The sequence below is a fragment of the Artibeus jamaicensis genome, unplaced genomic scaffold (assembly GCF_021234435.1).
Source record: "Artibeus jamaicensis isolate MK-2021 breed Jamaican fruit bat unplaced genomic scaffold, CSHL_Jam_final scaffold_660, whole genome shotgun sequence".
Classification (NCBI taxonomy): domain Eukaryota; kingdom Metazoa; phylum Chordata; class Mammalia; order Chiroptera; family Phyllostomidae; genus Artibeus; species Artibeus jamaicensis.
The window spans coordinates 1,554,517-1,698,695 of NW_026522052.1; the positions used below are offsets into that span (position 1 = coordinate 1,554,517).

Below are 144,179 nucleotides of genomic sequence, written 5' to 3' on the forward strand. Positions count from 1 at the left end.
ACCCTTTAAAAAAAGAAAAAAGAATAAAGAAAAGAAAAAAGTGAAAAGTGAGTGGGAGGAAAGAAATAATAAAGATTAGAGTGAAAATAAAGCTATCTATAAAAATAAAAAATAATAAACCCAAAAGCTGGTTTTTTTCAAAAATTAAACAACATTGATAAACCTTTAACCAAACTCATCAAGAAAAAAGAGCAAGAACACAAATGAAATTAGAAGTGAAAGAAGTTAACAACTGACACCACAGAAATACAAAGGATTATTTATAATATGATGAATAACTATATGACAATGAATTGGCCAGACTGGAAGGAAATGAATTAATTCCTAGAAACAATCTTTCAAAACTTATTAAGAAGAAACATAAAATATGAACAGACTGATGACAACTAACAAAATCAAAGCAGTAATCAAAAAACTTCTAACAAAAGTCTTTGGCTCAATGGCTACACAGGTAAATTTTACCCAACATTCAAAGAAGAACTAACACCTCTCCTTTCAAACATTTCCAAAACCTTTAAGAGGAGGGAAGACACCAAGCTCATTTTACAAGACCAGCACTCTCCTAATTCCAAAACCAGATAAAAACACTACAAAGAAAGAAAATTACAGGCCAATATCCTTGATAAAGGTAGATGAAAAATCCTCCACAAAATATTAGCAAAACAAATTTAGCAATACATAAAAAGGTAAAACACCATGATCAAGTGGAATTTAATCTTAAGATGCAAGGTTCGTACAATATTCCAAAACTAATTAATATAATACACCACATGAACAAAATGAAGAATAAAAAATCATATGATCATATCAATAGAAGCAGAAAAGCATTCGACAAAATCCAGGACTCATTTATAATATTAAAAAAAAACTCTCAGTAAAGTGGGAATAGAGGGAATATACCTAAACATAATAAAGCCATTTATGACACAATCACAGGTAGCACCATATTCAATGAGGAAAAACTAAGTTTTTCCCTTAAAAGTAGAAAGAAGACAGGCTTGTCAACTTTCACCATTCTTCTTCAACACAGCTGAAAGTCTTAACCACACCAGTCAGACAAGAATAAAAAAAGGCAACCAAATTAAAAAAGAAGTAAAACTGTCATTATTTGCAGATTACATCATACTATAGAGAGAGAGGAGCCTAAAGATTCCACCAAAAAAAACTACTAGAACTAATAAATAAATTCATTAAAGTAGCAGGATACAAAATATTTAAAAACCAGTTGGATTCTTATACAGTAATAATTCACTTCAGAAAGAGGAACTCTAGAAAATATATTTATTTACAATTGCTTCAAATAAATAAATAGGAATAAATTCAAGTAAGAAGAGAAAGGACCTGTACTTAGAAAATTATAATACCCTAAAAAAAGAAATTGAAGTGGTAACAAATAAATAAAGGTATATACATCACCATGTATAGAAAGAATTAACATTAAAATTACCATACTACCCAAAGCAATATTTCAACCCAATTCCTATCAAAATACCAATGACACTGTTCTAAGAGGTGAAAAAAATAATCCAAAAATTTACATGGAACCACAAAAGTCCTCAAATAGCTACACTAATCTTGAGCATTTTTTTTAAAAGAACAAATTTTGAGGTATCACAGTACCAGATATCAAGCTATACTACAAACTATGGCACTCAAAACAACATGGTACTGGCATGAAAAGAGACATACAGATCAAAGGAACAGAATTAAGAGCCTTGACCTGGCTTGTATATGGGCTGTGAACCAAAGTTCGATCCCAGTCAGGGCACGTGCCTGGGTTGCAAACCGGGTCCCTAGTAGGGGGTACATGAGAGGCAACCACACATTTATATTTATCTCTTTCTCTTCCTCCCTCCCTTACCCTCTATAAATAAATAAATAAATAAATAAATAAATAAAATAAGATCTTTAAAAAAAGAGCCCTGAAATAAACTTACACCTACATGGTTAGTTAATATTTAACAAAGGAGGCAAGGGCATACAATGGGGGAAGGTAGTCCATTCAATAAATGGTGTTGGTAAAATTGGGCAGATATATGCAAAAAATAAAACTATGCCATCTTCTTATACCATACACAAGAATAAAATCACAATGAATTAGATTTAAATTTAAAATTCAAAACTATAAAACTTCTAGAATAAATCATAGACGATAAAATCTCTGACATTTCTCTTAGCAATATTTGTTTTCTGTTGTATCTCCTTGGGCAAGGAAACAAAAAAAATGGGACTACATCAAAGTAAAAAGGTTTTGCACAATAAAGAAAAACATCAATAAACAAAAAGCCCACCTAATGGGAGAACATATTCATCAAGGATCTATTTGATGAAGAGTTAATATCCAAAATATATAAAGAACCCATACAACTCAACACCAGGAAAAAAAACAATACCATTAAAAAATGGGCAGAAGACTTGAACAGACTCTTCTCCAAGGAGGATATAGACAATGGACACATGAGATGGCCAATAGACACATGAAAAAAATGCTCAACATCACTAATTATCAGAAAAATGCAAATGAAAACCACAATAAGATACCACCAACACTTGTCAGAATGGCTGTCAGTGATTAAGTCAACAAACAGCAAGTACCAGAGAGGATGTGGAAAAAAGAAAAAATTTGTTTATTGTTGGTGGGAATGCACCCTGGTGCAGCTGTGGAAAACCATATGGAGTTTTCTCAAGAAATTAAAATTGAAACTGCATTATGACCCAGCAAGTCCACTTCTGGGAATACACCCTAAGAAACTCAAAACACTAATTTGAAAGAAAATACAACTTCTGAGTTCACTGCAGCATTATTTACAATAGCCAAGCTCTGGAAAGAGCCCACGTGCCCATCAGTAGATGAGTGGATAAAAAAACTGTGGTTCACTTACACAGTGTAATACTATTATGTAAAAATTGTATTCAAAATAAGAAAAAGAAAATTTTATCTTTTGTGACATTATGGATGGACCTGGAGGAGTATTATACTAAGTGAAATAAGCCAGAGAAAAAAATATTATATGGTCTGTTATATGTGGTATCTAATGAACAAAATTAACTGATAAACAAAATAGAAACAGAAACATGGACACATGGAACAGACTGACAGCTGTCAGAGGGGAAGAGGGTTAGGGGACTGGATGAAGGAAGGCGAAGGGATTAAACAAAAAGCATTATATGTATACACATACATACACCTACGCATTAGTAGTGACAGCCTGAGGGAAAGGAGGCTGGGGGCAGGTGGATGTATGCAAAAGGGGGAAATGAGGGTGGAAAGAGCCTGTGCCTGGGGGGATAGGTGCACAGAGCTGCGCGCAGATGGTGTTTTGTTGAGTTGTGCACTATAAACCTGTATAGCTTTGGGAATCCATGTCACCCCAATTAATTCAATTTAAAAAATAAAAATAAAAATAAATTATATTTCAGATGAACTAGCACAATGTATCCAGTCCAGGTGGATGTCCTAAAGGTTTGGATTATTAAGGTAATTTTCACAAGAGCAATTTTATAAACATCAAAACAAACACAACACTACTTTTTTCTCAGGATGCTGTGTTTGTACATGTTTTTACTTACCATTTTCTCAAAAGGGGCTTTAACAGTTCATAGTGGTGTCTGTCACTGCAGCCATGGAGACAGAGAAAACCTCTCCTCTCTTCCCTTTTTCTGAGATTCTTCTTGCCAGTGACCATTAGAAGAGCAAAATTTCCAAGATAAGCTTCAGAATTTAGCAAGTTAAGCACAAAAGACTCTTAAAACTTGATATATGGCAAAAAAAGAACAAGATTTTTTAATGAGTGAAATATGAGAAATATAATATTCTGTGTTTAACCAAGGATTAAATGGGGGAGAACATAATTAAGTTGGTTTTTTACATCTATCTGTTAGGGTGGGCGGGGTAAGAGAAACCCCCACTGGACTACAATCAAGATGGCAGACAATCAAAATGGCGCCTGGAAAAAAAAAAAAACCGGCTGATGTCCAATCAAAGAGCCGGAAGGTCACGCTTTGCCAAAAGGGACATCCGACCAGCAACCTGAGTCCAGAAAGAAACCACCAATGCTGTATGGCCGCTTTGTTCAGAGACCAATCCCCAGCTCCCATGGGGAGCCAATGGAAATACCCGCCCCCCCCCCCCCCCCCCCCCCCCCCCCCCGCTATTTTCTTACTCAGGGAGGAACTTCTCTGATCTACTCTGTGGAGCAGAGAATCTCATCTGGGTGCACCTACCTCAATAAAAGCTCTATATTTTGCCTACCTCTGTGGCTGATTGGCATTTTTTCCTCCTAGGAGCCTGAGAAAAATCTTTCACTATCAATAGCAAGTCTGCTCAGCATTTTGAGGAAAAGCAAAACAGAAACTATGGGAAAACGGAAAGAAAAGGGAGTGAAAAAAGGTAGAACCAAGTCAGCTTCTAGCCGTAGAACTCAATTTAAAAAAAGAGGCTTCTCTTTTCTTCTCACATCATAAAACGTGTGGATGTTATCGATGTTTATGTCAAGGAGCAGTAATGGTAGCTGCAGCTGGCAAAGACTCTCCTTCCGCTGGAACTAAAACCTGGCCTCATGTAACCTCACAGGACCTGTGCCAAACCTACCTCACGAGCTCCAGCACAGGGGAGCCAAGGTCCCTCCCCACGCAGCCTCGAGCCGGGGCCAGTCTGCACTGCAGGGCCGAGAGCTTCCCCGCCTGGCATTCTGAGAGCGCACGCTGGGTCTGGTGGCCCTGGCGGCCGTCCTTCGCTCAAGACTTTCTCCTCTCTTGCTCGAGAACTTCTTGTGCCCAGTCTCCACGGCAGAGGAAGACAGCGCTACCATGTCGCCCACGTGTGAAAATGCCCAGCGTTCCTCCAGAGGGCCGTCCCAGAGCGACCACGCCAGCAGAAACCCGAGCCCTGCAAGCCCCTCATGTAATGCTGGTCGCGCTTTCGACCACCGTCGGCCTGCCCGTGCAGGCCCAGGGTCTTTTAAATGATATTCAGATTGAATCTGGGGGGCTCACACTGGTTACTAAAATTATATACGTTTGAACTGCACGATTCTGTAACACAGCATCTGCATATTGCACTGTGTGCTCGCCACCCCAAGTCACATCTTCTGACACCGTTCACCCCTTTACCTGCTGCTATCTGCCTGCACCCCGTGCCCTCTGCTAGTCACCTTGCATGTGTCCATGAGGTGTGTGTTTGTTTGTTTGTTTGTTTGTTTGTTTGTTTTTGCCAAGATCTGAAAGCAGCCCCAGAGCCCATCAGTGGATGAATGGACAAAAAAGCTGTGGTGCATTTTACCCAGTGGAATTCCACTCCACCATAGAAAAGAAGGAGGTCTTACCTTTCTGACAGCATGGATGGACTCACAGTGTTATGGTCAGAGAAAGGCAAATACCATGAGATTTTACTCCTATGTGCAATCTGAAGAAAAAAAATTAATGAACACACAAGACAGAAACAGAATCATAGATACAGAGAAGAGACGGACAGTTGCCAGACAGGAGAAGCGTTGGGGAACCCGTGAAACAGCCTGGTCCTTACAGGATTGGGAAACCCAGTCTGTCAGTGGTCCGAGGCCGCCATCTGCTGGCCAGTTCGGAGAACTTCACCTTGATTCCGAGTCCAATGTCAAGGGCAGGATTGAAAATCAAAAGTAGTTAGCTATTGTTCTCACCACAAAAAGAAAATTATAATTACTTGGGATGATAGAGGTAATAGTCAACACTTCCACGACAATCATATTGCAATATATAAGTGTATCAACCAACCTGTTGTACAGCTTAAACTCAGTCTGTGTTATATGTCAACCATATCTCAATAATTTCTTAATTAGAAAAATAATAGTACTGTAAAAGGTAGTCATTTCTCCATCAAAATCAGAAACTATTTGACATCTGGACACTTTTCCCCAGGCCATTATCAACTTGTTCTCAGTAAGAGTTTTTATGGTGGTACATAATTTTAGAGTCCTCTAAAGACAATCTAATCCATATAAAGTGAGATCATATGGTACTTATCTTTCTCTGACCAGCTTATTTCACTGAGCATAATGTTCTCCAGGTCCGTCCCTGCTGTCACAAAAGATAAGATTTCCTTCTTTTTATGGCCACATAGTATTCCACTGTGTGAACAGACCACAGCTTTTTCATCCACTCAAATACTGATGGACGTTTGGGCTGTTTCCAGATCTTGGCTATTGTAAATAATGCTGCAGTAAACAGAGGAGTGCATATATTCTTTCGAATTAGTGTTTCAGTTTCTTAGAACATATTCCCAGGAGTGTGACATGTGGAACCTAATAAACAAAATAGAAATAGGGATGGAAACAGACTGACAGCTGTCAGAGGGGAGGGGGCTGGGAGCCTTGGTGAAAGAAGGTGAAGGAACTAAGCAAAAAAGGTATAGACATAACCCTTAAAGGCAGACGGCAATGCTGTCATGGCCCCAGGGAGGGGGACCGGTGGGTAAGAGAAGGTGGACACCAGGAATAAGTGTGAAAATGGGGAAAGAGCGTACTTGGGCAGCAGGCCCACGGGCGGTGTGCATGTGATGTTCATTGAGTCGCACACTTTTAACCTTCATAGATTTGGGGAACCAGTGTCACCCCAATAAATTTTTTTAAAGAGATGATCTCATCCAAACTCTTTATTTTATAAGTGTTGGAAGTCAAGGTCATAGAGTCAAAATGACTTATTCAGAGCCACACAGAGTATTACCAGTGGAACCTTGTTAGGACCCTGGTATTTTTGTTTCCTGGTTCTGCACTTTACCATGTAGGTAAAAAGACATTCTACTCTTCCCACAACCTCAGCTACCATTGACAAACAATCCAATTTAATAATGGGCAGAGGACCTGAACAAACACTTATCCCAAGAAAACATACAAATGGCAACAGATATATGAACAGAGGGTCAACTTCACTAGGTATTATGATAATGCAATGACAAACTACAAGGAGATACCATCTAACACCTGTTACAATGGCTATTGTCAACAATACAAGGACAGGATGCGGAGAAAAAGAAACCCTCATTCAGTACCGGTGGGAATGTGAACGAGGACAGCCACTGAGGAAAACAAAGACATGTGTACCACTGCGTTCACTGCAGCACTGTTCACAGTGGCCAAGACACGGAAACAGCTGAAGAGTCCTTCAGTACATGATGGGTGAAGATGTGGTACATGTGTGAGGTGTGTGAGAGGAACTTCGGCCAGCAAGGTTCCCCACGGCCGCTGGAGATGGAAATAAAGAGTCAGCTGCTGCTCTGGTGGGAAAAGGGGGGCAGTTCCCTCTAGGGGAGAATGCCCAGAGCCCTTCTCCTGCACGGCTTTTATTAGGGTTGAGAAGTGCAGGAAGATACAGTGCTCGGGCATAGCTTATCAGTCAATGTCCAGCAGGCTGTAGTCATAAAAAACTAACACTATCTATAGATAACAATTGAAGAAACACAGAAATTGTTTCAGGTTGGGCTCTATGAGACACACAGGCACCAGATGGCTGTAAAGACACATACCACGAAGTGGGGAGTTTCACTCCTTAGGCCTTGAACTCAAACATCTGGATTACCCTGACAGGGCTTACAGCTGGAAAGAGCCAGCTTCAAAGGACAAAATGTACACTTTAGTCCTCATTCCCATGGAACCCTGGGTTTTAGAATCCAGTCACACCTGCCACCTGCATTACAACCTGGTTTTCCAGGGAGACTTACCAGCCCCTTTCAGAGCTTGCTCTCACAGGGCTACAATCTCCAAAACCACACAGAGTGGTCCCCAACACATATGTACAATAGAATGCTATTCAGCAACAAGAAAGATGAAATATAGCCATTTGTAACAATATGGATAAGATGGTGAGACTATCATGCTAAGTCAAATAAGTCAGACAAAAATAGTCAAGAACCATATGATTTCACTCACACGTGAAATGTAAAACTGAAAGCAACAAAGAAACAAACAGGAAAAAAAACTCAAACACACAGACAACAGTATGGTGGTCAGGAAAGGGAAGGAGGGAAAGAAATGGTCAAGGGCAAAGGAGGTCAAATACATGGTGAAGGAAAACTTTACTTTGAATGATGGGTACACAATGCAATGTACAGCTGATGTGTCACACAATTGTACACTTAACACCTATATTGTCCAATGTCACCTCAGTAAATTTAATGAAAAAAATCACTATTATTCTTACATTTTTCTGCCATGGGACAGTAACAGACACCCATACACACACTGCTGCCAAAGAATGTTCCTATAATCAGCAGTTTTCCTAAAGAAAACTAAACATTCAAAAATTGAAAATTCCATCTAAATAAAAAATCACTTAAAAAAGAATTATTATCGTACTTTGAACTTATTCTATTCTAAAGACAGGGTTCTAAAAGCTTCAACAAACATATATTTCAATACTATATAGTAAAAAAATGAGTAATTAAACCTCATTTTACAATTAAATAATTGGTTTACTTATGACTTCATTTTGCTCTAAAACACAAGGTTGTGTGTGTGTGAGTGAGTATAGTAGTCGTGCACAGACTGGTGTTCTAAGACGTGTGCATGTTGGTAGTAGATGGACCTCAGAGAAAAGATAAAGAAGCATGGGATTTTCCACAATAAGGCAAAATGAACTACGTAACCTTTAAAGACCTTTCAACTCTAAGTGTTTTCATTTAATTTTTCTGCATGCTACATAGTCTACTCTGGACGTGACTAAAATCAGTTGACTAAGGAGGGAAGCAAGACCTGAAGAAAGAGTGTCATATGGGAAGCTACAACACACAGGAAGAAATGGAAACAAAATACAGTGGAACCTCAGTTCTCAGACTTCATTCATCCTGGGAAACTGTTGGAGAAGCAATTTGTTTGAAAACCGAACTTCCTTTGTTTGTTGCCTGAGAGACCATGACTGATCACACTGGTGTTAGCATGAAAGGGGTGCTGGGTGGAGAATGAGACCTGGTGTTTTGGTAGGCAATTGAGACATTCTTTCTGTGCACAACGTGGTTGAGAAGCAGATAATTTGAGAACAAAGGTTTGACTGTATTTTTATGCCCTGAGATATTTGATAACATTCTGTAAAATTTTTATCAGCTCAATAGTCCATTTCTTTTTTTTTCTTATTCAAAAACATGAAGGTATATCATTATGTCACAATAGGAAAATAGTTCATCCTCTTTCCTAAATATTCTATTCTAAATATTCTATCCTTTTCCCCTCAATCTGCAGATGTATCACACATGATTATAACACATGTCAAGTATATTTATTTATGTGGGTGTGTATCCTTCTCTATGTGTCAAATATTATGTAAACTTCAATGCTATGAATTCAAAGCTCTTCAGACCAAAAAAAAATGTTAATGAAAGATTTTTCCACAGAAGGAAAATGAAACCAAATGAAAATCTGAATCTATAGAAAGGAATAGGAGTTCCAGACAAGATAAATGGACTGTTTGAAGCAAAACTAATAGCAGCATGGGTGAGGTTCATCGCACATGTGCAAGTGAAAGGCACAACAGCAGCACAAGGAAGGACACTGTACTGCCTTACGGTTCGTTCATTACATGTGAAGTTGTAAAATCTAATCATTTGAAGATGGATTTTGTAGGAGACCATTCTGTGTGGCATGGGCCCAGCTCCCACTCTGAGACACATAGGACCCATGCTCACGGATAGGTTTTCCTGTGGGGAATCAGGCCTGCAATGTGCCTAGACTGCCTTGAGTCTTGCTTTTGCTAAAACTCCCTCACCCTGAATTGAGGTAGAAAGTGCTTACTGTAACTTCCTAAAATCCATGCTAAAACTCCTCAGTATGGAGTATAACCAGTTCAACTATTTTTCCCTTTTCATTTGCAAATATCCCTCTTCTGTGATGTGATTAGTGGCATTGACTCCTTTGTTTTCTGTAAAAGGTAACCACCTAAAGCGAACCTGTGCATAGTACCTGAGGACCATCATGTGATGTGCCAAGAAACCCAATAAAGGCCGGTCATGGCAAGGACCAAGGCTTTTGCTCCCCTTGAGAGAAAAAACGTACTGTCCCTTTTCTTCCATAGGACTTGGTAGTCCGTGTGAATGTCTCTCCCACATCCACAATGTGGTGAACCCCACGAGCCAGAGTCCACATCAGATTTTGTGATGCATAAAGCTACTACTAAAAAAATTAGGCAGAGGACTAATTAAATGATAAAGACAAATTGAAACAATAAAAAATAAATAAAAATAAAGACAAAGGCAAAAATATAAAAGGCAAAAATAATATAAGGAAAAATAAAGAACATATCTTGAACAAATAGTAAACAAAATAGCGGGAAGCATAGTAGACCTAAACCAGCCTTATCAACGATTATATTATATATAAAAGATATAAACATTTTATTTAAAAGTTGGATATTGTCAACACTTTACACGCCACTTTAAAACACAGGCAGGTTTTAAGTAAAATATACAGCATTTAAATATTGATTATAAAAGATCTAGTGACTATATTAATACCAGATAAAGTAGACTTTGGAACAAGAAATATTACTTGGAATTAAGGGAAATTTTATGATGATAAAGGTGTTCGTTAATAACAATGTCAAAATTCTAAATGTGTAAGCTCACAATATTAAATTTTAAACATATGAAGCAAAAATTGATATAACAGGAAAGAGAAATGGACAAATTTCTAGTTATAGTTAGAGACTTTAATATTTCTTCTCAGTAATTGATAGGTCCTAAAGAGAAAACCAATAAGTGTAGAACAATACTGTGAACTAAATTGACAATGTTGACATTTATAGAATACACCATGGTCTTGTTTGGATGGAACATGTTTTTATCAAACACACATGGAACACCCAGAAGTGCCAACCTTGGACCATAAAACAAATCTCAATAAGCTTAAAGTGATGAGAGTGTCCTTTCTGACTACAAAGGAATTAATTTAGAAATCAAGGTCACAAGGTTTTACTGGGGAAATCTTCAAAATATTTAAGAATAATGTCAAATTTATACAAAGAAAGAATAAATAAAAACTGCTCTACTCATTCTGTGATTCCAGCATTACCTTGATATGAAAACTAATCAAAGACATTACACAAAATCATCTAGCAATTAATATTCTTTACAAATGAGGATATAAAAATTCTTAATACAATTTAACCAAATTAAGTTCAATGCATATAAAAATGATTATACGACATGATCAAGAGGTGTGGATTCCAGAAATATAAGTTAGGTTCAACATTCCAAACTAAAGCAATGTATTTCACTATAGTAACAAAATTTTTAAAAGGGAGGAAACTACATGATCAACTCAATAAATGCAAAAAATTTATTTGGAAAATTCAAATATACACTTAATAAAAACTCTCAGCTAACTAGAAATAGAGGGATTACTTTCAACTTATTAAAAAGGAAACAAAAACAAACAACCCACACCTAACATCATACCTACTAGTAAAAACTGCATGTTTTCCCCCTAAGATTAGAAACAAGACAAGAATGTCCATCTTATCACTGCTGTTCAACACTGTACCGGAATTTCTAGATGGGATAAGTAAGCCAGGCAAAGAAATAAAAGGCATCCAGATTATAAAAGGAAATAAACTGTCTGTATTTGTAAGCAAAATTACTATCATGTGTGATATTCCTACTCAGTGAAATTCCCACACATGTTTCAAGTGCTATCCTTTGGCTGACACCGCTACCCTGTCGTCAAATTCCTGGATGAATTCCATCTATTGTGCATCCTGCTGACACCATATGCTGTGTGACTCACACCAGCTCCAGCTAACTTCTTGCTCAGTGGGCTTGTGTTTCCTCCTATTTGGCATCTTATTTAATATCATCCATGTCTGGACACTGGATTTCTCTTTTAACTTGTATCTCACTAAATCCCTCAGCTTCTATCAGTTTTTTTAATCTGGCCATAGCTTTATATCTGTACCATCATTACCTATTAAAATTTAAGAAACACAAATCTTTTAGCCCAGAAATCCTACCCCTAAGGATCTATTGCATACAAGTAAAAGCATCAGCATGTAAAAATATAACATAAGTCGTTGTGGTGTTCTTCCTGTTGCACTCATGGTCCTTCTGCTTCACCCAAGGGTCAAGGGTCAAGGGTCAAACCAACAGAAAAATGCTGTGCAGCTCACAGCCCTAATAGCCCACTGGTCCTGCTACAGAAGAGGAGCAGGGTGAAGACTCATTCCCATGCCACCGGAAATGTTGACTGATGATGCTTGCAGTCCCCAAGACAAAAGAATTGTCTGAGGCAGCTTGCATGCTGTGACAAACTGAACAATCTTGCTCCATTCAGGATGATTCTGAAGGACCATCCCAGACTCAGGGCTTTCAGTGGTGATAGCCAACATTTCTTGTGTTGCAACTGCATCTCAGTTCAACTTCTGCTCTTAAATGTTGAAGTCTCAACTTTAGGGAATCTGCTCTGCCTGATTTTCTGAAACACTTAACAGGTATGGTACCTGGGTATACTTCCCAGAAACTCCCCACATACAAATCTCTGCCTCAGTATCTCCTTCCCAGAAAAATCCAAATTAATGCTATGGTAATTGCTTATGTATCATTTGTTTCATGCTGGGAACACTGTTAAAGGCTTTACATCTCTAAATTCATTTAATCCTTACAAAATCATTATGTACTAGGAAACATTATCATCTTTAAGATGACAAAGCTGTTTAGTGGTAGAACCAGGATTTAAAATCAGAATCCTGAACCCATTTCATTACCACAATCTCTCCTTTGTAAGATTAAATATATTGATCATTGTTTTAAAAATTAAAAAGATAAATAAAACATAATAAGATTAATGTAGAGGCTTGAAAAACACCATAACATATTTGAGACAATGAAGAAACCCAGAAATCACAGATACTTCAAAGTAGACAGAAAGAAGTTTGGAGATGGCTTTCATCTTAGTTCAGAAAAAGGCTTTTTTTTTTTTTTTATTTCAGTGCAAGTTTTCTGACTCTAAGTTAGTGCATTCCATGGTTGCCTATCCAAGGAATCCAAAAATGTTTACTCTGCCTAGACACAAAGGCAATTTTGATGAATAATTGCCTATACCTTATAAGTGATATTGGATGGCCTGGTTTGGTGTATCAGTCCATTTCTTTTGGTGTCAAGAGACTGGTTGCCTTCCTACATGCCTGCCTACCTGGTTAAACTGCTTTAGGTTTTCCAGATGAGGAGCAAAGTTTCTCTAAAACATCTTGGGTTTTGGAACTTCTGGCCAAGATGGAGGCACAGGCAGATACACTTTACCTCCTTTCACAACCAGAACAAGGACAACAACAAATTCAAAAATAAAAACAACCAGAAGCGCCAAAAATCTAACCATATGAAAGCCTGACAACCAAGGAGTTAAAGAAGCAACATCCATGCAGACTGGTAGCAGGGATAGAGACAGGCAGCTGGGGTGGAGAAAACTCACAGCAAAGCAGAAGCTGGCAGTCCCACATTTGCATGAGGATAAACTGAGAGGAACAATTGGGGAGCAAGACAGACCATACAACCCAGGGTTCCAACATGGAAAACTAAAGCCTCAAAACCTTTGTCTGTAAAAATCTGTGGGAATTGCAGTGGTGGTAGAAACTCCCAGCCTCACAGGAGAGTTCGTTGGAGAGACCCACAGGATCCTAGAATGTACATAAACTCACCTTCTGAGGAATCAGCACCAGCAGGGCCAAATTTGCTTGTGGGTAGTGGGGGAAGTGACTGAAAGCCAGCCGAGAGTCAGGTGAGCAGCATTGTTCCCTCTAGAACCTCTCCCCCACAGACAGCACCACAGCAACTTTAGTTGCCCTATCCTGGCAAATACCTAAGACTCTGCCCCTTACAACATAACAGGTGCACTGAGACTAAGAACTATGCCCAAATGAAAGAACAGAGCAAAATTCCAGGAAAACAACTAAGTGACGAGGAGATAGCAAACCTATCAAATGCAGAGTTCAAAACACTGGTTATCAGGATACTCACATAAATGGTTGTGTATGGTTGCAAAATAGAAAAAAAAAGTGAAGGCTATGAAAAGTGAAATAAAGAAAAATATACAGGAAATCAACAGTGAAGGGAAGGAAACCAGGACTCAAATTAACAATTTGAAGAGGAAGGAAGAAATAAACAGTCAACCAGAACAGAATGAAGAAATAAGAATTCAAAAAAATAAGGAGAGGCTTCAGAACATCTGGGACAACTTTAAACATTACAACATCTGAGTCATAGGGGTGCCAGAAGGAGAAGAGGAAGAGCAAGAAATTGAAAATTTGCTCAAAAACATAGTTAAAGAGAACTTCCTAATCTGGCTAAGGAAATACACTTCCAGGAAAGTCCAGGAAGCTCAGAGAGTACCAAAGAAATTGAACCCAAGGAGGAACACACCAAGGCACATCATCATTAAGTTACCCAAGATTAAAGATAAGAAGAGAATCTTAAAAGCAGCAGGAGAAAAGGAGACAGTTACCTACAAAGGAGTTCCCATAAGGCTATTAGCTGATTTCTCAAAAGAAACCTTTCAGGCAAGAAGGGGCTGAAATGAAATATTTGAAGTCATGAAAGGCAAGATTCCTCTATCCAGCAAACCTATCATTTAGAATGGAAAGGCAGGTAAAGTGCTTCCCAGATAGGGTTAGGTTAAAGGAGTTCATCATCACCAAGCCCTTATAATATGAAATGTTAAAGGGACTTATCTAAGAAAAAGAAGATCATAACTATGAACAATAAAATAACAATTAACATACAACTATCAGCAACTGATCCTTAAAAAAGCAAAAACAAAAACAAACTAAGCAAACAACTAGAACAGGAAGACAATCCTAGAAATGGATATCATATGGAGGGTTATCAGCAGGGAGGGGTAAGGGGGAGAATTGGGGAAAAGGTACAGGGAATGAGAAGCATAATTGGTAGATACAAAATAGACAGGGGGAGGTTAAGGATAGTATAGGAAATGAAGCCAAAGAACTTATATGTATGATCCATGGACATGAACTAAGTGGGGGTGGGATGATGCTGGGAGGAGAAGTGTTGGGTGGAGAGGAATAAAGGGGAGAAAAAAATAAGATAACTGTAATAGCATAATCAAAATATATTTTCAAAAACATCCTGGGTTTTGAATGATCATTCCCTTTTGTGATGCTGCTAGCTGATTACTCATTTCAGTGATCTGAATTCCTCCTACTCTTCACTGACCCCTACCTATCAACTAGTCCTGGAACATGTAATTCTATCTCTAAAATTAGGCCTCTTAAGTCTTGCACATTTAACTTCTTTCAAGGCCTCTAGCTATCCATGTATCTGATAGGTCTCTATATATGTGATATCATATCTCCCTTTATATTTGATAGCTTTTCCAGGACCTTCCACTGCAGCAAACCCCAGGGTCAAGGGTCAGGCCCACAGATGATTCCATGGCAGTTGGCAGCTCGTACAGCAGTGAGGCCCAGATAGAGGCGTGGGGAGGAGTGGGATTTATCTTCTCTTTTCCATAGGCTACTTCAGCTCCTGCCACTGCCATTGCCTCAGCAATCACTGAAAGTCTAGATTTCCCTTCTTCCTGTGACTACAAAATCAGAGAAAGGACATGGGAGATATGGGTGGTGGGTGGTCTCAGCTTGGCATCTCCACTCCAGTGGTGCAGCCATCAACCAGGAACATCCAGGCCCTCAACATGTTCTTCTCCTCCTGGGCCTTAGTCTTCTTGTCCTTGGGAGTTATGGTCGATGACTGGGTTACACTGAATTTTGAAACAAAAACCAATATGCAAAGCCATAGTCCATGGATATACACCACTATTTGGCCAAAAGGTAAGAACTACACCATGAAAAGCTGGGTGGGGAGGGAGGGTTCATCTTTCCTTGACTTCTGTTTGCCTTACCAGCTGACTCATTATTCTCTGGTGCAGTTTCCTCAGGTTGCAGTGTGCCCACTTCCATAATCAACACAGCTAAGGCAGAATCCCAAACCCCACCATTTCTGTTCTGGTGAAAAGTTTAGATGTTTGCAGACTTACTTGCGGGACAGTTGAGAAGCCTTGGCAGTAGCAGGAAGGTGACCAGCACAGCAGGAACATAAGGGTATAAAAGAAAGAGAACTGCCAACAAGGAAAGCAGGTTATATCATCATCAGAGGGGAACAGAATAAATTGAGGAATGAGTTCTGATAAAAGGAGAAAGCAGAAAGAGGCTTACCAAGATGTCAAGACAGAGAATGGCTTCTTTTGGCCCTTGCTCCCATTCAGCTTATGGTTCTCTGCTTCACTATTTCTCTTCCATTTCTCTTGTTTAATCAAATATTTCACCCCATTTTCATTTTTATTTAGAGGTTTGTGGCCCTTGGGTAGGAATGAGCCTACGAGAAACATTTGACCTTCTCTCATCATAGCTTCTGCTTTCCAACAGATGACCTGAAAGTGGTCAGGATCATGTTGATCCTGGTGATCAGCTTCTCCTTCTTCCATAACTTGTTCCTGGGATTGGAATTCACCTTTATGATTCCTCAAACTAAATATATCTTCCTCATCACTGTATTCCTCAGTTTCTTCACAGGTAATGTCCTAGCTCCCCTAACACAGGCTTGAAGGTAAACTTGGTTTGTGGGTCCAACCTGTGGTTTTTGACTCATGTTGCCTTCCCAAATTTCTGGCTCAGATGTGCAGCTTCTGAGTTGAATCAACCACTGAGATAGGACTGGTTCTCGGATAAGATGCCTTTGTATGGGGTGGAGGCTTACAGTTAGGCATATCTGGGATCAAGATGAATGAATGGAAGAGTCGAGGTTCCCCAGAAGGGGCTTTTTCTTTCTTTTGTTTGGACTTCAGGCATCCTTCTGCTCTGCGCACTCCTGCTATATCACCTGAAGCTAAGGCGAGGGCGATCCGTGTACTATTCCGGATATAAAATCACCTGGATCATTTCCACTGCCTACTTAAGTGTTTTCTTCCTTTTTGCCTCTGGTGAGTGTCTTCAGGGCCTTTGATGGGTTATAAGAACAAATTCATCCCTGATAGAAGGGAAAGTGAAAGGACAAGAATGAATGAAGTAAAAAGTACCAACCCTTGCATCTTAAGGGGCTCAAGTTCAAGTGGACTCCCTCCCTGATGACAATTCTCATAAGGAGAGAGATGGAGATGAGGACTGCAGGAGTGGTTCGGTGTGCTTGCCTCAGAGGGCAGCTCCTTAGTTCTGCCTTTTCTGCTGTCTTTCACACCCTCCCCATTTCTGGGAAGAGATAACCATCAAACTCAAGACTAAGGAGAGGGGTAATCTGGAATGTTCACTCCTGCAAAGCAGGGCAGTAACCCTGGGTGGGCGGTGTAGGGCCAAGGCAACTTTAGGTTAGAGTAGAACAATATCTAATATTAAATGTCCAGGCACCAACACTGGAGACCATTCCTTAAAAAAAAAAAAAAAAAAAAAGCTTTAAAATTTTATTTAGAAATTTCTAATGCATAAGCATGCCCTTTTTCAAAACGAATCCTCAATTTTGTTTACTTAAGAAGCATTTAAGCTATTCTGCATACTTTGGTCTCTTACACTAAAGCACCCACCTTCCAAATGACTTGGGACAGTTCAAAAGAGACCCACTGAACTTGGGGTCAGGGTCTCTCTGCCAACAGGGAGGAACATGTTTTTGTGACTATTGTTCCTTCACTGCCCTCCCCTGGCTTCTCTTTTCCCCAGGAATCCTGTGTATTCTACAGTACAAGCAAGCCATGAATTCTGCAGAAGAAAGTCATGACACACAGCAATCTGGGAGCTCTATCGAAGTGGCTTCATTGCAAAAACTCACCATAATGCCTCGTAGTATTGTCCACGTGCAGTCCAAAAACTTAGACCAAGGTTCCCTAAGGAAACAACAAAGCCAAAAACGTCGTGTAACCTGGGCTCTTTCGATACTGGATCACTCAAAAAGCTCATCTGAATGAAAGCAGCTTTGGGTGCATCTCCAGACGCGTGGTCTGTGTGTGGCTCTATGCAAATGACTGTGAGATGGTTGGGTCCGTAAGAAGGGCCAGAACATGGCTTTTTAAAATCCCTGTCTGCTAAAGAGTTTCTTCTGTTTGTTCTCACCATTTAATCATATTTGTTAAAGTATAATAAATACCTTATAGCTAATATAATAAAATTTAGAGTACTATATAATACCATACATTTCTTTTGTTTATTTTATTGTACAATATTTCCAATATTCACAAGAAATACAAAATAATATAATAAATACCTGTGGATATATCACCCAACTTCATGAAATTTTAACATTATGCCCTATTTGCTTTATTTTCTTTTGTTTTTTTAAATTACAGTTGACAGTATTATTTTATATTAGTTTAAGGTATACAGCATAGTGGTTAGACAGTTATATAATTTGAAATAATATTATGAAATATTCCCCATGATAGGTCTCGTGTAACCACCATACATAGTTATTACAATATTAATGACCATATTTCCTATGTTGTAATTATATCCCCACGAGTATTCTGTAACTACAAAATTGTAGCTATTTATTTATTTATTTATTACGTATATTTTATTGGTTATGCTATTACAGTTGTCCCATTTTTTCTTCCTCATTATGCCCATCCTCCCTGCACCCTCCTCCCACCAGCATCCCCCCACTTAGTTCACGTCCATGGGTCATATATATGAGTTCTTTGGCTTCTCCATTTCCTATACTATTCTTAAGCTCCCTCTGTCTATTTTGTACCTACCATTTATGCTTTTTATTCCATGTACCTTTTCCCCCATTCTTTCCCCTCCTCCTCCCCACTAATAACCCTCCAGAGTTATTGGAAATGGAGAAATTATCTACATTTCTGTGATTCTGTTCCTGTTCCAGTTGTTTGCTTAGTTTGTTTTTGTTTTAATTTAGGTTCAGTTGTTGATAGTTGTGAGTTAGTTGTCATTTTACTGTTCATAGTTTTTTATCTTTTTCTTAGCTAAGTCCCTTTAACACTTCATATAATAAAGGCTTGGTGATGATGAACTCCTTTAACCTGACCTTATCTGGAAAGCACTTTATCTGCCCTTCCATTCTAAATAATAGCTTTGCTGGATTTTTTTAAAATAGTAAATTTTACACTAAATTTTCTATACTAGATTTTTGTATAGTTATGTGCATTTTATATACCAGATGTAGAATTTCTCAAACTGCATTTATTTCTCCCCACAGAATATGAAAAGTACCTCATCTACTCTACCTCCACCTCATTTAGGTTTTAAATGCTTCATCACAATGTGCCGCCCCATCTGTACATAAAAATGAAAGAACCTGCATTGCACCCTCAAGGGCCCTGAGAATATGAGGCTCTGTCTGGAAGCCTGACTGTGGCTTCTTCCCTTCCTTGTCCCTTCGGTGCAACCACAGGGCTTACACATGGAATCAGCACGTGGAGGAAAACTGCCACAGCCCCGCTGGCACACGCTTGGAGTCCAGCCTCAGGTAAATGGAAACACAGGGAACAAAAACCAAAGGGCAGGCGTGGGTCGGAGAGGCTCTGCATCTGCCCTCTGAGGAGCAGGTGTTGGGGATGGCGCAGACGTGGACACGTGGGACAAGTAGTGCGAGGAAGCAGCCGGAGGGATGCTGAGCAGCCGGAGGGCACTTCCGGGATGCTGAGGAAGGCCTCCACCAGTGGACAGAGGTGTCCGCACAGGCCAGTTTGAGGATGAGTGATGCTCAATCCAGCTGCATCCACAGCAGGACAAACAGGACATTGGTTGATCTGGACAGCTCTGGACAGCAGACTGCGGAGACCCCCCCGAGCCACGTGCTTGTGGCCAGGAGGGCGCAGATCCTCCCCGAGTCAGGCTGGTATACCTGCATGGGGAAACCATGGCCAGGCGGTGGGCCTAGGACTCGACTTGGTGCTTCTCAGGAAGTGGAGGAAGTAGAGCCGGGCCACACAGCTGTGAAAGGAGCTAGCTCTGCCTCCCTGTGGAGGCCAAGGTCATCAGCGTTCTGGGGTCAGTGACCCAGAAGAGCCCCATGTCAAAGAAGGACAGGATGGTCGGGAGGTAGGACATGGGAGTATGAAGGTGGGTGAGGAGGGTCCCCAATGCCATGAGGACATAAATCAAGAAGATTCCAAAGAGAAGGGCGTGTCCAGTGCCGATGCATGGGGGAGGTTCGTCTTTTCCCCAGAGCTTTGATCCCTCTCCCTGTGAGAATATGAAGAACCCTCTCCATGTGGCAACTGCACCATCCATGGTAGATAATTCTAGACTTATTCCTGACTTTGCTTATTACAAACCATCTTTAGAAAAGTTGATGGAGTGACTTTATCATCGTCATTCTCTTCTCACACACACAACATACCCAAAAGAGGCGCACACCAATATATCCAACAGGAAGTAGAAGAAATCCTTTACATTTGTTTATACTGGTGCATCATAAATTACCACAAATCTAGCAGCCTAAAGCAATTCGAATGTACTGTTTTGAGGTTTTTGAGTCAATGAGTTGGGTCCTCTGCTCAAGGTTTCACCAAGTGGAAACCAACTTGTCAGCTGGGTCTATGATCTCATCCAAAACTTGGGATCCTCTGCCAAGGTTACTGAGTTTGGTGGCAGAGTTCAGGTCCTTGCAGTTTTAAGATTAAGGCCCTTGGTTGTTTAGTTTAGTTTTGTTTCATTTTGTTTGCTGGCTGCTGGCAGGGAGCATCACTTCATGCTTCCAGAGACCACCTTCAAGTCCTAGCCACCTGGTCATCTGGTAACACGACAGCTCGCGTCTCCAAAGCCATCATGAAAATCTCTCTCCAGCCTGCTGTGACAATGTGTTATGTAATAGAATGTAATCAAGAGAGTGACATCCCATTATATTCACAGGTTCCACCCACATTCAAGGGGAGCAATTTCACAGGGGGTATATACCAGGGAGTAGGGACCTTAGGGGCTACTTGGAATTCTTTTTTCTCCCCAGAGTTCACAGGGAAGTTAAAGAAGCAAGAATTTAATCATTTGTTATGTGAGAGATAAAGGATCTCTGCTCTGAGCTCAGACATAATGTATCCTATCTCCAGGCAGTGTGGCTTGAGCTATATTAAAGTTATATTTTTCAAATATGAGAATAAATAGCAGAGACAGAATTACCCTAATTACCTGCATGAATATCAGAACTCAAAAATGGAACACATATAACTCTGGAATTTTTACTGCATCAGCAGAATCCCATCATCTGTATAATATCATATTCAAATTAAATAAAATATGAAAATTTCATCACTTGAATCGCAAGACAGCCTGAGACTTAAGGTAGGAGTTCTAGTCTACACCCAAGTTCTCTGCCTGTGCTTCGGTGACTTAGCCTCAGCGTGGGTAACCGCGTTTACCGAGTGTGCGCATGTGTGGTCATACGCCACTCGATGATGAGACACACTGACAGATCCACCCGTAGGCAATTCTGTCATTGTGCGAACACCCTAGCCTGCACTCATACAAACCCAGATGGTCTAGCCTACTACACACCTATGCTGTGTGCTAGAGCCTGTTGTTCTAAGGCTACCAGCCTGTACAGCATGCCACTGTACTAAATACTGTAAAGGTAAGTGTGTGTGCATCTAAACATGTCTCAACATCAAAAATGTCCAGTAAAAGTATGGTGCAGTAAAAATGAAAGATAAAAACTGGTGCACCCATAGAGGGCACTTACCGTGAATGGAGATGACAGGACTAGAAGTTGCTCTGGGGGAGTCACTGAGTGAGTGGAGGGTGAATGTGAAGGCCTAGGACATTATAACACTGCAGCCTTCATACATGCTGCAAACTTAGGCTACACTAAGTTTATAAAACAACACCAGATTAAATCAAGCACAAGAGAAAATGATGCAGTCATAGTAAACACAAAATCTATGAATATGCCAGCACAAGATGGCTTATTGTTTAATAGCAAACTTCTGTCTAAGTAGAAAGGGTGCACTCAAAAAAAATGTATGTAGTAAATACCTAGTATAGTAAATACATAAAATACACATTATCATCACCAATTATCATGTACACAACTGCATGCACTGTACTCTTCATATGAATGGCAATGTGTGGATTTATTTATACCAGCCACACCCAAATGCAGGAGTAATATGTGGCCCTACACATCCAAGGCCTAATATATTTTTGGGGGTAGGAAATAGAGAACCAAATGTGGAAGGAAGTGTAACAAACCCAATTGCCTTATCTCTGAATGGAAATTTAAGAGGAAAGCAGGTGGAATAAATAGAATTCTAGCTTTCTAAGAACTGACCTTACATTATGTGAATAATTTCAGTAATACAACCCATCTGTGTTTTGTTTCCTGAATCTTTTGCTTTCTATGTGTTATGATGAGGCACTAGTTTGCAATTACTCAAAAACATAGCTACACCTGTGATTTTTTTGTGAGCAAGAGTGGTTCATTTCTATTCAAGGACCCAGGTACTTTAAGTGCAGGAGGTGGAGACTAACAGCCAAGTATATAAGCACTTCACTTGAGTTAGTATCTCAGAGGCTGGGGTTATTCTTGGGTCTTCAGGTTCCCTTGATAGAAAGATAACAGGGAGAGACTAATTAAAAGTCTTCAATAATCATGCATATATTCTTCTATGTGTTTGGTATTTGAACTCTCCTGAATATTTTGTGTCTTTCTGGAATGAGTAATTACACCTCAGAGAGAAGGAGGACTCAGTCCATTGGTCCCCCACCACTGATGCGGGTGAACTCACGACTCACTTAAAGGTGTCCGGAATCTGTAAACGACCGTCACCTGCTTGTGCTCTCCAGCTCGGCATCACTCTTTCACATGTTTAAGGCGGTTTAAAACATTCATATTGCCCAACTGTTTTTTTGCTTTTTAAAGGTTTAGAGTGTCTTTTCCTAAAGAAATACCTAAGGATACACAATTATTTCCCACTTATGTAAGTAGTCATTAGATTCCATTGCTATTACAACTTTTATTGATACTACAGTAACATATTTTATAATGTGTCTTATTTTATAAATTAGCTTTTCATAAACTTTATTATTTCTTTCAATGTAACAGTCATTTCTTATTGATATGTCTGAACTTTTAAAAATTGAAAATACTAATTCAAGTTGCTAATATCAGAATCTCTCATGGGCTTTATCTCCCATATTGGAGTGAGTGTGTATAGTTCTCTTTGGGGGAAAGCAATACAACACTAGTTATTAAATTATACACACACACACACATATATATATGAAGAGACCAAAAAAAGGAATTATCTTCTAGAAAACGGGCCCCTTGTCGCACAGGCTTCCCCACTAGGTGAGCGTTCTAGGAACCCATCTGCATCAGTGCACCAGCTGGTGTTGTTGTGAGAGGTAGTGCTAAATTTTTTTGAAGACTCTTTCAACGCATTTGCCCATCTCATGATGGGTAATTTATGAGTACACCTGCCCACACCTCACTGAGTGTTCAGCAGTTTTGACCAAAAACAACATGATCCCACACTTCCTGTTTACCTGATCTCTTCTGTGGCAAGGTTTTTTTTTGTTTCCCAAGATAAAAACAGACCTCAAGGGGAAATTTTTTGTCTATGTGGAAGAGGTGAAACAAATAACAGCAGAAGTACTAAAAAGCATCAAAACTGATTAATTCAAAACTGTTTTGAGCAGTGGAAAAAACATCTTGATAGGTGTATTGTATCAAATTGTGAGTACTTTGAAGGTGACCGAAGTTTAAACATGTAAGAATAAATATACCATGTAAGAATAATTACAACATTTAAAAAAATAAATTCTGGGGGGAGGGTGTGGTCCCCCCTCATACATATGTGTGTGTATATTTTTAAATCCAGTGACTTCACTCTAGGAGTCTATCTCATGATAATAAAAGCACCAATATATAAGTATATTTATTCAAATGTGTGTTGATACATGGTTTATAGTGACAACTGAAAACCAAGTGAATATTTCTAAAAAGGAAATGTTCAGTTAATCATGGTACTCCAACATCATGAAATATTAAGGAACTAGTTTTAAAAAGTTGAGTTATAACTACACTAATTTACTTAGAGTAATTTCATGAGATACCTTCATGGGCAGAAACACGATGCACGGAAGTGTGGTTGGCATCGAGACACTTTTTGTAAAACAAACAATGGCAACTGTATAGCACAGAAAAATAGGGAAGCAAGCAGAACATAAATGAGGTTACTTTGGGTTGAGGGGTGGTGGTGATAAAAAAACTAAAAAAAATTTTAAAAGGTGAAAATAAAATAGCGTGCATGATATAATCTAATTACTTTTAAAATATACACACAGTATTGTATGCATAAAGAAACCAGAAAAAAGTTGCAGGCCAATTCCCAGCAAAGGCCAGTTCCCAGCTGGGGATGCACCAGAAGCAACCATACATTGAAATTTCTCTCCTTCTCTCCTTCCTTTCCCTTCTAAAGATAAATAAATAAAAAAAGAAACCAGAAAAAAAAAGAACTGACCTATAGGGATGTCCATAATAACATTTTCAGTGGAAAAGCAAGTTAAACAAAAGTGTATATTTTAATTAAAACATACACCCCCGACACACTCAAACGACCCACAAGAGCCAAATAATCAAACTTGTAAAAAGCACAGGAAACCTGAGGCCAGGCAGAAGGACTGAAAAACTAAGCATAATTAGTATCTGGCACGCGTCTGCCACTATTTCCATGGAATCCACGGAGGGCCCGCCAGGACTACAAACAGGAGCCGCTTAACATGACACTGGCGCGTTGGTGGCCTTGCACTTCAACACCGCTGCTGGCACAGCCACTGCAGCGCACAGGCAACTCTGTCCTCCCCTGTATGTGCCTTTTGCTGCTGCTTGCATCTAATGTAAAGGCTAAGTTGATGATATACTCATATTGTAATGGTCAAGCCTGGATCCCGTGTTCCTGTTCCACATTTGCCAGAGTGAGTTTCAGCCTCTACAGCAGAAGTCAGCCCCCCTTACAAAGGGGAGTTTGAAAGATGCACAGCCAAAATACATTCTTAAGTAAATATACCAGTAAAGACCCATGACAGTGCACCACACCAACCACACATTATTTGCATACATACATCTTTCCCCCTTATGTACACACACGTCAGTGCCTAATGCAGTGCAATGTTATTCCTCTCTCTGTTCAAGAGACAGCCACTCCAATACATTGACATCGCCATTTATTTCACCAATATCCAGACCTGAGTGATTTCAGTTACACCTCTGGTTCTGAGATAGTTCTAAGCGTCATGTTACCCATGGCAAAATAATAAAGGTACCACTAATGTTACTGTAAGCAGCTGGTAAGATATTCACAAAAAAGAAGGGAGCCAGGCATCTCAGTAAGCAGAGTTGATAACAGACTCAAGACTTGGAATTTAGCTTAAGGTAAAAAAGTTTTAAATCTATCAAGTCATGTGGATGTTAAAGCTTTTCTTTCAGAAACTACAGATAAGGCCCATCCTAGCTCCTAGGAAAACAGCCGGCCTCTTGGGGCACTGCTACAGATGACCGCCTGGGGACAACTGGAGGCATCTCGACCTTCGTGCTCCGGGGAGAGACAGATGACCACTGATCCTGGGAACGGCTCACTGCCCAGGACAAGAATGCTGCTGCTTCTATCACCTACTTCTTCCGGAATTTCAGAGCCCTCACTGCACCTTGTTTATTAAACCCTGGTATAAAAAGTCTGGCCTGGAAAGAGAAGAGAAGATGGTCTGTTAGGGTATGAATCTGCCATCTTCTCAGATCCCCAGCCATCTGAATAAAGCACCCATAAAGATTCAATTGCTATCATTGCTTATTGGGTTTGGTAGTGACAGGCAGCTGGAACCTGATGTCTTTTCCAGTTTCAGATTTGACTAGGAAGGGGCAGCTTCGCAGGACCTCCACATCCCCCACTACACTGACGCTAATCTCCCAGTGGGCAGGAAAGGCCCGCTTTCCAATCTCCCTGGGGAACAACTGGCACGTTCCCCCCGTTAAGGGCGGGTTGGGGAGAAATAGCGAGGGGAACATCCTTCCCTGAGGCATGTGCACTAGGAGCCAGAAATGGCCCCCATAAAGGAGGGAGGCAGTCCTGGGAAAAGGGACTCAGGGTGGCACCAGGATGGCCTGGGGAGACAAGATGGCTCGTGGGGAGTAGAAGGGAACAGAGAATGTACTGGATTCCCAGGGCCTCAGGTTCGGGTGATGGCCCTCCTCCTGGGCTCAGTGGGGACAAGCTCAGACCTGCAGGCCCAGAGGCTGCACTTCCTCCACGACGGGGAGAGCTGCTCAGCCCCTGGCCTTGATGGGCCATAGCCTAAGCCCTTCCTTTGTTTTTGCTCCGATAAATCTTGCCACTATGGCTCAAGTTCTCTTCTGTGTGTATCTCTGAAATGCATTTCCTATGTGACTGTGGGAGAATCCTATTTCCTTCAGCAACACTAATAATGGAATGCACAAAGGAGAGAAAATTAAAAACTGTACATATATATATGCCAAAGCAATGCAGAAAATACACATAAACTTACAATAATTATTTTGCAAGTGGCCATGAGGTAATAGCTAACACTCATTTCTGTCTTCTTTAAGACATTTTCTTAACAAGAAACACAGCATGTCAATATTGACAAATGGGGTGAATCAAACCATTATTTTTGCAAGATAAAGACACATTTGAATCTTGCCAATTCAGGTTGCAGCCACTTGTTATTAATTTTTACCTCTGGACATCGTTACATGCACGCAATGGAATGACCTAGATCCACTGTCTGAGTAGAGGACAAATAAGCAAAATTATGGCCTTATGCATCAGAACAAATATTTTGTTCAGTAGGGGGATAAAGGCCAATAATTCCACAATCTTGTGTTGACATGACAGGCCAGATATTTCTCACTGAGCAGTGTGCTGAGAAAATGGAAGCTTGGTGATCCCTCTGTGTGAAAGGAGGAAGGTCAGCACCTCACAGATCCCTGAACACGCACCTGGCGCTCAGGGGCACCGTGGAGTGCAAGACCCTTCAGCAACTCACAGGCTGCTGCCCTCTGTGAAAACTGGACTAGACTTGGGAACCAGCCTAACGCCCCTCAAGGCAATTAGATTACCAGAAATGTCACCGAGGTGACAGTTTCTTTGCTTCATAGGGTTTTCTCCCACAGCTTGATACAGATATGAATTTGCAAGCCATCTGATATATTCTGAATTTTCTGTGTATCAAGTCCTAGTGGCATTGTGTTACCAGTACAGTCAACCAACATATCACCCTTTGTTCATGAGTGGAAAAGTTAACTACCTATTGACTTGTCACTTAAAAACCAATGTCCAAAATACCACCTGTAATAAATACAAGAGGTAGTGAAAAATTACTCTTTAAAAGACAAAAAAAAGCAAATAGAAACTCTTCATTTTAATATGCTTGAAGTATCAAAAGTATCATAAAGAGGAAAGATTGTTATACATGAGATAAGATATTTATTCCACATAAATAGAAAATAAAAATTAATATTTTAATACAGAAAAATATTTAAATCAAAAAGTAAGGTAAAAAATAAAGGCCCTAGCTGGTGTAGCTCAGTGGATTGAGCACAGGCCTGCAAACCAAAGGATCGCGGTTCGATTCCCAGTCTGGGCACACACCTGGGTTGCAGGCCAGTTCCTGGCAGGGGACACATGAGAGGCAACCACACATTGATGTTTCTCTCCCTCTCTCCTTCCCTTCCCCTCTAAAGATAAATAAATATAATCTTTAAAAAAAATAAAATATGGGAGCATGGGGGGGGCTGGGATGGGAGAAATAGACAAAAAACTATACTTGAAAAATAACTAAAATTTAAAAAAATAAAATAAAAAATGCAAAAAATAAAGTCATTCTGCAAAAGTCACAGACTTGTCAAAGAATGGAAAACAAAAAAGGCTGAAGACCAATGAAAGCACGATCAACCTCCTGAGTAATCAGGGAGCTGTACGTTAAAACTACAATAAGATACAATTTCATACTCTTGATATGAGTGAAGTAAAACTTTAAAATCTGAACATACCAAGTACTAGCGAGACTGTGAACCAAAAGAGTTCTCTTATACTCCTAGTTAATGTGAAAATTGATACAAACACTAGACCTTCACTATGATTATAGACATGGATACCCTATGGTCCAGCAGCCCCTTTCCTGGAATCTACATAAGTTTAGTACACACGCACTTCCTATCATGTATGAAAAATATTTATAGCAGCTCTGCTTGCATACAGCAAAAACTGTTAAAAATACAAATGTCTGGAAGAAGAAAGAAACAAGTAAGAAGAGAGAAAGAAACAAAAGAAAAAATGTGTCTTATTCATAAAATAGATATCACATAGATAAAAAAGTCAATAAACTATAGCCATCAAGATCAGTGAGTTTCAGTGACCAGAGGGGAGAGGGAAGGGAATTTAAGGGGGAAAAGGAGGAGGGATTTTGAGGAGCAAGTGTGAAAGACACAGGGATGAGGACTGGGGGGGAGGAAGTGGGAGGGAGGTGGGGAGACAGGGCAGGGGGGGCTGGGATGGGAGAAATAGACAAAAAACTGTACTTGAAAAATAACTAAATAAAATTTTTTTAAAAAAGAACCAGAAAAAAAAGAAAATGACAAAAAAAAGTTATAACAAATTGATCTTAAGAGATAATTAGCATTTATATGTACTAGAACATCAATACTATTTTCTAATTTTATCCTTATAAAATCTCTGAGAAATACAGGTAATTATTATTAAACAAACAAACAAAAAAGATCGGTGAGTTTCAAAAACATAACTTTTAGGTAAGAATACTTCTACTGACTCCACATATACAAAGTTCAGATAGGAAAACACATAATTGGTAAACTTGTCAAAAGAAGCATTAGCAGAGATTTCAAGACAGATATCATCTCTCACAGGGAGAGAAGAGGATGCTTCGGGAGCGAAGTGCAAGCATGGGGCAGTGGTTCTTGTAGCATTTTGTTCTTCCACTGGGTCTCGGTTACACATATTTTCTTATGACATTATTTATGTGTGTGTATGTATGCCTTTCGTACATGGAAATTTTTACGTACAGTAGTTAGTAGTGTCTCTGACAACTTTTCCAAACTGAAATCACTTATCAGTTGGAGATTACTATACTAATGGTTGTACTGTTATGTTGTGGGAAATGAAGCGACCAAACACCGAGGGATTTTGGAGTACGAGGTTTATTGTTTAACGTGCACGGGCTCAGAGGAATCATTTCCAAATTCTGAGCAATGAACAAAGGATTCTTGGGGTTTTTATAGTCTACAGGGTCTTCTGTCTACGTGGCAAGGCGGGATACAGAAGCGGAATGCGGAGGTTAGTTCTAGCTAAGGGGTAGAAGCAGAGGACAAAGGCCAAACCTGAGGGTCAGTTTTAACAGCAGGGGTGTTAATCTCAGTCCTAGCTAATGCACTGTTGTTTACTTATCCTAGACAGCCCCATCATTCTCCCCAGGGCGCCTGGGGCCTGGGCAAATAAAGGTTAAACAGAGGTTTTTCTAAGTTTCCTATATCACAAGGACACTGAAGCAGACTATTTACGGGACAGAGGTTAAAGGCTCCCATTATTCAGTTCCAGGGCTCCTATCAGTTATACTCTATTAAGAACACATCTGAATCAGGATATTAGTCACAACCTCATCAAACTTACGGTTCCTTGTCATTTGCACCTGTCCTACTGTATTGGGAACCACCCTGCCTGGTTTCAGAAGCTGTAATCCCCCATGGCTAAGGCTGAGTAAAAAGACCTTGGGACCATAAACCACTAAGGAGACAAAGCTGATCTTCCTGGTAGGGGCACCACCTCTGCTCCCTTTACTTCACCCTGCTTGGCCCAGGGCAGATGACTGGTTAGCCAATGACGGGTAAGATTCCTCAAGAAAGGAATGACCTAAGACAGACATGGTCTCGAAGTGGCCCTCAGGGAGGGACTTGGGGGCTATAAAAAAAGGGGCTGCTGGACCCTTGCCCCTCAGCTTTCACATAGCCTCAGTCATTCTGTCTGTGAAAAGCCTCCTAATCTCTTGGCTGCCTCACTTCCCCTGCCTGACTTAAGCCGGAAACAACGCCGGAGGGCAGTGCAGCCCTGGGCTGGAAAAGGCAGGTTCCCTGGGTGATCAGGCCTAAGAAAGAATGCATGAACTCCTGTGAAACCTGCTTTGCTAAGAATACCCCAATTTAAATGATAAGGGTCCAAGCATAGAATGAGTTTGTTTCCCCAAAGTTTTATTGGCACTTTAGCTAACTGACCAGGACTCAGAATAAGCCCTCAGAGTTATTTGAATGTTATCTATTGTTGGATCCTTACTGCCTGACAATGACCGATGAGCTTTACCTGTATTCCTGTGCAAATTGAACCCAACAAAAGCCCATTGAACAAAAGGCTCATTTGAGAGATGGGCCATGTTTCCTCCCCAAGAAGATCCTGTCTTTGGCAGACTTATTCTCACCATGGCAGCGTGGGGGGGGGCGGGTGAGATCTGCAGGCAGAGCCACACCCCCACGTACACACTAATGCAGAGTTAAATGGGATGTAATAAAAAATTTTCATCCTGAATGTTTCAAATCTCTGATAGTGGTATGATATCTGTGAGCCTCCCTGAAGACACAGAAGTTCTTAAGACTCTTTTATCGGAAGTAGGAAGACCGAGGGTTTCCACACGGCTCTTCTATGGAAACAGTCTCCACTTTCTCCTGGGTCAGGACAACAGTGTGGAGATTCCCAGTTGCTGAGAACATCAATTTCAGCTCCACACTCATGACAAGAAATAATTGCAGGGTAACTTGACACGCTGCCAAAGTGGACTTGATTCAGAGCCCCATTTACCACCTAACAAAGCCAGGGTTTAATAAATTAAAAGTGGTCTGGATATTTTCCTCGACTAGGTACTTCGTGGTAGGAGCACAGGCCCAATTGGGGAAAACTCAGAAGAATATGCACAGGACATGCTTCTGATGTTGCTGTAGGGTGAACCCATGTCCTTCCCTTCTCTAAAGTGGCACCAAAGCACTGAACCGACTCAAGCAGCAACTGGTGACGTACAATGGGCCTCAGGGTGGCTCACCTGGGGCCTCTAGTTATGAGACCTGGTAGAATTTTGTTACAATAACCATGAAGGAAGCACTTTCTGGTTTGGACAATTCATTTGCTAATTGGCCCATTTTAGACAAACACATTGCTCTGGCTACTCACTCTGATAACCTTTCCCAGCTCTTGTTTGCAGTTAAGACCTGTTACTCATAATCCTTAAAGCATTGTAAAAATTAAAAGCTCATTTCAATGGAATCAGTTCCAACTACTATTCTTGGCTTTTTATGGTGACCTTTCTCAACAATTCTTAGAGCCTCAGTAAAGGTAATAATTGGCTCCCCCAGGGCACATGGTTTGCCCGTGAGTGGTCAGGCTGCACATTTATGATAAATCCTCTCCACATTTCTAGTTTCTCAAGTCATTCCATTCCTTTCCCTATGTCTTGGTTCAGCAAAAGCCACTGTTGAGTCCCAGTGTCAGTCACCCAATCAGTAAGTTAGCAGAGTGAGGCTACTATCATCTGAACAGCTAGCACACTGAGTGCAGAACTTCTGAAAAGGGCACATTGATAACTTATCCAAATAGTTAATTACATTCTTTTCTCCTTGGTTAAAGTCTTTTGGAGTTCATTTTCGTCTGACTAGAGCTAATGTGGGGTGGGTGGTGGGTCATGGACTAAAGAGGAAGGAAGGAGGCTTGAGGGGAATCACTGAGGAGAACTCTCTCTCTTTGAGGAGAGGCCTTTTAGATCCCCAAGCCTTTGAGACCAGCAGACAGGGCAAGAGGGGTCATTGTTTCCTGGGCAGACAGATTGGTGTGGGGCTGGGGACGCAGGCACATCACCCACATCTTGCCACTAATCCCTATTCCATTTCTTAGAGCTCTGTTTTTTTTCTAATAATTTTCTAATTTATATGAGAGTACTAGCAAAAGAAGTTTATCTGATACTATAACTTAATAATCCACATTCAAAATATGTGTTTTACTTTGTGCTATTTTAGCCTTGTTGCTACAACAAAATAAGACATTATTTTATCATAGTTATAGAATGTCCCTAGGCTTCAGTATGTCTTCATTTGAAAATGTGCAGTTCTCAGATTCCCAGACCATGCCTGTAAGTTTTTACTTGCATTAGAAATTGCCACCCCCTCCCATACACCTTCCATGGCCCCATTCACAAAGAAAACCCAATGGAAAGCCCAGGGAGGTCTGTTGGGAACTGCCCTGTCTGGTTTCAGGAGCTGTAACTGCCCCATGGCTAAGGCTGAGTGAGCGACCTTCAGACAATAAGCTGCTAAGGAGACAAAGCTTATCTCCCTGGCAGGAACACTGCTTCTGCTCCTTCATCCATAACTGGCCCCCAGTGCTTGATCAGTTAGCCAGTGATGGGTAAGATTCCCCAAGGGGGGAACAACCTAAGACAGGCATGATCACATGGAGGTCCCAGAGGACTCAAGGAGGTATGGAGAAAGGGGGCGATGGGCCCTTGCCCCTCGGCTTTGACATAGCCTGAGTCCTGATTCTGTCTGCAAGAAGTCTCCTAATCTCTTGGCTGCCTTACCCTGATTGAATTAAGCCTGAAACAATGACAGAGGGTGATGCAGCCCTGTGCTGGAAAGGGTGGGTTCCCTGGGTGATCAGGCCTGAGAAAGAATACATAAAATCCTGTGAAACCTGCTTTGCTAGCAAACCTGAATGCTCTTGATTAAATGATATCAGTCTGAGCAGCAAATGAGTCTGTTTCCCAAAGTTTTGTAGTCCTTTAGCTAATAGACCCTGACTCAGAATAGGCCCTCCTAGTTCTTTGTATGCTATCTATTGTTTGATCCTTACTGCCTGACAATGATTAATAAACTTTACCTGTATTCCTGTGCTAATTGAAACCCAATAAAGGCCTGTATAGGCAAGGGTTGGTGCACTCTCCCCTTGAGAAGAGTGGCCAGGCCACTCTGAGGAGCTTCCCCCTTGAGGGACTAGCCACGCCATCCCTTTTCCTCCACAGGACTCAGTAGTCCATGTGAATTTGTCTCGTATCTCAGCCATGATGCCATGGGCACTGCAAGCTGGTGTCCGTGTCAGAGGTCTAGAGTGGAAAGATAGCCACTTAGCCTCCCTCATATGGATGGAAGGTCTTTTCTAACTTCCCCAAGCCAAGGATCCACAGTGGAATTTGGAACCAAAGCCTCAGTTCGTAACCAGGTGTTCCTTTGCCTCATATTATTCTGTGCAAACATGTATTCTCATCAGGAATGTCACAGAACTGGAAAGCCTCCTGTGACAGGAGAGGATTAGGTGTTTAAAGTCTTGAGTTTCTTCCATTTCTCTTTCTACGTGTAGAATTACCTCTTACCAGAATCTTCAACCTGACTTACATTGAATACCATGGGAAGTATTTAAAAACAAGGAACCCATGTCCGTGTAATAGGTAAATGCACTAATAACCACAAACTGAAACACCCTGTGCTGACTTTATATGATTCTTCACACGGAAAGTGGCACATTCAAAAACAGACTGAGTGCAACAATGTGACTCACAATATACTACCTGAAAATTGCACACCAACAACGGTTCAAAGTAAATAAGTAAAACATTACAAGACAAGAATTAGCCCTGGCTGGTGTAGCTCAGTGGATTGAGTGCGGGCCTGTGAACCAGACAATCATGGTTCAATTCCCAGACAGGGCACATTCATGGGTTGCAGGCCAGTTCCCAGCAGGGGATGCACCAGAAGCAATCATACATTGATATTTCTCTCCCTCTCTCCTTCCCTTCCCCTCTAAAGATAAATCAATAAATTTTTTAAAAAAGACAAGAATTACTTTAACAAATATTTATCTGTAATTTTCCCAGCACTGTCTTACAGCTACAACTTCCTTTATTCTCATAACTGGGTAGTTTCATATTATATATCTATAGACTTATATGAGACTTTATCTACACAAGTTCAATTTTCACCTTTGGAAAAGTCCTTATCCTCTTTGGAACTGTTTTTTTTTTTCAGCTATAAAATGGAGGTATCCTCTAGATCATTTTTCTAAAGGACCTTGAAGCTCTAATTTAAATGTGTTTGACTTTTAAAAGATTGACAAGTTTTTTATACTCCATCTAGCTTAGTCTTCTATTTATATAGTTGTATATCTAAATAGTTCTGCTTAAAATAATGGTGCCTATTCTGATGCAATGTCCTAGTAATTTTCTTTTCAAATATGACTTAAATTATTTTTTATTTTTTCTCTTTTATTGTTGTTCAAGTACAGTTGTCTCCATTTTCACACCAGCATTTTCCTGCGCCCTGCCCACCCCCACCTACCACACTCTATCCTACCCCACTTTGCCTTTGTCCATGGGTCCTTCATACATGTTCCTTGATTACCTTTTCCCTTCTTTCCCCTGTTATCCCCCTCCCACTCTCAGGTTACCGTCAGTATGTTCTTTATTTCAATGTCCATGGTTATATTTTGCTTGCTTGTTTGTTTTGCTAATTAGGTTCTACTTATAGGTGAGATCATATGGTGTTTGTCTTTTACCACCTGGCTTATTCCACTTGGTATAATGTTCCCCACTTCCATCCATGCTGTTGCAAAGGGTAGGAGCTCCTTCTTTCTTTCTGTTGTGTAGTATTCAATTGTATAAATGTGCTATAGTTGTTTCCCCCCCATAGGATTATTTTATTTTTTAATAACTTTTTAAAAGATTTTATTTATTCATCTTTAGAGGGGAGAAGGAAGGAAAGGAGAAAAGGAGAGAAACACCAATGTATGGTTGCCTCTCATGCATTCCCTGCTGGGAACTATCCTGCAACCCAGGCATGTGCCCTGACTGGGAATCAAACAGCAATCCCTTGGTTTGCAGGCCCATGCTCAATCCACTGGGCTACACCAGCCAGAGCATGTATAAATTTACTACAGTTTTTTGATCCACTCATCTACTGATGGGCACTTAGGATGCTTCTAACACTTGGCTATTGTAAATTGTGCTGCTATGAATGTTGGGGTGATTATATCAAATATGACTTAAATTTAAAAAGCACATTTTAACTTTATTTTTATCATTGACCCTATTACAGATGTCCCCATCCCCCCCTTTGCCCACTTCCACCCAGCCCCCACTCCAAAGTAATGACCATATGGTATCCATGTAGAATTTTTAGCTTCGAAGTTCTTTCAAATTCCATCCTTATACCTTTATGGCCTAAGTAGATAAGGCAATATCATCTCCACTTAATAGACAAGAAAACCAAAACCCAGAGAAATCGAAGGAGTGATCCTTCTTGACTCTTTCCTGATCAAGTGTATGCTCTTAGCAGGATCCCAATGCTACAGCATCATCAAAATCAACTAAGTAAACTTCCTAGGAGAGTTGTGGTTCATGTTTTGCTGTTAACAAAGCCCACACAGCATATTTCCTGCTGCAGTGTATTTCCCCACAAGTTAATTGCCCCCACAGGGTGAAGAAGTGATGTCAGCCCCCCTGCTCCCACCCCCTGGGGACTCTAAAGAGGAAGAAGGTACTTGCCAGAATATAAAACTCCAGAGGCCAAAGTCTAGGAAAATTGCTGTCAATACTTTCAAAAAGGCTAAGGGAGGAGGAATGAGCCAGAGAAGGGTACAGGAAGAGCACAGTGACAAAGTCAAGAAGGGGCACGTCAGAGGAGGAGATCGAGGGGTCTCCACAGGAAACAGCAAGAGCACCAGGACACTGGATCAGGCAGCAGGCCGTTGCCTCACCGCACATTTGCACACAGGTGGTGGCCACCAGCAGGAGCGGCTCCGGAGGGAGGTACAGGGGTAGTGATGGAAATCCTCCTGCAATATATATTTATTAAAAGTATGTTACAGACATTGAAAACACAGGAGACAGCTGAGATCTCTTAATAGCATTATGCTTTATAAATAAGTTTAAAGGGGAGACAAAAACAGTTGTAATCTACCCAACAAAGGCCGATTTACCTCTCAGTTTGCTCCCCCAATAAGTTTCAGAGTGTACCTTAAGTCCAGTTCAGCTCACACAGCGTGTGAAATGGGCAGATAAAGCTAGTATATGGGTAGAACTAATGCCCTTCCCCCAGGACTATTTGTAGAAACTGCTTCTTTTCCTGTTCCACAGATGAATATATGACATGCTGATAATAAAATGTGGTATTGACTAAATTGTATACACATGTACTTGGAGCAGTTTTAGTTGTTAATGAGAAAACCAGGGGCATTTTTCTGCCTTCCCAGAAAAAAGAAACGATTATTTCTATGCAAAAAGAGTAATAAATTATAAAAATAAATGAGGATTGAGATGTTAAGGCAGGCAGAAGGTAAGAGGGAAAATATAGTACAAAAAGGTACTGGGACAAGGAAGAAATGGATTTTCTGTGTGTAAGAACAAAATTTAAAATGTAAATTGATATGGCAGCAGAAGAAATTGGTATTTCTTTTTTGGAATCTACGCCAACTCCTCCTCCATCCTTTTTTTTTTTAATTTAACGAATAAGAAATTGACAAAATAAGACTAAAATTTTTAAAGAGATTTGTTCAGAAGAATGTAGCTAATTAGTAAATTAGTTGTAACAGTCTCAGCAGTGAAATTCTTATGATTTCAGGAGCTAGATTATAAGACCTAACTGACATTAGCCTGGACTCAATGTCTAAATAACAAGGACATCCATACAAAGGGGAATGCATTTATTCAGTTAGATTTAAGAATCTTTCTGTGCAAGTTATGCTGCAAAGTTGGGATGAAAAGAAAAATGAGACAAAGACCCTGTAGGAGCTCACAGTGTAATGGGGAAATCAGGCATATGGGGTGAACTGCAACAGGCTTAGAAATCCTGTAGGAACATGAGTGAAGTAATGCAGAAGCTGTGAGACACCAGTGACCACTGGGAGGAAAGGCTTTACTTCGGAGATCACATGCAAGTGCTAACTTGGATCAGGTGTCAGAGGAGCAACGCCATTCCAGACTAAAAGGACAAACATCCATCAGTGGTGTCCAACCTGCAACCTGTCCAACCAGGGATGGCTATGAATTCGGCCCAACACAAAATCATAAACTTATTTTAAAACTTTCTTTTACTCATCAGTTTTCATAATTGTTTGTGTATTTAATGTGTGGCCCAGAGATGCTGAAAGATTGGACACCCCTGGATACAGAAACAGCAAAGAGTGTTTGGCTAGAGCACTAATTTACGGCACAAAGTGCAGAGAGAGGGAAGGCTAGGGAAGTAGGTCAATGCCAGATTTGAGGCTCTCTATTCCTACATGTTGTGGCAATAATTTTGGACTTTCCCTATGGGCACTGTAACACCAAGGTTGATAATCAAGAAAGTGTCTAGAAAATCTCTAAGAATTTTCTCAGAAATTGTTTAAGAATAGATTCTCTAAGCCCTGGCTGGCATAGCTCAGTGGATTGAGCGCGGGCCTGCGAACCACACGATCGCGGTTCAATTCCCAGTCAGGGCACATGCCTGGGTTGCAGGCCAGTTCCCAGCAGGGGACTCATGAGAGGCAACCACACATTGATGTTTCTCTCCTTCTCTCCTTCCCTTCCTCTCTAAAGATAAATAAATAAAGTCTTTTTAAAAAAGAATAGATTCTCTAGCTACATGTTGAGGGATTATTTAGTTCCTCTGTGGTTTAGACCCTTACTTATGGGGATCACCTGACTCAATTTGCCCAGGACTCTGCTAGGTTCAACAAGAAAATAGCTAACTCTCCAGAAAATTTGTTTTCACTAACAAGAGCTGTTCTTGTGGGTTCGAAGACTAAGCGATAAGAACATGGATACACGGTGATTCGTGGTGTAGAAATAGTGGAAGTGGTCAGATGGCCACTGTAGTTGCAATCTTGGGCCTTTTGCCTATTAGGAGTCCAGCTGGAAACCAAATTTTATTCCTGAAGGAATAAAGGCATCGCCTGAAGCCTTTTGCATGATTCTGAGTGACCCTCATGTCCTCAGCAAGATGACATGCCACTTTGGATATTTTCCCACATTGGTAAACAGACTATTAGAGCAAAGATTTGTGGCAAGAAGGTGTCACTAGGAAGAGTACACCTCACATGATTCCTCAGGGTCTGGAAGACTTGTGGCACCCCCCCTAGTCAATTTCCTGACTTCTTCCTGTCCCTGTGCCAGTAATCCCAGGATAAAAGGGCTCTGTAACACTGCTTCCAGTTTGAGGACTCAGATCTGCTTTTCGACAACTCACTGAAAGCTACAGGTTCACTTTAGGCCTGAGGCATAAATACCATGACTAGAGTTTCTATCAATACAGGACCACAACACATGGTTGGTGGCAAATAATAGCTAACATTTATTGCATGCTCCTCTGAAATATTTGAATTAATTTATTTAACCCTTACAACAGTCCCAGGAAGTAGGCACTGTGATTGTCTCCACTTACAGATACAGGCAAAGAAAAGTGAAATGGCTTTTCCAAGATCACCAATAAGTGCAGGTGGAAAAGCTAGGATGCTTAAATTTTAGGCCATGCTCTCAAAATACAATGTATGCTCCTGTGCTAAGTGGACAGATGGATCAATGAATAAATAGATGGACTTCACTGATCCAGCAGCAGAGAGAAGCAGGGACAACAGATGCCCTAGGGCTGAGATTTTGTGTTGTTCACTATCCTGAAATATTTTAAAGAACATGTGCATTTTTAAAATAGAATTTATTAAAATAGATATTTTAGCCATAACTCTAAGCGTTCTGAATATTTTATATTCACTGTATAACCCAGATAATACATTTTTAAAAATCTACACAGGTTTTTATTGGGTACACTTACACTAGAAAATATAATTCCAACTCTCATTTTTAAAAAAAGTCAGCTGTAACCTAACTCTCTGGTACGTAGATCATAGATCTACAATAGGAAAACAATAGACCAGTCAGTTCTTTATAGATTTATTTAGGTTTTATATGATTATACTTCTTCCTGAAATAAAAAGCTCTGTGTATGGTCTGTCCTTTGCTCTCCTGAGTTGTATACACATAATCTGTTACATAGGTTTTAACCTTGGAGGGAACAATTTTCCCCTGGAACCAGGATGAACTCAGAATAAGGACTTGTGGGGAGCGTGAGGAGAAAAAATGACTAAGAACAACAGCTAGAACCAGAGTGAGATCTCTCTTTTTGAGATCACTTTCTTGGATCCTTTCTGTTCATATTTGGGAAGGACACAGAAAAAAAATATGTTATACCCAGAGTATTTGAAGACCATTTGAGACTTCTCTTCTCCTCCTTCTTTTTGCAGATGTAAACAGCAAGGAAATGCAAAGTGGAAACCACACTTCCGTGTCTCACTTTATTTTGGTGGGCCTGCACCATCCACCACCACTGGGGGTACCACTCTTCCTAGCTTTCTTTGTTATTTATGCCCTCACTGTCTGTGGCAATGGGCTCATTATTCTCACAGTCTTGGTGGACACCCAGCTCCACCGACCCATGTACTGGTTCCTATGCCACCTCTCCTTCTTGGACATGACCATTTCCTCTGCCATTGTCCCCAAGATGTTAGCTGGCTTTCTCTTGGAGAGCAGAGTTATCTCCTTTTGGGGCTGTGTAATTCAACTTTTTTCTTTCCATTTCCTGGGCTGCACTGAATGCTTCCTTTACACACTCATGGCTTATGATCGTTTCCTGGCCATTTGTAAGCCTTTACATTATGCCACCATCATGACTCATAGCATCTGTAACTACCTGGCTCTAGGTACCTGGCTAGGAGGCACACTCCACTCACTTTTCCAGACAAGCTTCATATTCCGCCTGCCCTTCTGTGGTCCAAACCGGGTAGACTATTTCTTCTGTGACATTCCTGCCGTACTACGTCTAGCTTGTGCTGACACCACCATCAATGAACTGGTCACCTTTGTGGACATTGGTTTTCTGGCCCTCACCTGCTTTGTGCTTATCCTCACATCCTATGGCTGCATAGTGGCTACCATCCTGCAAATCCGGTCTGTCGATGGACGCCGCAATGCTTTCTCCACCTGTGCTGCCCACCTCACTGTTGTCATTGTTTACTATGTGCCTTGCACCTTCATTTACCTTCGTCCCGGCTCACAGGAGCCCCTGGATGCGGTGGTAGCTGTCTTCTACACTGTCGTCACTCCCTTGCTTAACCCCATAATCTATACACTGCGCAACAAAGAAATGAAGGCAGCAATATGGAGGCTGGGAGGGGGAAAGGATTTGCAGCCTCATTGACTACAGACATCCCAGACATACAGCAGATACCAAAATTTAAAGCACAGATGGGACACCCAATAATTGGGAATATTTTAGACAGAAAGAGAGGGAAGGATTCATGGAGAGAGTACAGGACTTCTAGGTACAGAAGTGAGAACACTTGTAAGTTCCACACTGGACCTGCTTTCAAAAACGATTCTTTGTATTTCTTTCTTCTAGACCAACGAAAATCAAGCAAAGCACCTCAGCAAGGATGGAACCTTGCAGGAAATATCCAAGATAAGCAAAATACTCACATCAAAGCTCTATTTCTCTGTGACATCGACCTACATGTATATTACTGCTCCTGATCCCTGTACTGATACCCATATAATTTTTCACAGGTCACAGGTAAACTTTATGCAAACCAACTGACTTGACTTGGATAATAATTATGTGAGGTAGGTATTATTCCTCCCAGGTAACTATGGAGAAACTAAAGTTCAGAAAATAGGTGCCTTTTCCAAACTCTCTACTCTCTGCCATTTAATTTGACCAAAAAAACAAAAATGGTAGAGAAGCCCTAACCTGTGCAGCTCAGTTGTTGGGCATCATCCCACAAAGCTAAAGGTCACCAATTTGATTCTCAGGGCACATGCCTGGGTTGTGGGTTTGGTCTCTGGTCGGGACCTGTGCCAGAGACAACTAATTGATGTTTCTCTCTCACATCCATGTTTCTCTCCCTCTCTTTCTCCCTCCCTTCCCCTTCTTTTAAGAATAAATAAATAAAATCTTTTAAAAAACTGGTGGAGGAACATGAACTTGAGGGGGCAATTTTACCACAATATGAGGGAGCCATTACATGTGCCCTGCATTATATATGACCTGAGTAGTTCTAGCTTCTCAGCTTGCATGAGATGCCACTTCCAAAAAGTTGATACAGGTCTGTCAAGGATAAGCTTCCTTGCTCCACAAGCATAGATTAAGTGCCCATGATGTTTCCATGGATATTAATGAAATAGATAACATGAGATGGTAGAAGAATATATATACTATCCCATTCTTATATTTTTCCACAACTGTTGAGTATGAAATGTGGAGCAGGATGGGATGGTTGCAAGCAGATGACCTGAAACCTGTTCTAAGTGGTCTTTCTTGTGAAAGTCTTACTTGTAAAAATATGCATTTCAATGCAACAAAAAATGTATTTATTATAACTCCAAAATGATGACATTGTTATATATTCTAAATGAGTTTATAATTTTATGAGTAGAAAATGCATTAGAAAAGGCATAGAGATATATAACTAGTAAATGAATAAGAAACACTTGGTATAACTCAGTGTATAGTAAGTATTGTAATAATTCAGGGAAAGAAAAAAAAAGAAATCATTAGGCTCAGAATTTGTAAAGCTGGCATTCTGAAAAGGGAGGGTAATCTATAGTTAGAAGGTATTTTAAATTTAGTCAGTCAGAGAAAAGGAGTAGATTGAATTTTTATGTGATAGGAGCAATAGAAGCCATTAAAATAATTCTAGGATAATGCTCTGGAGAAATCTAATTACCTTAGGAGGAAAAGCCCTGGGGCTGGCACAAGGCAACTACAAATTCTATCTGACAAACATACAAAATTGTGGCACCATGAACATCTAAACATTCCATGGCACAAAGAGACACAAAACTTACTTGATACGCCTTTTGGGCCAGAGCAGAGACCACCTGGAAGTAGGATTAAAGCAAACATGAGTACCTTTTTTTCATCATAGCCAATGACACACAAAAATAAAGGGTCACATAAAAAATTAAGTTGGACTTCTAGCCAAGATGGAGGCCTAGGTAGACACACTGTGCCTCCTCACACAACCAAAAGAAGGATAAGAAATTTTTAAAAACAAAAACAACCAGAACTAACAGAAAATTGAACTGTATGGAAGTCCAACCACCAAGGAGTTAAAGAAGAAACATGCATCCAGACTGGTAGGAGGGACGGAGACAGGCAGCCAAGGAGGAGAGGACTCGTGTGGCAAGGCAGTGGCTGGAGAACCAGGGTGAGCAAGGCAGCAGCTGATAAACAGGGTGGTCCCATACTTGTATGAAGATAAACTGGGAGGAACAACTGGGGAGTGAGGCAGACCTCGTAACCCAGGGTTCCAGTATAGGGAAATAAAGCCTCAAAACCTCTGACTGAAAACACTTGTGGGGGTTGGGGCAGCAGCAAGAGAAACTCCCAGCTCACAGGAGAGTTCAGTGGAGAAAGCCACAGGGACCTAGAATGTACACATACCCAACTACCCAGGGAAGCAGCACCAGAAGAGCCCAATTTGATTGTGGGTAGCAGGGGAAATGACTAGAAACCAGCAGAGAGCAGAGCAAGCAACACTGTTCCCTCTCAGACTCCTCCCCCACATACAACACCACAACACAGCAATGGGAGTTGTCCCACCCTGGTGAACACCCAAAGCTCTGCCCCTGACTATATAACAGCTGCACCAAGACCAAAAAATTGCCCAAATGAAAGAACAGATCAAAGCTACAGAAAAATATACCTAAGTGACAAAGGGATAGCCAACCTCTCAGATGCACAGTTCAAAACACTGGTAATCAGGATGCTCACAGAATTGGTTGAATATGGTTGCAAATTACAGGGGGAAATGAAGACTATGAATAGTTAAATAAAGAAAAATATACAGGGAACCAACAGTGATGGGAAGGAAAGTGGGACTCAAATCAACATTTCGGAGCAGAAGGAAGGAAGAAACATTCAACCAGAACAGAATGAAGAAATAAGAATTCAAAAAAACAAGGAGAGGCCTAGGAACCTCCAGGACAACTGTAAACATTCCAACATCTGAAGCATAGGGGTGCCAGAAGAAGAGGAAGAGCAAGAAATTGAAAGCTTATTTGAGAACATAATGGAGAACTTCCCCATTCTGGCAAAGGAAATAGACTTCCAGGAAATCCAGGAAGCTCAGAGAGTCCCAAAGAAGGTGGACCCAAGGAGGAATACACCAAGGCACATCATAATTATATTAGCCAAGATTAAAAATAAGGAGAGAATCTTAGAAACAGCAAGAGAAAAGAAGACAGTTTACCTGCAAAGGAGTTCCCAAAAGACTATCAGCTGATTTCTCAAAGGAAACCTCACAGGCAAGAAGGGGATGGAAAGAAGTATTCGAAGTTATGAAAGGCAAGGACCTACATCCAAGATTTCTCTATCCATCAAAGCTATCATTTAGAATGGGTGGGCAGACAAAGTGCTTCCCAGATAGGGTCAAGTTAAAGGAGTTCATCATCATAAAGCTTTTATTACATGAAATGTTAAAGGAACTTATCTAAGAAAAAGAAGATGAAAAATATGAACAGGCCCTGGCTGGTGTAGCTCAGTGGATTGAGCGCAAGCCTGAAAACCAAAGGATTGCAGTTCGATTCTCAGTCAGGACAACTGCCTGGGTTGCAGGCCAGTTCCCAGCAGGGGATGCACAAGAGGCAACCATACATTGATATTTCTCTCCCACTCTCCCCTTCCCCTCTAAAGATAAATAAATAAAATTTTAAAAATATATGAACAGTAAAATGACAACATACTCACAGCTATTAACAACCAAACCTAAAAAAAATAAACAAAAACCAAAAATAAACTAAGCAAACAACTAGAACAGGAACAGAATCACAGAAATGGAGATCACATGGAGTGTTCTCAATGGGGCAGTAGGAGGAGGGAAAGGGAAAGGTACAGAAAATAAGTAGCATAAATGGTAGGTAGAAAATAGACAGGGGGAGGTTAAGAGTAGTATAGAAAATGTGAAAGCCAAAGAACTTATTTGTACCTCCCATGGACATGAACTAAAGGGAGGGAATGCAGGTGACAGGGAGTGTGCAGGGCAGAGGGGAATAAAGGGGGTAAAATGGGACAAGTGTGATAGCATAATCAATACTTTTAAAATATATTTTTAAAGTAAAAAAATAAATAGAAAAATATTCTTAATTTGTTGTTTAACTTTTTTCCTTTTTATTGAGTTTATTGGGGTTACACTGGTTAATGAAATTCTGCAGGTATCAGGTATACAATTCTACAATACATCATCTGTTCACCGTATTGTGTGTTTTGTTTAGCTTCTAAAAGAGAAATATAAAATATCACATCATTTTAAATTAAGAAACTTACCCCATAAAAACAAGAAATGTCTATCACTTTATTTGTTATCCACAGATAAAACAGCAGTAGAGCTGCTATGTAAACCTATGTCTGAGCCCAGAATTTGAACTCTCCATTAAAAAGAACCATATAAAAGTAGCAACATTTTTATGCAATTTCACCTCTTAACTTGGTATTTCATTTTCAAGCTCATTTTGAGGTTATCTAACCCTGAGAAAGAGAAAAAATAAAACAGAACAGAAAAAGTAGTTAGTCTGAATATTTCTCCAGTTTCAAAAACAGTAACTAAGAACATACTACTTACTGAATATAAAATGTTCTTTGGTTTACTTCTATGCTTTGGCTTCATACTTTTAAATTCAAGTAGCTTCCTGGCTTCATATTTCAAAACAGATAATTTATCCAACTAGAATTTTCTATTAAAAAGGAAGCAAATTGGAAAATTATAATAATTTTTATTTGCCATATGGACAGCTAATTGGCATATTACACTTATTAATAACTGTCACACACACATACATGCTTAATATACTACCTTTTAAATACACTAAATTTTATATGTACTTAACCTTATTTCAGATTATTCTTTTATATGCATATGTACATGTACACATATATACAAGAGGGGATACAAAAAATGAATTATCTTCTGGAGGACAGGCCCCTTGTAGTACATACAAGCTTCCCCTGCTAGGGGAGTGTTCTAGGAACCCATCTGTATCCATGTACCAATGGGTATTGTTGTGAGAGGCTGTATTTGACTTCAGTAAATTACTTTTTAATTTAATCTTTCATTGGTATTTTTTTTTGCATTACCATTTAGTACCCTTACAACCCCCTCCTCCCAGCAATCACCACTTTGTTGTCCATGTCCATGAGTCCTCTTTTGTTTTTACTCAATCCCTCCACCCCTAACTTCCCCCAACCCCAACTAGCTGTCATCTTCTCTCCATCTATGAGTCTGTCTCTGTTTTGCTTGTTAGTTCAGTTTGTTCATTAGATCCCACATGAGTGAAATCACATGATGTCTTTCTCCGACTGTCCTATTTCACTTATCATAATGTTCTCCAGGTCCATCCATACTGTTGCAGAGGGTAAAGGTTTCTTCTTTTTACAACTGAGCAGCATTCCATTGTGTACAAGTCCCATAGTTGTTTTATCCATTCATCCATGGATGGGCACTTGGGCTGCTTCCACATCTTGGCAACTGTAAATAATGCTGCAAAGAACTTAGGGGTGCTTACATTCTTTTAAATTAGTGTTTTGGGTGCCTTTGAATATATTCCCAGAAGTGGGATCACTAGGTCAAAAGCTAGATCCATTTTTAATTTTTTGAGGTATCTCCATACTATTTTCCATAGTGCCTACACCAATGTGCATTCCCATCAACAGTGCAAAAGGGTTCCCTTTTCTTCATGTCTTCACCAGCACTTGTTGTTTGTTGATTTATTGATGATAGCCATTCTGACAGGTGTGAGGTTTAATTTGCATATATCTGATGATTAGTGACATTGAACATCTTTTCATATGTCTATTGGACATACGTATGTCCTCTTTGGAGAAGTGTCTATTTAGGTCCTTTGCCTATTTTTTAATTGAGTTGTTTGGTTTTTTGGTGTTAAGTTTTGTAAGCACTTTATAAATTATGGATATTAACCCCTTAACAGATGTATGGGCAAATACATTCTTCATTCTATGGGAGAACATACCTTTTTATTTTGTTGGTGACTTCCTTTGCTGTGCAAAAATTTTTTAGTTTGATGAAGTCCAATTTGTTTATTTTTTCTTTTGTTTCCCTCACCTAGGGAGACATAACCAATAAAAGAATTGTTATAAGCAACATACAAGATTTTGTTGTGTAAGTTTTCTTCTAAGATTTTTATGGTTTTGAGTCTTACATTTAAGTCTTTGATTCATTTTGGATTTAATCTTATGTGTGCTGTAACAAGTTGGTTTAGTTTCATTTTACTGATGTATCTGTCCAATTTCCCCAACACCCTTTACTGAATAAATTATCATTAGCCCATTACATGTGCTTGCTTCCCCTGTCAAATATTATATGACTATAAAGGTGTGGGTTTATTTCTGGGCTCTCTATTCTATTCCCTTGATCTATGTGTCTGCTTATATGCCAGTACCATGCTGTTTTGATTACTACAGTACAGTTTGATATCAGGTAGTGTGATTCCTCCTCCAACTTTGTTCTTCTTTCTTAGCATCACTGTTGCTATGCAAGGCCTTTTGTGGTTCCATATAAATTTTTAAAATACTTGTTTTAGTTCTGTGAAATATATCATTGGAATCTTGAAACAAATTACATTGAATCTATAGATTGCTTTGGGCAGTATGGACATTTTAATGATGTTAATTATTCCTATCCATGAACACACTATGTCCTTCCACTTATTTGTATCTTCTTCACTTTCTTTCTTCAGCATCTTATAATTTTTGATGTACAGGTCTTTTACATCTTTGGTTAGGTTTATTTCTAGGTATTTTATTATTTTTGAAGCAATTATGAATGGGATTGTTTTCTTTTTTAATATATATTTTTATTTTATTGATTATGCCATTCAGTTGTTCTATTTCTCCCCTTCATTCCCCTCCACCCTGCATACCCCTCCCCCACCATTCCCCCCTTTAGTTCATGAACACGTGTCTCAAGTTCTTTAGATTCTATATTTCCCCTACTATTCTTACTCTCCCTGAATGGGATTGTTTTCTTAATTCTCTTACTGTTAGTTCATTATTGGCATACAAAAATGCAACTGATTTTGGGTATTAATTTCCTATCCTGCTACTTTGTTGAATTCATTTACCAATTCTAGTAGTTTCTTGGTGGAATCTTTGGGGTTCTCTATGTACAGTATCATGTCATCTGCAAATAAAGATAGTTTTACTTCTTCCTTTCCAATTTGGATGCCTTTTATTTCTTATTCTTGTCTGATTGCTGTGTCTAGGACATCCGGAACTATGTTGAATAAGAGAGGTCAAAGCAAGCATCCATGTCTTGTTCCCAATATTAAAGGGAATGCTTGTAATTTTGCCTGTTGACTATGATGCTGGCAGTTGGTTTGTTGTATATGGCCTTTATTATGCTTAAGTGTGTTTCCTCTATTTCCACTTTGCAAAGAGCTTTTATTATAAATGGGAGCTAGATTTTATCAAATGCTTTTTCTACACCTATTGATAGGATCATGTGGTTTTTATCCTTCATTTTGTTTATGTGATGAATAACATTTATTGATTTGCAAATATTGTACCAATCTTGCATTCCCAGAATAAATCTCACTTGATTATTGTGTATGATCTTTTTTATGCATTGCTGTATTCAGTTTGCTAGTATTTTGTTGAGGATTTTAGCATCTATGTTCATCAAGGATATTGACCTATAATTTTCTTTCTTTTTGTGTCTTAATCTGGTTTTGAAATTAGGATAACTCAAGGCCTTGCAAAATGAGTGTGGGAGCCTTCACTCCTCTTAAACTTTATGAAAGAGTTTGAGAAGGGAAGGTATTAGTTCTTCTCATAATGTTTGGTAAAATTCACCTGTAAAGGTCAAGGGCTTTTGTTTCTTGGGAGTTTTTTTTTAATTTCTGCTTCAATTTCACTAGGTGTAATCTGTCTATTCAGATTCTCTGATTCTCCCTGATTTTATTTTGGATGATTGTATATTTCTAGAAATTTATCCATTTCTTCTAGGTTGTCCAGTTTGTTGGCCTACTGTTGTTCAGAATATTTTCTTACAATTCTTTGTATTTCTCTGGTGTCAGTTGTTATTTCTCCTCTTTCATTTATTTATTTGGGTCCTCTCTCTTTTCTCTTGATGAGTCTGGTTAAAAGTTCTTCTAGCTTTTTATCTTTTCAAAGAATCATCTCTTGGTTTCATTGATCTTTTGAATCATTTTTAGATTCTATTTTGTTTATTTCTGCTCTGATCTTTATGAATTCATTCTTTGTACTCATTTTGGGTTTTGTTTGTTGCTCTTTTTCAAGTTCCTTTAAGTGTAAAGTTAGATTGTTTATTCGAACTTTCTCTTTCTTTTTTTTTTTCTTTCTTTTCTTTTTTTTTCTTTTTTCTTTTTTTTTTTTTAGGTAGGCCTGTAATGCTATGAATTTCCCTCTTAGGACTGCTTTCCCAGTGTCCCACAGATTTTGAATTGTTGTGAGCTCATTATCATTTGTTTCAAGGTATCTTTTGATTTCTTCCTGGATCTCATTGTTGACCCATTCATTGTTTAATAAGATGTTATTTAGCTTCCATGTCTTTGCATGTTTTTCAGTGTTCTTCTTGTGATTGATTTCTAGTTTCATAGCACTGTGGTCGGAGAAGATGCTTGATATTTCGATCCTCTTAAATTTGTTGAGACTTGTTTTGTGTCTATCCTAGAAAACATTCCATGTGCACTTGAAAAGTATATATATTCTGCTACTTTGGGGTGAGATGCTCTAAAGGTATCAATTAAATCCATATGATCTAGTTGTTGTTTAAGGCTGCTGTCTCCTTTTTCATTTTCTGTCTGGAAGATTTATCTATTAAAGTCAAAGGAGTGCTAAAATTCCCAACTATGACTGTATTTCTGTCAATGTCTCTCTTTATGTCCATCAAGATTTGCTTTACATACTTAGGTGCTGCTATGTTGAGTACATAAAGGTTTACTGGGATTATAGCCCCTTGTTGGATTGGTCCCTTTTATTATGTAGTGTCCTTCAATGTCTCTTACTATAGCCTTAGTTTTAAAGCCTATTTTGTTGGATATTAGTACTGCTACCCCAGCTTTTTTTCTCTTTTCCATTTGCATGAAATGTCTTTTTGCATACCTTTACTTTTAGTCTGCGTGTATCTTTCCATTTGAGTTTGGTCTTTGGAGGCAGCATATATAAGGGTCTTGTTTTCTTATCCATTTAGCTACCATCTATCTTGGTTGGAGCATTTCAGCCATTTACATTTAGATATATATGTAGAGCCATTTTATTGTTAGTCTGTTTTCCTCTTGTTTTCTTTCTTTTTCTTCTTCTTATTATTAAAGCAAGCCCTCTAATATTTGCTGCAGTACTTGTTTGCTGTTAGTTAAGAAACTCCTTTAGCTTTTTCTTGTCTGGGAAGTTCCTTATTTCTCCTTTGATTTTAAAAGATAGGCTTGCTGGGTAAAGCCGCCTTTTTTGTAGGTCCTTATTTTTCATCACCTTGAGTATTTCACACCACTCCCTTCTGGCCTGAAATGGTTTTGTTGAGTAATCGGATGCTAGTCTGATTGGTGTTCCCTTGTAGGTAACTACCCACTTTTCTCTCGTGGTTTTTAGGATTCTCTTGTCTTTAAGCCTTGTCATTTTAATTATGCTGTGTTTTGGTGTAGGGCTCTTTGAGTTCAACTTGTTTGGGACACTCTTAGTTTCCTGGATTTGTGTGTCTTTTTCCTTCACCAGATTAGGGAAGTTTTCAGTCATTATTTCTTCAGATACGTTCTTGATCACTTGCTCACTCTCTTTACCTTCTATTATTCCCATGATGCAGATGTTGTTATGCTTCATGTTGTCCAAAATGTTTCTTACGCTCTCCTCATTTTTTAAAAATTCTCATTTCTTTATGCTTCTCTGCCTGGGTGTTTTTTTCTACTTGGTCTTCCAAAACACTGATTTGATCCTCTGTTTCATCTAACCTACAGTTTATTCCTTCCAGTGTATTATTTATTTCAGATATTGCATTCTTTATTTCTGACTGGTGCTTTTTTTATGGTTTCTAGGTCTTTTTTTTCATGCTGTTGAGTATCCTTATAATGATTACTCCAAACTCTCTATCTGATAAATTGCTTGCTTCCATTTCATCTAGTTATTCTTCTGGAGAATTCATTTGTTCTTTCATTTGGTGGCTGCTTCTTTGCATTTTCCACCTTAGTTGTTAAATGAATCAATTGTTAAGCTGATCAATTGTTAAACTGTTAAGTTGTAATCACTAGCCAGACAGCGGAGTAATTCCTGTAGGCATGATTATTGCTTCCCCTCAGGCTGATACAATTCAGAGAGGAGTATTCTGCCTGAGAGAGATGGCTCCCACAGTATGGGGAATGACTCGGCACAAGGATCCCAGAGCCACCAACCCAAGTCTCTCCTCAAGAAGCATCTCTAGGTCATTCTGCCCTCCCTCTGTCAGAGCCCATGGTGACTGCAAATGAAATTTTATGCATTGGCCCTTTAAGAGACTGAGTCTCCAACCATCTCTTCCAGGCAGATAGAAAGAAACCCTGCTGTTTTTCAGAGCTGGGTGTTATCTGGGCTCCTATCTGGCTTTGGTGCTATAGACTGGGGAGCTCAGCTTGGGATTTAGACCCCACACTTCTCAGGGGGAACCCCTCAACCCCTGAAATACCCCTCCAGCTCTTCAGTTGCCACCCATGGGAACCCATCTTGCTCTCTCATGTCTTCTCTGCACTCTCTACCAGTCTAGTTGTGGTGAAGTGGTTTCTTCTGTCTGTCCTTGGTTATAAAGCTTCTTTCAAGTTTGTGTTCAATTGGTTATTCAGGATAATTTCTCTACAATTTAGTTGTAATTCCAGATTGGTCCTGGGAGGAGGTTAGTGTAGCTTTCACTTACTCCTCCTCCATCTTGGGTAGTTTTTGAAATAGAAGCCACATGGGAAACCATCAGCATCAGTCAGAGGTAGAAGGAAGAGGAGCAAGGAGCAAAGTTTTTTTGAAAACACAACACATTTGCCCATTTTATGAAAGGTGATTTACAAGCACACCTGCCCACAGTGCGTTGAGTGATCAGCAGTTTTGGACCAAAAACAATATGACCCCTATATCCCACCCTCCCTATTCACCCTGACTTTCCTTGTGCAATGAGTTTTCTTGTTTGTTTGTTTGTTTCTCTGGATAGAAAAAATCATCAAAGAAAACTGTTTTGCCAGTGTGGAAGAGGTAAAACAAACAAACAAAAAAGCAGAAACACTAAAATGCATCAAAGTTGATGAGTTCAAAAACTGTTTTAAAGTAGTGTAAAAAACACCTTAATAGGTGTATTGCATCAAATGGAGAGTACTTTGACAGTGACTGAAGTTTAAACATGTAAGAATAAATACACAATTTTTGAAAAATAAATCCCAGGTTTTTTGGGTCTCCCCTTATACGTAATATATGAATTCTATTAAGTAGCTCCAGCTTTAAAATACTCTTAAATACCACCCCGTAGGACTATTCACTTACTCTCATATATTCATGTCATGTTCAGATAATTCCCTCCTATTTTCTCATTTTTACTTGTTAGTTTTCAAATAATTTACCAAGTAGTGAACAATCAACAAATATGTTAGCATCTTAACTGAACTCATAGTAAACTTAGAACTTATTTTTTAAATAGTTATCATCCACATTTGATTCAATCTTGCTACCTCAGAAGGAGATATGCCCATGCTTTTGTTCAAGTGACCTAGCATATACCTCACTGGAGTGTCTTATTTTTGGTTAATATACCCTGTGTATATAGCTGATATAAAGGAATTTATAATATATTGACCCAACATTGGAATGAACTTTCTTGTCAAACAGGGAATACTGCATTTGGTTAAGCAAAATGTATTTACTATTTAGTCAGGGGAATCAGAAAATATCACCACATTGAATAAAATAATAAATATTAAGAAATTTAAGATTACATGCTATGTGTCCTGCTCTACCCAAAATAAAACAATAGCTATTACAAATGGTGATATCCTCATTTTAAATTTGATGACTTGAAGGAAAAGAGAAGTTCAGCACCATGGCCCCTCCTCTCTTTCAGCTATTAAGTAGTTGACCATAGATTTAAACTTATGTTCCTATGAATCCAAAGAAATGTAGCCCCTTGCTATTTCTATTGCTCTATCCCAAAAATGTTGGTTGGAAACCAGGGAAGTCATTTGACATTTTCCTTGTGTTCCTCTTAGGAAGTCATGACAAATGCACAAGGAACACTAAGTTGTCCAGGGTAGCACATGCTAAGATACTTATCATAATTATCATAAATAACAAAGGTTTCAGGAAGGAAAAAAATCACTGTGAGGTAAGACATTTATATAGGGCTTGTAGAGAAATTAATGCTCAAACTTAACCATAGAGAGCAGATGTATGATGGTGGAGATAAAAGAAACCCATTCCTTTCCAAAAATGGAATCAGAGAGAGATTATGGCAAATTGAGGTCAGGCAAACAACATCCTAGATAAGAGGAGTTTGTTCAGAGAGATAAAGATTGTGTGATAGTAATGGAAGCAGTGTACTTGTAATTTTATCTATCAGACAGGTATATAATTTATGCATTAGGCAGTGGGGAGCAGTAAAGGGGAGAAATAAATTAGACACATTGTTTTAAGAAGACTGACAAAGAAACTGAATACAGAATCATTTGACATATTAAAGAAGCACATGAATGATGGAACATAAAACACCACCATGAAAATCTAATTATAAAATATGCAGAGGCAGGGTTAAGCAAAATTCATGGGAATTGAAGATAAAACATAAATAAGCAGTTTTTTAAAATTCACCTAATGCAACCTCTAATTAGGTTCAGGAGGTGAAGGATGAAAAGAGTTAAAGAAAACTTTTAATTATCAATTCAGGCTCAAGAATAAAGACATAGGGGAAAATTTCCCAAAAGGTTGGAATAAAACTTTGCAGGAAGAGTATGAAAGGTACTGAATAATTTGTCCTGATAATTATTCAGTCAAATCTCTCGGGCTTCATCGTCATACACCTGAGAGTTGGTTGTGGGCTGCGGCAATCACGAAGAACTCCCTCTGGGTGAAAGGTGGTTGGGACTGTTGTGCTCCTGGCTGACGTAATGGCACCAAAACTCTGGGCAATGCTCCCCAGATGATGGCACGCAACTCCTGATGGCACATGGCAATACGCACTTGCTTATCCACATCTGCAGTATGACAGAAGGAATTAGGGCGGCAGAGGCATATGATTCTGGAATATTTGCAAAATAAATATGCTCCATGTGAGCAGGATTTAATCCACATTTGTATGGCCGTCATTTAGGACTTTCATTTCTTCAAATAATCTTTACAGTCTTTCATGTGTCTCCAAATGATTGCAGATCCCACAATGAAAGATTCACTTTGAAAGAGCAGCAAGAAAACATTGGAACAGGCTTCGATGTGAATCAAACTTACGTATGTTTCATTTATGGACAAGACCAAGATGGCACAATCTAACAGCTAGTGGCATTTCAGGACACAGCAATGGCTACTTACTCTGTCTGCTGATGTCACTGTTGTTGCAGAGGAAAGAACTACCTGCTCTGGGTGTGTGACAGTCATGGCGACAGAAGACCCCAACCAGACTGTGGTAAGCCACTTCTTCCTGGAGGGCCTGATGTACACAGCTGAACACCCTAGCTTCTTCTTCCTCCTTTTCCTCCTCATCTACAGCGTCACCTTGACTGGGAATCTTCTCATTCTCATAACTGTAGCCTCTGACCCTCACCTCTCCTCCCCTATGTACCACTTCCTGGGGCATCTCTCCTTCTTGGACGCATGTTTGTCTACAGTGACAGTGCCCAAGGTCATGGCCGGCCTCCTGTCGCTGGATGGAAGGATGATCTCCCTCCAGGGCTGTGCGGTGCAGCTTTACTGCTTCCACTTCCTAGCCAGTACTGAGTGCTTCCTGTACACGGTCATGGCCTATGACCGCTACCTAGCTATCTGCCAACCCCTGCACTACCCAGTTGCCATGGACAGGCGGACGTGTGCAGGGCTGGCTGGAATCACTTGGGCCCTGGGTGCTGTGCACTCTGCCACCCATACCTCCCTCACCTTCCGGTTGCTCTACTGTGGCCCTAATCGCATTGCTTACTTCTTCTGTGACATCCCGCCTGTACTGAAGCTGGCCTGTGCGGACACAGCCGTCAATGAGCTTGCCATGCTTGCCAGCATCGGTGTCGTGGCAGCAGCTTGCCTGATTCTCATCATCTTTTCCTATGGCTTCATCGCCGTGGCGGTGCTGCGGATTCGCAGCGCTGAGGGCCGACAGCGTGCCTTCTCCACCTGCACTTCCCACCTCACGGTGGTGTGTCTGTACTACCTACCGCCCGTCTGCATCTACCTGCAGCCTCGCTCCAGCGGGGCAGGAGCCGGTGCCCCCGCGGTCTTCTACACAATAGTCACACCCGCGCTCAACCCTTTCATTTACACTCTGCGGAACAAGGCCATGAAGCAGGCTCTGCGGAGACTTCTGGGCCAAGGCTCTGCAGCGGGCAGCCCACCCCCGCAGCCTGTGCTGGGACTCTCCTGACGGCCCCTCATGGAAATCAACTGTCCTCACAGCAAAATGAGGGGAAATCATTCAAGTGGAAATTAGTGTAAGACTTTCAGCTCAGCCGCCCAACGTTTTCCCTCCCTTTGGCCCAGGGACGTGCCTCAAGGCTTCAGCCACAAACTGTTCATCTATGAAATGGATTAGGTGATGTCTCGAGTATTTCTAAGATCTATGGAAATAGCTATCTATGTTCAGTGGTTCACAGGTATGTGAATGCTATTCCTATCCTCTTTTATTTTGCTAAATGGTTCTTTTTTATTTTGTATGAAATAATTTCATTAAATATTTAGTACACTAAAGAATGCTGCTAGCAAAAATATGTTTGAGCAACAAATGAAACCGCACATGTATCACCTTGCTTAAGGAAAAAAAAACATTTCCAGGATAATAAAATACAACTACAAAGAGAAAAGTGACTTGCCCCAGGTCACTTAGAAAATGTCATTGTCTTTATTCTCTGACTCAAGATGGCATGTAACTAAGCGGTAGAAACGTGGATTTTGAAGTCAGTCGTGCCTCCCAGTCACATGATCTGAGCTGATCTGACCAGTCACTAGATGTATAATCTGGTGCAAATGTCATATTACTTGACGTTTCAGTGTCCTCATTTAATAGTGAGGTTAAAAATAATGCTTTGGGCATCTTATGAAAACAATGTTAAGGGCCTGGTGCAAAGTAGGTGATCTGTTCCTTACACAGCAGTTTAAGGGGTCAGAAAGGGCTTGTTGTAGAAGCTAAGATTCTAACAGTCTCTGAAGAACTGGAAGAGTTGTGATACCCTCCCTGAATGTGGAAAAAGCAAGTACCAAAGAAAGGTATTTCTAGACTCCCAGGTGACAAAAGATAACTCAAGGTTAAAATTAAAGCAGCTTGTCATATTGTTGGGTTCATCACACCATATTGTGGGGGGCCCACAGAGCCCCCCTCCCCACCATCTACATACTCTCTCTACCCATGATTCTGTCTCTGTTCTTCTTGTTTGATTAGTTTGGGGTTTTTTTTTATTCAATTGTTGACAGGCTTGTATTTATTGCCATTTTATTGTTCATGATTTTGATCTTTGTAATCTTAAATAAATCCCTTTAACATTTCTTATAATAATGGTTTGGTGATGATGAACTCCTTTAGTTTTTCTTGTCTGGGAAGTTCTTTATTTGTCTTTTGATTCTAAAGTACATCTTTGCTGGGTAGAGCAATCTGGCCAGGTCCCTACTTTTCATGACTTTTAATATTTCTTGCCAGTGCCTCTTGCCTGCAGTTTCTCTTGAGAAATCTACCTACAGTCTTACGGGGATTCCCTCTAGGTAACTTACTGCTTTTAATATTGTCTCTTTATCTTTAACCTTTAGTATTTTAATTAGAATGTGTCCTGGAGTGGGCCTCTTTGCATTCATCTTGTTTGGGACTCTCTGTGCTTCCTGGACTTGCATGTCTATTTCCTTCACTAAATTAAGGAAGTTTTCTTTTATTATTTTTTCCAATTTCTTGCTCTTTCTCTTCTCCTTATGGTACCCCTATAATGTGCATGTTGGAACACTTGAGGTTGTCACAGAGGCTGTTTATACTATACTCATTTTTTTTATTCTTTTTTCTTCTTGTTCTTAATCATTGCTTCTTGCATCCTTATGTTCTAAATCATTGATTTCATTCTGGGCTTTATTCACCCTATGGTTGTTTCCCTGTAAATTGTTCTTTATTTTAATTACTGTGCCCTTTGTTTCTGACTGGATCTTTTTATGCTGTTGAGGTCCTCAATAAGTTCCTTGAACATTCTTATAACCAGTGTTTTGAACTCTGCATCTGGCAGATTGCTTATCTCCATGTTGTTTCACTCTTTTTCTAGAGATTTGACCTGTTTTCATTTGGGCTATGTTTCTTTGTCCCCTCATTTTGGAAGCCTCCCTTGTGTTTGTTTCTACATATTAGGTAGAGCTGCTTAGACTCCATGTCTTGGTAGTGTGTCCTAATGTAGTAAATGTCCTGTAGGGTGCAGTGGCACAGCCTCCCCTATCACCCAGGCTGAGTACTCAGGGTGTGCCCTTCTTGTTGGATGAGTACACCCTCCTCTTACAGTTAAGGCTTGGTTGTTGTTGGCAGGTCAATGGAAGGGATTTGCCCAGGCAAAAAGATCAACCATTTATATGGAAAAGCTCCTATTAAATTGGGAGTGGGGGGTGGAGCCTCAGGAGATCTCCAGGGCAGTGCAAAAAGTGTTAGACAAGGTTGATGGTGTCTCAGATATGGCACCAGCCTACTGGCTCTGTGGTTCTGCCTGCCTTTCTGTCTAGGAGAAGTCTATACCCTGGGTCTTGCCATTCAGTTTCACCCTGTATGTCACTAGTGCTTTTCAAGCTGCTACCCCAGTGCTGGAGCTCAGATGGAGTGAGTCTGAGTAAGTTCACATGTGGGTTCTTTAAGAGGAACTGCTTGGGACTTCAGGTGTTTCTTCCACCAACCCAATCCCTCATGGTTTTTGCAGCCAACGGTTATGGGGACTTCTCTTCCTGGCACTGATAGCCTGAGCTGGTGGGCCTGGTATGGGGCTGAGATCATCACTCCCAAGATATCCCTCCCAAATTTCTATACACTACACATGTACATGGGACCAGCCCATTCCACATCCCTGCCCCTCCTACCGGTCTGGCTGGTTTCTTTAATTCCACAGTTGTCGGACTTCCACTCAACTTGATTTCTGCTTGTCCTTAGTAATGGTTGTTCTATACTTTTGTTGTAAGTTTGACGTGGTCTTGTGAGGAGGTGAGCTGTGTTCATCTACACTGCCATCTTGACTGAAACTCTAAAACAGCATTTTTTAAATATCCTGTTACTTAGAGTTTTATTTGGAAGGTTTATATTTTCAACACAGAGTGAAACAAAATAAGTTTTCCATTTTTCATATGGAAAACAATGCAATAATTAAGACATAATATTACAAGAATAAACTCTTTTGTGTACTCACAACTGTAAACCTACTTTTGCCCCACCCTGTATTTACATTGTGTGCCTTCCCATTTTAATTTTTGCTAACAGTTCTGTTATGTAAAATAAGGTAAGTGTCTGAAAAATATTAAAAGGAGAGCACAGTGAGGTAACGTTTGCCTGGACTGTTATAATGATGTGTGAGCTTTGGGGTCAGATGTCCCAAATCCAGTCTTACCACTCTTTATTCAAGGGAACTTCTCTTTGAAATTGAATTCCCCAAACTTTCAATAGGAGTCCTTGAACTTAGATTATCCTCCTCCATGTTGACCTACAAGTGACCAATAGGGCCATTACAAAGTCATTATATATAGTAAATTTACATTGCAGTTTTGGAACCTCTCTGCCCCATTAATCACCATGACAGTTCTGGGAAAACCAAAATAAATTGGTATGTGGAGAGGAGGGATGAGGACAAGCCACATTGGCAATCACTCCACCAGCATCAGAAGCCGAGGACCACCCTACCCTCACCCAACCTCTACCCCCACCCCAACCAGCATCTAGTTCTTTGAGTTTGCCTGCACTCCCTTGTTGAGTACATATTTTCTTTTTAATAAACTCAGTGTGCATCACTGAATATTTCTCTCTCATCCTCAAGTTCCTGTGTGGTGATGAGGACCAAGACACTGCAATCAGGTTGAGGCCTCCCTTGGCTGCCCCAGGGTACACTCCAGCATCACTTCCAAGTAATTTACCTATTGTTCTTAATATTCACATCCTTCATGCATCTTAAAATGACTGAAGTGCTTCGAGAACGGTATAGTAAGAACCTACAATTGTCAAAATCAATTTTTTTCAGAACTCTAGAAATTAATTAAGGTCTTGAAACAATCTGAGGAGCATCTGAGATAGCTACATATCAGTAAAAACACAAAAGTACGTGGCATTAACTTGGCCCCTCCCCATCCTCATTGCCCTGCAGCCTAACCAAAGAGTCAGAATGGGTTTGAAACTCCCACAAAAGCTTACTTTCCCAGAATTGTCATTACTGACACACTTGGCAACTAACTAGAAACCCCCATTTGCAGGGTCCCCCTTAAGTCAATTTGACTTAGAGCTTTCTCACTGGAAACAGTGATTCCCCGGGGTATTCACCTCAGTCAGTGGCAACTGTTTAATGTTGAAGCTGCCCGAGATGGTGGTAATAGTTGGGCCAAACAAGAAGCTACCAAAACCATAAAAGAAAGGCTGTGGAATGAGAGATACATTAGGGGCTTTGAAAATGTCTGAAAATTCCTGAACCACAATAATACATACAATCTTTATGTATATATGACTATTCAGTTCTAATATCACCAGGAAAACTTTTTGAAAATGTGTGTCTGTTGGGACTTAAAGACTATCTTCAACTGCCAAGAAAACTCTTCAAACACTGAATGAACCATCCAGAGAATGAAATGCTTTATTCAATTAAAACCATGATTTTTATATTATGGTATTACTGGAGGAAGTGATAAAGAATAGAACATTTTCTACAGTAATTAAATTTCTACACTAGTAACATGAAGAAGAAAGGATTCACCTTTGTTACGCAGCGAGCTTCAGTAAAGACTCACAGACACCTAACAGCTATGTGCAGTTTGCCACCACCACATCTTCCTCCAATTTCTTTGAAACACAGACAACTGAATTTGTACAAGGACTTGGAATTGGTTGATACATCACAAATGTCTTTTTTTAGGCAACAACTGACAAGCTGTTAGTGAACAGTTCATTGATTAAGAGGGCCTTATCAATTTCTTAAATTTCCTGGGATCTCTAAACCTTGGGGATAAATGGTATTTCCATTTTTGCTTAAATTATTAAATATATCCCCCTCCTTTCCAGAGACCCACTTTTCACTGACAACTGGAGAGTTGGAATATAAATCACAATTATTTACATACAGTCTCTTATTCCAGGAGATTTCAGAGATTGCAGCCTCACAGGGTTTTCTGTTAGTTTCTGTTCTCTCTCCTGAGACTTGCAACAGAAGCTCCATCTCCTGCTTACTCGAGCCCAATGTGCCTCGTTTGGCCAGGTCTGTGAAACCATCTCCCCTCTTGCTTCTATAGTCATATTGCCCACAATCACTCGCTCCAGCTACAAGCCTTGACTGTTTTCTTCCGTCAGGGGTTTGGGACTTAAAATGCTGAGAGAACAGCTGCTTTAACAGATATTTCATGATGTGACTGAGGACCAAATTTATAATCCCCATTTCTTCTGATGGTGACACATTCTCCATTTCTTCTGATGCACTCTGGGCCCTGAGGATGACACAGGTTCACAGTTACTTCCAGACTTAGTATTTAGTAGTGCCTGGCACTTGGTGTGCAGTTGTGTTAAAGACTGTATGTATTATTGTGGTTCAGGGTAACATGGTGCCCATCAGTAATAGGCCATGCCTATTCTAAGGACAAACCAGTTACTTTCTCATATAGCAGAGATTCAAATCATCTGGAGTGGCTAAGTACCCTAAAGACTACCAAACCCACCTGACCCTTTAAAGTCACAATCTGCCAGAACAGGGCAGGAAATCTATACCTTTCACTAGCTCTCCAGGTGGCTCTGGTATAGTTTAACATGGAACTAGTTGACACCAGATTAAAATATTACCTAAGGCTACATTGCTTAATATGATAGCCACTAGCTAACATGTAGATATTTAAATTTAAATGAAATTTAAAATTCAGTTCCTCTGTTGCACTAGCCCTGTTTTAAGTGTTCAGTGCAGCCAGTAGCTGCCATATTAGACATCAAACATTTCCGACAGCAAACAATTCAACTGGACTGCACTGCTGTTGGGGGTAAGCCAGCCCACAGCTCAGATTTTGCTCTTGTCTTACACCATCGCAGCACATGTACCATTAAGCCCCTAAAATGGCCTTTAGCAACCCGTGGAAAAGATTGCTGTTAATTTAAGGAACTTTAAATTCATTCTAATTTTTATTCCTCAGAACCTTTTTTCTACATTTAGAGAACAGGAACATGTTGACAATACTCTCAAAAGTCCATTGCCTAACAATTTGTTAAGTGAACTACATAAGTGTATTAAATAAGAGTGGAAAAAATTTAACTCTAAGTGGGTCTTATCATAATCCTAAAGAAGTTCCTAGAATTATGAATGCATGAACTTCTCATCATGGCTTGAATATTTTTCTTTTATACACAAAATGCAATGCTCATAAAGTAGATGCCTATTCTATTTATAATAAATTTGTCTCAATTCACTCTTGCACATTAGTGTCAGGTATAAAAAGTCTTTCAGATTAATGTGCTTTCTACATACAATATATTTTGATGATTTGATTTACATTCAACAGTCCTGCTGAATTTTGCAGGGGACTTTGTTTACATAGACAATAATAATTATATAAATTGTTAGAAGAAAACAAACAACAACTTAAAATTAATAATTAAAATACGACATCACTCCCTGGCTAGTGTGGCTCAGTAGACTGAGCACTGGCCTGTGAGTCAAAGGGTCGCTGGTTTGATTCCCATGGAGGTACAGGCCAGGTCCCCAGTAGGGGGTGTATACACATTGATCTTTCTCTCCCTCTCTTTTTCCCTCCTTTCCCCTCTCTCTACAAATAAATAAATAAAGTCCTTAAAAAACTAAAATGTGACATCACTAAAAAAATATGGAAACCATAAAAAAACAATTACTAATGAAGAATACAATATTGGAAATGAAGAATAGACTGGAAGGAATCAATAGAAGATTAGATGAAGCAGAGGATCGAACCAGCGATTTGCAAGATAAAGTAGCAGAAAACACCCAATCAGAGCAGGAAAAAGAAAAAGAATTTTTTTTAAAAGCACATAGTTTATGGGATCTCTGGGACAACAGGAAGCATAACAACATCTGCATCATAGGTGTACCAGCAGGAGAGCAAGGAATTGAGAACCTATTTGGAGAAATAATAACTCTCTAGATGATATATTCTACATGAATTCAAATCCAGTCTCTCTCTACATTTTTTATTGAAATCAAAATCATTCATTTTTAAAGCTTCCTGAAATTTTACCAATCTAGTCCCCATTTAGGCTAACCTCTTTTTTTTTTTTTTGGATACTAGTAACTGGGAGTGTTATGATATTGTCCATAATCCACCCCTTTTTTGTATATATTTTATGACAATAAAAAATGATGGTGAATTTAGATAGAAAAAGGAAAAGGATAGGATCATTCCACAAGAGTGCTTATATAGCCGCTAAGTTATGTTGTTTAGAGGGAAGATAATCAGATAAAAGAATGAAACCAGAATTTATCAAAGATAACCTTCACATAGTTCAAAATATATTTTCAATTCAGGCAATATCTCATAGAGTAATTAATGTTATAGAGTTAATTACTAAGCTCAGTTGTTACTGAGTTACTGAGCTAACTCAGTTAATCAATTTGACGCTTTAGTTTTTGTTAGCCCATTATATCAATCTCACTGCAGACTGATAACCCACCTTGATTCTAAGATCAAATATTGTCACAAAAGGGCATTTTTTCTCCAAATGAATATAGGTATCATCAGGTGTGTTACTGAAAAACCCATATAAACTGATTTCTTGTTTTTCGGCCTGTTGCTATAGAAAAGACTTTGGGGTCAGGAGGTCAGCAAAACATCCTCTTGATAAGGTCATTGCCCTCATTCATAGACATCTCTCTCTAATTAGAGCTTATATCAGTAAGGTTCAGTGAAAGAAACAAACAATAGAATTTTAAGCAAGGAGGACAATGACAGGGTATAAAGTGCTTACAAAACTCACCAGATATGCTTAGGAATCGGATTCCAGAAAGGGCCTCCAGAACGGCCTCCAGAACCTCCAGGTCCTCTACAGATCCGGTCATGAGGGGTGGAGAGTACAGTGGGAGGAGCTTAGCCACACTAACTACCACAGCGTTCAACACTCTTGGGACACACTTTATCTAATTCCTAAAAACCACGGCAAGGCTGGCTCCTCACTGACCCACCTTTCCCATATTAAAAGTAGAGTTTTTATTGACCCCCCCCCACAATTCTATCTAATTTAATGAGACATAACTTGAGAATGTTAGAATGTTTAAAATTGTTTTCCCTAGATAGGTAATTCTAAACAGTATAAAATTATTTCTTATCTACTACAGATTTAAATGCATTTCTTTAGCATATAACCCCCTACGAGTATTACAGAATAGCTTTTTCTTTTCAAGGAAAGAGAGAAAAAACATAATTTACTACAAATAAAAATCACCATTATACAATTTGACATGACTTCATATTTTCTAATTTCATCCAAGTTTAGACAACTACCCATAAAACTTTTAAAGATAGCCTTTGAATTTTATTGTCTCTCCTTAAGCAAATGCTATTCAAAATCCACTTCATGCTCCACTGTGTGCAAATCTTTCAGTAGACTATACCTAGAAACACATAGGCTCATAAGTGTTCACAGTATTGCTTCTTAAAGTATTTTATTGTTTATGCCATTACAGTTGGCCCAAAATTTCCCCCCTTCCCACTCTCTACCCAGACCCCACTTCCATAGTCAATCCCCTCACTGTTGTCCATGTCCATGGGCCATTACACATATGTTCTTTGACTAATCCCTTCTACTTCTTTCAGTCAGCCCCTGCCTCCCCCTACTCCTCTTACAGCTGTCAGTCTGTTAGTTTATTTTGTTCATTAGGTTCCTCTTATAACTGACATCACATGGTTCACAGTATTGTTTTAATGAACTTCAAATTCTGCACTTATTAGGGGAAAGGGGGCACGAACTAGGCAGAGAAAATGGATACTTTGAGATTATAGAGTTTATTATAAGAAATATTTTAAAGATTTTATTTATCTATTTTTAGAGATGGGGGAAGGGAGGGAGAAAGAGAGGGACAGAAACATCAATATATGGGAGAGACATTTATTGGTTGCCCTTCACCCGCCCCCACCTAGGGACCTGGCCCACAACACAGGCATGTGCCCTGAACAGAAATCAAACTGGTGAGATTTCACTTTGTAATATGAAGCCCAACCCACCTGAGACATGCCAGTCAGGGCTAGAAGAAAATTTTAATATTCTTGATGTTGAGTAAAATTCAAATGATCTTTTTATTCTCCTTTGATCACCTTGGTGCATACTATACATGTCATTTTCTTGACAGCCTTATGAAACCCATTTTGTTAATGAAGAAACTAAAGCTCAAAGAATTTAAGCAATGTGCCAAGTTCATGCAACTAGTATATGCCATAACTAGTGTGTGACAATACATCTAGTATTCATTGAAAACAATTTTTGTTTTAGATATATAATACGTTATATGCTGATAAAACAGAGTAAAACACTGCCATTTGTGACAACATGGAAAGCATTCATCTAAGTGAAATTTCAGCCAGAGAAAGACAACTACCATATGGCTTCATTTCTATGTGGAATCTAAAAACACAACACACAAAATTAAACAAAAAACAGAGACCAGAGGTATCCCCACCAAAAGGGAGGGGTGGGGGATGTGTGAAAAGGAGGAGAATACAGTCGGCAATATTGTGATGAGTTTACATGGTGACAGATGATTACTGAAATTAGTGGGGTCACCACAGTGCAGGGTATGAAAATGTTGACTCACTATAATATATACATGAAACTAATATAATCAACACAAGATTATATAAAACTATACTTAAAAATAATTTTAAAAAGAAAATAAATTTTGTTTTGTTATTAGTGCTAATAATATACATATATGTATATAAGATGTAACATAATGTGTGTACACACACAGACATAAATATATATAATATATATAATGTCATTACATTGTTAGGATACCTAGGCCTCACTGAATCACTACACAGCTTAAGAGAATTTCCCAAAGTTTGAATGCAGTAGCAAATTCTCATCTATCTTTGTTCTCAAGAAATACCTGGCTTTTGCCACTCTATGACAAGTCTCAAACTCACTTCCTATAACCTCAAAGGACATAATTACATTTTTTGTTTTTAGGAAAGTTAAGTCAATATTGTCCCCTTTGGGGATTTCAAAGCAAGTTTATACCAAGTTAAAATAAATTTTAAATGATTGGGTATAAAAAGAAATACTCATGCTAAGTTATAGAAAATTCTTTTCAACACTGCAAAGGGGTTTTGCTTGATAACACACGAAGCAAAAAGACCTGCTGATGCAGGAAGCCTTCCGTGTGCTCCACTGAACCATAAACAGAAGCCAAACAAGTTGTCTGCATTCACGTTCTTCAACCTGGCCAGGTGAACAGCCTAAGAAATTCAATGCTGGAACAGGTACAAGAACCAACTTATATCAGCCCCCTATCTCAGGACACTTGCTATTCTTATTCCTGACTCAGGACTGAACTTAGAATTAAGTTTTGTTTATGCATACATCTAAAGCGTATAGATTTGGACTACTGAAAGATGTGGCACATTTCACTGCACAGAGCACTACAGTTTGTTTCTCTGAGGGAAAATAAGAATGAGAACCTTCCATTCCTTTCATCAGCTGTTTAAGTCTAAGTACAAAGGCCAACACCTGGGTCAGGAAAGGGCAGTGCTGCACTATGGAAAATTCCAAGTTTTAGGTTTTAATACCCAGATAAGGAGACTAACAAATTCCTCTTTTATTAAGACCTGGAGTACTGAGCCCCAGTTTTTTTTTAAAAACTTTATTCTTCTCATTAAAATTTCATGTAAAGATCAAGTTTCACATGCAGGAGAGTAACTGGTAACATATTATATTTGAGAGTACAAGACAAAGTACCCAGCCCCAAAATTGCACTATTACAGGGAAAATATTTATTTCACAATTAACTGTATTAATCATTATTTCTTAAAGCCTTTAGGGCCAAAATTATTTCTATTAAGAGGCAACTAATTCAAAAACATTCACACCTATTTTTAAATTAATGTAAGATTACTTGACAATTACTTAAAAGTAAGAATACCACATAATAGGTATATTATTGCACTCCTAGCAAAGATGGGAAAGATTTAAAGATAAAGTATGAATTTGTCTCAAGAGCCAACTCAGCTTATGCTCCTTTGAGTCTTTAAACCTATCAGGTTCAAATCATCATTTCGTTCAATAATAGTATGCTCCAGTCTTGCTACCTTAAAAGCAGACTATATTTATATAACTATGAGTGTACTTTGAGCAATCATTTAATGAAAAAAATGAATATTTTTATAATCTCATTTTCCTATTGAGAAATTAAAAAATGTTGGTACTTTAGGTTACTTTAAACCTAAAAGACTCACATCTCTTCTGGAACTCCAAAAATCCATCCTTAAATGCTGTTAAATTTTATAAACCTTAGGAAGTATTCCATGCTGCCCCCAAACAAAGTTTGTACCTTTTCTTTCTCCCTCTCCACAAGACTTTGATTTTCCTTTAATTGTGGCCTTAATTTAATTCTAATGGAATTTGTCACTTGCATATATCTAACCCTTACTACACTACCAGGAGCTTATTTAACTCTGTATGTCTAGTATCTAGTACCTGACACATAGTAAATGCCCACAATTTAATCTAATCTCACCTAAGAAAAATAATCTCTGTATATCCATGGGCACACTGGAACATGAAATGGCAGGCGCCAGGGTGTTATGAGAATTCGGGAGCCTGGGTTTTTTGTTGCTCTGGGTCAGACGTCAAGTTAGCTCTAGCACCACATTAAAAAGTTGGTGACGTTTGTAGTTTAGAAAACTAGACCTCACATATCTGGGTTCTTCTATATCCTACCTACAACCTAACCCTTTCCTACACTTCAGCCATTTTTCCTAACCACATTCCAAACTGCCCGGTATGCTTTTTTTCTTCCTAAATCCAACATTTTGCAAACTTTAAGTTAATTAAAAATAACCTTTATAAATAGTTTAAAAATTTATATGATATATTCCTTAGCCCTAACCCCAGAGAATGATCCATGTTTTTAAGAAGCAAACTAAACAATTCCAATGCAGGTTTTCCATGCTCTTAGAAAATAATGCAGTAAACCTAGATTCACAATTAATAAAGTGTAAAATTTAGTGAAACTTCAAGATGTCAGGAGTGTATCTCTAAGAGAGGAAAAGAGAAGCAAAGCAAACCAGTGTGTTACTAGTAGGACAAGAGGGGTCTGTCCAGGAGGAGCATGAGAGGAGCACTGAATGACAGGTGAGGAGGCTTCGGGGACTGAACTGCACAGGGACGCACCTCCACTGGCCCAGGAGCAATTTACAAACCAAATGCCCCACGTGGATGAAAAGAATTAGAAAGGGTCTGATAAGCACAAGTTACTGATAAGGTCTGGTAGGAGCATCCCATCTTCTAGAAGGGAGACAGGAGGGATTTGTAGATTCCAGGCAGATTTGGGATGGTAAGCCAAATGTGTGATGCCAAGAGGGAACGCTTACTGGGATTGATAAAATAGGTAGGTAGTGTCTGTGATTTTATGTCTAGACCAATTCCAGTAAAATATTTCACTTTCTACAGGATATAGAGCTGGCATTCCCTGTGATAAAACTTGCAGGATACACTTCTTTAGTGTGTTCAGGTAAGGTAGTTCTGCTTCCAGGATGGGGACAGGTGATGGGCCAGAACACCTGCCTTCCTTGCTCTGAAGGAGGAGCTGAGGGCTGTGGGCATAAGACCCAGTCCAGCACATATCCTGGGGGGAGCTTCACTTTTTTCAGGATCACGGCTGTAAACTGCTACAATTGATTTTCATATGCAGAATTTCTATCACTAGGAAATAAAGTAAGGTAACACTTGGAAGTTGATATCAAAGTGTGTAGTCCCAAACATGCTCATCGAAGGCATTATGGCTAAGTAGCTAAAAGTGGGGGTTCTGAAGTCGCTTTCTATAATTCCAATCTCTAAGTTCACTGCTCACTAGATATGGGTCCTAATATCTCTAACTCAATTCCCTTGCCTATTCAATGAAGGTAAATTTTACCTTACCTAGTTGCTAAGAAATTTAACAATGAAATGAATAAAAAGTTCCTGGCACATTGTAACTACTCCATAAATGCTGATTGTATAGGTCATTATTATAATATGTGGCATTCCAAATCAATGCCCTTTCTTCCCTCCGGTACATTTAAGTTTCAGGTTCAAATAATTATGTTTCCTAGTGCCACAGTCAGGCAAGCATGAACATGCATCTTAATTCCCCCTCGGAGGTTTCTAAACTTGCTCTGCTTCAGTCGGCTCCACTGTAAAGTGGACAAAAATAACAGCTATCTTGTGTAAATTAAGTCATTGTGTAGATCACATGAAAAAATGTGTATGTGTGTGTCCCTCAAAGATCTAATTCCCTTGGCCAAGCAGTATTTTTAGTGCAAAGTGAATAGGAACGAGAAATCATTTCCAACAACAATATTAACAATTTCTGACCGTGTGGCTTTAGGCAAGTCTTCTTAAACATTAAATAGGCCAGTCAACAAGATTATTTGGAGATTAAAAATGACAAAATTTTAAACATGTATACACAATGATTATATTATTATCTAGAGTAATAAAAGAGACAGCTAGACAACTAACAAAGTTACTCGGGAACTTGTAAGAAATTATTCAGGTGAACTGTCCATGGAATACTCAGTAACAGACTTTAGTGTGTATATTTTATAACAGTAGCTGAGGGTAATATTGAATGTTTGACAGGTGGGCTTTTTAAGATACTTTAAGTTATAATGTTTACCTAATACTTTGTAAAGGTCCACAGTCAACCTATTTCCTTTATTTAAAATGATTATGTTATCCTGCCCTGGCTGGTGTGGCTCAGAGGATGGAGCACTGGCCAGGTCCCCCACTGGGGCCATAAGAGAGGCAACCAATTGACATTTCTCTCTCAGAGTTGTTTCCCTCCTTCATTTCCTCCCTTCTTCTCTCTCTAAAAGTAAATAAAATCTTTCTTAAAAAATAAATAAATACAATAAGATGATTATAGTATCCTGAAATAGTGCTCTAGCACCCTTTTTTTGGTTTTTCTACTGAGATATTTCTTTGATTTTGGACATATGGGCTCCAGGCTTGCAAAATAAAGCTTTACTATTAGACAACTACTTAAATCTCAGGACATATGCCTGCTAAAATGGACTGAAGCAGGACATACCCTGAGTGCCTATCTCCTTCAGCCTTAGAACCAGGATTTCTGACCCCTGGAATATTTGCTGATAGTAGTCGCAAAGGCGTCTTCACACAGAATTGAAAAATTACATGCATATCCCATTTTTCATGCTGAAAGTCTGGAGTAATACATGAATCTGGATTACTGACACGTGCACTGACCAGCAGTGCCCACAGCGTCATGGATGAGACATGAGACAAATTCACACAGACTACGGAGTCCTGTGGAGGAAAAGGGCTGGCAAGGCTACTCCCTCAAGGGGGGAGAGCCTCAGAATGGCCTCGCCACCCTCTCAAGGGGAGAGCAGCTTGGAGCAGCCGGGCAACTCTCTCACCAGGGGAGAGAGAGCACCCCGACCCTTGCCTAGTCAGGCTTTTATTGGGATTTTTGCACAGGAGTTCAGGTATAGCTTATTAATCATTGTCAACTAGTAAACAGAAGATCATATACAAAGAACCATTAGGGTCTCTTCTAAATCGGGGCCTGTCAGCTAAAAGGCTACAGAACTTTGGGAACATAAACTCTTTCTGCTCAGGCCCTTATCATCTAACTAAAAGCATTCTTAAACAAAGCAGGTCTCACAGGGTTTCACATTATCCTTCTCAGTCCTAATTACCCAGGGAGCCCGCCATTCCCAGCACAAGGCTTGCACCGCCTTCCCTCTTAAAGGTTTTTAGGCTTAAATGGATTAGAGCCAGGAAGCACTTCTCCCAGAAGACATGGACTCAGGCTTCATCACAGTGGGGGGGGGGGGTCTATCACTCCCTCTTTGTCGCAGCCCCCCACCCCAGTCCTTCCATGATGGCCTCCCAAGTGATCATGTCTGGCCTAGGTTGCCCCTCCTCTGAGGGGTCTCACCTGTCTCTGACTATCCGACCATACTTTGGGGGTAGGGGATGAAGCAGGAGCAGCATCTGCTGCCAGAGACAAGCCTTGTCTCCTCAGTGGCCTGCATTCCAAAGTTCGCTCACAGCCTTAGACATGGGAAACAGTTTACAATTCCTGAAACCAGGCAGGGCGGTTCCCAACAGATTACACTTTATCAAAGTTCCCAACACTGCATTCCCTGTCAATGACACAAAGTAACTTGATGATCATTGGCATTCTTTTGTCTTAGAATGATTTCCAACATTTCTGTGTTCCTCTAAGGCCACACTGTTCATGTGGTACCCAGCCTGCATGGAGCAGGGGATGTAGTATGAGCATAGGAGCCACAGAGGCTGGCATGAAATCCTGCCTGTACCACTCGCTCCCTATTTAGTCATAGAAGAGTTCTTTATTTATTCAGTCATTCTTCCTTTATCTGTAAGAACAGAAATGCTACCCTTAAGGATAGCTCCAAGGGGAGATAGTGCACATAAAATTTCCTTACTCGTATTTGATATTCAGTATTATCCACTATCCATGTTATTATCGGTATGCTGCTTTTTATCATCACATAAGATTACTCCTTGTAAGTCATTTGCAGACACAAAAATAGATTAATATATTCTCAGAATGTATGAAAGTGTTGGGTGCTTATTATTTCATTGATTAAATGATTATTGGTGATTATGGACCTAGTTAGAAAATTGTGTGGCCAAGATGGAGGCGTAGGTGGAAACACCTTGCATCCACGCACAACCAAATCCAAAAATAAAGTTTTAACAACAATAAACACAACCAAACCACACAGAAAATCGACAATACAGAGTCCAAAGACAATGAAATGCTCAGCTAAACCAGTGAGAGGAGCGAAGCCAGCAGCGGAGCAGGTTGGCAAAAAAGATCCCCGACCGGGTGGTGCACGAGCAGCCGAAGGTGCAGATCCCAGGTGCGGGCTAGCTACCGGTGGACACAGGGAAGAGGCGTGGCTGGCTGCCTGTGGTTGGTCGAGCATTTGCGAGCAGATAAACCAGTGAAGAGGCGAGCACTGAGACCGCACAGCACAGGGTGGGCTCGCACATTTCCGCTTGGATAAACAGGCTGGGGCAGTGGGAAAGACTGGCAAGCAGAGAGGACCGCCATTGCTCTCTCTCTGACCCCGCCCCCACATACAGCATCACAAACCAGCAACCTGAGTGGCCCCACCCTGGTAAATGACTAAGGCTCCGCTCCTCATACTTAACAGGTACGAACAGACAAAAAATGGCTCAAGAACAACCCAGAGCCCCAGAGCTGATAAATCTAAGCGACCAAGAAATAGCCAAACTTTCAGATGCACAGTTCAAAATACTGGTGATCAGGATCCTCACAGAACTGGTTGATTTTAGTCACAAATTAGAGAAACATATGAAAGCTAAACTAATTGAAATGAATGGTAATGCACAGGAAACCAACAGTAATGGAAAGGAGACTGGGACTCAAATCAAGGGAGTAGACCAGAAGGAAGGAAAAAACAACCAAACAGAAAAGAATGAAGAAACAAGAATTCAAAAAAATGAGGAGAGGCTTAGGAACCTCCAGGACATCTTTAAACGTTCCAACATTCGAATTATAGGGGTACCAGAGGGGAAGAGGAACAGTCACGAATGGAAACCTTATTTGAACAAATAATTAAAAAGAACTTCGCCATTCTGGCAAAGGAAATAGACTTCCAGGAAATCCAGGAAGCTCAGAGAGTCCCAAAGAAGTTGGACCCAAGAAGGAACACACCAAGGCACATGATCATTCCATTAGCCAAGACTAAAATGAAGGAGAGAATCCTAGAAGCAGCAAGAGATAAGGGGACTGTTACCTACAAAGGAGTTCCCATCAGACTGTCAGCTGATTTCTCAAAAGAGACCTTACAGGCAAGAAGGGGTTGGAAAGAGGTATTCCAAGCCATGAAGACCAAAGACCTACAACCAAGATTGCTGTATCCAGCAAAGTTTTCATTTAGAATGGAAGGACAGATAAAGTGCTTCTCAGATAAGACCAAATTCAAGGAGTTCATCATCACCAAGCCCTTATTATATGAAATGTTAAAGGGACTTACCTAAGGAAAAGAAGATAAAAAAGATGAACAGTGAAAGGACAGCAAACTCACACTTATCAACAACCGCACCTAAAAGAAAAGCAAATTAAGAGGACAGCTAGATCAGGAGTGAACCATAGAAATGAAGATCACATGGAGGATTAGCAACAAGAAAGTGGGAGAAGGAGTAGGGGGGAAAAGGTACAGAAAATAAGTAGCACAGACAGTAGATAGAAAATAGGGGGAGGGTAAGAATAGTAGGGGAAATACAGAATCTAAAGAACTTGAGACACGTGTTCATGAACTAAAGGGGGGGAATGGTGGGAGAGGGGTGTGCAGGGTGGAGGGGAATGGAAGAGGGGGAACTAGAACAAATGTAATGACATAATCAATAAAAAAATGTTTAAAAAAAAGAAATAAGAAAAGAACTGCTGCTTGTTGAGAACAGACAACCAGGGCAAAGTCAGAAGTAGAAAGACCAGATAGAGAAGTTACTGCAACAATCCAGGTGAGAGATGATGGCAGCTTAGGCCAGGGTGTCCGCAGTGAAGAAGTTAAAAGAAACAGCTAAATTCTGGATATACTTTGAGAATAAAACAGGACTTTTTGATAATTTGGATATGGAGGAAGGAGAGAGAGAATTCAAGGGTCAGTTTTGGCCTGAGTACACAGGAGGATGGAACTTCCAATGCCTGGCATAGTGATAACCATGGAAAGAGCTTATCAGAGGTAGTGTAAGGATAGAAATTTGGATTTTAGACATCTTAAGTTTGAGATGGCTGTTAGACATCCATGTGGGGAACTGAGGAGACATTTGGATAACTTGGTCTGAGGTCAAGGGGTGGTAGTCTGCAGTGGAAATATAAATTTGGGAATCTTCAATAAACAGCAAGTATTTTAAGACAGAATGAGATCTCCTAAAGGGTTAATTTTATATCGTTGAACGATTCCAGAGGAGTGGTCTGAAGCCTGCACCCTGGCACACTTCAACATTCAGAAGTCAGGAAGATGGGGAAAAACAAACACAGCTGAGGAAAGGACAGTGGGGCAAGAGAACTAAGAATCAGTGACGACCTAGAAGTCAGATGAAAAGTAGTACTCTGTGTCAAAAAAGTGTCATATAACACCAAACGTTGTCGAGGATACACAGCAACAGAATCTTTTATACACTGCTGGTGTGTGTGTAAGTGATCACAGCCACGCTGTGAGTGATTGCCAAAAAATGAGGAGAACCCAAGTGTCCTTTAAAAGAAGAATGAGTAAGGTATAGTATATTCATCATGGATATTATATAGCTATTAAAATGAACAAACTGCACCAATATGCAGGAACATGAGTGTAACCCAAACAACACTGGAAAGAAAGAAGCCAGTCCCAAATGATTAAGCTAAGGACAATTCCTTTTCTATAAAGTTGTAGGCGATATCAAATTAAATTGTTTAGGAAAGCATACACAGGTTAAGGAAATGATTATCAAAAAGTTCTCAGGACCCTGACTGGTGTGGCTCAGTGGACTGAGCTCAGGCTGCGAACCAAAGGGTCAGCGGTTTGATTCCCAATCAGGGCACGTGCCTGGGTTGCAGGCCAGGTCCCCAGTAGGAGGCATGGGAGAGGCAACCATATCTTGGTATTTCTATCCCTCTCTTTCTCCCTCCCGTTGTCCCCTCTAGAAGTAAATAAACTCTTTAAAACATTTTTTTAAAAGCCATGTTTAAAAAAGTTCTCAGGAATGATAGGTAGTTCATGGGGTACGAAGGTGGTGTGGAGGGGTAAATATAAGGCTGCTGAGAAGCAGACTGTATTTCTCAACCAGAGTGGTGATTATATGTAATTTTTAATTTTTAAAAAGATTTTATTTAATTATTTTTAGAGGGAGGGAGGGAGCAAGAGAGAAACACTGATTTGGTGTTCCACTTATTTATACATTCATTGGTTGATTCTTGTATGTGCCCTGACTGAGGATCAAACCTGCAACCTTGGTGTATGGGATGATGCTCTAACCAACTGAGCTGTCCAGCCAGGGATGGAAAACAGGATTCTTAAAAATGAGATTGCAGAGAGTGTGCAGGTACAGTTATTGAGGATAGGTCTACAGTGTGTCCACAGAATGGGTAACTGAGATGAGGAAGAGGACAAAATATTTATAGAAGAGGAAGTAAAGAAATTAAGAATTCAGAGTTTTGAAAAAAATTATCTGAAGGTATACTGATATCTACCAAGAATTACAAGAATAAAGTTTAAATGTCAATGTCAGGATCTAGGTGCTAAAAACAGGAAAGTATGAAGAAGAACGCAGTAAGGGTCTGGTAGCAATGGCCTTGGTTCCCTCACCATATAGCCAACAGAAAGAACAGCTATCTTGTCCAAGTCATGCAGCCAGAAATGCAACGACTTGAATGAAAACAGCAACAGTCTGGTTCTATTTTATCGACACACCAGTGTTCCTAAACTTTTAAGAAAGGCATTTAAAACCCTGTGGAGATCGCAGATGATATGACAGATACAAAATCTTTTCCTAAATATTGTTATATGTATTGGGTGCATAGGTTCAAGGTCATAACTAGCTGCACATTTGTAAGTAACTAATGTTAACCCACACATTAAAGTCATCAGTTTGGTTATAACATGTGTTTTGTAAGAATGTGTGATATTCAAGAGTAAATTGTATCTGACAGATAACCATGAACTCTGAAAAAAAGAAAGAAAGAAAATTGTTTCTCTTCTCTTCTCTTCTCTTCTCTTCTCTTCTCTTCTCTTCTCTTCTCTTCTCTTCTCTTCTCTTCTCTTCTCTTCTCTTCTCTCCTCTTCTCTTCTCTTTGCAGGTGCCTGGAAATGAGTCCTGAAAACTGGACTCAGGTAACAGTGTCTGTCCTTCTGGATTTCCCCAGTAGCCATGTCCTGCAGTCCCTGCTGTTCCTGGGGTTGATGGTGACCTATACTGTAACAGCCACAGGCAACCTGCTGATCATTGGGTTCGGCTGGATGGACCAACGCCTGCACACACAGATGTACTTCTTCCTGAGGAAACTGTCCTTCCTGGAGCTGTTGCTGGTGTCTGTTGTGGTTCCCAAGATGCTTGTCATCATCCTCACAGGGGATTGCTCTATCTCATTTGCCAGTTGCATCATTCAGTCCTACTTCTACTTCCTCCTAGGAACCACCGACTTCTTCCTCTTAGCTGTCATGTCTCTGGACCATTACCTGGCAATCTGCCAACCACTCCGCTATGAGATCCTGATGAGTGGTCATGTCTGCTTCCAGCTAGTGCTGGCCTCCTGGCTAGCTGGATTCCTCTGGGTCCTTTGTCCTACCATCCTGATGGCCAGCTTACCTTTCTGTGGCCCCAATGGCATTGACCACTTCTTTTGTGACAGTTGGCCCTTGCTGAGGCTCTCCTGTGGAAACACTCGCCTGCTGGAGCTGGTGGCTTTTGTGCTCTCCACATGGGTATTATTGGGCTCACTGGCACTGACCTCAGTCTCCTATGCCTGCATCCTTGCCACTGTCCTCAGGGCCCCCACAGCTGCTGAGTGGAAGAAAGCATTCTCCACTTGTGCCTCCTCCCACCTTACAGTGGTGATCACTGCCTATGGCAGCTCCATTTTTCTCTACATTCATTTGTCAGAGTCTCAATCCCTGCTGCTCAACAAAGTAGCCTCAGTTCTGAGCTGTATCATCACACCCCTGCTAAATCCATTCATCTTCAGTCTCCGCAATGATAAGGTGAAGCAGGCCCTGAGAGATGCCCTGAGATGGGACAGGCCCATGGGTGGGAGAAATTATGAGGGCCATATGTAAAAGGAAATATTCCTACTAGATTACAAAATTAAAATTTTATTTGATTTTTGAATGTATTTTGAGCTATTTATCAAGATAATAGTGGTTATAAAATTTGGCTGTTGGCTGAGAAAAAAAGGATTTTTTATTTCACTTTATAACTCCTTAACACATCAATATTTAGGCCTGAGAAACTCACCAGAACAAAGAGTTTTAACTAAAGGAAGTCCTGGTCACACAGGGAAAAAAAGAGGGAAACATTAAGAGGAAACAGGAATACACAAGCAGAGGGAGCAGATGACCAGAGGTGCATCTTGATATTCCATCACTACACTGCCTCTGAGGATAAACTGAGGGGAAAGCCCAGAGCAGAAGGCCTCTTCCTACCATACAATTAGGCCTCTTGTGAATGAGCTAGCCCTACAGGCTATCAACAAAACAACCTGGAAGGTGGTCACATCAAATTATCTAAAGGAAATGGGATGGTGAGGCAAAGGATGGGCTGAGACTTCAGATTTCCAAGCACCCTTACTTTCCATGTGACGTAGATGGAACTCAAGATCTGGTATACTGATAGAGAAATCCAGATAGAGTCTGACTTGGTAGTTAGTAGATGATCACAGTATTCACAGTGGCCAGGGATGAGATGATCAAGCCTTTGAGGTTAAAACTTGGTCTAGGAATAGATGGGAGAAGAGCAAGAGACTCAAGGAGACATATAACGCAAACCAAATGAATGAACAAGTAAAACAAAAATAGATTCACCTTTGATTTTAAATGACAGACTTTCTGGATAGAGTGGTCTTTGTTGAAGGTCCTTCCTTTTCTTCACTTTGCATATTTCATGCCAATCCTTTTGGCCTGAAATGTTCCTGTTAAAAAATCTGCTGATGGTCTTATGGGAGCTCTTTTGTAGGCTCCTCTGTCTTCCTCTTCCTGTTTTTCAGATTTTCTGTGTGTCTGTAACCTTTGCTATTTTAATAGTAATGTGTCTTGGTGTGGGCCTCTTTGAGTTTATCTTGTTTAGGACTCTCTGTGCTTCCTGGACTTGTTTGCCTTTTTCCTTCACCAGGTTAGGGAAATTTTCAGTCATTATCTCTTCAAGTATGTTCTCAATCCCTTGCTTTCTTTCTTCCCCTTTTGGTATCTCTATGATATGGGTGTCGTTATGCGTGGTGTTGTTCCACATGTCTCTTACATTATCATCATTATTTTTTTTTCTTTTTGCTGCTTTAATTAGTTGTTACATGCTTTCTGTTTTATGTGTTCCAAATTCCTGATTCAGTCCTCTGCTTCATCTAATCTCTTGTTGAATTTGTTAGTGTATTCTTCATTGTCATTCTGTGTTCTTCATTTCTGATTTTCTGTCATTTTTATGCTGTTATCACTTTGTTGAAGTTCTCATCAAGTTCTTTGAGCATACTTATAACCATTGTTTTGAATTCTGCATCTGGTAGCTTGTTTGACTTCATTTCATTTATTTATTTATTTATTTATTTTTTACTGAGAATTGAAACATATTACATTGTCTCCTTATTTTGGCTGCTTCTCTTTAGTTGTTTTATGTATCAGGTAGATCTCTGGGTCCATTCATACTGTTGCAAAGGGTAAAGACTCACACATAAAGAGCAGGCTGACAGCTGTCAAGAGGGTAGGGGATTGGGAGCCTGGGGAGGTGAAGAAATTGAGCAAAAAAGAAAAAGAGAGAGAGGTAAACAAACAAATGAACGAAATTTAAGGCAAGTGAAATAAAGAATGTCCCAGAAAGAAAATGCTAAAGGAGTTCATTACCACCAAACCAGTATCACTAAAAATTTTTTAAAGACTGCTTTAAAAATAATAATTACAAAGAATAAATTGGCAACAAACACGCACCTATCAATAATTAGTTTAAATGTAAATGGATCAAATGCACTAATCAAAAGATATGGGGTAGCTAAATGAATAATAAAACAAAACCCATATACAAACTGTCTAAAGGAGAGCCATCTCAGAACAAAAGACACAAAGGGACCAGTGCAAACCTTTCCATACAGAGTCCTCCTACCATATGGCCAAATCTTGGTCTCTTTGGGCCTGATGAACACTGTTGGTGTCACCCTGGTGAATCCTTCAGACCCTGCCCAAACACAAAGGTCCGTGGGCACACAGCAAGTGGCAGTTAAACCCAGTATACCCAGAGACAGTAGCTGAGTGGCATCAAACCCAGCACTGATGCTCAGTTTGAGTCTCTGTCAATCTGGTGCACACCACTCACCCATTCCAGGTGACTCACTGAGAGCCTCCCTCACATGACTCATTTACCAACAAAAGCTCTTTTAGAAACCAAGTCTAACAGGCATCTAACAGGTGAGAGCAAATTTCAGGGAGCCTTGTGCCTATGCTGATCTACCCTTGAGCATGGTGATGTTAGAAACTGGTCTTGGTATGCTAATAGGTCCATCCCACACACACCCAGGCCCATTAAAGACAGCCACAAAGTATGGTTGCTTTGTAAGCTCAAAATATGTAGCCCAGGGCCTATCGCTGGCAGTGTTTGACATTGTTCCACAGTGGATGATCTTCCAAGAGGCCCCAGAACCAACCCAACCCTTGGTTTGGACCACATCACAGTGCAACCCAATTAGCTCAACAAGCGATACACACAAAGAGAGATCTTGGAGGACACTAGACCCTGTTGGGGTGAATTCAGTTTGGTGGAGCAAGCCCCCACACAGCAGCTCATACATTGCTCTCAGGGTCAACCTTGCCAGCCACAGGAACACCCCTACCAATGGGCCAACAGTAATCAAGACTCGAATACAACAGGAAGGCTCACACAACACACACAAAAGACATTCCTAGTTTAAACAATCAGAAAAACTGCCTCCAAGCACCACAAGACATGTTACTACATATGACAGCCATTCAAGGTATAGCATATCAAAGTAATACATAGGAAGAAATACAGAGAAACAGCCAAAATAATGAGACAAAGAAACAAATCTCAAATGAAAGAACAGGAGATATTCACCCCCCAAAAGAACTAAATAAAATGGAGTCAAGCAAGCTACCAGATACAAAATTCATGACACTGTTTATAAGGATACTCAGAAAACTTAGTGATAACATCAACAGCATAAAAAAGACATCAAAACCATAAAAAGGAACCTGTCAGAAATGAAGACTACAGTACCTGCAATAAAGAATACAGTAGATGTAGTCAAGAGCAGGCTAAATAAAGCAAAGGACTGAATCAGCAATTTAAAATTAGGCTTCAAAAAGAAAACACACACAATCACAACAGCAAAAACTAAAAGTTAAAAAGAAAAATAAAGATATTCTAAGGAACTTCTGGCACAACATGAAGCATAACATCTTCATCATAGGGATACCAGAAAAAAAGGGAGAGAAAGAGCAAGGAATAGAGAGCCTATTTGAAGAAATAATGGCTGAAGACTTCCCTAACATGGTGAAACACAAAGACACTGGTTTATGGAGATTTTTATGTTAAGTGAAATAAACCAGGCAGTGAAAGACAAATATGTGATCTCACCTGATATTTGTGGAACCTATAAATAAGTCGGTAGATTTATTCTCAGCCTCGATGGCCATGAGAGCTCTGTGGGATGGAGTTCACCAACACCTAATTAATTAAAATCTCCTCTATAGAAGATACCCTCTGACAGGCATTCACATATTTTCACAGTCTGTGTTCATTCATAGAGGTCCCTTCACATACTCCTTCCTCAAACTTTCTTGTCATAAATCTTCCAATCTTGCTTCTTCCAGTTTCTGACCATTTCACCAATTCATTGGCAAGTGTTCAGGAAGTAGTGTAGATTTTTACTTCTATCCACATCTCACTCTAAATGTAGTAGATAACAAAAACTACCACTCAAAGTTATTCTCTCTTCATTTATTTCCACCCCCCGTCTTCTTCCCTACCGCCCCCTTACTAAAATTCCATGGTGTATATGTACCACAATTTTTGGATCCATTCATTTACTGATGGGCACCTAGGTTGCTTCCAACTCTTGGCTATTGTAAATTGTGCTGCTATGAACATTGTGGTGCATAGGTTCTTTGAAATTGATGTTTTAGGATTCTTGGGGTATAATCCTAGCAGTGGAATTGCTGGGTCAAAAGGCAGGTCAATTTTTATTTTTCTGAGAAAATTCCATATTGTTTTCCATAATGGTTGTACCAGTCTACAATCCCACCAACAGTGAACTAAGGACCCCTTTTCCCCACAACCTCTCCAACATTTGTTGTTTGTTGCTTTGTTTATGATAGCCATCCTGACTGGTGTAAAGTGGTATCTCATTGTGGTTTTAATTTGCATCTCTCTGATAGCTAACGATATTGAGCATCTCTTCATGTGTCTCTGAATGTTCTGTATGTCCTCCTTGGAGAAGTGTTTGTTCAAGTCCCTTTCCCATTTTTTAATTGGGTTGGGTGTCTTCTAAATCAAAGGATTTCCTGTAATGTCATCTTCCAGGGAATGCAGCACTTCAGCTGTCCACTTTGGGTAGCACCATGATGTTGTTCAGATCCATCTGTAAAACACGCTTGAAATTTTTCTTTCTCAGCCAACTGGTCAAAAGAACACCCCAAGAAGACTCAGGCACAAATTGCCGAAAAGGAGAAAAAGTAACAGAGTGTGTGTTAAAGGAAACTGAGCTGCCGCCTTCTGCCACTTAAACTCATGTCTTCCTGTGCCATTTCCATTTTATGACCTTGCAGCTATGCATGTCCCATGTTAAGGCTAAATAGATGTGATGGGCCTCAGTTCATGATAAGAGCTCAGATTGCCTGGTCTGCTGATGGCCAGTAGCTACGCAGTCAGTTTCTGTGAAGGCCCCACAACAAGCCAAAAAACAATATTTCTCCAAAGGAAAACAAGTATCTGCAGAAGAGAGCACAGACTTGTTCCTAAATCCTTCTGTTTACACTTGCCAGAGATTATATACAGCATTCCTATTTGCCATGGGCACTTTGAATATCATTGTATCTTTTAGATTGTAAGTAGCGACTAGGAGAGGTGGGTATTGTAAAGCATATGATCGTCTAACTGTTACAATCAGTGTTTAGCTAAAAATGGGAGCAAAAGGAACTAGACATTAAGCTTAATAAACTGGGGACCAAAAGCCAGTTTGCTAGCCAGGAAGGTATGGTGTTACACCCCAGGGAATTATAGCATTGCTCCACCTATGAAATTACCACCCCCCCTCCCCAACTCCACTATTGGATTGTTGGGGGTACTTAGAGGAAGATGCTAGACCACAGAGGCCTGTTGGTCAAACTATGGAGTGTAAACCTCTCCAAGCCCATGGGAAGTTGATTTGTTCTTTTGAGAAAGCACCGGGTTTGTCCCAAAGCCAAGCTCCTGGATATAACCCCAAGAAAACAAAGAACTCTCTCTTGCCTACCTGGTGAGGAACTCACATGCTTGTTCGTGTGCTCTCTCACCTTAGAGAATGTGACCGTGTGGGCCTAGCAGGTACCAGGTCCACAGAAGATGACAGGGGCTCTAAAACAACTAAGCTCTATCTCTTCAGATCAGAAACAAGATAAGAATGTCCCCTATCACCAGTTTTATTCACCATAGCATTGAAAGTTCTAGCCCCAGCAATCACACAAGGAAAAAAAAGAAATAAAACACTGCGGCAGCCTGCTGCAGCAAGGGTGGTCGTGAGGCTGAGCGAGGGACTGAATAAAGGAGAGGACCAAATGCTCTGCTGGCATAAGGCAAATTTATTGCGCAGTCTTCAGGCTTAAATATAGTCTTGAGTACATAGAGGACAGAGAAGCCTTCTGGCACGTAGCTCACTTCCTTGACCTACAAAGTTTATCTCTTCCCTTAGAGTCAGGATGTTCTCAGGCTAACATACCTTCCGGGTACATGACGCACAGGCCAAAGATATGAGTTGACGGGAAAGGAAAGGCGGGTAGTTTCTCAAGGGGGCAGAGAACAGTCACAACCCAAGACAGCCCCGAGGCCGGAAACCAGGTCCAGTCACCACGCCTGCGGTGCAGGACCCTATCCTCGACCCCTCTCAGTGTTACATCCCGTCCTTGCGAGCAAGAAGGGTCGGAGACTGCTGGGTAGTCAGAGGTGTTTTATTGGCCAAAGTTTCAAAGTTTTACCTGCGCAGGGGGGGCGAACTCTTGGGGTGCCTCCGGAGACACATGAGTGCCAAAATGGCTGCAAATGAGAGTCGCGCCTAACGCTTACAGGCTAGGGTTCTTATAGGGGCGAGCAAGCAAGCAACTTCCAGAAGCAGAAGGTGGCAGTTAGCTATTGGCTCAGGGGCTCTACTAAGGTGCATGATCTGACCAAGGACTGGTTACTAGAGCTCGTGGACAGCTCGTGATAGTATGGCTGATTGGCTCTTAAAACTCATGCTGTGGTTGTGGTCTTTTTACCCCCTCCCCGCTTGGCGTTCCAGGAGCTGACTTAACACAATCAGCTCTGTACCTCCTTTAAGTGCACCCTGTCCTTATGGTCAAGCGAGCAGCTAAAGTTGAGAACAATTACTTCCTCATTTCCCTGGCTCCTTCACTCAGGCCTCCTGGGCTCCTACAAAACACATTTAAATTAAAAGGTAAAAAGTAAGACTGACATGATTTGCAGATGATATGGTACTATAGAGAGAACATTAAAGATTCCACCAAAAAACTACTAAAACTAATGAATGAATTCAGTAAAGCAGCAAAGTAAAAAATTAATATTTAGAAATTGATTACTTTTTTTTTTTTTTTGCGGGTCGGGGTGCGTCAACACTTTATTGAGCTTTCACCGCTGAACGGGGAGGGGGGGGCGCGGTGTTCCTGGCGCGGTGGTCTCTGCGCAGATCCTCCCGGGCCGTAGCGCAGGTCCCCCCCCACAGGGGGAGGGTCAGTGCAGGCCCTCCAGCCGCTCTTCTTCGGGCCCCGCGCTGCCCTCTTCTCCGTCAAACACCACCTCGTCCTCGTCTTCCTCCCCGGAAGCGCCCGCTGGAAGTCGATGGTCCTCAACATTTCCGCCACATGCTCCACGCTCACTGTGAACTGCTCCATGCTCTCGTAGCCGGGCTCTGGCCTCCGGGCCAGCTCTACCTTTGACATTGCCCCAACCCTGCAGCGGCAGCAGTGCCTCGTCTGGAAATCGCCCGGCACCCCTGATTACATTTTTAATACACTAATAATAAACACTCATAAAGAGAAATGAAGAAAACAATTTTGTTTACATCTCATCAAAAAATAGCTAGGAATAAATTTAACCAAGGATGTAAAAAACCTGTACTTCGAAAATTATAAGATACTAAAGAAAACATAGATATGTAGAAGCAGGTTGTGTGCCCATGCATAGAAGTAATAAATTTTTTTATATTATAATTTTAACAATGTTAATGATTAATCCAAAGCAATCTATAGATTCAATGCAATATCCATCAAAACACCAATGATGCTTTTCAGAGAAATAGAAAGCAAATAATTCTGAAATGTATATAGAACTACAAAAGAAGTAAATACCAACAGCAATCCTAAAAAAGAAAAACATTGGAGGAATCGTGCTACCTAATATCAAGCAACACTACCAGACTATGGTAACTGAAATGGCATGATACTGTTGTTTTTTAAAAATACGTAAAAAAACAGAATACAGAGCACAGAAATGAATCCATGCCTATCTTGTCAATTAATCTATGACAAAATAGACAAGAATATACAATGAGATAAAGAGAGTTTATTCAATAAATGGTGCTGGGAAAGCTGGACAAATACATGCAAAAAAAAAAACTAGACCACGTTTCATATCTTATACAAGAATAAACTCAAAATAAAGAACTTAATGTAAGACAAAAATCATAAAACATTTTTTTATTAAAGGTAAAGATAAAACTTTTTAAATTAAAGATAAGGATTAAAGATAAAGAGAGAAACCTAAAATCAGCAAGAGGAAAGGGGAGAGTTACCTACAAAGGAGTTCCCATCAGGCTAGCAGCTGATTTCTCAAAAGAGACCTTGCAGGTAAGGAGGGGCTGGAAAGAAGTATTTGATATCACCAAAGGCAAGTACCTACACCCAAGATTACTCTATCAAGCAAAGCTTCCATTTAGAATGGAAGGGCAGATAAAGTGCTTTCCAGATAAGGTCAGCTTAAAGGAGTTCAGCATCACCAAGCCCTATTATATAAAATGTTAAAGGCACTTATCTAAGAAAAGGAAGAAGTTAAAAAATATGAATATTAAAATGACAAAAAAACTAACAACTATCAGCAACTGAACCTTAAAAAAAGAAAAACAACCAAAACAAAAACTAAGCAAACAACTAGAACAGGAACACAATCAGAGAAATGGACATTACATGGAGGGTTTTCAGTGGGGAGGGGGAGGGGGAGAATAGGGGGGGAAAGGTACAGGGAATAAAAAGCATAACTGGTAGGCATAAAAGAGACAGGGAGAGGTCAAAAATGGTATAGGAAACAGAACGCAAAGAACTTGTATGTGTAATCCATGGACATGAACTAAGGGTGGGAATGCTGGAGGGTTGGGGGGTGCAGGGCAGAGGGAGGTTAAAGGAAAAAAATTGGGAAAACTGTAACAGCATAATCAACAAAATATACTTTAAAAATAAGTAAATAAAAAATAATAAAAAGCACAATTAGATATCACCTCACACCTGCCAGAATGGCTGATTAATGAATCAACAAACAAGTGTTGGCAAGGACAAGGAGAAAGAGAAGCTCTCATGCATTGTTGATGGAACTGCAAATTGGTGTAATCATCATGGAAACCAGTGGGAAAGTTTCTCAAAAATCAAAATGTAACTACTTTTTGCTGTACCAATTCCACTTCTGGATATTTATTCAAAGAAACACAAAACACTAACTCAAACAGATATAAATATCCTATGTTTACTGCAGCATTATTTACTTTAGCCAAGATATGGAAGCAACCCTAGTGCCATCATCAGACAAGTGGATAAAGATGTGGTACCTATCTACAATGGAATATTTCTCAGCCATAAACAGGATGCAGTTGTTACCATTTGCAACAACATGGACAGATCTAGAGGGTATTATACAAAGGGAAATAATTCTATCAGAGAAAGGCAAATACCAACTAAAAAACTAGGAGGAAGAGAAAAGGAAACAGAGAGAAATGAGAACAATATTAGTCTTCATATGGTATTGGCACCCCAATAATAGAACTTTTAGAAAAAAATGAGAAACAAAAAACATAATAAAATATCTTCTAACCAAAATTATGAGTTAAAGGGTCTGCTGATTATTTAGCACTATGAATGAAACACTTGAAATTTCAAACACTGGGCAAATAAGCTAAATGCTTCAAAAGTGGAAAAATTATATATAAAGGATTGGTAATAAAAATGGTAATGTAATAACAAGAACATTATATGCTAATTACAGTGAAAATATTGTTTCAAAATTCTGCAGGAAAAAATTATTTCTAATCTAGAATTATATACCTAGCCAAATTATTAGTAAGGCTAAACATAGAATAAAGACCTTTTCAGAAATACAGAAACTGTAAAAAAATATACTTCTCATACATCTTTAAGAAATTCCTGGAGGTTTGTGTTTCAACTCTATAAGATAGCCACACAATCCTAGCAATTGATTGATGGACCATAAATAAAGTAAAAAAAAAAGTCCAAGCTTTGTGCAGTGGCAAGATCGTAGCCAATGAGGTTTATCCGAGGTGCAATTATTGATAATTGAAAAAAATGTACAAAAGTAATGGCGAACAACAGCTGTCACATGGCCTGTGTAGACCAATCATTTCAGACAGGAGCAAGACCAACCAGGCCAGGATATCACAGGAAGCCAGTCTGGTGAGAGCAGAAGCAAGAATAGAACCAATGGGTTATATGATTAATCTGTGGTAGAATTGGGGGGCTAGATAAGCAAACAAAAGACAGGAAACAGTTTGAATGAAAATTTCTAGAAATTGATACGACCACTGTGGAAGATAGTGGGGCAGTTTATTACAACCTAAACATACTCTTACCACATGGTCCAGCCAGAGTGATCCTATTCACCCAAATGAGTTGAAAATATGTTTACAAAAAAACCTTCCCATGGATGTTTATGGAAACTTTATTCCTAATTGCTAACTTGGAAATTGAAAATATAATACTAAAAAATGTAAAAAAACAGAAGAGTTAGATTATAAATTTATGAAAAATTAAGTGGAGACAACTGTACTTGAACAACAATTAAATAAGAAAAAAATATGACAAATTTCCCAGAAAACTAGGAGGCAGCCCAAAACTTTTTCAGTAGCTGAGTGAATAAATAAGCCATGGTACACCCAGAGCATGGACTACCACTCACTGCTAAAAAGAAATGAGCTACCAAGCCAGAAAAAAAAAAAAAAAAAACATGGAGAAAACTTAAACACATGTCGACAAGAGGAAAATCTATAGAGTCAGTAAAGAGGGAGGGAAAAGGAGGAAGTAATAAATAAAGCACAGATTTTTAGGGCAGTAAAATACTTTATATGACACCATAATGATGGATATATGTCATTACACATTTGTCCAAAACCAAAATATGTACAACACCAAGAGGGAAGTCAAGAGTAAACTTTGGGCCCGTGTGATAATGATGTGTCAATATGGGTTCATTACTTGTAACAAATGCATTATTTTGGTGGGGGATGTGCCTGATGGGGGAGAATATCCATGTATGGGGACAGGAAATATATGACAGAACTTTGTACATTCCTCTGAATTTTGCTAAAATGGCTCTTTAAAAAAAGTTCCTAAAAATCATAGAATATTTTTAAAGTGTCTTTCCAGAAACAGAGAACTAATTATAATACCTTTCCAAGATCAATAATGAATAATATTATTAGCATACTATAGTATTATATTATAAAAAGTCAGTTTATTCAGTTAAAAATTATGATATTTCTGTATAGCAGACAGAGAAAAAATTAGCAAAGAACTTAAAATTCATCTTTCACAATAGAAATCTTAGAGATAATGTGTAAATTTGATACACTTTTAAAAGATATGTTTTATTTAAAAATATGAAGGCAACACTAGAAGACAATGTCAAAAGTATTTCAAATAATTCCCTATGAGAAAAAAAAGTACAAAGAAGGAGTAAGTAACCTCTCTTTTTTAAAACAAAACTTCATATATTTTGGAGATTAAACCTTTGTCTGAGGTATCATTGGCAAACATGTTTTCCCATACAGTCAGTTGCCTTTTTAATTTAATACTGTTTTCTTTAGCCATGCAGAAGCTTTTTATTTTGATGAGATCCCATTTGTTTATTCTTTCCTTTATATTTCTTGCTCTAGGGGACATATCAGTAATAATGTTGCTGCGTGAAATATCTGAGATTTTCCTGCCAATGTTTTCCTCTAGGACTTTAATGGTTTCAAGGCTTATATTTAAGTCTTTTATCCACCTTGAATTTATTTTTGTGTATGGTGTAAGTTGGTGCTCAAGTTTCATTTTTTTGCATGTAGCTGTCCAGTTCTCCCAACACCATTTGTTGAAGAGGCTATCTTTACTCCATTTTATGTTACTGCCCCCTTTGTCGAACATTAATTGACTGTAGAGAGTTGGGTTTATTTCTGGGCTCTCTGTTCTGTTCCATTGGTCTATGTGCCTGTTTTTATGCCAGTACCAGGCTGTTTTAATTATAGTGGCCTTATAATACAGTTTGATATCAGGTATTGTGATCCCTCCCACTTTGTCCTTCTTTCTCAAAATTGCAGCTGTTCAGGCTCATTCGTGGTTCCATGTAAATTTTTGAAGTGTTTGTTCTATGTCTGTGAAATATGCCATTGGTACTTTAATAGGTATTGCATTGAATCTGTAAATTGCTTTGGGTAATATGGACATTTTGATGATGTTAATTCTTCCAATCCATGAACAAGGTATATGTTTCCATTTATTTGTGTCTTCCTTGATTTCTTTCTTCAGCGTTGTGTAGTTTTCTGCATACAGGTCTTTTACCTCCTTAGGTTTATTCCCAGATATTTTATTTTTGTTTTTACTATATCGAATGGGATTTTTTCCTTGATTCCTGCTTCTGCTGATTCATTGTTGGTATACAAAAATGCCTTTGATTTCTGGATATTGACTTTGTAACCTGCTATTTTGCCAAATTCACTAATTAGTTTGAGCAGTTTTTTGGTTTATACATGGGAGGACAGTATTCTCTGATTTCAAAGTCATTTCTACCAAACTGATATATATATATGCAATGCATCCACAATCAAAACTTAGGCGGATGTTTTTGTAGAACTCAACAAGCTAATTTTAAAGTTTTATGAAAGTTCAAAAGACTTGGACTATCCTGAACGAACACTTATGAAAATGTTGGATGACTACCTGACTATAACACTAATGGTAAGCCACACTAATCAAAACAATGTGATAACTAGCATCAGGACCAATGCATATATTAATGGAACACAACAGAGCACCCAGAAGTAGTCTGTATTTATATAATCATGGATTGCTGACAAAATGCTTCAAAGCTACAATCCAATGAGAAAAGCCTTTTTAACAAAGGATGTTGGGTACAACTGAAAAGCCAGACAGAAAAAGATAAATCTTTACCCCTCAAGTCATAGTTTACAAAAATTAATTTGAGATGGGCCATGGATCTAAACATAAATGCTAAAAGTATAAATCTTAGAGAAAACGTAGGAGAATATCTTTGTGACCAGAGGGTAGACAAAGATTTTTTTAGACTGGACACAGAGATCAATAATCATGAAAAAATTAAAGTTAGACTTCATCAAAATTTAAAACTTGTATTCATCAAAGAATACTGTAAGAAAGTAAAAAACATCAAACCACAGGCTGGGAGCATACATTGTACAATACATTGAATATTAATATATTCAATAAATGTGGCAAAAGATTGATATCTAGAATACATAAAAAACCCAGCACAGCTCAGTAATAAAAGTGCAAACTACACAATAAAACGTGACACAAAAAATTTGAAGAGACTTTTCAGAAAAGGAAATATACAAATGATAGTAAAAAAAAACATTAAAAACTTTTCAGGAACAACTATAAAGGACACATGGATGAAACCAAGAAGGGGTGGGATCAGGGGAGGGAGGTAGGGATGTCTGGGGTGGGGGGTGTGCTGGAGGAAAAATAGAGACAACTGTACTTGAACAACAATAAAAAAATAAACTAAAAAAATAAAACAAAACTTCACTATTCATCCACTTTCACTATGTATCTTTCTAGAATAAAAAGAAAATTTAAAACAATAGAAAGCATATTGGTTGAGAGTAAGAGAAAAATGAGATTAGAGGAGAAAACAGCATAAGTCCCAAATAGGAGAGAACTGAAGCAAAGATACAAGTGAAGGGAAGAGGACATGTCACCACAACGTGTGCCTCTGTGACACATTAGTTATCTTCAGTGAAAGTTACTTGAGAAACAGCCTGTGCAAGAAAGACAGTCTGAGGCTCCTTAGTTTTCCCTGAAAGTAGGAAATAAATTTCCCATGTTAAAAGTACCCTCCTTGTTCCAGGAGGGCAGAAGGCACCCTCAACACCAGAGATCAGAAATTTAGGGCTGACTCACTAAATGAGTGGATCAAAAACTATGGTACATAGTTTTTGTACTATATGGTGTAAATTCCATTTACACAATGGAATTCTATTCAGCAGAGAGAAAGAAGGAGCTCCTTCCCTTTGTGACATACAGCATGGATGGAACTGGAGAGCATTTTGCTAAGTGACATAAGCCAGGTGGTCCATATGATCTCACCTTTAACTGGAACATAGTCAACAAAGCGAACAAGCAAGCAAAATATAATGAAGACATAGAAATTGAGAACAGGCTGACAATGACCAGAAGGGAGAGGGGAGGGGATAATGGTGGAATAGGGTGAAGAGTTTACAGGAACAATTATAAAAGACACATGGACAATAACAAGGTGGGGTTGGAAACAGGGAAGGAGGTGGGGAGAGCCGGGGTGGTAGGGAGTGGTGGGGGGAAAGGCAGAAAACTGTATTTGAACAACAATTTTAAAATGTTTTTTTAAAAAAGGAATTTAGGACTGAGAAGGCTGTAAAAACAAACCATGTTACTCACTGTTGGGAACCTCCCTGCCTGGTTTCCGAAGCTGTAACCCCACCGTGGCTAAGGCTGAGTGAGCAACCTTGGGACCCTAAACCACTAAGGAGACAAAGCTTAGCTCCCTGGCAGGAGTGCCACTTCTGCTCCTCTTACTTCATCCATAACTGACCCCCAATGCTTGATTGGTTAGCCAATGACTGGTAAAATTTCCCAAAGGGAAAATGACATAAGACAGGCATGATCACAGGGAGGCCCCAGGGAAGGACTTGGGAAGCTACAGCAAAAGGGGACAATGGACCCTCGACCCTCGGCTTTGACATTGCCTGAGTCCTCATTCTGTCTGCAGAAATCTCCTAATCTTTTGGCTGCTTTACTTCCCCTGCCTGACGTAAGCCTGAAATAATGACAGAGGGTGGTGTAACCCTGTGCTGGAAAGGGCTGGTTCCCTAGGATGATCAGGCCTAAGAAAGAATGCATGAAATCCTGTGAAACCTGCTTTGCTCTAAATTAAATGATAAGGGTCCAAGCAGGAAGTGAGTGTGTTCCTCAAAGTTTAATGGCCCTTTAGCTAACTAACCGGGACTCAGAATAAGCCCTCAGAGTTCTTTGTACGTTATCTATTCTTTGATTCTTACTGCCTGACAATGATTACTGAGTTTTACCTGTATTCCTGTGTGAAATGAACCTAATAAAAACCCATTGCAGAAAAGACTCTGGGCCCTTCTCCTTCGAGAGATCAGCCACTTTTCCTCCCTAAGCAGATCAAGTCTTGGTAGACTTACTCTCATCCGTGGCAGCCCACGGGGGCCCTGCAGGCGAAGCCCCCCTCTACAGCTCACTAATTTAATACTCCAAACTCGAAATCCTTTGTCCTCTCAATTCACAAATTTATTTTTTCTAACTTTTTACAAAACTTCCTTAGTAACTTTTTTGAGGCTCATAGTTTTATTAATTTTAAATTAATAAAATATTTAAATTAATTCAAAACCTATGAAAATATTTTTTCTCCTTTTAATCTGTTTTATATCAATTTAATTATTAGATTAGCCAAAGAACCTAGAAGGAAAGAACGGAAAATTCTTTCTTCCCTACACAAGCACTCACAAGAAGTTTCAGCTCACAGTGAGGAACACGGCAGACACTGGGGCTGAGAGTCATTTCTCAGGGTAGAAACTGCAAAAACCCACTCAGGCATCTAGTTAGCTAACATAGTTGAGATAAACAGCAGGGGCATTTAACTTTGGTTAAGACAGTGGATGTAAAGGCAGGTTCTGATCCCTGGGAAGAGCAGGGATTCCCACCACCAAAGTCCTGCATTTCTGCACCACAGCAGCTGACCTTTGCAGCAATGCCCATATTGTGTGTATGCAGACAATCCACAGTCCACAGTGACCTGTGGAAAACACTCGGGGCTGAGTATTAATTCTTCCAAAGGATGGCCAACACAGGAGAAAGATATACTGCAGTATGTTAACAATGATGATCTTGTTATTTGCAGATTTGTCTTCATGTATTTATGAGCATGTATCAATATTAAGTAAAATGTTTTAATTTTTCAAAGAGTCACTGTTTTGGGGAATGAGTCATTGCCTTTCTGGCCTAGGACAAAATGCAACCTAAATCAAACTTGGTTTTTCCCTGTAACTTGAGAAAGAGTTGTGAGGTTGTTTCTAAAACGTTATATTTTACCAAAACATAGTAGTCCAATGAGTGCTTAAGAGATTTCATTTATACATCTATATCTATATCTATATCTATATCCATATCTATACATGTGTGTGCATGTTGTGAACAAAAAGGCGATGCCACCAGGAGTCCCCAGGCTGGCCTGGAGGGAAGGGAGAAACTTCATTCCAGTGAAATGGCTCTAGCACAGCAGTTGGAGGGAAGAAGTTAAAGTGAAGCATCTCAGCGACTCACACTGCAGCTCTGTGAGGCAGGTCCGGTGAGACTGCCCCGGTGGGGAAATTCAGTTTTTGGTGAAAACTGAAAGTGTGCTCAACCCAAAGGAGAAGTTCACTTAATAAAGAAAAATTCCCACCCGTGGCCCCTGATTGGCAAATAAGTACTTGAAATAGGCACATTTTGATTGTTCCAAAAATTACTATTCTGATTGGTTGTTATTGAGCCTCTCTGGTCATTTTAAAAAATAAATACAAAATGGTGAAAAACATGAAGGTGATTTAATAAAACCTATCTAGAAAAAAAATTTTTTATATGTTGAGAAAATCCAGGTTATAAAACAAAATTGTTGATGAAGAGGAAGGGAGGTGATATTCATGGGCAGTAAGATTAAGAAATTCAAGTTTTAGCATCTTTTATCAGTTGTTTACAAAGGCATTAAGGATAACCACAACGCACACTGATGCCAGTGCTTACGATGAAATAGACCATGAACCACTGAAAAAGTCTTTACTAAAGTGTCACAAATGATTTTCATGTTTTCAAATTCAATTAGAAAAAACTCCATCACTTTTTTTACACTCTATGGTAGTTGTTTGTTTACTTCTTGAAACTCAGGCAGCAAATGGCAGGAAAAAAAAAAAAAAGAAAACTTACAAGGCTGTATAATGTGAGTCTTCGAGGAGTGTTAACAGAAACCAAGGAACAGTGATTTGAGAGTGGAACCTGGGAACAGAGTAGCGCCCGCACCACCGGCTACGACGCCCACAAGGCTGCTCTTCCCGCGGTGCCCCAGCCCTGGGGTCCCGGAAAGAGAGGACGCCTGCTCGCTTGAAAGGGCCTCGGTCCTCAGGGGAAGGTTGTGCTTATGTTTGGCTAAAAAGTCACAATGCTTTTAGTTAAGAGTTCAATGTTGAAAGAAATTTTTATTGAAAATGTTATGTATTACATAGAATATATACCAGAAAACTGGAAGTCTGCGGCAAGCTTGCAAGTGTTTGAGATTAAGTCAGGAGAATGGAATGACAGCTAAACCAAGCTGAGTTCAATACAAGCCTTCTCTTTTGGAACAGGGAAAAGTCAGGGATGTCAAACTATGCAAGCTGTTCTATCTGGAACTTCAAAAAACCTTTACAAAACTAATGCTGCCCTGGCTGGTGTGGCTCAGTTGGTTAGAGCATTGCGCTGTAACGGAAGGGTTGCAGGTTCAGTCGCCAGTCAGGGCATATAACGTGGTTGCGGTTTCAATCCCCAGTCTGGGTGTGTACAGGAAAGCAACCAGTTGATGCTTCTCTCCCGCATGGGTGTTTCTCTTTCTCCCTCTCTCCCTCTGAAAGCAAGAGAAACTATCCTCGGGTGAGGATTAACCCAAAAAATTGATGCCGAAAAGGAGAGGAGTGCTACATGGTATCTGAAACTCTAGAATATTTATTCTTGGAGAATATTTTCTATTGTATCAACTTAAGGGTGATAAAAATTTCCTACTTTTAGCTTTCTTATATATTTTTAAAGTATTCTTTTAAGTAGATAGAGCAAAATATCTGAGGAAATCCCCAAGGAGCCCCTAGTAGGTCTGTTTGGCACCTTCTAAAACTTTGTATCATGATTAGGTAGTTCGGGATAAAAATTCTTTTGTAACAATACTATTAATTAACTTTTTTTGATCCATATTCCCAAGAGTTATTCTCCTCTAAACCTCTAAGGCAAATAAGCTCATGAAAAAATAGTTTATCCTCTTAGGGGAAAAAGAAATTCATACAAGAAAAAAATCTTTACAGTAAGAAAAGGAAGGGGTAACTTTAAAAATAATTCAAGTCACTTTTAATCCAGTGACTCAAAGTATTCAAGACCATTTAGCAAAGCTTCAATGGAAAGATTACTACCCTAGTAACTATAAAATACCAAAAACTGTTCTGCATCCCCTTCACTGGGTCATCACTTGGTAAAGGTACCATAAGAAGGATTCTGCAACTGCCACATGTAGATGAGTTAGTTGTATGAAATTCTATATCTAAAGCATACTAGTTAGTAAATGATTAAAATTATTCAGAATTAACCAAGAAGACAAAAAATAATGAAAAATTCCTGAGAATTGAGAATCAATGATTTTCCAGGATAAATTTTTTTAATGGGAGTGAGAGAAGACTTACTCTAATCTAGACATGACTAACGTATTTTCGAAATTTCTTCAAGTTATTTACCACAACTACTATGTTCTCTACCTGCAAAATAGATTCTAGAATTTATGTTACATTGAAGTCATGGGGATGTTGGGAGGCAAGAAGGGTATCTAGATCACAGAGGTGTTGAGGGCCATTATGCTGAAAAAGGTTAATATTTCACCTGTAAGGCCAGCCCATGAATGTGTATTTGCAAGACACAGGCAGTACTAAAGCAAGACAGTGATTTTCCAACACTGAAGTCCTCCAAGCAGTGGCTGAATGAGGATGTAGTAAGGATGCTAATCAGAGCGACTTTTCCTGGGGTTAGGTAGTTCAATGACGTAGGTTTATTTTTATCTTTAAGACATTCTTATTTCTGTTAGCTAGAAATAGAAATAGAAATAGAATTGGCAAAAAACTCAAAATAAAATGCCTAGAATGAATTCATTCATGCATAACCGAAGTTTGAGCCTCTCTGCACACTGAAATTATGTTGGGAGAGTATTACATCATCTGTATACTCGGTGAAATGTAAGTATACTTTTGACACATGTTTTATTTATTAATATATCACTTTGTTAAATTTATCTTTTTGTGTGTGGTCTCCAATCTGTCAATATTCTTAGTGGAGTCAGATGCCAGTCTGAGATTAGATTAACACATTAACGATATTACTCAGTTACAAATTAAACATTTCATAATTTTTTATTTGTTTCAAATAATAAAAAATACTAGAGCTAATAACAAATAATTAGCTCTAATTGTTCATCTTCTTTAAGTTCATCTCAATGCTCCTTAATGGAGCCATATTTCTTTTAGTAAAAATCTGCTAGATATTGTCACATATATTTTTTAATTGAAGCTCCACAGAAGCTCACTTTGAATGTTATAATGGCCTTCATCTCTTAACTAAAGAAGCTATGACTCAGTTGAAGCATTCAATCTAATGTGACAAAGATAAAAGAGGTAAAATCTAGGACTGGAACCCAGTTTTCTATGTCAAATTAATCAAATACTTGAATTTTAAGATGTGAAATAGCATTTACCTTTTAACAACCTCGTGGAAATAATAATTTTTAAAGACAGACAACAGAATGCCCCAGACAAAAAATTCATGTGAAATTTCATACACTATTGTATTGGTATTGCATTCACAATTTGCCACTTCTGTACACTAACCTACAGAATCATGTGGAAGCCTGTTTACTAGGGAATAAAAAAAGTTAGAATCTTTAAGGTGGATAATGGAGGTGAAAAGTAACTGGTAAGAGCTGAATAAAATTTTAACCCTATAAATGTAGAGTCCAATATTGTAATTTTTCAGACAAGAAAACTGAAGTCCAAAACATGAAAGGAGATTTTTTTTGTAAGCACCGAAGCCTAATCTGGTTAAGGTGTAAACTACCCAGCTTTCAGTGTGATGTGGAAGAATTACCTCCGGAGGGGTGGGCGGGGAAACGTGAAAGTTATCTACAAGTGATTTGACATTATCAACCCTTCCAGTAAGGTAAATTCTAATGTTATAAGACTGAACCTTTTTCTGGCTTTTTATATTATGAAATAAATAGTGAGAACAAACATCCTATAGGAAAATAAGAGTATTCTGAGGAGTTAATAAGACAACTGAACAAAGATGTTTGAGTAAGAATTTTTATTTGATCATTATCTCCACAAGCAAGAAATGTTGATGATTTAAATTAAAAACACTAAGCAAATGGCTAAATATATCGTGGTTTCATCCACAGAACTAGGATAGACCCTTAAAAATGACTGTGAAGGAAACACTGGGAGGCGTGTGATGTGTCTGTGACCTTGATCGTGGTGGTATTGTGGTGTTTGCATGTGCCCAAACTCATCAACCTGTACATATTAAGTATGTGCTGTTCTCTGCGTATTAATTATACCTTGAGGAGCTGTTTTTTAAAAAGTGATTGTATGCATTTGTATTAATTGACATGAAAAGATGATATCTACAGTAAAAAAATGAGAAAAGTTACACAGCAATGTCAGCATGACTTTGGATATACAGGGTAGAACAAAAGGAGGTTTATAGTTGTGAATATGCCAAACGAAGAGTTTATTTTTGTATTACTATTTATAAATAACTGTATTATTTTCCATATGAATAAGTATAAATCTACTCCTGCCCCACCCTGAATATGTATATAATTTGAACTTTGAAACCACTCAGGAATATATTCAACAACAGCTTGTCACTGTATCTGCAACAGATTTAATTACAGATTATAGTTTTGTTTTTGCACTTGCATTTTCTCATTATTTGCACTGAGAAATTTATTTTTGTAGTAGGATAAACTAAAAATAAAAAATGAAATAGAAAGGCTCCTTTTTTATCTTGGAAGGAGAGTAGGAAGAGAGGTGGAAAAGGAAAATGAGGGGAGCAGTTATGGCTCATTGATTCAGAAGGAGCAAAGTGAAGTCTAGATGGCGAGCACTGAGGTAAGAGTCAAAGAATAGGTCGCTGTAACTTGAAATGGGGAAATCTGTGCAAAAGAACCATGTCTCTGACACTGGGATGAGTGACAGACTGAACAACCTTGATGTAGCTTTATAATTTCAATTGATCAAGTAAGTGAGGAAAGGTGAATATCCTCTACTTTACCTTCCTAGGTATAATTTGACCTCTCTGACTCTATCACACTGTATAATGTCTGCTCAAATAATCCACAGCCAGATGTGTGACATGTACATTGTGTCATAGAACATGCGGGAATTAGGTTGCAGACATAGGATGAAATCTAATCAATATTCATTATTCCCTTTTGATGTGTCTGCCGATGCGATTAGTAGGAGCCATGGCATGTTGCTCCTTTCACACACCCCTGCTCTGCTCCCACAGATCTATATACACCGGGGAAAATGTGCAGAAATGGGAAACTCTGGAGATCACCAAATATGGACAAAAGGAGTCCATCTCTGTCTCTTACTCATGGCAGGTCTCTAGTGTGCACTGCCAAAGTGAAAGAAAATTTGTTACAGAAAAGGCAAGAAAGTATTTTAAAGGGTTTCCCTCTTAGGGACTATAAAGTTCAGAATAATAGCAAGTTCTAGGTAAAGTATGAGTCAGTACTTCAGCAATTTTTTAGCTGGGGAGATAAAACTAGACAAGTTGAAAAGAAGAAAAGCTTCATTAAGTGAGAGCTTGTTTTTAAATCCAATCTTATCCTTTCATTTTACAGGAATTGTCATGTGGCAATGGCACTTTGACTTTCCTGAGGTTGCACAAAAACAACTTCCAGATCAACAACTATAGCCCATGAATGATCTCCCGGTAAAAGGCATCCCCCACAATACATTTCAAACAGATATTTACTAAAGCTCCTTCGAGGCCAACTTTCCCTGTCTTGTTTCTGAAGGGAGGCCCTGCCCACCGTGCAGCAGCAGCCATGGGGAACCGCAGCACAGTGACCGAGTTCACCCTGACATCCTTCCCAGTGCTCCCTGAGCTTCGGGCCTTCCTCTTTGTGGTTCTCTTGTTCACTTACACGTTAACTGCAACAGGAAACATTGTCATCATTTCCCTAATATGGACAGATAATCGCCTGCAAACCCCAATGTACTTCTTCCTCAGTAACCTGTCCTTTCTGGATATTTTATACACCACTGTTGTTACCCCAAAGCTGCTAGCCTGCCTCCTAGGAGAGAGAAAAACCATATCTTTTGCTGGCTGTATCACCCAAACATACTTCTACTTTTTCCTGGGGACAGTGGAGTTTATCCTGCTGGCGGTGATGTCCTTTGACCGCTATGTGGCCATCTGTAACCCCCTGCGCTACCTCGTCATCATGAACAGCAGGGCCTGCCTCCTGCTAGTCCTGGGCTGCTGGGTGGGGGCATTCTTGTCTGTGCTGGCACCAACCATTGTAGTGACAAGGCTACCTTACTGTCACAAAGAAATTAATCATTTTTTCTGTGACATTGCCCCTCTCCTGCAAGTGGCCTGTATAGATACACACCTCATTGAGAAGATAGACTTTCTCCTATCTGCCCTTGTCATTTTGAGTTCCCTGGCCTTCACTACTGGGTCCTACACCTACATCATTTCTACCATCCTGCGCATCCCCACAGCCCAAGGCCGTCAAAAAGCTTTTTATACCTGCGCTTCTCACATCACTGTTGTCTCCATTGCCTATGGGAGCAACATCTTTGTGTATGTGAGACCCAAACAGAACTATTCACTGGATTTTGACAAGGTAGCTGCTGTCCTCATTACAGTAGTGACCCCCCTTCTGAATCCTTTCATTTATAGCTTGAGAAATGACAAAGTGAAAGAAGTGTTGAGAGATGCAATGGATAGAATCATGTTCTTGATACTAAGGAAAACACGTTAGCATTTAGTACAATATGTCACATAACATTCCTTATGTTCAACATTCATTCTGCATGAATGTAGTGTCATGCTGGTACATTGGAAACCTGAGACTGTGTCAACAGGATAAGCCATGACCCTACCAAAATGAAAGAAAGTTCTGCCTGTGTCCGGAAAAAATCTAATCCACAAACTATCTTGTATCTCCAAACCGTCAAAACATGAAAATTTACCTAGTGGAAATTCAGAGACCTACGAATCTAGTCTTGGCTAAATCAGTTTATTTTCCAGGTGAGTTACACCACATCACAATTTATCTGAGACTCAATGTCTTTATCTCTAAATGAAATAATAGCAAAAGATCATTATTTGTAAATAGACATGAAAATTAAAGAATTTTTTGTCCTGGCCCGGTGACTCAGGTGGTTGGAATGCTATCCTGTACACAGAAAGTGTGCAGATTCAATTCCCAGTCAGGGCACATACCGAGGTTGCAGGCGCCATCACCAGTCAGGACACATACAAGAGGCAACTGATCAATGTTTCTCTGTCACATTGAGGTTTCTCTCTCTCTCTTGCTCTCTCTCTCTCTCTCCTCCCACCTTCGGTATCTTTAAAATCACTAAACATATCCTCATGTCAGGATAAAAAAATTTAAAAATGTAACTTTTTCTTAGGCACTCTCGAGTATTTCAGGAGAATCAGTTTTCATACCTACTAGCCAGATTGAGGAAATATTATGTGAGGAGTGAGGGTTACAGAAATAAGTCTAAAGGTGACATCAAGTCTCTGGCTATAAACCTGAGTGAGTGGTTCAAATATGCGATGAGAAAAGGAACAGAGAAAGGGCAGGTTAATGGCAGACTTTATCAAATTGGAAGTTCTTGTGGAACATTCAATTATAAGTTGTCAGTTGAATTATTATTTGAAGCTTGGAAAAAAGATATGAACTAGAAATATAGTTTAATGAATCATCAAATATATTAATGATAATTATAGTAATAGAAATGGCTGAGATCACCAGGAAAATAACATAAGGAGACAACCCATGAATTACAACAAGGATGGGTAACCCGAGGAAGGAAAAACCAGGAGAGTATGGTGTCAGGAAATGAGGTGAAAGACAAAGGGGGAAATGCTTCAAGTAACATGATGAAGAAGTAAAAGTATCACCCTGCTCAGTGTGGCTCAGCCAGTTGGAGTGTCCTCCTGTAAACCAAAAGTTCATGTTCAAGGTGCATATGAGAGGCAACCAATTGGTGCTTCTCTCTCACATCGATGCTTCTCTCCCTCTTTCCCTCCCTTCCTCTTGCTCTAAAATCAATAAGCATGTCTTCAAGTGAGGATTTTAAAAAAAGGAGTAAAATTATCTGTTGCATTTGGTAGCAGCAGGTCATGAATGACAAATGTTGGGGGTAAAAGCCAAAATAATGAAGGTAGAATAGTGTATAAATATAAAGACATGAAGAATATAAATATAAGGAACAATTCAAGAAGGTTGGCTAAGAATAAAAGCAGTATTGTAATAAGGAAAAAACATGGATTAAAAATGGTATTTTCTAACAAGAGGTGTGTTTGCTTTTTTAAAATATTGGCAGAGTAGAGTGGGGAAGACAGGCTGGGGTCACAGGAGTGACCCGATACAGTGCCTTTTACCTCATATGGCCCAAGGTAAGGACATCAAGAACATTGGCAGGAGAGTTGGTGGCAGAAGTTTTTATTGCTGACTGATAAACAGAGATGGATGAATCCAGGTGTGAAAACAACATGTCAGGTAACAACAAGGTGAAAATTGTCACAATCCCCTTTGATGCATGGCTCAAAGTGAATCTTAAGAAGAAGCTTAGCACCTAACTTCTGGTGAAAATGATCAAAGGAAAGTATAAATATAATTTTAACAATGTCTGTGTAGTAGAGCAAATGAATTAAGTTCATTGTCAAGTAATGTGTTAATGTATGCAGGTCAACAGAAATTAATCATTTATTTATTCATCTATTTCCCCAATATTGCTTATGTGCCTACATAAGTCCTTCTCTGAGGGCCCCTTCCAGACCATGCATGTCTTTGGTCATCCCTCCCTTGAGGAATCTTACCTGTCATTGGCTAACCATTCATCCGCTCCAGGCCAGGCAGGGAGAAGTAAAGGGGGCAGAGGCGGTGGCCCTACCAGGAAGATCAACTTTGCCTCCTTAGTGGCTTATGGTCCCAAGGTCTTTTTACTCATCCTTAGCCATGGGGAGTTACAGCTTCTGAAACCAGGCAGGGCGGTTCCCAACATTGCTTAGTACACTAATTCTCAAAATCTGGTTCCCAAGCCAACAGCACATCAGAATATGTCAAAAATGAAAATTTCCAGGCACCACCCCAGGGCAACTGTATCTGAAACTCCAGGGGAAAAGAAGCCCAGTTGTCTGTGTCTTAACAAGCTCTCCAGATGAGCCCAAAGCAAGCAAACATTTGAGCACCGAGGGCTCAGTGACAGCCAGGCACATTCTCCCTAGGACGTGTGCACCATGGCTCCTGCTCAGGGGGAGCCTAGATTAAATACTACCAGGAGTTTGTTTTTACATGTACTAGATGCCTGATTTTTTTTAAAGCATGTAATACAGTGTTATTAATATTATGGTTATCATTATCATAGCTACTTAATTATAGCTGTTAATTTATTCATATCAAATGATTAAATTAGTTACAAAACACTGACTTTGGTCCCATGTGTGGAGAAGCACTTTGCCAGAGGAGTGGAGGTGGCTGCCAAAGGACTCTGCCTTCCATGAGCCCTGGGGCACCTGGCAGTGAAGCAGGGGGACCTTCTGACCAAAGGGAGCCCAACAGTCAAACAAAGCCCAGATCTGCTGGCCTTCAGCAGTCACCTAAGTCAATTGGGACCTATATCTTCTCTCTGGCTTTTCCGTGTCTGAGGGGAGAAAAAGCTTTTGTTTAATTATATGGCTTGGTTCCCGTTGTGTACATCATGATCACATTTACTCAGATCTTCTTCAGTCAGTTTTTTTATAAAAGATACGGTGGGCACACTTACTGAATCAATACAGCACAGTCTTTGTATCTCCATTCTTTCTCTCTTCGTTCTGACACTACCGGGGTGACCAGAAACCAGTTCCTTAGTCTCCCCATTCCTCACTCTCACTGTCTAGAAAAAGAACTTCATAATAATTTCTATACTGTAGTTATCAGAAGATAAAGTTGAAAGCACATTTATCATTGCATCACTGAATAAATTATTAGCTGTCTTTTTAGGACCCTGGGTGAAATTCCGTAGGAGGTGCTGAAGACACAAAGATAAGCAAGATAGGGTCTCTCCCACCCCCCCCCCGCCAAGTGAGTCATGTTTTAATTTGAGAGAACATGATATAGAATAAAAGACTATGGACAATACATTCTAAAAATGAATAAATTAATAGTTCCAATTTGGGACATGGTGAGGAACAGAGATTCTACTAACCATTTAACTTAAGTGTCTAGAAAATGACAATAATCCATGAAGCAACAAATTTCAGACCTCTACAACAAGCAGCGTGGGGCTGTGACCACTGAGAGAAGGGACACAAAGTGAGCCCTCCAAGTGACCCGCCCCGCAGCCTGAACGCTGCTTCCAGCCTCTCACCCGTCACTGGTCACCCATCACCAGGGAGGGAGCACGCCGGCAGAGTCGGGCCAGGGTTGCAGAACTGCGCCAAGATCCGCGGAGGCCCGATGACCAGCATTTGCAAGGAAGAGAATCAGAGCTGAGACAGTTGCCTAGAAAGAAAACCCTGGAAATGTGCAGAGGGACCCCCTTGACACTTTGGCTAAATGTGTATCTAAATATACTTGAAAAAGAAATTACCTGAAGTTTCTCATGAGAAACCAGTAGGCCAAATAATTCCAATGACCACACAAGAGTGGAAACAGTATTTCTTTCTAACAGCCAGAGTAGAAACTACTTTAATATGTGGGCTCTTAGACAGAGTAACAAGGCTAAATTGCCCCTAGAGCAAAAGCAAACCCAGCTTTTTCTTAAAGACTTTAAAACAAGACTTTAATTGATCAAACTGGCCTATGAGTAACTTAAATGCCTAGGAGAACAAGGTCTAACACACCTTAAGAATAAGACCAAATCTATGACTTAAAAATGTAAAATACACAACATCTAGCAACCAAACAAAAATTTCCAGGTATGCAAAGAAACAGGATATTATGATATAAAACCAGGAGAAAAGTCATCAAAAGAAACAGACCCAGAAATCATGGTAATTATTAGGCAAAGAATATTTAAACAATGATCACAAATATGCTCCGTGTCTATTGTGATAACTATGTATGATGTCAGGTGGGTACACAGGTTATCAGGGGATCACCTCAGAAGTTCTATAGATGTCCAACCACTATTCTGTGCCCCTGAAACTAATACCATATCAAATGTCAAATGTAGTAGATAAACTTCTTTAAATTTATTAAAAAGAAGTGGTACATATATACAATGGAATAGTACTCAGCCATAAAAAAGATAAAATATTGTCATTTGTGGCAACATGGATACTATTATGCTAAATGAAAGAAGTTCTATGCTAAAAGAAGAAGTCAACTGGAAAAGGAGAAAAACCTTATGATTTTATACATGTGTGGGATACAAAAAAGCAAACTATACTTTTGGTGGTGAGCATGCAATAGTGTACACAGAACTTATATAATGTTATAAACCAACATTACCTCAGTTTTAAAAATGGAAGGAAAAAAGATGTTCCATGTACCCAGGAATGTAGAATGTAAAGTGATTGATGATTAAATCAGTAAATGATTAACACCAAAATGATTAAGAGCATTTGTTATATAAATACACTAAAAGGAAAATCAGCATCATAATCGCTGTCATCATAACCATTCTTTCTCCTACCCTCTCATGATTTAAAAGTCCTTGTTTACTTATGTTGTTTTACTTTTTGCTAATAACCATTCTTTTTAAATGAGGTTGGCCATTATGACACTACACCCTTAAAACACTGCACAAGGAACTTTGCAGGAAATGTGTTAGGCCTGAAATGCAAAAGTATGAGCTGTATACAAAATGCCCATAAAATACGATTTGCGTTGGTCCTTCCACCCTTTCTGTTGCATGCAACAGAAGTTGGGACCCAGTTTCTCCCTGACCTCACCAATCTGAGGATACAAAGGAAGTCACAATAAAATCCCAGATGTCATTGGCTCCTGACCTTATCACACAGACACATACCATAGCATAGGCTCTCAGTCTTTTGTACAACTACTACCAAGTGTTTCCTGGAATTCCCAAAGGGTGTTTTATACATAGTTATGAAATATCACTTAATGTTATCTGGCTCTGGCTGCCCTTTGCTGACTTGTACCTTCTCTGAAGGCACTTTGAATGCATAGCTTTCTCGTGGTCACTGCAGTCATTCCCCTGTGAGAAGGCAAATGTCAGTGACAAAGAGGCTGTCTCTCAGTGACCCTAACAGAGCGGACCATTGAGCTGGTACACACACTGCTCTGTTCTCCGAGACTCCTGCACTAAGGGGACATTATGATCATCTCAAGCCGAAGTTAGGAGAATCCTGCTATCCCTACTCCATGGCCTGGGCACAGAAGTTGCTTGTCTCAAAGGGCTCCTCACTTTCTTCCTATGACCCCTCTGTTTGTGAGATTTAAAAATAAATCTGCATGGGTTGGTTAGATAACCAATATTTGAAGCAGGTACCACATTATTTTTCCTAACCTGGAGCTTTCCACAGGAACTGCCTTCTCCAACCAAAATTCTCATAAATTGACTCAATTTCTTTGCCCACCAGTGTGCTACATATTCTTAGTCGCTATCTGTGAACTCTAAGCATGTAAGTCAAACAGAATTCAGTCAGCATCAATTAGATTTAGTGAGTATATTTGCATATTTGAGATGACTTTGTTCCTCTTAAGAACCCCCACAACCCTTTCAGCTCGTGCACCTGTCTTCTGAGTAAATGACACGTCTAGGGAACTGTGTACATGCTTGGTACTGCCCTACTTAATACAGAGACAGAGAAGAGTCAGGTATTAGGATTCTTGGAAATGGAGTGGTCAAGAATGCCTTAGAAGTTTGAAAGTGGTTAACATGTTAGAAACTGCCCAATGTCTGCTCAGACCCCATAGTCTTAGGAAACCCCCTGTGTACACACATAGTAGTCAGTTATTTTCTCCTGTTAATCTGTCTCATGCCAATTTGATTACTAGACCAGCCAAAAGAAGTAGTGTGACAATGTGAGATTGCACTCACATTGCTTATGGCAGGATTTCCTTCTTTTCTGAGGCTGAATATTTTATTGAATGTATATAGCACAATATTCATTATCTATTCATTCATCAGTGAGCATTTAGGTTGCTCCATATCTTGGCTATTGTGACAATTGCTACAATGAACACATTTGGATGCAGCAATTCCTTCAAAATCCTAATTCCAATTATTTTGGATATACACCCAGCACTTGGATTGCTGGATTATATGGTAGTTGTATTTTTAATTTTTTGAAGGATTTCCATGTTTTTCCATAGTGACTACACTACTCTCTCACCAATTGTGTACAAATGTTCCAATTTCTCCATGTTCTCACCAATTCCTCATCTTTAAAAAAAAAATTCTAACAGGTGTGAGGTTATCTCATGGTTTTGATTTGCATTTCCCTGATGATCAGTAATAATATCACTTCTTATATCTATTGAACATTTTTATGTCTTCTTTGGAGAAATGTCTATTCAGTTCCTCTGCCCATTCTTAATCAGTTACTTGGGAGGGGTTGCCATTGGGTTGTAGGAGTTCCTTATATTTTGGATATACTCTTATCAGATAGTTTGCAATTTTCTCATTGTTTATTGTCTTTTCATTCTGTTGATTGTCTCTTTTGCTGTGTGGGAGTTTTTAGTTTGATGTAGCTCCACTTGTTTATTCTTGGTTTTGTAGCCTAAGTATTGATGTCACATTCAAAAAAATTATTGCCAAGCCCATGTCATGAAATTTTTCCCTATGCTTTATTCTAGGAATTTTATAGTTTATCAGGTCTTATATTTTAATATTTGTGCTATTTTTAGCTAATTTCTGTGTGAAATAAAATGAGTCTAATTTTATTATTTTGCATGTGGATATTCAGTTTTCCCAATACCATTTGCTGAAGAATTTTTTCTCATTGTGTATTCTAAATTCTTGTCAAAAGATCAGATGAGTGTACATGTATGGGTCTATTTCTAGGCTCCCTGTTCTATTCCATTGGTCTGTATGTCTCTATGTTTTTATACCAATATCATGCTGTTTTGATTACTGTGACTTAGTAACATTTTGACAACAAGAAATGTGATGCCTCTAGCTTTGTTCTTCTTTCTCAAGATTATTTTGGCTGGTGTCTTATGTGGTTCCATATAAATTTTAGATTTTTTTCTTTATGTAAAATAATGCTATTAGAATTTTGATAGGGATTGTATTAAATCTGTAGATAAATTAAACTGAATGGAGAATAAGCACTTTGGCTCCATTAAGTCTTCCAATCCATAAACATGATGTAGTCCCATTTATTATGTCTTCTTTAATTTCTCCCATCTGTGATTTATAGTTTTTAGCGCACACATCTTTCACCTCCTTGGTTAAGTTTATCTTTTTCACACTTTTGTAAATGGACAGTTTACTGAACTTATTTTTGGATAGTTTATTGTTAATGAATAGAAATGCAACTGATTTTTCTATGTTGACTCATTCTATGTTTCTTTATGCCACCAGAGTAGTAAGATAAAAAAAAATTAAAGTATGAACCTAAGATATGAATTGCAGGTGGTTTTAGTCACCAATCTACCTCCTCTAATGAACGAGAGGAGTATTAGCATGCCTCACATTATCCAAACCAGCGATCAAAGAAATACATTGAGTTTGGGCTCCAAGGCCAGTTAAAAAGAGGTGTTCTTTTTTCTTGGCCTTATCCTCCAGAGACTAATGGGAAAGGCTGAAACTGTTGTAGACAGCTGGTCACAAAATTGAAAATTTGGTATCATGTGTCTCAGCCACCTCTTTTTCTACCGGATTTCACCTGAGACATAAGTCTTAAATTTCTGACAGAAGTGTATTGAGCAAACATGAGCAACTAAAGTTTTTATTGCATGCAGTTATCTACTGAATAACAGAAATTTAGTAACGAATACTTTAAAGATAATTTTAAAAAATAGTTAGCATTTGAAAAATCAATAATTCACATAGGAGTTTATTCCAACTCCTGACCTAGCAGGGTGCTGGTTTCAGAGCAGAATCAGTTCACAGAATGAAAGCTTGATTAATTTAACAAAGAATAATTTTTAAGGAATTGAAAAACAGAAGTCTCATATATCAGGTGTATCAAGGAAGTCACACAGAAGCCAATTTTATAAACACATAGAAGTATTCTCATTCCTACAGATATCATTAAGATGTAGGTGACATAAATGTATGACTTGCACCTGGGCCACAGTGCATATTGACAGAAAGTCTGATTGTGCTCCTCCATTCTTCATGTGTGAGAACACACTGCAAGTACACAGTGCCAGGAAGGGCATTGGCACATGGAACACACAGCTGTCTCCTACACACGGACCAAAACGGGGGTTGCTAGAAATAAGAGCAGCTGACAGAAACAGCTGAGGCTGATAACAAACTGATATTAGAGAAGTAAAAGTCGACCAAAGATTAACTCCAGGAAACCCGGAAATGAAAGACTACATTGTAGTTTAGAAATAGCCCTCAAAAATTACCCAGGTATCCTTGGTTCAAACCATAGCCCAGCCACAAACTAAATCATTAGCTTCACGTAAGTCACTAAGTTTCTATTTTTCTCACTTGCATCAATTATAAAATAAAGTGCTTGTGTTTTCTACCATACCAAGGCTTTATCCAAACCTATAACAGTGTTTCTCAAACTTAAACAGGAACACAAATCACCTAAGAATTTGTCAAAAATGATAGTTCTAATTCACTGGAACTTAAGCAAGGCTCAGTATTTTGTATTTCCAATTAGCTTCCATGCGATTTGATGTTATTTATTTGCATATCACACTTCATGTAATTGTTACCAAACAACAAGTGGGGTCCTGCTGCCCTCAGCCACCCTCTAGGCAAAATTCCAGAGACAAGGTTTAGTGATAAAGGAATCTTTATTCAAAAGCCACACAATTTTAGAATAACAGCTTTTCACATACATTAGTCACTTACAGCTTTAATCACTGAAGTCTATCAATTAAGCCTAAAATCGTTAATGCTTGAGTTCTCCTATCATTCCCCATTAGTTTTTAGTTACTTTATTTCTATATAGTTAGTGTACAAACTAAAACAATATAAGATACAAAAGCTACCCATTTTGGAAGAATGGCTGGCTTCTGCCACAGAGCTTGTTCCCCCTAGAACACCCGGAGAAGAATAGCCCTGCCGCCCTGTCAGGCCAGCCTGATCCTAGGCTGTGCCTGAAGTTTCTTCTCCCATCAGAAATACATCCTTTGGGAAACACAGGCAGCTGCAGAACAATCACCCAGACATCCTCAAAGAAGAGAGCCCAGAGCCCTTCTTTTTTTTTTTAAGTAGTCTGGCCCATAATGCCCTGAGCTCTGGAGGCAGTTGGCTTCTCAGCCAGTTCCATCCTTGGCTGTTTACCATTGCCTTGTGGAACCTCCTCCCATGGCCCCCCCACCCCCGCCCACTGTTTCGCATTGTTGTGATAAGGTTTGCTGATTCACTATTCTTAGTCAGGATCAATCAAAATGGGAAACACCTGCGTGTCTGATTGCTCTTTGAAATTATGGGATGGAGAAGACCAGGGAGTAGTACAGAGATTAAGCCAAGAAATTTGACAAGGACCCAGGAGGAACTGCAAACTGTAAAGAACTCAAGAGTTTCCAATGTGCATTGTGTCAAACCTCAAAAGATACGAGCACAGCTAAGAACTTCAGTCAGTAAGGAGCAAGCAACCCTAGGGAACGTCCATTTTCAAAGTGGACTGTGCTGCTAACTATTAAGAAATTGGAAAACCAGGGACTTCCGCCAAGATGGAGGCATAGGTGGAAACACTTTGCGTCCTCGCACAACCAAATCTAAAAACAATAGAGTTTTAACAACAATAAACGCAACCAAACCACACAGAAAATAGAACAATACGGAGTCCGAAAATAATGAACGAACCGCTCAACTTAACCGGTGACAGGGGCGAAGCCAGCAGCAGAGCGGGTCAGGCAAAAAAGATCCCCTGACCCGGGCAGTACGCAGGCAGCCAAGGGTGCGGATCCCAGGTGCGAGCTAGCTACGGGCGGACCCAAGGAAGAGGCAGGGCTGGCTGTCTGCGGTCATTCGCGCATTTGCGCACAGATAGATCAGTGAAGAGGCCAGCATTGAGACAGATCGTGCAGGCCCTGGTGGCGCAGGGCGGCGGGCTGACACATTTGCGCTCAGATAAACAGGCTGGGGCCAGTGGTAAGGTAGACTTGGAGAGCAGAAGGGACCGCCATTGCTCCCTCTCTGACCCTGCCCCCACATATAGCGTCACACAAACCAGCGACCTGGGTGGCCCCGCCCTGGTGAACACTTAAGGCACTTCTCCTCATACATAACAGGCACAAACAGATCAAAACATGGCTCAAGAACAACTCAGAGCCCCAGAGCTGATAAATCTAAGTGACCAAGAAATAGCCAAACTTTCAGATGCACAGTTCAAAACACTGGTGATCACAGAACTGGTTGATTTTTGTCACAAATTAGAGGAACATATGAAGGCTAAACTAATTGGAATGAATGGTAATGCACAGGAAACCAATAGTAATGGAAAGGAAGCTGGGGCTCAAATCAAGGGAGAAAACTAGAAGGAAGGAAAAAATGACCAAACAGGAAAATATGAAGAAACAAGAATTCAAAAAAATGAGGAGAGGCTTAGGAACCTCCAGGACATCTTTAAACATTCCAACATTCTAATTATAGGGGTACCAGAAGGGGAAGAGGAACAGTCACAAGTGGAAACCTTATTTGAACAAATAATAAAAGAGAACTTCCCCATTCTGGCAAAGGAAATAGACTTCCAGGAAATCCAGGAAATTCAGAGTCCCAAAGAAGTTGGACCCAAGAAGGAACACATCAAGGCACATCATCATTACATTAGCCAAGATTAAAATGAAGGAGAGAATCCTAGAAGCAGCAAGAGATAAGAGGACAGTCACCTACAAAGGAGTTCCCATCAGACTGTCAGCTGATTTCTCAAAAGAGGCCTTACAGGCAAGAAGGGGGCGGGCTGGAAAGAAGTATTCCAAGTCATGAAAACCAAAGACCTACAACCAAGATTGCTGTATCCAGCAAAGTTTTCATTTAGAATGGAAGGACAGATAAAGTGCTTCTCAGATAAGACCAAATTCAAGGAGTTCATCATCACCAAGCCCTTATTATATGAAATGTTAAAGGGACTTACCTAAGGAAAAGAAGATAAAAAAGATGAACAGTGAAAGGACAGCAAACTCACAGTTATCAACAACCACACCTAAAACAAAAGCAAATTAAGAGGACAGCTAGATCAGGAGTGAACCATAGAAATGAAGATCACGTGGAGAATTAGCAACAGGGCAGTGGGAGAAGGAGAAGGGGGGAGAAGGTACAGAAAATAAGTAGCATAGACAGTAGATAGAAAATAGATGGGAGGAGGGTAAGAATAGTAGGGGAAATATAGAATCTAAAGAACTTGAGATGCATGTTCATGAACTAAAGGGAGGGAATGGTGGGGGAGCGGTGTGCAGGATGGAGGGGAACGGAGGGGGGAATAGAACAAATGTAATGGCATAATCAATAAAATTAATTAATTAACTAATTTAAAATATATAGATATACATAAAGAAATTGGAAAACCAATGTATTGTGGTGGTCTGAATCTAACAGGTAACCTGATAGCAAAGCACTATGGAACCTTCCCAGTTGACCAGGAAGCACTAGGTTGTTTGGGGTTTTTGTTCTTGTTGTCCTTTTACCTTGTTATTGCCTCTTCCTACCTTTTGTTCATAGAAGAATGTTCAAACTGTAAAGAATTTTTATGAGTTTATTTGAGCCAAAACTGAAAATTGCCAAAAAGCAACACATCAAATGCTCTGAAAAATAAGTTTTGCACTTTCTTTTTCATTTAATTTATTTTACTTTTTAAATACTTTATTGTTGTTCAGTGACACTTGTCTGCATTTTCTCCCCACCCCTCCCTCCACACACAGCCAAACCCATCTCCCTGTCTTGCTTCCACCCACCCCCTTGGTTTTGTCTGTGTGTTCTTTATAATAGTTCCTGAAAATCCTTCTCCCCACTGCCCCCCCAATCTCCTCTGGCTATTGTTAGGTTGTTTTTAATTTCAGCATCTCTGGTTATATTCTGTTTGCTTTTTTTCTTTTGTTGATTATGTTCCAGTTAAAGGTGAGATCATATGGTATTTCTCCCTCACCACCTGGCTTATTTCACTTAGCATAATGCTCTCGAGTTCCATCCATGCTGTCCCAAGGGATAGAAGCTCCTTCTTTCTCTCTGCTGTGTAGAATTCCATTGTGTAAATATACCATATTTTTCTGATCCACTCATTTTCTGATGGGCACTTAGGTTGCTTCCAACACTTGGCTATTGTAAATTGTGCTGCTACAAACATTGGAGTGTGTAGGTTCTTTTGGATTGGTGTTTCAGAGCTCTTGGGGTGTAATCCCAGCAGTGGAATTGCTGGGTCAAAAGACAATTCCATTTTTTCCTCAGAATTCCTCAGAATCCTAGTTTTCTGAGGAAATTCCATACTGTTTTCCACAGTGGCTGCACCAGTCTACATTCCCACCAGCAGTGCACTAGGATTCTCTTTTCTCCACATCCTTGCCAGCACTTATTGTTTGTTGATTTGTTTATGATGGCCATTTTGACCAAGGTGAGAAGGTATCTCATTGTGGTTTTAACCTGCATTTCTCTGATGGCTAGAGATGCTGAGCATCATGTCACATGTGTCTAAGCCCTCTGCATGTCTTCCTTGGAGAAGTGTCTGTTCAAGTCTTTTGCCCATTTTTTAATTGGGTTGTTTGTCTGCCTAGAGTAGAGTCACGTTAGTCCTTTATATATTTTAGAGATCAAACCCTTGTCCAAGGTGTCATTGGCAAATATGTTTTCCCATATCATTGACTCTTTTTCATTTTAATGCTCTTTTCTTTAGCCATGCAGAAGCTTTTTAATTTGGTAAGATCCCATTTGTTTATTCTTTCCTTTATGTCCCTTGCTTTAGGAGACATATTGGTGAAGATGTTCCTGCTTGGAATGTCTGAGATTTTCCTGCTGATGTTTTCCTCTGGGACTTTTATGATGTCACAACTTATATTTAAGTCTTTTATACACCTTGAATTTATTTTTATGTATGGCATGAGTTGGTGATCGAGTTTCATTTTTTTGTGTGTTAGCTGTCCAGTTCTCCCAACACCATTTGTTGAAGAGGCTATTTTTACTCCACTTTATGCTTTTTCCCCCTTTGTCAAATATTAATTGACCAGAGAGACTTGGGTTTATTACTGTACTCTCTCTCCATTCTGTTCCTTTGGTCTATGTTCCTGTTTTTGTGCCAGTACCAGGCTGTTTTGATTACAGTGGCCTTGTAATACAGTTTGATATCAGGTATTGTGATCCCTCCTGCTTTGTTCTTCTTTCTCAAAATTGCTGCAGCTATTTGGGGTTGTTTATGGTTCCATATAAATTTTTGAAATGTTTTTTCTATATCTCTGAAATATGTCATTGGTATTTTGATAGGGATTGCATTGAATCTATAAATCACTTTGGGTAGTATGGCCATTTTGATTATGTTAATTCTCCCAATCCATGAGCATGGTACATGCTTCCATTTGTTTGTGTCTTCTTTAATTTCTTTCCTCAGCGTTGTATAGTTTTCTGAGTACAGGTTTTTTACCTCCTTGGTTAGGTTTATTCCTAGGTACTTTATTTTTCTTGTTGCTATATCAAATGGAATTTTTTTTCCTGATTTCTGTTTCTGATATTTCACTGTTGGTGTAAAAAAAATGCCTTTGATTTCTGAATATTGACATCGTATCCTGCTGTTTTGCCAAATTTATCTATTAGGTTGAGTAGTTTTTGGTGAAGTCTATAGAATTTTCTATGTACACTATCATGTCATCTGCAAACGATGACAGCTTTGTTTCCTCCCTTCCAATTTGGATGCCTTTTATTTATTTCTTTTTCTTTTCTTTTTTTTTTTTCTTGTCTTGTCTGATTGCTGTGGCTAGGACTTCCAGTACTAAGTTAAATAGGAGTGGTGAAACTGGGCATCCTTGTCTTGTTCCCACTCTGAGTGGGAAAGTTCTAAGTTTTTGCTCATTGAGTATGATGTTGGATGTAGGTCTCTCATATATGGCCTTTTTATGTTGAGGAATGCTCCCTCTACTCCCACTTTGCTGAGTGATTTTTACCATAAATGGGTGCTATACCTTATTGAATACTTTTCCACATTTATTGATATGATCATGTGATTTTTGCCTTTGCTCTTGTTTTATGTGGTGTATTATGCTTATTGATTTGTGAATATTGTACCATCCTTGCATCCCTGGGATGAATCCCACTTGGTCATTGTTAGAGTCGAGGAGGAAATAAGTTGTTTGTGCTAAGCTGTTTGCTCACTCAAGCCTGAGTAGAAACCGCACCCACCCCCAGGCAGGTGTTCCAGAGAATTAGGAATTGGTCAAAAGGTATAGAGGGCTTCCATGTGTCAGGAGTTGTTGTTAAGTGCTTCACACCTGAGCTCGTTTAGCCTATTGCTAACTGCCACCTTTGCTTCTGGAAACCCGCTTGCTTGCCCGCTTCTATAAGAACCCTAGCCTGTAAGCGTTAGGCGCGACTCTCATTTGCAGCCATTTTGGCACCGTGTCTCCGGACACCCCGAGAGTTCGCCCCTGCGCAGGTAAAACTTTGAAACTTTGGCCAATAAAACATCTTTGACTGCCCGACCGTCTCCGACCCTTCTTGCTTGTGAGAGCGGAATGTAACAGGCATGGTGTATGATCTTTTTTTAATGTATTGCTGGATGCAGTTTGCCAATATTTTGATGAGGATTTTAGCATCTATGGTCATCAGCAATATTGGCCTGAAGTTTTATTCCTTTGTTATATCTTTATCTGGTTATGGGATTAGGATGATGCTGGCTTCATAAAAAGTTTGAGAGTCTTCCATCTTCTTAGATTTTTTGGAATAATCTGTGGAGGATAGGGGTTAGCTCTCCCTTAAATGCTTTGTAAACTTCTGTGAAACCATCCTGTTGGGAGCTGACCAGCACCCATCCCTTGACACAGTCAGGACTAATGAGGTGCATGTGCACAGCAGAGGCAACTGTGGCCAGATTTCCTGTCTATCTCTCCCTTGCATGTTTGTTTTTGTGATTAATAGGTGGTAAGATTTTGGCACTTGTATTTAAGATCCAAAGATCCACAGAATTCCAATGAAGTTGTACAAAATGATTTCTTGGCTATAGAACAAAAGTTCCCCCTGATTGGGTAGCCCCTGAACATCTAAAAGTTGATGAGTAACAGCCTTTCCTCTACCTTGGACAGGAATATATATTAATTAAAATTAGACAGGCAAAGAAACAGGAGAAGGTGGTTAGCTATTACGAACTAAGCAGGTAGAAACAATTACCAAGGAATCAGAGTCCATATTACATAAAGAAACAATTTTAGACAGAAAGACAGATAGCTAAGTTAGACATCACAAAGGCCTTATAATAAATTTCCTATAACCTCTGCTCAGTCTAGCGTATCCTTTTGCCCCATGCCAAATTCTAAGAACTTTAATAAACAATAAGACACTTAAACTCTGTACATACAGCTATTTTAATTGTCTGCTTAATGGCTCTCCTGGTCAAAACAACCTTTGTTTAACATAACTGACTCTTTGGAAATTCTTGTACTTTTCCTGGTTACCTCTGTATTGGTTTTTTCTGCTTAACTGATCATGCCGTACACCTGTACCTTTAATGTTATGTAACCATCTCTATAAAAATAAAGCTTAAATTAAACTCTGTGAGTTCAGTCAGACCCGAAGAGGCTGGCTGTTCTCCAGCATCCAATCAGGTGTCTGACTCTTCATTCATCACCTGTGCTGTCCATCCTTTGGGGACCCTGAGACCTTCCAAGGCTGGACCCTGGCACCATCTGTCCAGGGCTTTTGTATGTTGGAAGCTTTTTGATTACTGCTTCAATTTCATCTGCTGTTATTGGTCTGTTCAGGCTTTCTTATTCATTGAGTTTGGGAATATTATATTTTTCTAGAAATTTGTCCATTTCACCTAGGTTTTCAAATTTCTTGGCATATAGTTCTTCATAGTAACTTCTTACAATCCTTTGTATTTCTGTGCTATCAGTTGTAATCTCTCCTCTTTCATTTCTGATTGTGTTTCTTTGGGTCCTCTCTCTTTTTTCTTGATGAGCCTGCTTGAAGGCTTGTCGATTTTGTTTATCTTTTCAAAGAACGAGCTTCTTGATTCATTGATCCTTAGAATTGTGCTTTTAGTCTCTATGTCATTTAATTCTGCTCTGATCTTGGTTATTTCCTTCCTTCTACTTGCTCTGGGCTGTCTTTGTTGTTGTTCCTCGAGCTCTTGCAGGCATAGGGTTAGGTTGTTTGTTTGAAATGTTTCTATCTTTTTTAGGTAGGCCTGTATTGCTATGAACTTCTCTCTCAGGACTGCCTTTGCTGTGTTCCATAAGTTTTGGATTGTTGTGAGTTCATTTTCATTTGTTTCCAGAAACTTTTTGATTTCTTCCTTCATCTCATCCTTGACCCATTCATTGTTTAATAGCATGTTATTCAATCTCCATGAGTTTGAGTGTATTGGGTTTTTTTCCTTGAAGTTGGTTTTCAGTTTCAGTCCCTTGCAGTAGGAGAAAATGCTTGATATGCTTTCAATTTTCTTCAATTTGTTTAGGCTTGTTTTGTGTCCTATCATTTGGCCCATCTTTGGAAATGTTCCATATGCATTTGAAAAAAATGTGTATTTTGCTTCTTTGGTATGAAAGGCTCTATATATATATCAGTGAATTCCATTTGATCTAGGATATTGTTCAATAACACAATATCTTTGTTGTTATTTTGTTTGAAAGATCTGTCCATTTTTTACAGTGGAGTGTTAAAATCCCCTGCAATAATTCTGTTGCTGTCAATATCTTTCTTGAAGCCCTCCAAATTTTTCTTTATGTATTTGGGTGCTCTTATGTTTGGTACATACATATTTACAATGTTTATGTCTTATTGATGGATTCTTCCCTTGAGTATTATGAAGTGACCTTCTGGGTCTCTTTTTATGGCTCTTTTTTTTTTAAGTCTATTTTATCTGATATGAGTATTGCTATCCCAGCTCTTTTTTTTTCCCCCTGTCCATTTGCTTGGAATATTTGTTTCCAGCCCTTCACTTTCAGTCTGTGTAAGTCCTTTGTTCTGAGGTGGGTCTCTTATAGGCAGCATGTGTATGGGTCATGTTTTCTTATTCATCCCACTATTCTGTGTCTTTTGATCGTGGCATTTAATCCATTTACATTTAAGGTTATTATTGAAAGGTACTTATTCATTGCCATTTTTTTGTACCTGTGTTCCTCTCTCTTTCACTGTTTTTCTTCCTGTTCTTAAAGCGAAACCCTTTAACATCTCCTGTAGAGCTGGTTTGGAGGAAGTATATTCTTTGAGGTTGCTTTTGTCTGGGAAGCTCCTTATTTAGCCTTCCATTTTAATTGAGAGCCTTGCTGGATAAAGTAATCTTGGTTGTGGGCCTCTTGTTCTCATTACTTGAAGTATTTCTTGCCATTCCCTTCTGGCTTGGAGAATTTCCAGTGAGAAGTCAGCTGCTACTCTTACCCAGGTTCCCTTGTACATTACATCCTGTTTTTCCCTTGCTGCCTTTAAGATTCTCTCTTTGTCTTGGAACTTTGCCATTTTAATGATGATGTGTCTTGAAGTGGGCCTTTTTCGGTTTCTCTTGATTGGGACTCTGTGTTTCCTGAATGTGTGTGACTTCTTCCCTTATCAAAATAGGGAAGTTTTCCATCATTACTTTTTCAAATAGGTTTTCTACCTGTTGCTCTTCTTCTTCTCCTTCTGGTATCCCTATTATGCAGATATTATTACATTTCATATTGTCTTGCATTTCTCTTAATCCCTCATTCTTTCTGAGCCTCTTTTCCTTTTCTTGCTCTTTCCGTTTTGTTTTTTTTCTACTTTGTCCTCCAACTCGCTGATCTACTCTTCTGCTTCATTGATCCTGCTTTTGATTCCTTCCACTGTGTTCTTCAGTTCAGAAATTGTATTCTTCCTTTCCTCCTGGTCCTTGTTGATAGTTTCTATTTCCTTTTTCGTGTTGATATAGTTTTCAGTGAGTTCGTTGTAGTTTCCCTGTAGCTTTTGGTAATTCTCTGTGAGCTCATTGAGCTTCCTTATAACTTGAGCTTATTGCTTTAAGCTCAATATCTGATAGTTAACTTGTATCTATTTCATCTAGCATTCTTTCTGAGGCTTCCTCCTTTCCTTTCATTCTGGGATTGTTTCTCTGTCTTCCCATTGCTTGTGAGACTCTTCTTCTTAGCTTCAGCTTCTTAAATTGATTTGTTCTGGCTCCCTGGGTTTATGGTGTGAACTTCTGTGGTAGAATACCTGTGAGATTCAGTGGTTGGTGTAGTCTCCTTGATCTCCCCAGCTCACTGGTCTTGAGCTGTCCTTTAAGTTGGCTCTGTGTTTGTCTTTGTCTTTTGATTGTTTTCTGGTCTTTCTTTTGTGGGTCCTTCCCACCAGCTGGTTAACTGATGGTCACTCTGTCTGCCACCTCTTGTAATTTGTTGTGCTGGTGAGGGCAGGTTGAGTAGAAGCTACTTCTTCCGTGTGTACAAGGTTTTGAGGATTCTCTTATGATCTTGTTCAGTGGTTTGTACTCAGTAATTTCTTCACTATTTAGTTATATTTCCAGATAGGTCTTGGGTTGAGGTTTGTGTGGTTTCCACTCCCTCCTTCACCTTCTTCTGTTGATATCTGTTGTTGGGTTTCATCTTCCAGTGGGTATCCTGGTGTTCACCACTTCCACCTACTCTTTTTTTTTGTTATCAGTTAGAGGGGAAGGCAAAATGGTTTATGATAGTAGGAGAGTATTCTATGATATTTACAGTAGCATCTGGTAGAGAAGAAGTAGGAGATCCTTTGGCTATGTATAGTGTTAACCTTGATCTTCAACCCAACTAGCCACTTTTAAGAAAGTATGGAAAGAAGATAAGACACTTGTTGGGGAGGGAAGGCTTGTAAGTTGGCTCTAGAAAGCAGTGAGGTTGTGAGAGGTCAGATTCTGAGGTAAGGTGAGAGTAAAGGATAGTAAATAGGTGTAGTGTATGAGAGAACAGAGTTAACCACAGCAATAATAAAGTGCAGGAAACAGTAGGCTAAGACCTGGGATGGGTGCTGTGTAGTATTTACAATTGTATGGAACAGCTATCATATGACAGATACTATGTGATCTGGATGACAAGAATAGGGAATATAGGACCTAGAGTAGTGTACTAATGGAACACAAGTGAAGTGAAAGACAGTAAGTTAAAAATACACTATGAAAGAGAGAGCCAGGGAAACCAGTCAAACAATGCAATTTAACAGCCAAGCAAAGAAGAGTAAACAGAAAGAAGAGAAATACAGAAATACTAATAAAATAAAAGATGTAAAAATAATAAAAAATAATAGTAATACAAATATACCATAACTTGCAAGTGCTCTGGAATAGCAAACTGAAATTTGTCTCACTGTTTCAGCTGTTGGGATTACTCCTCTTTGGGTCCAACTCTGGTCTTTTCACAGTTCCAGGTTCTATTGTCTCACTTGTGGGAATTTAAAAAAGAAAAAGAAAAAAAAAGAAGGAAGAAGAGATATAGAAGGAAAGGAAAGGAAGGAAGGAAGGAAGGAAGGAAGGAAGGAAGGAAGGAAGGAAGGAAGGAAGGAAGGAAGGAAGGAAGGAAGGAAGGAAGGAAGGAAGGAAGAAGGGAAGAAATTTAAAAAGAAAGAAGGAAAGAAAAAGAGAAAGAAGGAGTTAAAAGAAAAAAAGTTACTTAAAAAAAAAAGCCTCCTGCTGGCTTCAAACTGGCCAAGCCTGTTCTGCTGGTCTTCCTGGCTGCAGCAGCTGAGGAAGAATTGGTTTCACTTTTCTCAGTTTCTGAGTGGCACTCGCCCAGTCTCCAGCCCAGTTCCTCAGTTCTGCACCCAGCCTAGGCCTTCAGTCCACCAGTTCCACTGTCCTTGAGGTGCACCAATCAGAGGCAACTCACACTAGCTCTTTGCTGTCCTAGATAGCAGGGACTCTCAGTGCCCCATCAGGCTAGTTCAGCACTCCCCATGAAGTTAAGACTTTCTAGGAATTGCTGAATCCAGGGCATCTCTGCCTTCCTCTTAAATGGCTGTGGCTGCCACTGAGGATGCAAGTGCACACCTCCTCTGCTGCTTTCCGGGGGTGCAGGGGTTGGGTGCACAGTGCCTCTGGGTGAAGGGGTCAGGCACACTCCATCCCGGGCCTGTGGTTGTGGCAGGATGGGGAGCCACTGGTCCCGCAAGTTCAGGTGTGCACACTCCCAGGGCTTCTGGTGAGAGTGCTCAGGTGGGGATGCAAAAGTACAGGCAGCTGCTGCAGCTGGTGTCCACAGTCTCCGTGGGTGCACACAGCCCCCCTGTGTGTTTGCCACTTCATCCTTATTCTCCTCCCTGTGACTTCACACAACCAGATCTCTCCTGGTGGTGCTCAAATCATGTTTGGCAGGGGAGGGAGCTGTTGACCCAGCTCTCCCCCAAGAACCCTGACACAGACCTGGTGGGCGCCAGACCTGGGGTTGCAGCCACCCTGGTCCTTGCAGTGGACCCAGGGACCTTATTGTCCTGAAGCACTCTCTTACCATCTGATTTTTCAGTGTCCTGTATAATTTTTTGCCTCCAATCTTCATATATGCTGGGGTACTGTTGGCTGTTAACTGTGTTCCTCAGAAGATCAGCTGGGTGTTTCACTCGTGTGCAGTGGAAAGTGGATCCCGCACCCAGATATCTCCCCGCCATCTCCCTTCTCTGCACTTTCTTTTATACATTTGAGATTATGGAATGAAAGTAAGAAGATTACATGAATGTGGGAGGAAAGCAAGGTGAAGATTTTATTACAGAACAGTTAAAAGATTATGTGTTTTCTTGAGAGTGGTTATGCTTACTTCAAAGGTGTGTTAACCTAGATGCAAAAAAGCAATGGACAGGGTCTGTGTAACACAAAGTAAACCTCTTTCTAAAAATGTTATATGCATGGAACATGCCTACCCACTGTGACCTGCCCAGTTAGTGACTGATGACCAGGTCACCCTGTGAAGCCACTTTCTGTAAAGCCCCTTTTTGATCCACACCTCCTTTCCTTCCTTCCCCTGTTGTTTGGCCCTCAACTGCAGTGAGTTCAAAGACCACATACCTCAGAGAAGACCTGCTATCAGCACTGGCCTAGGCAAAGCCCTCAGCTGTCTGGTCTTTTATTCCTATTCCACACCACCATTCCTTACCTCTACCCACAAGCACCACTTATTTGTACAATTTCTTGTATAATATGTGTTACTGTTGGCTGTTGACCAAGATGACTTTTATGTTCTCCTCAGCTTAACTAAATTTTAGGGGCTGGAGGATGGCAAAGATGAAGGTGGGGCTACCTCATCCTAACTCTAGCCTCCTTTTCATAGAGTATTTATTTAAGAAAACATTAATTGTACATTTTTCTCTATCCCTTTTAAGACATAAACCTTCATAAAAGCCTTTTGCCAGTTTTACAACTTAGGAATGTCTTTCTCAAGGACCTAGATGCTATCCCTTCGAAAGGTAATTATCAAGGAACATGGCTTCCCCAGGTCCCATTCTGTGTGTAAGGGTAGAATCCTAACTTCAAGGAGAGCCAACTGCCAAACACAGAAAGCCTCATCACAGGAAAAACATCTGCAAACTCAGAAATTACTCCATATGCTTGGCATACACCATTGTTCAACTGCCGTCCAACAGGTCCTGGTCTCTTCACACGAGCTCACCCTAGTGCTCACAGCCCCCCACCACCACCACCACCACCACTTCTCTCGACAGGATTCAGTCCAGACTGGGTTCTGTCCTCTCTCCCCCACTGTAATAGCCTTCAGTAAAGTTTTCCTTGCCTGTTTAACTTCTCACATTTTTACTTCAAAAGCATCCATATTTTTAATTTACATAAATTACATTATTTCATATACCATATTATACTTCTTTTCCTGTTTTTGCTGAGAACTGTATTTCATGGATACAGGCAAGTCTTTATGTATGTCTAACTCTCCATTTCTGCTGTGGTTTAATAATCTACAATCTGCTTTACAACAATTTTCCTATCTACTCTCACTTTACTTTCCATTTCCTTGATTAGTGATCAGGTTGACAATAACTTTATATGCATGTTCTTCTTTAACATTCCTGTAAAGTATGTGTTCTTATATTTCAGCTCATTTTTCTGTTGGGGCCTCTATTATATTCTTCTTGATTTTTAGATGTTGCAAATGTCTTCTCCCAATCTGTCATTTGTAAGTTCAATTTGTCCATAGTGCACATTGCTGACAAGAAATCCTTCATTTTGAAGTTGTGTTAGGTAGTAGCTTTGAATGAGCAGCTAGAGGGGACATAAAGGCAGGGCCCTCACCATTACAATCTAACAAAGAACTTAATACAGGAGGGTAGAAGCAAAGGAAGACATGTCCCACCCACTCACTCAGGAGTCCTGAGCCTGATCCGATACTATTGCCAAGTGTTCCAACATCACAAGCAAAACTGTGATAGTGCTGGAAGAAGGGAGCTCTTGAAAGTCTGAGTGTATCATGTCCTCTAGCTGGAAGAGAAACCCTTGAGAGTGTGTATTCATCCCAAAGCCCAAAAGGGGGAAGGGGAGGGGGCCCACAGGCAGTGCCCAAAGAAAAACCCCATAAAACAATTTTGGTTAATTGCCTGTCTCCTTTCGCATATACAAATTAACAAATGGAGTCTGGAGCAAGATAAGGATTTGGGTTAACAGACCCCCACACACATCTTCATTTGGGTAGTCACATCCTCCCCCAACCACCAGAAAGCTGCCACCACCTTTACCCATCAGTCAATGTATAACGTCTTCAACCCTGTCCCAACAACTGTACCAGTCCTCAGAACAAAGGATCTCCTCTCTCTCTCTCTCTCTCTCTCTCTCTCTCTCCACCCAGACTCTGGTCACCCTTGCTCTTGCCACCTTCGCTTTTGCTACCCAAGCCCTTGCTTTTCACACCCACCTTAGCTAGGCTTGTTGTCTCACCTGAGAACTTAGCACTAATAAACTTTGCTTGCACACTAATAGACTTTGCAATCTTTACTGCATCATCAAGAACTGAGTTTCTCTCACAACAGCAGCACAAATTTATCCATTTTTGCCTTATTTTTAACTTTAGTTTAACATCAAAACAAAACCAGCCTTCCCCAGATTACAAAGTCATTTCATTCCCCTATTTTTATTCTCTATTAGCCTCCCGATTTCACTTATTTTACTCTTTTCACATTGTGGTCTTCACCTGGAAGTTCTCCTCTGTATAAGTGGCACAGGGGTTCCATTTCAACACGCTCTTCTGAATGGCACTCTGGAGCCCTTCCCATAGACATTGTTCATTTTCTTTCTCATTCCAGGAAATAAGCCTCCATTTTCCCTCAAATATAATCTCTCAGCATTTTTCTTCTCTTATTGGAACTCTTCTGTATCTTTTAGCTTTCTTTTAATATGTTACATGTTGTTATCCTTTCTTATTGCCTTCTAAAGAATTCTCAGTGTGATCTTTCAACTCGTTCATGGTTCTTTATTTACACCCATTCACTAATTTATCATGTATATTTTGATATTACATTTTACAAAGTAACAATTTTTATTTGGTTTGTTTGTGATTTTGTTTTTTCTTTTATTTTTCTACTACCTTTTGGTTTCCTTTGAGTACTCATATTTTGCATATTTTAAATTCTTGTTCAATCATTAATTCTACATCAGCTGGCATGTGGTATTGTTAAATTTTACTTTTCTTTGTTTGCTTTTGCCTATGAACTCATGTACCTCTAGAGACACCAAGTGATTTCTGGTAATGCATGTTGGTGGAGAACCAAAAGTCATGTATTAGTCTATATTAATCTGACTAATGTATATGATTTAATTTCAAGTAATTTCTAATATACATTATTTCTTTTTTTTCACCTTTTTATTAATAGCGTGATTTTTTAATTTCCTGTACAGGAGAATTTTTAAATTATGATTTATCATTAAAAACTTCCTTCTCATTTAACTTTATTGTAGTCTGAGAAGTTGTGATCAAGTACGATCCTGATTTTCAAAATATTTTAATGATTTATATTCTTTGTAAATGTACTATGAGTGTTTGAAAAGAATATATATTCTCTACGTGGGGCGGAGGGGGTGGAGAATTTTATATACTGCTGGTGAATTAAGTGTTATTATACAGTGTCACGCTTTACCTATAATTACGCATTTGCCTTAAATTCTACTTTACTTGATATTCATCAGGCTCTGCCTGCTTTCTTTTGTTTTATATCTGCCTGGTATGTCACTTTTTATGCTTTTGCTTTGACTTTTCTTTGTCCTTATATTTGAGGTGTATTTCTGGAAATGTCATGTAGTATGTATGTTTCTCTTTCTTAAAATTTATTTATTTATTTATTTATTTATTTAGTTAGTTATTTATTTTTAGAGGGGGGGGAAGAGAGCAGGAGAAACATTGATATAAGAGAGAAACATTGATTGGTTGCCTCTCAAGCACACCCCTACTGAGAACCAAATCCACAACCCAGGTGTGTGCCCCAACAGGGAATGGAACCAGTGACTTTTTGCTTTATATAATGATGCTCAACCAACTGAGCCACACTGGTCAGGGCATATGTTTCTTTTTTTAAATCTAGTTTGATGTTCTATATTTCTTAACTAATGTATTTAATTCAATTACACTTCTTTAAAGTGTTGACATATTTGAATCTATTTCTGCTTCTGTCTTCCATTTTCCATTGTCCTACTGTTTCAGTGCTTCTTTTTATTTTCCCTTCTTTGTTCTGAGTTGAGGTTTTGTTTTGCTTTGGTTTTTTTGTTCTTCATTTTTCCCATTTACTGATATGAAAGTTGTTACACTTGATTTCTGTTTTTGTCAGTGGGGAACCCCTGAAATTTCTAAGTGCAATTTTAAGTGCAATGTCTAAATTAACCGATATTCCTTCCCTCCTTAACAATACAAAAAGACTTTAGACTACTTTACCTCCACCATAACTCTCCTGGCTCATGTACTATTGTTATGCAGAAAACTTCATCTTTTTTAAATCCTAAACTTAGATGTCTAATTAAAATGTATTTTAGTGGGAGCCCTATTCTCTTGATTCTCTCAATTTATCATTACAGTTAAATGGTTGTCAGAACATTCTAGCTCAAGGGTTAGCATGCCGCTGGGCCCACTGCAAGCCACCTGGTTCTGTAAAAAGTATTGCTGGACATAGCCACACCAGTTTATGAACTGTCTACAGATGCTTCCAGGCTACAACAGCAGAGGTGAGCTCTGTGACAGAAAACAGAAGGCCCCCAAACCTAAAATGCTTATTACCTGGCCTGTATGTCTTTTACATAGTTTTCCCATTTTCCATTTCTTTGTCTCTCCATTCTAATTTCTTCCTTCTTATCTGCCTTCAAATTCACCACTCTTCAAATCTATTAACCTCTTATGTAACTCAACCATTAATTTGCTTAATTGCTTTTCTACAAAACGCATCTAAGTCTTCAAATCTACTTGACTGTTTTTTATTGTCTCTGGATCTTTATTCATGGGTTTGATTCCCAATGTTAATAAATAAATAAGACAATAAGCCCAAAGTAGAGTCTCTTGTCTTAAGGCCTCACATTAACACACCAAGACTGAACACTGAATTATAGGTTTTTAAAATATATATTGATTTATTTTTAGAGAGATGGGAAAGGAGAGAGAAATATTGATGTGTGAGAGAAATGTCAACCCGTTGCCTTTCACACCACCCCCCAAGCAGGAACCAGGCCCTCAGCCCAGGCATGTGCCCTGACTAGGAATCAAACCAGCAGCCTTTTGCTTTGCGGAATAATGACCAGGCAACTGAGCCACAGCAGACAGGGCTCAAATTACAGGTTTAGTCTTTCCCAGTAATGTGACTTTTAACAGCCGTCCTGGAATATGCTGGTTAACACTAGAAAATATGCTGAGAGACCCCATTCCATTCTAGGTAGGAGAGTATCTTACCTAAAACAATGCATTTTTTAAAATGTATTTTTCAATGACAGTTGACATATAATGTTATGTTAGATTCAGGTATACAAAAGAGTGATCAGACATTCACGTACCTTAAAAGTGATCATTCCAATAAGTCTAGAACCATCTGACACAGTATCTAGTTAATACAATATTACTGAGTATATACTATTCCTACGCTGCATTTTACATGATAACTATTTTTATAATTGACAGTTTGTGGAGGTTTGGAGAGAGGTTTGTGTTTTTGCTGATAATTTCTTTTTTTTCTTTTCCTGTCTTTAACAAAAACTTTCAATTTCTGCAGGTAGATGGAGTTCTTTTCTATTTGCTATATGGTATACGGATCCATGAATTGTCAGTAGGGTCAATTAGACTTTCAAAATCAACTCAGTTGAATTTTTGTTGTTTTATACCACTGATTTTAAGAAAACACACTAAACATATATGTTGGAATTGATATATCTGATATTTTAATGCCAGTCTTCATGAGCCTGGTTCTGCTGCTTATAGACTCTGCTAACTCTTGTTAATGGTGCCTTGTACTTTTGTGAGGTTTTTGCTTTTTTTTTAACTATAAGGTTACATATCTTATATTTCTAAGGCAACTATTTTTCTTCTCCCTTAAGATGTTAAATTCAATAGTGATCATGAAAAAACAAATACCTATGTCTTAGTGCCTTTTGGCCACTATAACAGAATGCTATAGACTGGGTGGCATAAACAGCAAACATTTCTTTCTCATGGTTCTGGAGGTTGAGAAATCTGAGACTAAGGCCCCTGCAGATTCAGTGTCTGCTGAGATGTTGCTTCTTGGTTCACAAAGAGCAGTTTTCTTGCTGTTCCCTCACATGGTAGATGACAAAGGGAACTCTATGGAGTCTCTTTTACAAGGGCCCTACCCCTATTCACGATGGCTCAATTCTTGTAACTTACCTGCCAAGGCCCCACTTCCTAACACTATTATGTTGGCATGTTAGAATTGGAACACAGGAAGTATGGAAAGGAAACAAGCATTCAGTCTATAGCAACCTAAGCCCAGGCACACCCACCTCAAGATATCTTAACCACAGAAACACTCTGCACAAGACATGATGAGAGAGTGGGTGCAATAATTTTCATTATAACATGAGCTGTGTAATCCTGAACATTTTTAAAATTCAAACACAATAAACAACAGTGTATATTATCTATGGATATATATCAACAAAAATATAAAAATGTGCATTGGATTGATACATGTCAAGTTTTGAAAAGTACTTCCTGTAACAAGGGCCACAGAGAGGGAAGAGTGAAGCACTAGCACCACCTGCACTGTTCCTTTCTTCCTAAGAGAAATATGTTGTGAGACAACAGAAAATGTATGTATTGGCCACGGCCCTTGGCTCCTGGCACAGAGTTCCTAAAACCCTCGTAATTTTCTAAGTGGTAAGAGCATGTCTTGTTCTAATATTTGTTTTTGCCCCTCATCCCTGACAAAGGGCTCCTAAAACCTTTACAAGTTTCTAAATGGTAAAAGCTCTAGGTACATCTTTTATTTAATTATGGAAATTCTCAGTGGCTCTTAATGGCTCCCAATGGGAGCTGGTCACCACAAAGACAAAGACAGAATTAGAAGCCTGAAATCCTCCAAAGAGGAGGAAGGAGCTGAAAATGAGCCAATAATTTATTGTGATCATATGACAAATAGTATGGAATTTGGAAAGGTTTCAGGTGGGTGAGCACATCCACATACAGGAAGATGTGCCCCAATTCCACAGGACCAGAAGCTCCTGTACTTGGGAGCCTCCCGGACCTCACCTTTGGTATCTGTACCTGGCTATTGATCAGTATCATTTATCATATCTTTTAATAAACTGGTGAACATTAAATAACTATTGGGTTGGCCAAAAGTCTGTTTAGTTTTTTTCCATAAAATAAAAGACATTTTTCATTTTTACTGAAAACTTCATTGACGTGGATATTTTGAGTATGCTGGCTATCTCCCACATTGTATAACATTGATTGTTCTCAATTAATGTGTCCATTTGATCACCATCAACTTCAACTGGTCTGCTCAACCATGCAGCATCATCCACCAAGAAATCTCCAGCACAAAACTTCACCAACCACTTTTGATGATTTCAATCAGTCACAGAACCTCCTCCATAACTGCACAAATCTTTTTTTTGCATTTCGGTTGAGTTTTTACTTCTCTTGAAATAATAAAGCATAATATGCCGCAAATATTGCATATCTTCTTCTATCTTTAATATTAAAATGGCTGTATAAAAATTCGCCAATTTTGATAAGATTTTTTAAATGCATGTTGATATGACAGCTCTCACAATACAATCTAACAAAATTGTTTCAAATGAAATTAAAGACAACTAAGTGCTATTTGAGCCATCATACAGAAAAAAAACCAAACTTTTTGGCCAACTTGATATTTCCCTGAGTTATAGGATCTGCTCTAGCAGATGAATCAAATATAAGGAGGGAGTCATAGAACCTCTGATTTGCAGCAAAATTAGACAGAAGTTGTGGTTAACCCTTGGACCTACTGCTTAGAATTGAAATCTAACAGGGTAGGGGCTGCAGTCTTATGAGACTGAGCCCTTTGACTTGTAACATCTGATTTTATCTCAGGGTAGTGTCAGAATTGAGTTAAACTATAGAACACCCAGCTGGTGTTATGGAGAACTGCCTGGTTTGGAAAAAATCCCCACATATTTGGTGACCAGAAATGAAGGGTTCTGTGTGAGTCCTAAAGAGAAACGCAGGAAGGAAACACACGGGAGGAAGGACTGGCTGGGGTTTTGCCTGTACAGGACAGAAAGACACAGGAGGCAAAAAAATGTGACAGGATAGGAAGAAACTAAGAAAAGTCCTGGGCAAGTGAATAGAAACAGATAAGACCACAGTCCACAGGCCAAACAACTGAAACAACCTGCAGCCAGCTGGTGAATCCCAAGACCTTATCTCCCCCAACCAAGGATGCTTGAAGGCAAATGGTTCATATCTGTCCTTCCCAACCAGAGAACACAGGGCTTAAATTCCCCCTGGTCTGGGAGATAGAGAACAGAGACCCCATTAATGCCATTTGTGCCAGCTGACCGAAGCACAGATAGAATCAGGGGAACAAGTAACAAAAACCTCACTAGAGCCAGGCAGACCCAAGATAAAGTAAAACAGTAAAGCATACCAAAGAATAATTCCTTACCACCTCCCCAAAAAAGGCTCATCGTGATGCTCAGCATATTAAAAACATATCTGGAAACCTAATAAATATTCCACTGAAACACTCCCCTAAGATTCTCACCAGAAAAAAAAGAGATAAAAACCCTCAGGGCAAAGACTGGGTGAGGGCTCTCTCTAGAGCATGCCTGTGCCCCTTGCTGGGCATGAACTTTTTACTTCCTCCTAAACTCTATGGATCCCCAGGAGACTTGCAGCCAGGGGAGCAGACGGCAGCGGCAACTCTACCTGGGCTCACCCCTCACTCCAATCCTGCCCCCAAGGCCCCCTCTTTCTCTGACTCCCCAGTGAGCTGAAAGCATCCCATCTCAGCACACTGTTTTCTTATAACATTTCTAGGGAGCAAGAGCAGAGCACTGCCTGGGCTCTCTCCTATTACTTCTTCAGTCCTAGGTCCTTTTCTTTGTCTCACCGTCCCCAGCTTTAATAAACATACTCTCAAAACCACCTGGACTCGTGCGGTGAAATCTTTTTTTGTGCAAAGTGAAGAACCACACACGACAGGCCGGCCTGAGCCAGACTTGCTTTGGGCCAGTCCCCAGTCTGGGAACAGAAAATACGGTTTTTCATGACAAATTCTAAAGAAAACATGGTAAAATCTTAATATCTCTTAAACATGTTTGTACATATTTATTATTTTATTGTGCACTTTTTAATGTTTAGACCATTTATAATTAATTTTCTTATACAGGAAGAACAAAATAAATAAATGTGAAAATCTCCATTTTTTTGACAGGAATACTTTGGAACAGGAATTTAAAATACCATGAAACTTTAAAATAAATACAATAAACAGGTAAGTTTATGTTACCATGACAGGAATATAAACAGTTAATCATGGTTACAAAATATAGTCCAGAAACTGGTCCAAGTGTTGAATGGATTGTTTCCAAGAACTGCCAGCACCTAACAGAACCTTACACATGCTAAATACTTAAAAAATATTTGTTCAATGAATGACTAGTCTTTAATTGCATCGTTTTGATACATATACTAATTCAATTCTATTAAAGGAGGTAAATAAATTGTTCAGTAAATAAGACTGTATAATATTCCTCTAACAGAAGAAAATAAGGCAATAAACAACCATAAGTGCCAGAAAATCAAACTGCATGGAGCTCCAACAACCAAGGAATTAAAGAAACAGTCAAACAGTGAAACCAGACCGGTGCACCAAGACAAAGAAATACAGCCCAAATGAAAGAAAACAGCAAAACTTCAGAAAGACACCTAAGTGATGAGGAGATATCCAACCTATCTGATGGAGAATTTAAAGCCCTGATAATCAAAATGCTCACAGAACTGATTGAGCTTGGTCAAACAGTGAAAAAATAAAGAAAGATACTAAAAATAAAGTAAAGCAAAATATTCAGGGAACCAACAGTGACAGGAAGGAAACCATGACTCAAAGCAATGACTGGGAACAAAAGGAAGAAATAAACATCCAACCAGAACAGAATGAAGAACAAAGAATTCAAAAAAATGGAGAGAGGCTGAGAAATTTCTGGGCAAGCTGAAATGTTCCAATATTTGATTTATAGGGGTGTCAGAAGGAGAAGAACAACAGCAAAAAAAATGAAAACTTATTTGAATAAATAATGAAGGAAAACTTCCCCAATCTGGTGAAGAAAAGAGACTTCCAAGAAGCCCAAAGAATCCCAAAGAAATTGGACCCAAAGAGGAACACGCCAAGGCACATCATCATTAAATTCCCCAAGATTAAAGATAAAGAGAGAATCTTAAAAGCAGCAACAGGAAAGGAGAGAGTTGTCTACAAAGGAGTGCCCATAAGACTATCAGGGGATTTCTCAAAAGAAACCTTGCAGGCAAGAAGGGGCTAGAAAGAAGTATTTGAAATCTTAAGGCAAGGACCTACATCCAAGATTACTCTATTCAGCAAAGCTTTCATTAAGAATGTAAGGGCAGATAAAGTGCTTCCCAGATAAGGTCAAGTTAAAGGAATTCGTCATCACCAAGCCCTTATTATATGAAATGTTAAAGGGACTTATCTAAAAACAAGAAGATCAAAACTATGAACGGTAAAATGACAATAAACTCATACTATCAAGAAATAAACCTAAAAGAAAAGACAAACAATGAAATATTCATATTTTCAGAAGGATGCACCAAAGGGTTAATAGGGATAAGAGTAGTTTTAGAAAAAAACAAAAGTAAAATAGAAAAATATGTATGTATAGAAGAGGAAAACATTTTCTGCTACCCTTACTATGTTCTTTGACTGGAATAATGATTAAGTTAACATACGGCAGGTTATGACTAAACCAGTATTGGGGGGAAAAGGACTTCTCTAGGGAAAGAGAAAAAGCAAAACATAATTGTAAATGATAAAATGACAATAACTACATACTTATCAATAATCACTTTAAATATAAATGGCTTATAGGCTCTGATCAAAACACACAGGGTAACTGAATGGTTAAGAAAACTTCATCCATTCATATGCTTTTAAGAGACACCTACCTCAGAATGAAAGACACACATATTGAAAGTAAAGGGATGAAAAAAGATGCAAACAGAAACAGACAAAAAAGGATGGGGTAGCAATTCTTTCATCAGATAAAATGAACTTTAAAACAAATGCTGTAATAACAGACAAATAAAGGACACCACATAATGATTCAAAAATCAATCACCCACTGGAAGAACACATAAATATACAAAGCAAATACTAATGGACATGAAGACAGAGGTCCACAGCCATACAGTCACAGTAGGGTGTTGGGGTCAGCCCACTGGCATCAACGGGTAGGTCTTCCAGAAGGTGAATCAACACCAAAACAGTGGCCTTGAAAAACACAACAAACAAGACAGATTTAATTGATATTTGCAGAACATTTTACTCAAAACCAGCAAGATATATGTATACTTTTCAAGTGCACATGAAACAGTTCCCAGTATGGACCACCCGTATGAACACAAAACAAGTCCCAATTAATTTAAGAAGACTGAAATCACATCAAGCAACTTCTTTAGTCATAATGGTATGAAACTGGAAATCAATTACCAAAAAATGACAAAACACACTAATACATGAAGGCTAAATAACATGTTGCTAAACAACAAATGGGTAAAAATAAAATTTAAAAAAAAACAAAGCCACCTTGACTCAAATGAAAATGAAAATACAATCACCCTAAATCTGTGGGACACAGGAAAAGTAGTTCTAAGATCACAAGTTATTGTAATACAGGCCTACACCACAAATCAAGAAAAATCTCAAATAAACAATCTAAGCTATACCCCCAAAACTAGAAAAAATACAACAAACAAAGCCCAAAGTGACTAGAAACAAGTGAGACCAAAAAACACAGGTTCGGCTGTTTGCCACAACAAAAGCCAAACTCATGAGACATATAGTGGTACAAAATGAGATTTCTTTAGATGCCGCACCTGGGAGACCAGTGGACTCACCTCTCAAAGAGCATCTCCCCTTCCTGCTCAAGCCCACAGTTCTCATGGGGATTGGGAGGGGAGGGCGTGTTTTCTATGCAATTCTCTTGCTGGATTTTGGCACACTTGGACTCTCTTCATTCATCTCCTCTTATTAGTGATTTGAGAGACAGAGAGGAAGGGAGAGCAAAGGGAGGGAGGGAGAGTGACGAAGACAGAAGTCCATTCATCTTTTGGAACATTTGGTGTAAGAACCTCCCCCTGTACCATCCTGGCCAATGAGACAGACTCCTGACACTCCATTCACTCCAGACAGACAGTGAATAATATCAGGGTCAGTGAAGGGGGTTGGGAGGCGCTACAGGACCTGCCGCCAAGAAACCTAGACTATGGCTGGGGAGCTCAGTTAGATGGTCGATCTGATACCCCAAGGCTATGGGTTCAATCACTGGTCAGGAAAAACACAGAAGCAACCAATGAATGCATAAATAAGTGGAACAATAAATTGATGTTTGTTTCTCTCTCTCACTCTCATCAATAAATAAAAAGGAAGGGAGAAAAGTGAAGCCCAGCCCCCCTCTGCCTGTGGCATCCAGGAAGACCAGCAGAACTTGCTTGGTGGGTTTAAACTCATCAGGAGGCTTTTTATTTTCCCTCTCTTTTTTCCTTTCTTTTTTTCTTCTTCCCCCAAGAGAGGCACTAAGAGCTGGAGCTGTGAAAGGTCCAGAGATAGAGATCCAAAGAGGAGACACAAGGCTCACCACAACAACTGAGAAATGGAGATGATTTGACTTTCCTATCCTATATAACTTGCATTTTATTGTTTATTTGTATTATTATTACTTTTTCATTATTTTACTTATTTTATTTTATTAGTATTTCTCTATTTCTCTTCTTTCTGCTTAGTTTTATTCATTTTATCTTTGTTTAATTGCATTGTTTAACTGATTTTCCTTATTCTTATTCTCTCTTTCATATTGTATTTTAATTTCCCTTCTATCACCTCACTTGTGTTCCAATAGCACACTACTCTTGTTCCTGTACTTTCCATTCTTGTTATCCAAATCATATTATTGTTGTTCTGGTATTATTGTAAATAATTGTTATTCCACATCATTGTAAATACTACACAGCACCCCTCCCTGATCTTAGCCCATCTCACTATCTTCCAGAACTTTATTACTGTTGTGGTTAACTCTATTCTCTCACACATTATGCCTGCTTTCTATCCTTTCCTCTTTACTCTCACTATATCTCATCATCTAACCTTGCACAAGCCCTCTATTTTCTGGAATCAGCTCACGACCCTTTTCCCCTCTAACAAGAGTCTTATCTCTTTTTCACCTTTTGTAAAAACTGGCTAGTTGGGTGAAATATCACAGTTATTACTATACTTACCCAAAAAATCTCCTATCTCTTCTCTACTTGTAGGTACTTTAAGCCCCATAGAATACTTTCCTATTGCCGTAGTCCGTTTTGCCTTCCCCCTACCACTGATCACATACAAGATTAGGTGGGAGCTGTGAACATCAGTATAACTGCTGGAGGAGAGAAAGCACCAACAAATGAACCACCAACAGGTAAAAACCCAAGTACAAGAGAGCCCACATGAACAGAAGAAAGGGCAAACCTAGAGCATCCAGACAAGGAGATCAAAGAGGGCCCAGAGTCATATGAAAGGATGCTCAGCATCACTAACCATCAGAGAGATGCAAATTAAAACCACAATGAGTTACCACTTCACACCAGTCAGAATGGCCCTCATAAACAAATCAACAAACAAGTGTTGGACAGGGTGTAGAGAAAAGGGAACCCTAGTGCACTGTTGGTGGAAATGCAGAGTCATAGAGCCACTATGGAAAACAGTATGGAATTTTATCAGAAAACTAAAAATGAAACTGCCCTTTGTCCCAGCAATTCCACTGCTGGGATTATATCCTAAGAACGCTGAAACTCCAATTCAAAAAAACCTATGCACCCCAGTGTTCATAGAAGCACAATTGATAATAGCCAAGTGCTGGGAGCAACCTAAGTACCCATCAATAAATGAATGGATCAAAAAACTATGGTAGATTTATGCGATGGAATTCTATATAGCAGAAAGAAAGAAGGAGATCCTGCCCTTTGTAGCATAGATGGAACTGGAGAGCATTATGCTAAGCAAAATAAGCCAGGTGGTGAGGGACAAATGCCATATGATCTCACCCATAAGTGGAACATAATCAACAAAACAAACAAGCAAGCAAAACAGAACCAGAGACATTGAAATTATGTACGAACTGACAGTAACCAGAAGGGTGTGGATAATGGGGGTAAAAGGAGAAAGGGTTTTCAGGAACATGTACAAAGGACACATGGACAAAACCAAAGAGGGGTAGGATCAAGGGTGGGGGGTGGGGATAGCTGGGGTGGGGGAGAGTGGGGGGCAGTTAAAATAGAGACAACAACTATACTTGAACAACAATTAAATAAAAAATAAATGAAATACAAATTAATGCCACAGTAAGATACCACCTCACACCCATCAGAATGGTGATCTAAATCAACAAACAAGCAATGGCAAGGATGTGGAGAAAAGGAAACCTCGTGCACTGTTACTTGGAAAGTAGACTGACACAGCCACTATAGAAAACCATGTGAAGGTTTTTCTAAAAATGAAGAACAGGCCCTGGCCAAATAGCTCAGTTTGTGGGCGCATAATCTCATGTACCAACAGTTAGTGAGTTTGATTCCCAGTCAGGGCACATACCTAGGTTACAGGTTCCATCCCCAGTTGGCACATATGGGAAGTGACCAATCAATGTCTGTCTGTCTGTCTGTCGGTCTCTTTCCCCACCCCACTTCCTCTCTCTCATAGTGATTTAAAAAAATATCCTCAGGTGAGAATATTTTTGTAAATTAAAAATCAAATGCCTATGGCCCAGCAATTCCACTTTTGGGTATATATACAAAGAAACCCAAAACATTCATTCAAAAAAATATGCGCACCCTAGGTTCACTGCAGCTTTATTCACAGTCACCAGCTGTGGAAGCAGATCAGCACCTGTCAACAGACAAGTGGACAAAACAGCTGTGGTACACATATACAACTAAATACTACTCAGCCTTAAAAAGAAGAAGGAAATCTTACCGTTTGCAACAGCATAGATGGGTCTAGAGGGCATTATGCTAAATGAAGTCAGTCAGAGAAAAACAAATACCATATGATACACTTATGTGTGAAATCTAAAGAACAATATAAACTAAACAAATGGAAACATCTCACAGATACAGAGAACAGACTGATGATTGCCAGAGAAGAGGAGGGTCTGAGGATTGGGTGAAAAGGTGGAGGGATTAAGAAGGACAAATTTGTAGTTACAAAATAGTCATGGGGATGTAAAGTACAGCACAGGGAATCGAGTGAATAATATTGTAATGACCACGTGTGGTGCCAGGTGAGTGCTGGGAATATCAGGGTGACAGCCGGTAAACCCTATGATGGTCTAACCAGTATGCTATATGCCTGAAACTTTTAGAGTAATAATGAGTGTAAACTGTAACTGAAAAATAAAAAACTTTAAAAAAAAGCCGTCACACATCTTTACATATCAGCACTGCGAAGACTAGAAACTAGAAACGAAGTTGGTTTTGTTAGGGAGCCGTGGTTTATAGAAGTTACTCAATGTTTCATTTACTTTAGGGACTCTACCTAGACAGGACTACGCCGTTTGTCTTGATCAGGGATGGCAGGGGCCATTTCTTGGTCTCAGGAGGGGGGCGGGAGGGCGGCTGTTGTCATTGCTGCGGCTGCTGCTGCTGCTGCTATTCCTTGCTTCCTGATCACAGAGGTGTTGCACACATTTACCCATAATTCAACAGGGAGGGTGGCAGTTTTATTCCCACAACCCTCAAAAGATGAATAAGAAAGGGTTAAATGAGCCATAAAAAGTTTACAAGTCGAATTTGTTTCTATAACAATATAGCGAGTAAGAATTTCTGTAGAGACATATTTCCCAGGTCATTCTCCTATTTCATTTAAAACAGTTGAGAATTTGGGGCTATAGGGGAATTCTTCTATTATGTAAATCATTTTACACCAAACTTTATTTGTTTTCAAATTACATTTAATTTGACAGGAGGCATTATTGCTGCTGCAGGAAGGCTTCTCCTTCCATTCTCGGACACTCCACCTTCATGCATCCCCTGGTGGGTTGGCTTTCTTCTTCTCATTTTATTTTACTATATTCTTAACTATTTTAAGATAACTCTGCATGCTTTGCTGAACTAACTCTGTTCATCCTCCAGAACCAGGCTCGTTCCGTCACTTCTTGAGGCCAAAAGGCACGTTGTGTCAGCGGTTCATTTCCCTGAAAACTCTTTGGAAGAAATGTGAGGAGGGCTTCAATTATTGTAGAGCGTAGGGAACCAAAAATATGATCATTTAAAAAAAAACTTTCAATTAATTATTTTTTTTTAGAAGGAGAGAGGGAGAGAAATATCAATGTATGGTTGCTTCTCATGTGTCCTCTGCTGGGAACTGGCCTGCAACCCAGGCATGTGCCCTGACTGGGAATTGAACTGCGATCTTTTGGTTCCCAGGCCTGCGCTCAATCCACTGAGCTACACCAGCCAGGGCAAAAAATGATCATTTTTAAGCACTTGACAAAGGCTCTATGTTTGTCCAGGTTGTAATCACATGGACTACTTGACTTAAAAGACCTCTGTGCCTATTTACTAAGTCATGAGTACTCTGTCCCAAATACTGTAGTTAGGACCTGAATGTGAAGTGGAGTCTTCAGGTTTGCAGACCCTTGTGCTGGGTGAGATACGGCTTTGATGAAGAGCAGAACACCACACTGGATGATAAAGTGAAAGTATGTTTTATATCTACAGCAGAATTGACATTAATAAGGGTTAAGCATTGGTTCGGTGGCAAATAAGAGGGAAAAAGTTTACCTATTTGAGTCTTGGTTCTCCAGAAATACAGGGTTGGAGCCCAATTTACTCACATATCTAACAGAAATATAGAGTCAAAAAGAAGTGTAGCCAAGAGTGATTCTTCAAAAATTCCCCACAAGTTTTTAAAAATTTGTAAAATACTGGGTGAAAAGGGACCACATTCTAAACCTGACCAGAGGCCTGGGTGGTGCTGGCCTTTCAAACTGTGAGACCGAAAGTAACCACATAGGATGGTCTGAAGGGAAAACTTTCTAACTAAAAATCAGTCACAGTGGGCAGTCAGGCCCTGGGCGAGAGTCTTCCTGATAGGAGTCGGTCTTTCCCTCAACTGAGCCTGTCTGTAGTCTGTTTGAACCCATGATCACACACCCTTGGAATGTCAGGTTTCCTTTTCCCAGACCCCTGGAGGCACAGCAGTGGGTGGGGCAGTGAGGACCAAGACCGGAATCCCCTCCTTGTTATTATCTTGCTATTTGTTGACTGATAACTATCTTGTACTCAGCTATGTAAAAGAAGGTTTCCCTCTTCCCTTTCTCCCACTTCCATAACCTATAACCAACGGATTTCCTGAAACTTCCTGATGCCTACTCTTTTGATTGTAATATATAAAATAAAGTATAAAACTGCCATTTTCGGGAGCACTTTCTCAATCCGTTAAGGCTTTGCTTCATGGCAATTGTCATCAATTAGGCTCAAATAAACAAATAAAAATTCTGACAGGTTTGGACATTTCTTACATTGGCAAACTTCACGTTCATATCACTTTGGGATCCCTCTCACTGCCCTGTTTCGCACTCCACTGCCATCCACGCCACTCACCCGTGTTTCCTAACTAACTGATAACATCCTCATTAGTATGTTTGCAAATAATAACTTTAAGTGTTATCCTATCCTTTCAGATGTTTGAACTTAAAGAAGAACTATAAAAGACTCAGAATAATCCAAAACCAAAAATAATTACTCTCCAGTGGTGGATCTGCAAGTAGATAACATGGACAGAAGATTTTGGTCAGGTGGCCACCTTGTCACTGCTAAATTTTTATACCTATAATATTTCATAGTCTGACTTCAGGTAAGGAAATCCCTGGTTACCTTGCTATAGTAGAAAACAGTGGTGTCCACAACAACTATAAATTCATGGATTCTAACTCTTATCACTTACAGTGAGTTTGCCCAAGATTTTGTCCACTTGTGCCCAAATTATAGCACAAGAAAATTTAAAGCTACAAGTGATGGTTCAAAACAAAAGTACGAAAAGATCACTTCTGCCTAATGGTTACATACTAGGTCTGTCCAGAAAAAAATCCAGCCATTGTTGACACAATGAGAACAGTTTGCACAACATCGATGTAACCTGGCAGGCAATGAAAGTGGACTGGAATGCACATTCATGAACAATGACAACTTTACTGTACTAGTCAGTGGGGGTGGTAGAATCCACTGAGTGTGTGCACTGTGTGGCTGTCACATGCAACATGACTGAGTAGAGCAACGAATCTGCATCAAATTTTGCATAAGCGCGAACAGTCCTCCATGGAAACTACTCAGATGATTCCGAAGGCCTCGGCTATGGGCAATTAATGAATGGCAGCTCCATCATGACAACATGCCAGCACATACATCACATCTTATGCAGTGTTTTGGTGAAACACCAAATCACCCAGGTGACTCAACCTTGCTACAGCACAGATTTGGCAACTTTTCCCAAAACTAAGATCACCTTTGACAGGGAAGAGATTTCAGACCATTTATGAGATTTAGGAAAATATGATGGGGCAGCTGATGGCAACTGGGAGAACTGTGTGAGGTCCCAAGGTACCTACTTTGAAGGGAACTGAGGAATCATTGTTCTATGTGCAATATTTCTTGTATCTTCTCCAATAAATGTTTCTATTTTTCATATTACATGGCTGGATACTTTCTAGACAGACCTTGTATTATGAAATTACACCAGATTTCTATCTTTTTTTGGTGCAGATTTTTTTCATTTACTTTCAGAGAGAGGGAGGGAGAAGTAGAGGCAGAGAAACATCAGTGTGTGAGAGATAGTGGTTGCATCTCATAAGGCCCCCAACTGGGGACCTAGCCTGCAACCCAGGCATATGCCCTGACTGGGAATTGAACCGCCAACCTTTCTGTTCACAGGCCAGTGCTCAATCCAATGAGCCACACCAGCCAGGGCTAGATTTCTATGTTATAGAAATATTCACTTAGGGTCTTGTTTCCCTTACAAAGTTGTAAAACTAACTATAATTATGTAATTTAGAAATGGGAAATTATAAGCACTCTATAAATGTTATAAATGTCTTGTCTGGTTTATATAGATTACTGTCATTTCAAGCCATTTTACTATATATATAGCTAATGTTCATATAACATAACATAATTATATAATATATAACAATTATATTATTACATATAATTATTATAATGTACATGTATATGTGTGTATGTATCTGCACATGTACATGTATGGATATACATATATACACATTAGCTAATATTCATCTTATTTACTTTTTCTGTCAGAGACTAGAAAATAGTGGTGATTTCTGGTTATTTGCAGCAGAAAGAAGTCTACAAGGAATCTGAATTCAGCAATTAACATATGAAAGAATGACAGATGGCCCTGGCTGGTGTGACACAGTGGCTTGAGCACCAGCCTATGAACTAAAGGGTACCCAGTTCGATTCCCAGTCAGGGCACATGCCTGGGTTGCAGGCCAAGTCTCCAGTGGGTGGGGGGGAACACAAGAGGCAACCGCACGTTGATGTTTCTCTCCATCTTTCTCCTTCCCCTCTCCTCCCTAAAAATAAATAAATAAAATCTTAAAAAAAAAAAAAGAATGAGAGATGGAACAAAATAAAATTTCAAGGGATCTCAAAAAGTAGGAATAGACCATAAGAGAGAATCTAAGACAGGTAATACTGAGGATCAAAATGGGTAGGCATTTAGTATCCAGGTAGATCAGGGTGTCAAACTCATTTTCACCAGGGGCCACATCAACCTTGAGGTTGCCTTCAAAGGGCCAAATGTAATTTTAGGACTGTGTAAATGTAAACTACTCCTTAAACAGTTAAGTGAGAGCTCAGTGCTGCCCCAGGAAGGAACAAGGTGCTGAGCAGGATAAAACAAAGTAGAGGGCCAGATTCGACCCACGGGCATTGTCTTTGCCGTCTCTGAGGTAGATAATCAATCAATAGTAAAATTCCAGCTACCAGGATGGTGCTAGAGAAAAACTCTAACACTGGGAGGGGATCTAGGACAAGGCCAGCTGCTACAAATGTCCCTGTGGGTTGGTGGAAGGTTGGGGAGCAAAGAAATGTTCTGGATCTCGGGGTCCAGGCAAAAGTTCGATCTCCAGAATTTACTGAAACCAGAAACTAAACCACTTGATCTCAGGATCTTCCATCTGTCCTGCTGCAAGTCAGATTGGGTGTGGGAACTGGATGAAAAAAGGCATCTGAAGAGGGTCACCTTGCTGTAAAAAAAAAAAAAAGTATGCAGAAGCCAAGAACGTTTTTTTCTACAACACAGCACCATTTTGTAGTTCTTTTTATACAACTTCTTCAAGGAATGCTGATGTTTCCATCTAAAACTCTAAAACCATGTTTTGGCGGTTTAAACTCTGTTATTTATTAGCTGTAGATCTTCAGTCAATTTACTTCACCACTCTTGGTCTCTGTATCCTGTAACATTACCTCACTGGGTTATTGCAAAGATTACAAAAACTTAGCACTTATAAGAGCACTTAGAATACCTGGCAATCAGTAAGCACTATGCAAATGTTTGCCTTGATTATCATTACCTTTATTTTTTCCAATCGAGAAAAAGTCTTCATCTTTATCTTCTACTTTGACAAATTCACATTCCCTTCTGACTTAGGTCAACTAAAAATTTTGCACTTGAATTTGTAAGCTCATCTGAATCTTTGTAGAACCGAAAATTGACACATCAGAATAATGCTACAAATCTCTGTAAATGTGGTGAGAAGCTAATGTGACTTTTAAAAGAGCACTGGGAAATTTCCTAACTTGCTTCTGATTCTATATACCATTTCTAATTTCAGTACCTAAATTTTTTTTTTTTTAGTGTATTTCTTGCCAGTCATTTTTTTTTAAGATTTTATTTATTTATCTTTAGAGGGGAAGGGAAGGAGAGAGGGAGAGAAACATCAATGTATGGTTGCCTTTTTGTGCGTCCCCTGCTGGGAACTGGCCTGCAGGGAACTGGTCTGCAACCCAGGCATGTGCCCTGACTGGGAATCGAACCGCGATTGTCTGGTTCGCAGGCCCGCGCTCAATCCACTGAGCTACACCAGCCAGGGTCCTAAATTTTTCTCCAAACCCAAAAATATCACCAGCCCCACTGAGTTCCAAAAGAACAAAAGATGGCACTTCATGTTTCAATAGCTAGAAAGAACCAAGACATTTTCTTAGTGATGGATGCCCACTCAGAGGAAACTCTAACAAAAATCATTTTCCCAGTATGGATTAGGTACAGAAATTTGTATGTATTTTAAATGAGGGAGAAAGTGCAATTTCAAAAATCAACAAAAGAGGACTCTGGTCAAGACAGCAGAGAAAAAAATGCTATGCTAACCAGGACCACATCAAAATTACAACTAAATGACAGAACAACCATCACTGGGAACTACCTTAAGACTAACAGAACAAAATTCCTATAGCTAAGGATATAAAGAGAAAGCCACATGGAGACTAGTATGAGGGGCAGAGACACAGAACAGGCATGTCCCACAACCATGGTCTGGCAGTTAAGACATGGGAGAAATATCTCAGCTGCAGAGGCTCCCTGCACTCCTCCCTGAGGGTCAAAAGGTCCCAGCCCCACCCTAGGTTTCCCAGCCCAGAGCTCCGAAAAGGAGAACAGAAATCCCTAAAACATCTGGCTATAAAAGTCAGAAAAGGCTGTGGCTGAATGAGACTAGGGAATGCTCAAGTCCCAAGCATTCTTTTTATGGGTCCACACATTGATTTATCTGCTCACCATCTTGCTCACTCTGAGCTCCAGTGCTGGGGCAGCAGCAGCTTGAAAAATGCCAGGTACATAAGGGGAGGTGCTGAATTAGCTAGGCACAGCATGAGAGCTGCAGGTGCAGAGGTCAGAGCAGCTCTCCTCAGGAACAAAAATTCTGACAGATGCCACTGTTCCTTTGTTGAGCTCTCTTCCCACCTGGCTAATGAGCACAGACAAGTGCCAAATCTGAGCTCTCCACTAACCTGCCTAACAGGGTTCATCCTGCTCAAGAGATTCTGTGATACCCCGCCCCACCCGATTCACAGGCCCAGCCCAAAGCTCTTCAGGGGCTTTTCCATACAAGTGGCTTGTATTTGAGACTTTCCTAAAATATCTCAAAGACCCACAAACACCAAAAACGCAGCAGCTGAACTTGGGGTGTCTCTGCTAAATGGCCTAAGCCCAGAACTAGTGACAAGCTGCCTCAGTTTGCAGCCCATACTTTCCCAGACACCTCCAAACTCAGCATAGACAGCAACCAAATGCAGATCATTTTTTAGGTCCTCCAAGGTGTCCCTGGGCTTGGCACAAGCAGCAGCTGAACTTGACCAGTACCACAGTCCCTCACAAGAGGCCCCAGGAATGACACATCTAGTTGCCAGATGCAGAACACACCAGAGCCCACCCAGCTCCAAAGCAGACACACCCAATAGGTGAACTTAGCAGGCACTAGAGCTCTGCAAAGCAGGTCCTGCTCTCTGGACTCAGACCCTGCAAAATACTTTATCTGCTGTAGTCACAGCCAGTCAGCCTGAGGGTTAGTTCCACCCACTTACAAGCCAACAGCAATCACAACTCAACAACAAGAGAAGAACATACATAACTCAAAATAGGGACACCTCTGGAGCACCCAGCTTAGGTGAACAGGAAGACTGCATCCCTGAGCTCCATAGGACATCAAGAACATAAGGCCACTCTGCGAAGACTGAGAGATTTAGCAGATTGATCTACTACATAGAAACAAACACAGAAAGTCACTCAAAATGAGGAGGCAGAGAAACATGTCCAAATGAAAGAACAGGATCGAACTCCAGAAAAAGAACGAAACAACATGAAGAAAAACAATCTACCAGATGCAAAGGTCAAAACATTGGTTATAATGATGCTGAATGAACATGGGGGAAGTAGATGAAATTGTAATAACTTTAACCAGAAACATAGAAAACATAAAAATGAAGATATAAACATAAAAAAGGATCACTTAGAAATGAAGAACATAGTAATGGAAATAAGAAAAATATGTTACAGGGAATCAAAAGTAGATTAGATGAAGCAAAGTACTGATTAGTGATCTGGAAGGCAGTTAGTAGAAAACACCCAATGGGAAAAACAGTTTTAAAAGAATTATTAAAATGATAAAAATTCTAAAATTTATAAAAAAGGATACTTTAAAACAGCTCTGGGACAACATCAAAAGTAACAACATTTGCATGATAGGAGTACTAGAGGGAGAAGAGAAAGGGAGGAAAGAATTTGAAACCTATTTGAAGAAATAATACTGAAAATCTTCCCTAATCTGGTAAAGAAAATAAGCATGAATCCAGGAAGTACAGAGTCCCAAACAAGAAGAACCCAAAAAGGCCCTTCCCAAGATATATAATAATTAAAATGCCAAAAATTAAACGTAAATAAGAATCTTAAAAGTAGCCAAAGAAAAGCAGTTAGCTGTGTACAATGAAGCTCCCAGGGGAGTGTTAGCTGATTTCTCAATAGAAACTTCACAGGCCTAAATGAAGTAACACAAAATATCCAAAGTGATAAAAGCAGGGACCTACAACAAACATTACTGTACCTATCTAGGCTATAATTTAGAATTGAAAGAAAATTAAAGAGTTTCCCAGATTTAAAAAAAAACACATTTAATATCACTAAAACTAAAAATCTCATACAAGAAGAAAACCAAAAAATACACAAACATGTGGAGGCTAAATAACATGCTACATAAAGCAAGAATGGGTTTACAATGAAAGAAAGAAAGAAATCAAAGCGTAGCTTGATACAAATGAAAGGAAAACAGCAAAAGCAGTTATGACGCAGAAACCCAGGAAACAGGCCTACCTACACCAAGCACCAAAAAAAAATTTAAACAATCTAATCTTACACCTAAAAGAAATTAAAAAAGAAGAAGAAACGAAGACCAAAGTGAGAAGGAAGAAACTAATAAAGATCAAAGCTGAGTAAAAGAAATACAAGCTAAAAAACATAGAATAGATTAATTGAACCAAGAGCTGCTTATTTGAAAACAAAACCAAAATATCTTTAACCAGACTCATCAAAATAAAAAGAGAAAGGACCCCAAAAAATAAAATTAGAAAGAACAATACAAAGGGGTATGAGAAATACTACAAAAAATTTTATGCCAACAAATTGAACACACTGGAAGAAATGGATAAATTCCTGGAAACATACAATCTTCCAAGACTAAGTTAAGAAGAAACACAAAGTCTGAACAGACGAATTACAACTAATGAAATTGAAGCAGTAATCAAAAACTTTCCAAGCAAGAGTCATGGACTAAATGGCTTCACAGGTGAATTTTACCAAGCATTCAAAGAAGTAACACCAATTCTTCTCAAACTATATCAAAAATTTTAAGAGAAGGCTCCCAACCTTACTTACCAGGTAAGCATCACCTGGTTCTAAAACCAGACAAAGGCATATAAAAAAATTTACATCAATAACCCTGATGAAGAAAGATGCAAAAATCCTCAACAAAGTATTAGCAAACCAAATTTGGCAATATATTAAAAAGATATACAGAGCTTCCAGTCAAGATAGGCAGACATGGCTCACCACTTTGCGCAACCACATCAAAATTACAGCTAAACTATACAACCATCACCCAGAACAATCAGAAATCAAGTTGAATGGAAGTCTAACAAATACAGAATTAAAGAAACCACATCCATCAAGACCAGTAGGAGGGGCACATATATGGAAATGGGCCAGCCTGTCACCCACATGTGATGGATAAAAATTTGGGAGGGATATATTGGGAGCCAGGAGTCTCAGCCCCATACCAGGGCCCCCAGACCAGGGTTCCAATGCCAGGAACATATGTCCCCATACCTCCTGGCTGCAAAAACCAGCAGGAATTGAGTCAGTGGAAGAAACATCTGGATCCCCAAGCACTTCCTCTTAAAGAATGCACCCATGGACCCATGCACCTCCAACTCACTCCCTCTGAGCACCAGCACTGGGGTGGCAGCTTGAAGGGCACCAATGGCATACTGGGAGAGGCTGAAGTCTCTGGCATTGGGGCAAGCAAAGGCCATTGTCCCTTTGCTGAGCCTTCCCCCCACAAAGTCATAGAGCCAGCAGGCTGGTGCCATGTTTCGGACTCCATCAACCTGGCTAACACTGTTTGACCCACCTTGGAGAGCCCCAGAG

The 144,179-nt window shown here is 39.5% G+C and overlaps 5 protein-coding genes and 1 pseudogene across 5 annotated transcripts; all 6 read left to right on the forward strand.

Moving 5' to 3' along the window:
- The first annotated feature begins 4,809 nt into the window (after positions 1-4,809).
- Positions 4,810-35,772, forward strand: TMEM225 (transmembrane protein 225). The gene is made up of 6 exons (XM_053659431.1): positions 4,810-4,948; positions 15,619-15,792; positions 16,387-16,533; positions 16,806-16,940; positions 17,668-17,861; positions 35,428-35,772. Exons 1-6 carry the CDS (start codon positions 4,810-4,812, stop codon positions 35,770-35,772), a joined length of 1,134 nt encoding a protein of 377 aa, XP_053515406.1.
- Positions 35,773-39,211: 3,439 nt separating this feature from the next.
- LOC119044047 (olfactory receptor 10G6) lies at positions 39,212-40,180 on the forward strand. Its single transcript, XM_037138260.2, has one exon. The coding sequence runs from the start codon at positions 39,245-39,247 to the stop codon at positions 40,178-40,180; it is 936 nt and encodes a 311-aa protein (XP_036994155.2). The 5' UTR covers positions 39,212-39,244.
- Positions 40,181-53,112: 12,932 nt separating this feature from the next.
- LOC119044046 (olfactory receptor 10S1) lies at positions 53,113-54,569 on the forward strand. The gene is made up of 2 exons (XM_037138259.2): positions 53,113-53,130; positions 53,517-54,569. The coding sequence occupies exons 1-2, from the start codon at positions 53,113-53,115 to the stop codon at positions 54,567-54,569; spliced, it is 1,071 nt and encodes a 356-aa protein (XP_036994154.2).
- Positions 54,570-74,413: 19,844 nt separating this feature from the next.
- Positions 74,414-75,379, forward strand: LOC119044050 (olfactory receptor 6T1). Its single transcript, XM_037138263.2, has one exon. The coding sequence runs from the start codon at positions 74,414-74,416 to the stop codon at positions 75,377-75,379; it is 966 nt and encodes a 321-aa protein (XP_036994158.2).
- A 9,623-nt stretch (positions 75,380-85,002) lies between these two features.
- Positions 85,003-85,084, forward strand: LOC119044068 (uncharacterized; annotated as a pseudogene).
- Positions 85,085-96,890: 11,806 nt separating this feature from the next.
- On the forward strand, positions 96,891-97,835 carry LOC119044045 (olfactory receptor 6M1). The gene has a single exon (XM_037138258.2). It carries the CDS (start codon positions 96,891-96,893, stop codon positions 97,833-97,835), a length of 945 nt encoding a protein of 314 aa, XP_036994153.1.
- Positions 97,836-144,179: the final 46,344 nt, after the last annotated feature.

What these genes read in the sequence shown, in the direction of transcription:
- TMEM225 (XM_053659431.1), top strand. Translation starts at nt 4,810, where the DNA reads ATGTCGCCCACGTGTGAAAATGCCCAGCGTTCCTCCAGAGGGCCGTCC. An exon ending in CACCACTATTTGGCCAAAAG is followed by an intron (nt 15,793 to 16,386) that starts GTAAGAACTACA and finishes GCTTTCCAACAG; the next exon opens with ATGACCTGAAAGTGGTCAGG. An exon ending in ATTCCTCAGTTTCTTCACAG is followed by an intron (nt 16,534 to 16,805) that starts GTAATGTCCTAG and finishes TTTGGACTTCAG; the next exon opens with GCATCCTTCTGCTCTGCGCA.
- LOC119044047 (XM_037138260.2), top strand. Translation starts at nt 39,245, where the DNA reads ATGCAAAGTGGAAACCACACTTCCGTGTCTCACTTTATTTTGGTGGGC.
- LOC119044050 (XM_037138263.2), top strand. Translation starts at nt 74,414, where the DNA reads ATGAGTCCTGAAAACTGGACTCAGGTAACAGTGTCTGTCCTTCTGGAT.
- LOC119044045 (XM_037138258.2), top strand. Translation starts at nt 96,891, where the DNA reads ATGGGGAACCGCAGCACAGTGACCGAGTTCACCCTGACATCCTTCCCA.